Source organism: Equus caballus, chromosome 2 (genome assembly GCF_041296265.1).
Source record: "Equus caballus isolate H_3958 breed thoroughbred chromosome 2, TB-T2T, whole genome shotgun sequence".
NCBI lineage: Eukaryota > Metazoa > Chordata > Mammalia > Perissodactyla > Equidae > Equus > Equus caballus.
In genome coordinates, this window is record NC_091685.1 from 71,114,275 (window position 1) to 71,258,453 (window position 144,179).

General features: G+C 37.1%; 1 long non-coding RNA gene and 1 pseudogene across 1 annotated transcript; both read left to right on the forward strand.

Moving 5' to 3' along the window:
* Positions 1-7,213: 7,213 nt before the first annotated feature.
* Positions 7,214-101,516, forward strand: LOC138923278 (uncharacterized). Its single transcript, XR_011436682.1, has 5 exons — positions 7,214-13,917; positions 51,109-51,261; positions 84,046-84,093; positions 90,991-91,179; positions 100,696-101,516. It is a non-coding gene; the product is annotated as an uncharacterized lncRNA (long non-coding RNA).
* A 14,771-nt stretch (positions 101,517-116,287) lies between these two features.
* LOC100066982 (acyl-CoA (8-3)-desaturase-like) lies at positions 116,288-117,631 on the forward strand (annotated as a pseudogene).
* Positions 117,632-144,179: the final 26,548 nt, after the last annotated feature.

Sequence of the window (144,179 nt, forward strand, 5' to 3'; positions counted from 1 at the left end):
CCTAGGCGTTCCGGTTGGCTAAGACCTCTGCATCCCTTTCTCCATCCTCAGAGTCATCCTTCCTTCATTTTACCCTGACTCTGTCCCTTTCAATTCAAGCTGGTAGTTTTTCTACTGTCATAAAATTCTTAAAATTCTTGTGAGTCTTCCATAGATGTTGAGAAGAGCCACATCATTAGACATGAGGGTTCTCCAGAGATCCTTCCTAGATAACTACATCTCTATTTCTGACTTCTGGTTGATAGGATCCATAAGTCATAATTCCATTCTCTTTATCAAACACTTGTCCAGCCATAACGTTGGTCCTGTTTCCAGAACATGCTATCTGGATAGGCTAGCATGGAAATTGGAGAATTTTCCAAATCATGGAAGTTCTGATTCCTTTTTGCTTAGCAATTCGTTCTTCAATTTATCCCCTTTCCTCTCACATTGTACTATAAGCAGCAAGAGGAAATTAGTCTGCACCTTCTACACTTTGCTTGGAAATCTTCTCCTCAGTTAAATATCCAAGTTCATTGCTTACAAGTTCTACTTTCTTCCCAACAGCAAAAAATAATTCAGCCAAGTCTCTGTGACTTTATAACAATGATCACCTTCCCTCCAGTATCCAATAGCATGTTCCTTATTTCCATCTGAGACCTCACCAGAAGAAGAACCTTTAACATTCAAATTTCTGACAACATTCTGTTCATGATGATATACGCATTCTCTAAGACGGGAGAAAGCATCTCTAATGCTCTCCTCTCTTCTTTCTGAGGTCTCACCAGAATCTCCTTTAATGTCCATATTTCTATCAACAATCTGTTCAAGGCAATCTAGATATTTTTCTATCAAGCACTCAAAACTCTTTCAGCCTCTACTCATTATCCAGTTCCAAAGTCACTTCCATATATTCAGTATTTTTACAGTGTCAGCACCCCATTTTCTGGTAACAGAATCTGCATTAGTGTCTTCAGCCTATATATATATATGCGTGTGTATGCGTGTGTGTATTCAATTTCCTGTCGTCCTGAATAAAAATATATGTTCCATAAGAGCAAGAAATTGGTCAGTTTTGTTATCTTCTGTATCTCAATACCAAGATTCCAGAATAGAACTTAGCATATTAGTACTTGATAAATGAATGCATGAACGAATAACAAAATAAAACCCCAAAGAACAAGTTGAGTGTCCTTTACCTATAATCATCAAACACTTGGGAGGTTTGAGAACAATGAAAAATTTGGGCGCTTTAAATACAAACAATTTTTTCTTTCAAAATGGATGTGCATTACTCCCCCCTAAAAATGTGGTGCCAATTCTGGAGGTTAAGTCAGTGTCTGAAAATGAATTGAGTTTTCTATGCTGGAAGGACAAAGGATGTCACTCTAACCAATGACAAAACATCTGGTCAATAAAAAAGTAATTGGTTCATTCAAAATACTTTTATGGTATTGTTCAGAGCAGGTAAGTCAATTTTCAATTTCAGCTTTATTGTTATTTACAAAACCAGCCTTATACAGGAGATTCATTCCAAATCATCAATTAAAATATTGTTAAATTTTTTAAATATTTATCATTCTTAGTCTTCTCACTAATCAATAAACTACAGCAACACTGGGTTCAAGCTGTTTACTCAGAAGATGATTAAGTTTTATTGTGATCAGTAAGTCAATTAACTTCCTTTTAGTCATATTTATTGTGTAAGCAAATTGCCAGAGCTTACAAATATCCCTTCATGGAACCTGATAGAATAAGAACAAAACGAAAAATACAGTGACATAGTATACCAATAAAATTTTAATGGCAACATAAAAATGATACTTAGTAAAATGTAATATAAATCTTTAAGCAGGATATAATTATGCTGATTAGAGAAGATCGGACTATTATTTAAATGAGTGGTCACAGAAACGCTTTAATATCAAGTATACAAAATTAAAATAAAAAGTTTAAAATTTTCTGAAAAAGATCTTCAGTTAATCTGGAAAATATAGACCCCAAACCCTTCTCTCTTCTCATCTAGCTAAATAAATCAAGAAAATGAAAGTATCAGGAGCTGTCCTGAAAATGTAAATGTTCAATGAATTTTTCCATGATTAAAGAAAAGAAAAACCTTGCCTTCTCATTTCTGTCTACAACATACGTAAAATTAGAGATAATGGGCAAAAGAATCTCCACACAGAGTCCTAAAGTCCCTGAGTTACAGCAAATTGTTTGCTGAACTCTCTGAAATTTAACACATTTATGTGAAATAATGTGCAAGACATTCTTTAACCTTCATAATTACCCTTAGAGGTAGAACAATCTTGCTCTGATGTAACCTACATTTTATTTGGGGAGACATTGTCGGAATGAGGAAACTGAGCCAGGAAGGAGTTAGATTCGACTGGTTAGTTGAGCTGGGATTTGAAGTGATGAAATTTGACTCCAAAATCTTTGCTTACAACCACTACACAGCACTAGGTCCAAGTAGTAAATCTAAGCAACAATATTTGAGGTGGTGAGTTCAAAGTCAGTAGATCAGTTTCGGCATGTTGAGTGTTTCCTTGAAAGCAGCACGATAAAGAGAGGGGAACTACTTAGGAGGTAGCCAAGGTCAGAGAGACATTTTAGCAGGGAGCATGAAGAAACGGTTAGACACCAAAACATTCACCCAAACGAACACGTTAAAGAGAAGCTTGTTTCTTGAAATTCCTTCAACTTCCCTGCTGTTTTATACTTTTATAGCAAATAAAGCCTGCAGATCACAAGAGAATTTTAAAAATAGACCATTATATTAATAAAAAAATCCACTAGGTGAATTGATTTCAACGGCTTCTGTCACTCTGCAGCATACGTCCAGTATCAGCTGGGCTTCCAACATCAACATTTCACCCTTGATCCTAACTTTCTTGATGTTTTTATCCATGTTAATACTAATATTATGTTAATACTGATACTGTTAATATTAGCATTGTGTTAACATTAACACTATTTACTAACATGATTTATATTGCCGTGAAATTTGAATAGTATTTTCTTAAGTAAATATAAATCCTTCAAATATAAAAAGAAATCAAGTTGTACTAGCAATGAAATGCCACATGCAAATTGTCTCATTCCTTTGCTGGATTTTTAAAACAAATTTAGTTCTGCTGCGGAATTAAAGGAAGTTGGATAGATGAAACTCATGAGAAATAGTAAGCGTAGATAGTATGTAAGCTAGGAGCTTATGAAAGATAAGTGAAGCTCACAGACTGTGTCAAGTATAGAGAATGAGCAAACAAGTAGCTGGTGAACCACAGGCAGAATTCGTCAGACATTAAACGTATATGGTAAGTTAATAACTTATAAAACAAGTTAAAGGTAGATTGAATACATAGAAAATATGATGGAACAAACAAGAGCATGACATATAAATTGGAAGGATGGAAAGACCAAGTTACGATCACGCCATCTCTAGGCTGACAGCTGTTACCTCTAAAACAGGCACGCACTGGAAATAGGCCAGACAGACAAAGATAAATACCGCATAGTTCACTCATATGTGGAAGATAACAAATACATGGATGAAGAGAACAGATTAGTGGTTACCAGAGGGGAAGGGGATTGGGGCTAGTGGGTAAAGGTATTAAAGGACACATATGCATGGTGATAGATAAAAATTAGACTATTGGGGGTGAGCACGATGAAGTGTATTCAGGAAGTGATAAACAATAATGTACACCCAAAATCACATAATGTTATAAAGCATTATAATATCAATAAATTGGAAAAAAATTTTTCAAATAAATAAAATAAAACAGGCAGGCATCGGCCACTCCTAGTAGGGTCCCATTCTAGCCCCATGCATGCACTATACTAGACCCATAAATAAAACCCACGTCTGTTCAGTAGTCTACTTGCCAAGTTAAGCTGTGCCAGGCATTGAGGACTCTGCTTTTCCCTGATACGCAAGTGTAGGTCATTGGCCCAGGACACCTACCATTGCCGGGGCTCCTTGTTCAAACCTCCACTCTAGTTCTTGTAACTACACCATCAGCAAGGAAGGCTGATGGGAAAAGAGAGAAGACATGTGAACATTGCATACTCCAAGACTCAGCCTTGTACTGGCTTGTACCCTATCCTAAAATGTTAACTTATACAATTTCTTTCTGCTTGCTTTATTTTTTTTATTTTCAACCTTTTATATAATTTTCATTCTTTTCTTTGCTACAAAAGTACTAAAGCAGTGAAAAAGTTGAAGAAATGTTAATATTTAATAAACTATGTCATTCAAGCAATTTTATATTGTCTGTGAACTTTCTGTTCTGTGATCTCTATGATAGCTTGCCTGGTAGTGTGCTTTGGGGCTAGCGTTTCATCAAGAAACTTTCCACATGATCCAAATTTTCCTTAATAAAATTATAAATGCTTGCTACATATCAATAACAAATTGACACACAAAGATACAAAATTCCTAATCAAATTGTCCAAATGGTGAAATGGTGATTGAGCTATTACTGTAAGTGGAAGAAAGAAGAAAATTTTAATATCATGAACTACCCCAAACATATAAGTTTTAGGGTAAAAAAGAAAATGAGCAAGAGAAAGAGAAGAAACTAAAAAAGCACAAAGAAAGACAGTAGTATAGTCAAAAGTACCACTGTGTTTTAGAGTTTTCTTTGTTTCCCGCAAGTTTCAAAACTTCCAAACTTGCATTTTTAAGTGTTTTAATACAAGTTTGAAAAGTTTCCAAAAAATAGCAAGAAAAATTGGTCACAATGTTGTTTTGTAAATGAGCAGTCATTTAAAAGTAAGCTCAGTTGAACTTTCGCAGCTCTTCATTATTTGAACCCAGGAATCAAGTTGAAAACACAGTTTATTTATTATATTCATGTTACATCATCTAGTCAGATGTCCATAAACTGGCATCAAGATGAATTCTATGGGGAAATCTTCCTTCCCCTGCCTGACCCTACTTCCAATCTCTCATACTTAACCGCTGGCTGCATTAAAAATGTTTGACTTTGGATTATTAAAAAATTAGCTGAATTAAAATATAAACTTTTTTGGTAGCTATTTGCTTTAGCTAACCTTTACTGTTACCAAAAGCTTACTGTGAACTTTACTTCTTATTCATCTTATTGTGAAGTTTACTTATTGTGAATTTTAACAGTTACTTTCTAACCTTGAAGTTAGCTGGGGTAACACCCATATTAGGAAACAGGTAATAAGTGTTGGAAGAGAGGAAAGGAGAAAGAATACATTCTGGGAACATTTCAATAAATGTTCTCAGCATGGAAAAGCCAAATCAGAAACAAGTGAAACACCTACACACAAATCTGGCCTGTAATACACTTGTATACATACCTAGTCCCTGCAAATAGGCAGATTCATCTCCATGGCAGCAGGACATTAATTAACGCAGTGGAAGTCCTTCTAGGTGTCCTCCTGTATTACAGTGGCCACTCCAATCCTAGCTTTAACTCTAATTTCAACCAGCATTTCTAGTCCAAAAATATCAGACTAACTTCTAGGCAAAACTTCTAACTTCAAAGGCAAAAGTCTCAAATGAAAGTAGTGGGACAATCTCAGAGAACCAGAAAAAGCAAAATACTTTTCCAAATTTAGAAAACAAAGCTAAATCTTTGTGGCTTTTGGTTTACCAAAGCAAGTACTCTTCCATCTAAAATATCTTTGCTAGTGAATAGTGAACAGATAAACACCTTAGAGTACCTTTCTCAATCCCATAAGGAGTTGCGAGTGCAGAAGCAACAGCAAACACAGGCTGTTAATAAACATAATTGAAGACATCAAACTATGATTAATATAAAGAACACTCCCAACCACCCATAGATCAAGGTTAAGATAACTAGTGAAGTGACTTGATCACCAAAAAAAGCAATATGTGAGAGGCTATTACTTTAAAAAACGTTTGCACAATGCTTGTAAGAAAAGCACTGTAACAGGTCAATGGATTCTCCTCATTCACTCATTAATTCATTAAACAAATGTTTACTGAGTTCCAATTACATTCCAGGTCTACTGCTAGACCCTGGAGATTCATTGGGAATATAGTGCCCATCCTCTAAAATCTATGTATCTCAAATTTGTCCTTCACCTGTGCTCAAATTTTCCCTTCAGGTGTTTTCCAATGTCCAATTGGCATTTAGCTGTACACTATAGCACATTTTGTACATTACAATCTTAGGGAACAGCAACAGAAGTGCTGTAAGAAAATATGAAATGTCCTGAGTGATGGGTCCTTTTACATTGTTGACAAAAGGAGAAAATTATGTTTGATCAGTTTTAGAATGATGCTTCTCAAACTTGAGCGTGCTTACCAACCCCCTGGGGACCTTGTTGAAATTCTAACTGTAATTCAATTGGTCGTGAGTAGACCAAGATTGCATTTCTAACAAGCTCCAAGGTGATATTGAAGCTGCTGGTGCATGGGCCACACTTCTGATAGAAAGGCTGTAGTCTACAGTATTTTTTAATTTTTGCTAAAACTGCCAGCTAATGTCAAACATGGCCACAATCTTATATTATTGCATGTTAGCCTCTTCTCCAAATATATTTATTCAAAAAAATCTTAGAATCACCTTCCATGACCTATGCACTCTGCTAGACTATGAAGAAAACTGAAATAAGAATTCCATCCAACTCTTTATATTGGAAACCAGTAAGGGGAACTGAAGTATAAACAAATAACTCTATTAGAGTATCAATGTAACAGAGTCCAAAAGTATTACTTTACTATTCACATCCCAGACCCTTCTCATCCATCTTTAAGGAAATTTATGAATTTTATAGGTATGACTATTCAGTAGCTGGGCTTTGTTACCTTGATCAAAACAGTAGGCATAGAGAAAAATTCAAACTAGGCCGAGAGAAGGTATATTAATATCCATCAAAGAGAATTGATCCATAGTGAACAGGTAAGAGGAGACAAGAGTTCTAACATACACTGAAGATTAGAGATATTGTTTTAATTATTTTATTGAGGTCATATTGGCTTATAACAGTGTGTATATTTAAAGTGTACATTATATTTCAGTTTCTGTATAGATGGAATCATGTTCACCACCAATAGTCTAGTTTTTATCAGTCACCATACATGTGTTCCCCTTTACCCCTTTGCCTTCCCCCCACTTTCTTCCCCTCTAGTAACCAGTAATGTGTTCCGCATATCTATGTGTTTGTTTATCCTCTACGTGAGTGAAATCATACAGTTTTTTTCTTCCTCTGTCTGACTTATTTCACTTAGCATAATAACTTCAAGGTCCATCCATGTTGTCATAAATGGCATGATTTTTTTTCTTTTTTATGGGTGAGTAGTATTCCATTTTATATATATACAGCACATCTTCTTTATCCATTCATCTGTTGATGGGCACTTGGGTTGCTTCCACATCTTGATTTTTTAACCCTCAGACAGTATGTGAAAAGAGATTCTGGTGAAATACCCAACCACATTGATGTCTCCTTAAGCAATTTATATGTGGACTTAGGTTACTTTTCAAGGGTTTTTCCAGTTTACGTGTTTACATTGTGGAGCTGACACCAGGCTTTATCCAATCATATGATCAAACAGTTGAAATTAGCACTCTCCTTCAGTTCAGGCTTTCAGGATGCTTGTTCTTTCCTCTTTATACATAGTCATTTATTTACTCTCCCTCTAAAATTGTTAGATGCAATCAGATCTTCTCAGCCTGTTTTAAAATGTCTTTTTCAGACATACATATATTCATTTTGAATCCTCCCTTACAAAAATAGGTATTCTGATTTTTGAATAAATTTTACAGTCATTTTCAGTATCATTCGCCAATTTGAAACTCCTTAATTACACTCAATATTTAAAACCAAATATAGCATTGCTTCTGAGGATTTGCACAACAGATGCATGATTTTCCTTGATTCAGAGCAAAGTTCTCTAAGAAATAACATGATTTTTTAATAAACTTTACCCTTCCAAATCTTCTTGCTGTGGCCTTGAGGAAACAACGCAACCAGAAGAAACAGGACAACTTCGCTTTGCCGCTGTGTGTTCAATCACAGCAGGGATGGGCTTGCGGGTTCAAAGTACTCACATGTAACCTCATCTTCTTTGTTAACATGCAGGGCTGTGTGACCTCAGTGTGGCTCTCTTGTTCCACGGCAATTGTGCCAAGCATTCCACCATGCTGTGCTCTGATGCTAGCAGTTTGTCCTTCTACTGGGTGTATCCTAGGCTGCATAATCACACCCTTCTACTGTTAGATGTGCCATTCAGGGGGGCATTTGTAAGATTCAGGAACCAGAAAACATAGTCATCTGAAGCAGCCTATTGTTTCCTTTAACCTAAATCGTTACAGTATGGTATGGAGGACAAAAGATATAATTGAAGTTAAACAAGCTCTATCAATTTCTAACCATGTGACACCAAAGCTTAGTTTTCTCTCTTAGCCTGTCTCTAGAACTACTCTAGACCAGTGCTTCCTAAACTTTAATATGCATAGAAATCACTTGGAAATCATGTTGAATGCATACTCTATTTTAATGGCGAAAGCTGGGACCAAGATTCTGCATTTCTAGCAAGCTCCCAGATGATACCAATCCTGCTAGTCTGAAGACCACACTTTGAGTAAAAAGGTGCTAAAGTCTCATGTACAACTTTAGTTCTTTCAAAAAACTGTGAAATTCCTCATGAAATAGAAACTAGAGGGCAAATTTCAGATGTTACTATGAGTTACCCTTAGAGATAGATCAAGAGAAAGATTGATATGAAGGCCTTTAATGGCCAAAAAGACAATCTAGGACTGTAAAAGGTTGTAAGCAACCCTTGTGGATCTGACGGAACCCATGAGAGATTATGGTAGTGAGATACTGAGAAATGGACTGGGTCTGTCACAGGAGGACTACCACTGAGAATTAATCCTGGGAGTGACTTCTAAGAAGCCCCTGCTGTGGCCAGGAGCTGCAATCCTATTAAGGGAAGCTCTGGGAACCATATATGGGAAGCCACCAAAAAGATCAACCACTAGGAAGAGCACTTAGGGTATTGTTTGGGAGGCCTAAATTCTCGGAATTACTAGCTTCTCCATATTGTATGTTACCCTTGAGAATAAAGAGATCTCTATACATCTCAGCAAAGTCAGGAGTGCTGGGTTTTTATTAGGGGGTTATATGAGAGTGATTAGAGTTTTCTGGCAAATACTTGATGGTATTGGAAGCCCAAAAATTTTATATGGAGAGGTGAGTACTCAAGCCAATAATATAGGATCTCAAAGAATCCCCAGATTTAGCTTTTCAGTTGTAGAGCACAGCCCATTCAACAATGGTGACATCCACACGACCTAAACTCCACCCAGTCTACCTGCCTCTACCTCACTTACATCATTGTTCAGTTACTGAGTTGTTCCTTCAACCTGAAATTCCAAATTCAGACTCTGATCTTGGTTTGGAGACTTACTTGTTTACTCATCTCTGCTGCCCATCTTCCTCTGAATCTCAAACTACCACCTATGAGTCATCAGCAGATTGCATTGCTGGAACACTGCGAGCCTATTGCTAAATTACTGATATAAATCTTATTTAAACTATTCCCTAACTCTGAGCCCATGGGAAACCTGCTTGTCAACTCTGCCCTAAAGAATTATTGTCCGTGTATTATTACCTTCTCTAGTTTGCCAGCTAGTCATCCATTTTAGCAATCCTATGCTAACGCCAGTATTTTGGGACTTATTCACAAGCTTTTTGAGAGATGCTTTATCAAAAGCATTGCTAAAATCAAGATAAATTATGCCTTTTCATAAATTAACTTAGTTACTTCATCAAAAAATTCAGATTAGTCTGACATGATTTATTTTTAGAGAATCTAGGCTAACACCTGCTCAACAACCCAGATAATTGATTCCATTATTCTGGAAGAGATTTAACAGAATAGCTCAGTTTTGCAGAAAGTCAAATAATTGACCAACCACCTTCTCCATTAAGAGTCCAGAAAAATCACAGGAAATACTGGTCTATTAATCATTTGCAAGAATAGACTTTTTAAAATTATTTTCTAATTCTCATCTTTAGTAAATTTCAGAGGATGGCACCACATCTCAATTACTTTAATTAACTTGAAAAAAATTTTATTGCCCTATTATGAGATAAGTGAATCTAAGAACCGCTGCTTGCATATGTCTGTATGTCACTCGTAGAATTAGAACCACTTGGTTATTTTGTGAAATCTCTTCTCTACCTTGGTCTTGAGGAAGTCAATATAGAGGGCAGAGTTGGAATTGTTTATGAGTAAATTATTTATGAGTCAATTTGCATATGTTTCCGATAGACTGAAATGATGGCTGGGCTGTGAATTAAAATCAGAACTTTCGTTGCTTTTGACAGGAATGTACTGCTACTTTAGTTAGAAGGAGATGTTCTTGGCTGGGCAGCTAAAGTATAAAAGAGTATGAGTGGGGATCAACCTCACAGATCACTAGAATGAGAAATATAAACACTACTAGCACCTTCTCTTGTCTGATATCTCATCTGCTCTTCTCTCTAAAGGTCAGCTGCATTCTTTCAGGCAGGCTTCTCCCACATATAGACATGGTCTATATAGATATAGATGTGGGATATAGATGTAGTCCCCTGCACCCCTCAGACTCACAATAACAGCTTCACTACAACTGAACCAGGTATTCATTATTGGTTCCAGGTTAAAAAAAAAATCAGAAGTCTTTATTGTGTCAGGTTTGAATCAGGATTCAATTAGGTCTCGTCTGAATCATCTGTAAGTCTGTGAGTGGTGGTCAGAGGGAGACATACACAGAAAACGTGGTAAACAGGGGGCTTACACAAGTTCTCCTCGCATCAGAAGCTTAACCGCAAAGTAATTTTCAGTAAAACATTTCACCTTCCTCTCACTTTCCATACACAAAATTTGTCAGTAAAATAGGCTATAAATAATTTCTGCTGTCCACATCAGCAATAGACATGTCCACACTTATTCATGATCAAATAAGGATTTAAAAAAAAACATATGTATGGTTTAATTTCCAAGATTCAGATAACGTTTAGAACAAATTAACTTTCCCTTCAACATGACAGAAAGAGCACAAATCTCATTAAAATTTGAGAATAAAAATAAATTTGAGGAGCTGGCCAGGTGGCATAGTGGTTGGGTTTGTGCACTCCACTTTGGTGGCCGATGGCTTGCGGGTTCAGATCCCTGGCACAGACCTACACACCGCTCGTCAAGTCAAACTGTGGTGGCGTCCCGTATACAAAATAGAGGAAGACTGGCACAGATGTTACTCAAAGAAAAAAGAGTCAAAGGCGCATCGTCAGGGTTCAGGCCATCTCACAAATTTCTGAGAGCTAGAAAGTTGATGAGACAGCTTTGCCAGATAGAAACTGACCTGAGGAAGGCACAGACCAGCACGTACCCTGAGAGGGCTGCAGGCGAGGAAGGAGCAGGCGCCCTAGTGGAGTGACAGAGATATTGGAGGTGAGGACTCTGAACAGGACTGAGGCTGGGAGTTAAAAGCAAAGCTTAAAACAGGAGACTTAATTGAAGGCCTGTAATGTGAACACCTGATTTCTCTTTCTCACCACCTCCCGCCCTCCAACGCACAGTGAAAGCAACAGGGTTTAACTGCAAGCAAAAGATTAGAGGGCTCATCTCCAAGAAATTGAACACATAAGCTGGGAAGACCTAGGATTTCTTGAGAGGAAGATGGTACAACAGTGTAAAATCTTCCTGAAGCTTGCATTTTAGAAGCCAGCAGCTTGGTAATCCTGACAACCCCGGTGACCTAGCTAAATGAGAATCATGCTCAGGGATGCAGTGTGGGAGACCCTAGGACAAAAGGGCATGGTTTACACAGGCTGTGGGGCTCAAGAATGTGTGAAGAACCAAGGGTGACCAGGCATAGGAGAAAAGCCACCAAGGAGAAATAACGAGATAAACAATCTTTTTTAAAAAAAAATTTCTGAGGAAGTGCATATAATTCAAGAAAGAGAAGAGTTTAAATAAAACTCTACTCGGCGTACTCAAGAAACGTAAGAAGAAATTTAATTCATAAAATAAGACTCAAATGTTATCAGAACGAATAGGCAAAGAACAGGAAATAATCACTAGAAGGTTAGAAATATCAGATGAGCCCCGCTTTGGACTGTGAACCATCAGGTTTCATTTGAAAAAGGTTGATTTTGCCTTTTTTATAATAAGTTTACATGATCTGGCTCCTGCCTCTTTACTTTCTCTTTTGCTCTAACCACTAATAGTGCCTTTTGAATTTGAAATCCTTCCTTCCTCTCTCTCCTCTCCCACCGCCCCTTCTTTTCCCTCCCTCCCTCCCTCCCTTCCTTCCTTTGTTCTCTCAACAAGTGTTCATTGAAGGGAAAAAAAGTGTTTATTGACTGCCTGATGCTAAATCTGTGTTCTTGTCCTTTCTTCTTGTTTTTTTTCTGACTACCACCATCTTCTAGGTTCCTCCTTTGTGTAACTTGCCAGATTTTAAGAGCAGTGTCAACCTGACTCCTACCATCGGAAACACAAGAAAACCTTGGACAAAATCAATAATAAAAATAATTATTAAATGGACATTTAAGTAGCTAAGTTGAATAATTGCCCAATGGACATATAAAGCCAGCATCTGCTTCCTCTCCAACTCATTTTGAGCATTCTCTTCTCAAAAGCATTCAATGCTGCCATATCACTTCTTTGTTACCAGGCTATGCTTTATCCAGAGTGCCTTCAGGACTAATATTTTCTGATCCCACTCTTGGTCTAACTACAGAAAATTAGCAGTAATCTGTCTTATTCTCTCAAGGCTTTCCCACCAGCACAGGTAAGCTACATTGTTAATAATACGTATTTTAAATGCACCCAAATAATACAGTCATATTAAGAGATAACTTCACTGCCTCCATCATGCAAATCAAGAAATGAGAGAATTGCAAAGAGTCGTTGGGAAAGAGATTTATAGACAAAGAGGTTTGGGCATCTTTCAAATTACAGTCATGCGCTACACAACGATGTTTCGGTCAAGAACATACCACATATACCATGGCAGACCTGTAAGATCAGCACCATATAGCCTAGGCGTGTAGCAGGCTATACCATCTAGGTTTGTGTAAATACACTATGATGTTCGCACAACCACAAAATCGGCTAATGATGCGTTTCTCAGAACACCTCCCTGTCGTTAAGCAATCCATGACTGTACACCAATATAGGTGGTTGCCTAGTGTTTTAATACATTTCCCCTTTCCCACCGACAAATAAAAGCATTAAAAAGCTGATATGACATTCGAGCCAGCTAGAGAAAAGCACAATAATATGTTTATTTCACAAATTTTAAACCCCCTTTTTTACCAAGTAAGAAGCCTTTTATTAGTGGAACATGGGGTAACTGCTAGCATCTAATTAGGTCTCACTTGAACCTTTTTCACTACCCTATAGGGTGGCAAGTCTGAGGGAAATAGCAGGCTTGGCTTAATGAAGCTGTTTTAGGAGAAAAGGGAATGTAAAGTTTCAAAAGCAATACAGCTCTCCAATTGATCCTATTCCACTGCAGACACCTCAAGGAACTTTCGAATTGAAGTCCTTTAGGAAAAGAACTCAGAACTCTGACCTTACGAATACACTACTCGCCTTTGACAAAGAAAGAAAGGAATATTTTATTACCACGCTCTCATCCTTCACTTATATTCTCTCTGGTGAGGAGGTGAGGAGGGAGGAAACAGAGGCGGCAGACTGAAAAAGCCATCCACGGAACAAAGTGAAAATGTGGCTTTAGATCAGCTCACAGAAACGGAGGAAGCTGTCAGTATGACGGTCTCAGGCACTCTGACTAGAAGAAGAGAGGAAAGAACACTGACGAGAAGGGAGGGTGGGGAAGGGAAGCAGAGCACACATAGCTTTGGTCCCTTCTTCCCCTGGGCTGTGACCTTGGCAGTGCGGAAGAATCCTATGTATGCAGGCTGCCTGCAAATGTGAGTAAGCTGCTGGCTGGCACTTTTACTCTTCTACACACTTGCGCCAAAAAAAGAAGGAAATACTTCGCTGTGATGAATGCGTGTCTGAATTCAGCTTGCCTTACACACAAATCAGTTAAGGCAGGTTTAGTGACTCCAGAGACGTTTCAGATTTCTGCTGTATAATCAGAAAATATTAATAGCATCGTCGAAAAAAATGTTACGGAATAAATGGACTCACGGGGGGTTCCATTTTGAATTGATGTCAGTAAATGAAATGATAGACAAGGGAATATTTTTGAAAGAGATGATATTCTTGAATTATTACAATAAAGTTTTGATTTCTTAGGTAATATTCAGCATTGTAAAGACTTTCTTTTTAAAATCAACTGTTTGCAAAACATTTTACATACGAATGAATGAAGAAAGAGTAAAAGAATTGATATGCAAATATAGTACCTTGGCAATATAACTCTTCTAAATTTATGATTAAATTAAAATATGTGATTAAAATTTATTTTAATATCTGAAATTAGAGCATATCAACAACTCCTTGTTTTAAAAACAAAAAATCTGCATGTTTTTAAAGTTATGTTCTAGAAGGTATTGCTCATCCGAAGACTATGGTTACCACTACTCAGTTTTTATCTGTAAGAGAATATATGTGCCATTAGAGGTCAACTCATCTCTCTTAAAAGAAAATGTAGGGGCCGCCCCAGTGGCACAGTGGTTAAGTTCCCACATTCTGCTTTGGTGGCCCCGGGGTTCACCAGTTAGGTCCAGACCTATACGTTGCTTGGCAAGCCATGCTGTGGCAGGTATCCCACATGTGAAGCAGAAGAGGATGGGCATGGATGTTAGCTCAGGGCCAGTCTTCCTCAGCAAAAAAGAGGAGGATTGGTGGCAGATGTTAGCTCAGGGCTAATCTTTCTCAAAAAAAGAAATGCATAAAATAACTATTATTAAAAAAAAGAAAATGTAGAGGGAGTAAGGGCACAGGACAGAAGGATGTAGGTTCTATCAATTCTGGGTGGTGCCTGAGGATTTTTAAAGTGTATCATAGCAGGGATCCCTGAGCACAAATAATTTTTGTAAGTGGAAATTATGTTTTTTTACATAAAGTAAATGAATAAGAAACCTAATTTATACAAATTTTCCAAACTAGGTGAAAAAATTGCAAGATAGGAAAGATTTTCTTTTAAAAACTCAGCAATGTGCCAAATATGTTTCAGTATTCCCATTCTTGAATGACTTACATACTTTTGAACAATAATTTATTGATTCAATGGAACATATTTAGTACCTATTATACCCACAGTTCTAGACATTTGGGATACAACAATGACAAAAACATAAAGATCCCTACCCTCAAGGGGGCTTAATTTCTAGCCCAGGAATAGGCAAGAAAAAAATAATTATAGGGGTCAGGCTTGGATTTAGATCCTGGGTGGGGACCTACCCATCATTCATCAAGCAGCATCCCACATGCAAAGTAGGGGAAGATTGGCGCAGATGTCAGCTCAGCGACAATCTTCCTCAAGGAAAAAAGGGAAGATTGGCAACAGATGTTGACTCAGGGCCAATCTGCTCACCACTCCAAAGTAATAATAATAATTATAAATGAATGAATTGCATATCATGTTAGAAGGTGATAATCTGTCAGTATGGGGAGGCAGTTTGCAATTTTAAAGAGGACCATTACTGCAGCTATCATTTCAAAGGTGATAGCTGAGCAACAGGAAGCGAGTGAAAAGAGAAAAGAAAAGCCATAGTTAGAAAAATCAGCCTTAGGTGGGAAGAGGAACCACTCATTTTCATCACAGGTGTGAAGGCAGAATTTGTGATGCAGATGCTAGTAGGTGATAGATGTGATGGTGGCAATCTGTGGAAATTCTTTTCTGATTACCTCAATTTTCTCAGTGAAATAGAGAACCAAGTAATTAGTTGAGAGAAAATATGAGGAAGGAGAAGTCAGAAGTTTGAGGAGAGTGGGGAAGGTATGCAATATCTGCCTAGGAGAGGGAACAAATAAATGGCCTCAGGAGATGGATTATGATTGTCAGGCAGCATTAAGTGTCCAGTGGGTATCATCACAGGCATACCCAACATGTCTATATGTTTTTCACAGCCACCATCAGCAACGTGAGTGCTGGTACAAAGTAGATAGGGCTATGATTTCGCCAATGGAGTATGATGAAACAATGGGTTGATGGATGAATGCAAGGAAGTGATTAGACAGATTATCATGGGATTTATGCTCAGAAAAAAGAAAAGAGAGAACATTAAGGGGTTAAAGAGCAATGAAAAGCTGTAGAATCAATGGATCAGCGATCTTTGTGGGGGTCAAAGTATTGTCAGGGTCAGAATAATTTTGAGTTACTTCAAAACTTAAAAGTTAGAGGTTGGAGTGGGATGGATAAAATTTAGACAGTAGAGGGATTGCAGTTATTGGTAATGACAAGCTCCACGATATATGACTATGGGAGTACATGACTGAAGAAGACAAGACAAGGACAAAAATAATTAAAGAGGCATTGAAGTAAGTGAGAGGCCAGGTTTTTGGAAAGATCATCTATACGTATTTCAAAGTCACCTTGAATTAACACCGAAATCGTATTGGAGAGAGTGACAGTGATCCAGGCATTAAAAGGGTAAGGAAATGAGGAAGAGTGACTCCTGGGATAAGCAGATGGCAGCCACATTTAGGAAGAGTAGATGATAAATTTTGGTGACGAGAAATTCAGTGCTAGGAGTTTTAGGGAGGAGGGAAAGAGTGGGCTGGAAGCGGCAATGGAAAACAAGCGGCATCTGTTCTACTTTGAGAGGCAGGCTGGGAGTGGAAAAACAGTTACCCTTTGAGAAGGCTGCAGGGAAGGACTCCTCAAGAGAGATCTCTGAACAGTGTACAGTGTCTGACTTTCAGTTTAAAAAAGTTTCACACTACAAGATTTATCCTGTCTAAGGAGCCAAGCATGGTAAGCATGAGTTGAGATCCCTGAAGAAAACAAGGTTCAATTCAACAACTTTCTCTTCTTGCTCTCCATGTGCCACAGTGTTAGAAATTCTTCCATAGGGGACTTAGAAAACCACCTAGTATTAAATGCTGATGGCCAGAGAAAGATCATAGTCATTGTGAAGATGCATCCAGCACCCCGACCTAAAAGAGTACTCTCCCATGTGCAACACAAGTCTTAGCACGTTGTCCTGCATATATATATGAAGACGTAAAATTTTCAAAGTATACCAGCAGAACACGTCTTCACTAATAAAAGCTCGTCATCACATTTCAAAAGTGTCTCAGTAACAATATCAGAAATGGGCAAAAGTAAAATTCCTCCAGACTTACATGAACCCTGCACAAGATAAGTCAGCTTTTCAAGAGCAGAAGGTTTAGCTTTATTTTTCATAAGGCAGAGCACAATCATTACCTCTCTGCCATTTTTTCAGCATTGACACATATTTATTTATTCCAAATCCCATGATTTTATGTAATACTTATGTTACTTCCAGCTCTCTCTATCTGTGAGGCTCTTCAATTTCATCTCACTGACTGATTAGTTAACTGAATAAAAAAGTAATGAGTGACAGTTGAGAAATAAGTGCAATATTCATGATGGAGAGAGCTGAATAAAATGTTGATAGTTTTCTTTGAAAACTTAATATTCTTTTTTCCATAACTTTTTTGCTCACACACGTCTATCTCCATAACAAAGAAAAACTACATGTGCAACACCTCATAGTAAAATGATGAGATATTGCTGAGTATTTTCATAGTCTTAAAGGATTACCTCCCAATAGCTCTATGATAAATAATCCCATGTAAATTTTCTTTTAATGTCCCTGCCACTTATTAATTAATAAGGTAACTCTAAGTAGCTTATTCAGTAACTAGATAGATCTTTTACATTTCGGAAATGCTGAACGACTCTGTTTAATTGTTACCATTATATATGGATTGATAAGGAGATGATAGTAACAATTTGTTTTAGAAATTCAACAGAAGATGCCCCCTGTTGGCATTTGATTTTTTGAAAATCTTCCCATGCAACCACCTTTTGCCATAATTTCAAGCATCTTTATTATCAGATTAAAAATAAGTAAATAAATAAGTAATCTTAACTCTTGAACTCACAGTTCCTTATTCAAAGCAATCACAATCATTTTTAACTTGCTGTAACTAAGTTAATCTCAGAGTTTTTACCTTATCACTTAGAAAAGTTCCACTTCCCTAATCTTAAACTCTCCACTTAGAGCTTTGCAAAGAAAACTTCCTTATCTTTGCAACTCTCACAATTAATTCAAAACCTGAGCTTTGTCCTCATTGTCACTTGGAATTCTCAAGTTGGCAGAGTAGAGACACTTTACAGCTCTTCTCTCTTATATTCCTTCATACTCATTTGCTTAACATTTGTTTTTGATCAAATTTTTAAAAGTTAATTTTGCTTAATAATCAGTGAGTCAAGTGATCAAATCAAAGATGAAAACCCATTGATAAACAAATAGACAAGATGTCTCCTATGCACTATCTTTCTTAAAATCATAACTGATCCCTAGGGTTAAATATATAGAAGGAGGAAGAGCATCTTGATGGAAAATTAGTGTGAAGAATTGCTTAATTTCCATTGAGCCAATCTAATTGTCAGTTTAAAATCTCTAAAATGCTTGTGCCCTAATAAAGTATTAATCATTTAAGCAGCTATTTTTTGACAAAAGAAATAGTTACTTGATCATGACACTGTATCAACATAATTGAAACATACCTATATAACAGTTGAATAGATACGTAACTCAGATATTTGTTCCATTACATTATTAGAAAAAGCAATACGTTTATGATCTTTCCAGATGAAAATCGCTCATAATAAATAAACTGAGCCCCAAGTTTGCTCATCTATAAGTAAAGTAATAAGTATCTCTTTCTCTTAGGATTATTGTGAGGATCAAATGAGATAATGCTCATAAAATGCTTAGCAAATTGTGTAGTACATATATTAATTAAACTATGTTAGCTACATTCAGTACAATTAAATGTTAGCTATTATTGTATTTATATTATTACTAACATGTGCTCCCAGTCCTAGCTTGCAAGATTTTGTTACAACTTAAATCTGTGTTTGTTTTCCTCAGTATTCCATGGTATACCCTCTCTACTTTAACCCAATGATAATTCCCACTTTCTTGCCTTTGTTTGTGCTGTTTTGTGATCTAAAATGTTCTTCCTCACCCTGATCATTTCTATTATGCCCATTCTTCTAGACCCCAGCTCTTTCCATCTCTATTAGCTATCAATTGCCACACTATGCACTACTACCCGAAAACCTGGTGGCTTAAAAGAACAACATTGGTGATCTCAAAGTTTCTGAAGGCCTAGAGTTCAGGCATGGCTTATCTTGACTCTCTGTTTCCGGTTATCCCACAAGGCGGCAATTAAGGTGTTGCTGGGGCTGTAGTCTCATCTCAAGACTCAGATGGGGAGATTGCACTTCCAGTCTCTCTCTGTCATTGTGCACAGGATTTAGTTTCTTATAGTCCGTTGATTTGAAAGCCTTAGTTTTTCAATGTTTGTTGACCAGAGGCCACTCTCAGTTCTTTGGCACCATGAGCATCTCCAACATGGCAGTTTTTTATTTGTTTGTTTTTTATCAAAGTATACAAACTGAGAAGAAAGAGAGAGATAACGCCAGCAAGACCAAAGTCACAGTCCTTTGTAATCTAATTATGCCAGTGAAATTTCGTCACTTTTGCCTTATGCTATTTGTTAGAAGCAAGTCACTAACAGAAGCTCACACTCAAGGGTAGGGGTGTGAATATCAGATGGTGGGGATCATTGAGGACCACCTTTAAAACATGCCTACTAAATCATCTCACCTTCAAACCACCTCTGACTGTTCCACTGCTACAAAACTTTCTGAAAATAATTAGGAAATTAATGGTTAATTTCCAATTTTAATCAGTCTTGTCCCCTTAGAATTCTGAAATCACAAATAGCTAGATTCACAGTTTTTAATCTGTCATAAAATTGCAAGATCTTTTAAATTTTCATCAATATGATACCTTTTTATGTGCTTCTCTATCTCTGGGAGACCTTAGTACAAGTGGTGCGTTAAATAAATACTAGTTGAAAGAGAAAATATTATTTCTCACTGATAAACAATCTGGATGATATAATTCTAATATACTCCCTTGAGACATATCCACATCTCTGGAAAGAGAAATATATATTTCTTCTTTCTATAAAAGTACTACTTTTAACTTCTTAATGCAAAGACAGACTGACATATATTCCCTGTCTTTGCAACACATGTTTTCTATAAAAACAAAATTATGTGACTTTAGTATAAGTTACTATATTGTAATTGCTTATAAGATCAGAGGAGCAAGGAAGAGAAACTACTTTTAAAAATGTTAGAATTATTTTGAGATAATAAGAATTGAGGCCTTTCTACAACTTTTCTTTCACTCTAACAGATGTATTTACAGAAAAGAAAATTTAAAGGATTTTAATCAATCACCTCTAAACAGTGTAAAAATCACAGATAATATATATCACCTATGTGAATTATATCTTCCAAATGCTAAAAAAGATTAATGTGAATTACCACAGAGACTTTTCCCTCCAAACATTAATCTCCTATAAATATATCTTTAAATAAACCTATAAACTGAAAGAAATTAGTCTTAAATTAAGGCTAAAATCTTTTTATTCGAAATAAGCCTAATGACCTACTTTTCTTCTAATAGCCAGATCTGGCAAGCAATACAAAAATCAGATGGATTGTTTCATATGAATTTTGGCTGGACTGTGTAATTGGAATTTGACTGATTAGAGAGGTTAAATCAATAAAATCCGTTGAGCCATAGATCTAGACATATTAAGTTTTCAAAACTTTATGCTATTCATTTCTGACCACATTTATGCTGGGATTAAATAATTCACTTTAAATTCCTTTTATGTTGCTAAAAGTTGGACTACTCCTATTAAAAGCTTAATTAGTTCAGATGAATTCATGTAATTCCAAGGATGTTAGAGAATTGTTATAATCTAAAATATTTAGTAATAAAAGAGACTGATTAAAAAGACGAAAGTAAAAGCTTTATTTGTCCCTTTTCTCAAACCCGATGACTCATGTTTCCTTTCTTTCACTTTACAATAACTGTACTATCATTGTTTATTTTAAATCCACTGTTTAAATACAGAAATATATAACCCCACAGGTTTCAGAAACATTCACTATACCTAAAGTTAATTCAAACAATCCCAAACCATTAAAACTTATTTTTAAAATGAATGTGCGTAGCTGATTCCAGTTTGTTAGGGGCCTATTCTATAACTAGGAATTCGCTAAATCAAATCTTTATAAAATATAATATTAATCAAAAGATAAGTAATAAAAATGTGCTAATTTGACTGCTTAACTACAGAAATTCTTTAGAAATTAGGCCAGCAAAATATTTTTTTCTGGAGAGAGAACTTCAGCACTAACTATATTAGTTTGCTGAGGCTGCCATAACAAAATACCATAGAGAGGATGGCTTAAACAATAGAAATTTATTTTATCACATTTCTATAGTCTAGAAGTCCAAGATCAAGGTGTAAGCAGTTTTGGCTTCTTCTGATGCCTCTTCTTGGCTTGTAGGTGACCACCATCTCACTGTGTTCTCACATGGTCTTTCCTCTGTGCACTTGCACCCCCAGCATCCCTGTGTGTCCAAATTTCCTCTTCTTTTAAGGACACTAGTCATATTGGATTAGATCCCACTGTAATGACCTCAATGTTAACTTAATCACCCCTTTAAAGGTCCTATTTCCAAGTACAGTCACAGCAGTAGGTACTAGGGGTTAGGACTTCAACATATGAATTTGGGGGGAGATACAGTTCAGCCCATAACACTGACATTGTTTAGAATCTGTCACATTATGAGGAAAAAAGCCAAGTAATTTTAATTCAGTATTGTTATTGTTTTTAAATTTTCTGCAGACAATTTACCAACATATCCTGTACCTATGATGAACCAGTTTTACTGCCCCATGGTGTCTAGCAACATATTTATTGATAAAATATTAAACACTTTCCTCCTACAATTGTGAGCAAGTCAAGGATTTTTGTCATTACTGTTAGTACTCATCACTGTGCTGGAGAACCTAGTCCATGTGCTAAGGCAAGAAAAAGAAATACAATACACAAATATTGGAAAGAAGTAAGTAAAATTGTATTTATTTGCAGATGGCGTGATCCTGTATGTAGAAAATTCCAAGAAATCTAAAAAAGACCCTAGAAATAATGTCAATTATCAATGTTGTAGGATATAAAGTCAATAAATAAAAATTATTTTTATGTAATAACAATGCACAATTGTATAAAAATTTTTTTAAATTTGCAATTGAACACACAAATATAAAATATTTAGGAATAAGTGTAATAAAAGATGTGTATGATGTCCATACTGAAAATTATAAGACATTGTTGAGATAAAGTAAATGAGACCTAAAAAAATAGAAATAACTTGGACTTGGATTGAAAGAGTTAATAATATTAAAATATGAATCCTCTCCAAATTTGGGATTGAACTTAACACTAATCAAAATTTGAACAAGGCCTTTTGCAGAAATTAACAACCTGATTCTAAAAGGTATATGGAAATCAAAGAACATAAGATAGACAAAACAATTTTGAAAAATAACAAAGTTGGAAGAGTTATTGTCTCTGATTTAAAGACTTACTACAGTAATCAAGTCAGTGTGTTACTCATGAAAGGCTAAACAGATCAATGGGATAGAATAGCAAATAGTATCACAAGGATACAATCAAACAATTTTGACAAACAGACCAAAGCAATTAGGGAAAGGAGAATCTTTTCAATAAAAGGTACCAGAATAACTGGGTATCTATAAGGAAGTAAATGAATCTGAATCTTTGCCACACACAAAAATTTATTTGTGATAGATCATAGTTCAAAACATAAAAGCTAAAACTATAAAGCATAGAAGGAAATGCAGGAGAAAATCTTTATAAACTGAAGGTAGTAAAATTTTCTTAGGGAAGACGTAGAAGCACTGTTACTAAAAGGAAACACAATTGATATTTGAACTTCATGAAAACTAAAACATATGTTAACCCAAAATCACCATTAATAAAAATAACAGAAAAGCCATGAACTGGAAGAATATATTTGTAGCAGATATTTTCAAGAGAAAATTGGCTTCCATAATATTTAAGTAACCCTGACAACTGCAGTAAAAAGACAACCGAAGTTTTAAAAATGGTAAAAGACTCAATGGGCACTTCATAAAGGAAAATATAAGAATAACCAGTAGACTTTAAAAAAAATGTTAAACATTATTAGCCATCAGAAACTGTAAGTTAAAACCACAGTGAGATATAACTACACACAGACATAGACACACACACACAATGTACATACACAAACACACATCACTAGAATGACTAAAATTATTATTTTTGAAGCAACTCATACAAATGTTGATAGAACTCTAATCCATTGCAGTGAAAGTATCCCAGGAATGTGAATCGATCAATATAATTCATCATTTTAACAGAGTAAAAAGAAAATCAATTTTATTATCCTAATAAATGCTGGAAAAAGAACTTGACAAAATTCAAAACCCATTTATAATAAACTCTAAACTAGGAAATGTAGGAAGTGAACCTGAAAATTGGCATCTGCAAAAAACTTATCAATAACATCAAACTTTAATCGTTACAGACAGGATTTGCCCCTAAGATTGCAAGCAAGCAAGGCAAGTTCTTTCCACTTTAATTCACCACCTTCCTGGAGGTGCTAGCCAGTGGAATAAGGTAAGAAAAAGAACTATAAGTTATGAAGAGATAAAACTATATTATTTGCAAATGACATGATCACTTATACAGAATTCCTAAGGAACCTACAAATAAAAGTAAAAGACTGATATGACACAGAATTAGATTTGGCAAGTTTGTAAACACTAAAACTTTTGAAAAAGAAGAACAAACATGGCCTGATTTCAAGATCTATAAGAAAGTTACAATAATTAATACACTGTGGTATGGGTATACGGATATACATAGAGATCAGTGAAACACAACACAGGGGTCGGCAAATCATGGCCCACAGGCTAAACCTGGTAAGCTGTCTTTTTGGTAAATGAAGTTTTATTGGAACACAGCAATACTCATTTATTTATATATTATCTATGGCTTCTTTCATGCTACGATGGCATAATTTAGTAGTTGTAACAGAAACTGAATGGCCTGAGAAGTCTAAAGTTTTTACTGGCTATCTCTGTACAGCGTAAGTTTGCCAATATCTGCAATGGAGTACTCATAAACATGTTCATACATGTAGAGTGAAATTTATTTTTGACCAAGATGCCAAAGAAATTCAATGGGGAAGTGATAGTAGTTAAGCAAATAGTCCTGGAAATTTTTGATATCTATATAGAGAAAAAAATAAACCTTATACTTACTTCATCATATTATACAAATTAATTTGAAATTGGTTATAGATCTAAAAGAAAGAACTAAAGCTATATAATTCTAAGAGAAATCAGGAGAAAATCTTTGTGAGTTTGGGTTATTCTTCTCATAAAAGACACAAAAAGGACAAACTATGAAACAAATAATTGATTGATTGGACTTGGTCAAAATTAAAGACTCTTGCTCTCTAAAATATGCTCATGAGAAATTAAAAAGGCAAGACACAGACTGTGAAAAAATATTTGAAAGATATATATCTGATAAAGGACCTCCATCCAGACAATATAAATAACTTTTACAATTCAATAATAAGAAGAGAAACAATTCCATTTTTAAAAGATGAAAATATTTTAAGGCACTTCACCAAAGAAGATAAGAATGCTCAACATCATTAGTTGTTAGAGAAATTCAAAGTGAAACCACAATGAGATTCTCTGACATATCCACTAACCCAACAGAACACCTAAAATTAAAAAGATTCACTATACTAAGTAGTGACAAGAATGTGGGACAACTGGAATTCTCACATAGCTGTTGGGAGACAAAATGGCAGTCACTTTGGAAAACAGTTTAGGAGTTTCCAATAATATTGAATATACATTTACCATAAGACTCAGTAATCCTACTCGTCAGTGTTTCCTAAAGGTAAATGAAAACATGTCCCTATGAAGTCTTCTATGTGAATGTTCATAGCAGCTTTATTCTGAGTAACATCCTAAATGTTTATCAATAGGTAAATAGCTAAACAACAGTGTCATAATCATGCCAAGGGGTACTAATCAGCAATAAAAACATAATAAACTACTAACACATATGACAACATGGATATATCTCAAACATGCTAAGGGGAAGAAGATAGTCACAAAAGAGCACATATTGTATGATTCCATTTATGTGAAACTTTAGAAAAGATGAATCAAATATCCAATAGAAAAGGTGCATCAGTGGTTGCCCAGGTCTGGGAGCTGGGGCAATTGGGGAAAGATGGGTTGGAATGGGATACAAGGAACTTTTTCTGTTGTGGATATGTGTTGTATTTTGATTGCAGTAGTGGCCTACACAAATACATGTAAATTTGTTAAATTATGTCAAAATCTACACTCAAAATGGGTGCATTTTATTGTATATAACTATATTTCAATAAGTTGATTTTTTAAAAACACAGAAAAAGCAATGACATAAAGTATACTCCTATTAATGAGAACAAGTTATACTTTTGTTTCATTTTCATTTTGAAAACAAAAGAACATAAGCTAGCTAGAGGAGAAATCTAGTTATCTTTTTTTATTTCTTTTAGAATACTTGAAATATTAATACTGTGGTGATTTTAGCTATCTTTAATTGAGAGTGTACTTATTGCCAGGAACTTTCCACGTTCTATTCTGGGAAAAATATTCCACCTATTTTATAAACAAGAAAACTAAAGTTCCAAAAAGCGTTTGTGACTAGTCAAAGGGGACCCTAACATTAAATGCCAGAGAGATGATTTGATCATTCGATTCCAGCTCTGCCTGACGCTAATCATATTCTCTACACCATAATGCCTCAGGGGTGCCAACATATATCATGAGCTACAACATTGAAAATTGAAACTCTTTGTGAATATTCAGTTTTTATTACAGTAAAAAAAAAAACCTTCTTAGTCTGTTTCTTTAGACCTCACACAACTTGTCGATAATATTTAGTTTACAATTCCCCATCAAATTTCCAATTTGACCTGAATACAATCATTGTACCACATCCAGAAAGATAGGAGATATGTCTCGAGTGTACTTTACACAGGCTTTAAATTTTGAGGCTGAATGATGGGGAAAAAATGCTATTATCAACCAATTAGGATTAATATCAAAGAATGGTTTAATACATGTGAGGTTGCATGTGTCTTCTATATAATGGAACCTTCTATGTTGATGACCCTCCCTCAGCTCTTTGAACATAATGAGAAATAATTTTTAGCAAGCCTTACACTGAAGCTTGTTATAGATTTTATAATCGCTGCTAATTATTTTACACAAAAATAGAGGAGAAATTATTGTCGTTGATTCAAGCAGTTAACTGAGTGTTAATGAGATGTCATTTTGCATAATTCAGTTATAGTTTGTTGACATTAGAAAATAATTGAACATTTTGTGGTCAGCTTTTAATGGTCAGGTCCAGATTTTCACTTTAGCATAGTACTCTGGGTGCAATTTGACTTCTTTTCTTAGCACAGCGCAAATGCTCAATAGTTGGTTGAGCATTATTCATTTCCAGTTACTAGCTCTTAATTGGGCAGTTCTCTTCAGGTGCCTTTTTTTTCTTTTTCTTTTTTTGTCCCTAATTGATGTAAGTTTCCTTCTTGGGCGGGAGTATTCTCACTTTCCACATCCGTTTGCATTATGTCAATTTATATTTTAATTAGTATTTGAGAGTTTCTTCTTTTGGCCTGAATTTATAGGAAGATTTGACAATAAGAGAATGAAGTGTAATAAGTTACCAGAAATAATGCCAAAACAAAGCAGAACCTGCTGGTAATTCTGGATGATGTCACTGTTAATGAGAGTGAGAATTGTGCATATCTAAGGCTGCTGTGAAATCACTTTCCCAGTGGAAGTTTTAAATTATAACACATATCTGGGACATAGAATAGGGAAATACATCTGAATCTTTCCATCTGTCTTTCTTTCGAGGAGTTGTGTCTAAGTTCCTAATGATTAATCATGAGGAAGGATGGCCAGTTGGTATATCTCAATAATTACTTATTTCTATATTTATCACATTTCTACTAAAGTCTAGACACTATTTGAAGTGCTGGGGACACAGCATTAAATAAAATAGAAAAAGTCCTTGCTCTTAGGAACTTACATTCTAGTGGGGAAGTCAGTAATAAACATTCATATAAACAACCATGCATCAACTATGCTAAGTGCTGTGAAGAAAAGTATAACATGGAAAATGCTAGGGTGGATTGTTATTATTTATGGAATGTCAGGAAGGCATTCTGAGGGATCTTTGAGCAAGGAGCACAATTAGACAAAGAGGTAAGTAATGTATATATCCGGGTGGGGACTATTCCACGCAGAGGGAGCAGCACATGCAAATACCTGGCATAAGAAAATGATTGGCATGTCTGAGAAACAGCAAAGAGGCCAATGTGGCCAGAACACAGTGAGCACAGAGAGGGTGGAAGAAGGTGAAGCTGGATTCATAACCAGGCATCAGATTGTGTTTGCCTCAAAAGACATGGGAAGAATTTTGGATTTTGTCCTAGGTCAAATGGGAAATCATTGAGGGAGAGCAAGTGAGTAAAAGGCTTCTTTTCCACTCAATTTTATTTTGCCTATAATTCTGTTTACAGAAAGGCCATGTGTGAAAGAAACAATTTTAGGCCTAAACTAATCACATTTACATTTTGGTTCTAAAACTTGATGAGTGCTATCTTTTGCATCTCAAGTCCATATCTGGTTAGATTTATTATGTTCCTTGTCATATTAAATTATGATTAGATTGGAATGTCTGTCTTTCTCCCAGACTATGAGCTACCTGATTATAAAACCTTTAAATAATGTATTCAAAACTCAGCAGAGGGCCTGTACATATTTTTTAAATTGATATGAAGCTAGTAACATGGTCTTTTAACGAGATGTTTTATACTTCCACTGTCAGTAGCGTACTCCACACATTTCTCCTTTTGCCCTCCCTATAGAAAGCCATTGGTTGTAAAATGGAATTAATCTGGCCTTTTGCATGCTCCCCGCTAAAACTGAACCTAGCAACTCCAAAGCAAAGTGAGACTTCACAGGCTAATGGATGTTGCTACTCCTTACTTTGTTAATTCAAAGGGATATAAGAGAATTATACAACTTCTATCATAGTGGTGTTTTCTAAAACAGGTTGGTTATTTACCACTCAATAAGCTAGTTGATTTCAAAGTTCCATTGTTGGAAGTAGAAGATGTCATTTTTTGATATCAAATTAGGTTAATTGACCTTTTCCAAAATACTAAAAGACTGTTGTTTCTCTCATCCTCACATTTCTTAAATGTCAGACGAAAGTAAATGCCAAATGTGAAAAATTAAAAATAATAGGAAAATATACGCTGTTTATAATTGTTAAAGGATAAGCAGTCTCTTTGTATCAATTTATGTGATGAAAGTCTCAGAAAATCATTTGGCATAGCTTTAAACACATGACAACATTTTATTCTTTAAAATCCTTTATCAAATTCACTTCTTTTATATTCTAGATATGTATATTTCCCCATTAATTTATTTCATATTTAATTATTGCATTCTCATTAAACCTAATGAGAAATATAAATTATCTATAGTTAAATATTTTTAAATGTTTTTAATATACATACATGTGTTTACCATAAAGAGACAAACGAGAACACGCAGCTTTTATAAATTGCGCAGGAAAAACTTTTCTCACCATCTGACTGTAAATATATATTAAAAAAAGGACTCCCTTGTGTGTTATTCAGTTAAATGCCACATATTCAATTGTCTCTCCTTTATTATGTATCCCCAGAAGTCCTCCTTCTAAGGTTTTTAGGTTATTAATTTAAGCATGCAACAAACTGGTTGAGACTATGTATATACTGTCCCCTCTGCTATATGCTGGGAGAAAATAAATTTGAAGAAGTGGAATTGTGCAACCCAGTTTTTCAAATTACACAGGTAGCATGTTTGAAAGACATGTTGTTATTTTTCTCAAAAATGGGAATGCTCACAAAATAATTTTCAACTCAGAATATTTACCCCACTATAAATAATTTAGTGTGTAAACACCGAGTAACAGAAAATTTATAGGATTAATTCACTTTTTCCATCCTGAAACTGGGTAACAGAGATTCATAGAACAATGCTTGACTTTTTGGAAATAAAAATAATGTATTAGAGAATTATCATCCCTTTTAGGCTGAAATAAATTTATCATCTTTAAATAAGTTATGCTTTTTATATTCTACTTAGGAATTTTTACCTACTGCAAGTTCATTAAGATTGCCTCCTATGTTCTTTTATAGAAGTTTTACAATTTTAGCTCTTATGTTTAGGTCTTTAATCCATTTTGAGTTAATTTGTATATATGATGTAAAGTAAAAGAATTCATATTTTCGCATATAGACATTAACTTGTTCTAGCATCCTTTGTGGAAAAAACTACCTTTTTCTTATTGATTTGCCTGAACACCTTTGCTGAAAAGTAATTGGCTATATATTTTGCCTATTTTTGGAATTTCTAAATTCTATTCTATTGCACTGATCTATATGAACCAATTCCGCCTTGATTAACATAGCTTTTTAAAAAAGTCTTAAAATCTGGTAGTTGAACCCTATAACTTTGTTTTTCTTTTTGAAAATTATTTTTCTTATTCTGTGTCTTTTTATCTCCATAAAAAGAGCTGGTCAATTTCTATCAAAAGAAAAAAAGTCTGCTGGAATTTTTATCTGGAATGCATTTAGCTATAGATTAATTTGGGGATAATTGACGTCTCAACACTATTGAGTTTCTCAATCTATTAGTGTCGTATTCATCTCTTTATTTAGGTCTTCTTTAATAAATCTTAGCAACGATTTGTAGTTGTCAATATCTAAGTCTTGCACATATTATGTTAAATTTATCCCTAGAAATTTCATATTTTTAGCACAATTGTAAATGATATTTGTTTTCAACTAACATTTAAAGGAAATTCAAAACTGAAGAAAAAATGTGCTTCATATTTACCCATATAGTTTTCATTCTGCTGAGCAATAGTAACCCCAGACCCACTACCAGAACTTGCCTGCGTATCCACTGACAATAAAACACACAGACACAACAAGATTCCTGACTCTGTCATTTCTATTCATTATCCTTTCTGTGAAAGCCCTTATTAATTTTAAGAGAGACTTCAATATCATCTTAACCATGTGATCAAAGTAAGTATCACCATTAATGGGACAAATGACATCATCATACAGATTTTGATCTGGTGACTGAGGCAGATAGAAGAACATTTCTAATGTATTCCTATCTAAAGTGAGTAATCTGAATTTAATCATGAGAAAAAGTCAACAAACCTAAATTTAGGGATATTTTACAAATACTGACCTCTGATATTAAATATGCGTCACAGTGCATCATCCTCATGGTAGTGTGAGAGGATCACTTTACCTTCCCTTTCAATATACAGTGAGTAAAACATCCATAGCATAACAGAGTTTACGTCACCCAACACACCGGGACGCTGGAGAGATCCACACATCAGAACATACAAAGGTGGGTGTATTGGAGCACATAGAGGAGGCTAAGCAGAGGAACAGCACAGGCGGTGCCAGCTGAGTTAGCCACCTCCAGAACCAGATTAGCCAGTGGCCAGCAGCAGAGGTATGTGTGTGACTTGGGCCAGCTAGCTGCAATGGTGCCTGTAACCACAGGGAGTGGAGAAGCAGCAGAGGCAGAACTCTGTGATTCCAGGCCCCTCAGCCGCAGCTGAGAGCATGGTTGCAGCAGAGGAAGTGAGGACAGGAATCTGACATCCCAACCACAGAGGCACCCGCAGCCACAAGGTCACAAGCAACAGCAGAGGCAGTGCCCTGTGAAATCAGCTCCCTTCCCAGCCTTCCCCTCCTCCCCCACCAAGGTGGTGGAGCATCTGACCAAGGTCATACTGGACATGGTAGAAGCATCAGACACCCCTGTACCCCCTGGTGGTGAAGCCAGCACTTCAGCAATGCCAAAAATACCAAGGCAACAGTGACCTCTAGAGGCACAGGCAAGAACAAGACTAATGGCAATATCTGAATAGAGATGGTGGAGGTTGGAACATGCATATCCTCAAACACAGCCAGAGGTAGCTCAAGTAAGAGAAACCAAAAACTAGTGCTATAGTGTCACCTGCTAAAAAAACAAAACAAAGGCCTATAATCTGTTAGTTGAAGAGTTTGAATCAAAACATACAAAGCTATACCTAAATAAGAAAAATGCTTGCTACAACAAATGGGATAGCAGAGGAACAATTCCGAAAGCACACAAAAAACCACAGTAACACAGCATTACATAAAAAAAAAAATAACCCTCCAGAAACAAAACATAAAGTCATGAAAGATTATGATTCAACTGATAAAGAATTCAAAATAGCTGTCATGAATAAACTTGAATTACAAAAAAACCTCAAAAAGGCAGTCCAATGAGCTGAGAAATAAAATCAATGAAGGAATATTTTACCAAAGAAACCGAAATACTGAAAAGGAAATAAACAGAAATCTAGAGCTGAAAAACTCAATAAGGAAGGTGAAGAATGCATTAGAGGGCATTGGAAATACAGCAGATGATATGGAAGAGAGGATTATTAAGCTCAAAGATAGAAAACTAGAAATGATGCAAATATAAGAGGAGAGAGAACTAAGATTTCTTTAAAAATTTGAAATTCCGTAAGAATTATCTGACTCCATTACAAAAGGCAACATAAAGATAATGGATATCCCAGAAGGATAAGAGACAGAGGGAGCAGAAAGATTATTTAAAGAAATAATAGCTCAGAACTTCCCAAACTTGGGGAAGGAACTGGATATACAAATCCATGAAGTTAATAGTATACTCAATAATCTCAACACGCAAAAAACTTTCTCAAAGACACATGATAATAAAACTGTCAAAATTCAATGACAAAGAAAGAATGTTAAAGACAGCCATGTGGATAAAAAGACAATAACCTACAAGGGAATGCCCATTACACTGTCAGTAGATGTCTCAGCAGAAACTCTACAGGTCAGGAGGCAGTGAAAAGATATACTCAAAATATTGAGAGATAAAAACTGTCAGCCACGAATACTCTATCCAGCAAAGCTATCTTTTGGATGTGAAGCAGATATAAAGGCTTTCCCAGACAAAGAAAAGTTGAGGGAGTTCATTGCCACTAGTCTTGTCTTATAAGACATATTGAAAGAAGCTCTCCTACCTGGAAAGGTATACAAAGCTTTGAGCAAGGAGATAAATAGGCAGAAGCAGAAAATTGCAACTCCATGTCAGAATAGGTTAGTAAACACTTAATTAGAACATAAAGGTTAATGGAAAAGGAAGCATCAAACATAACCATAAGCACTTCAATTTGGTAACAAACTCACAATACAAAAAGGGGTAATTTCTGACAACAAAAATACAGAATGGGAAGAGGAAAAGGACAAAATCCACTTAGGCAAATGAAGATAAGATGCTATCAGCAGAAAAAGGACTATCTTATCTGTGAGATCTTTATGTAAACCTCATGGTAACCACAAAATAAAAATTCAGAGCAGAGTCATGAAACATTAAAAAAAAGAGAGAGGAATCTGAGAAGCACAACACAGAAAACCACCAAACTGAAATGGCTGACAGAGACACAAGGTAAAGAAAACAACAGAAATATAGAGCAACCACAAAACAAGAGTAGTATTAAGCAGTATTAAGCCCTCATAATCAATAATCACCCTAAATGTAAATGGATTGAATTCACCAATCAAAAGACATACAGTGCTGGATGGATTAAAAACAAAATCCAAGAATATGCAGATCTTCAAGAGATCTATCTCAACTCTAAAGAGGAGCATATGCTCAAAGTGAAGGGGTGGAAGGATACTCCAAGTAAATGGCAATCAAAAGAAAACAGGTGTAGCTAAACTTTTATCAGACAAAATCGACTTCAAGCCAAAAGAGATAATAAGAGACACACATGTATATTACATAATGATAAAGGGGACAAGTCATCAAGAAGACATAACATCTATTAACCTATATGCATCTGACATGGCAGTACAAAAGTATATAAACCAATTAACAGACTTAAAGGGAGATATTGACAACAACACAATAATGGTAGGGGACTTTAATACCCCACTTACATCAATGGATGGATCATCCAGACAGAAAATCAACAAGGAAACATTGATTTTCAATGAAACACGAAACCAGACAGACTTAATAGATATGTATAGAACATTTCATTCAAAAACAGTAGAATACACATTCTTCTCAAGTGCGCCTGGAACGTTCTCAAAGATAGACCACATATCATGGAAAACAAAATGTCTCAATAAATTTAAGAAGACTGAAATCATATCAAGCATCTTTTCTGATCACAATGATATGAAACTAGAAATCAGCTACAAGAAGAAGCTGGAAAAGTCACAAACTTGTGGAGACTAAACAACATGCTACTGAATAACCATTAGATCAATGAAGAAATCAAAGGAGAAATAAAAAATAACTGGAGACAAATGAAAATGAAAATACAACATACCAAATCTATGGGATACTACAAAAAGCAGTTCTCAGAGGGACATTTATAGCAAAAGAGGCCTTCCTCAAGAAACAACAACAAAAAAACCCTCAAATAAACAATAACATTATATCTAGAGAAATTAGAAAAAGAACAAAGAAAGCCCAAAGTCAGTAGAAGGAAGGAAATAGTAAAAATCAGAGCGGAAGCAAATAAATAGAGACTAAAGACAATATAAAGGATCAATGAAACTAAGAGCTGTTTCCTTGAAAAAATAACAAAAACTGGTAAACCTTTAGCTGGACTCACTAAGAAAAAAATAAAGAAGTCAAATAAATAAAATCAGAAATGAAAGAGGAGATATTACAATGGATACCACAGAAACACAAAAGATTATAAAAGAATGCTATGAAAAACTGTATACACACAAACAATAATATAGAAGAAATGGATAAAGTTTTAGAATCATACAACCTTCCAAAACTGAATAGAGAATCTGAATAGACTGATCACTAGCAAGGAGATTGAAACAATAATCAAAAACCTCCCAAAAACAAAAGCCCAGAACCAGATGATTTATCTGATGAATTCTACCAAAGATGCAAAGATTTAGTACCTATCCTTTTCAAACTCTTCCAAAAAATTGAAGAGGGAATGCTTCCTAACTCATTTTATAAGGCAAATATTACCCTGATACAAAAACCAGACAAGGACAACACAAAAAAAGAAAATTGCATGCCAATATCACTGATGGACATATAAAAATCCTCAACAAAATACTAGCAAAATCGAATACAACAATACATTAAAAGGATCATATGCTATGATTGAGTTGGATTTTTTCTAGGGATGCAAGGATGGTTCAACATCTGCAAATCAGTCAATGTGATACACCACATTAACAAAATGAAGAAGAAAATCACATGATCATCTCAATAGGTGCAGAGAAATAGTTTGACAAAATTCAGCATTCGTTTATGATAAATACTCTGAATAAAATGGATAGAAAAGGAAAGTACCTCAATATGATAAAGGCTGTATATGACAAACCTGTAACTACCTTTATATTCAATGGTGAAAAACTGAAAACTATCTCCCTAAGAACAGGAAAAAGACAAGAATACTCACTCTTGCCACTCATTCAATAGGTAATGGAAGTCCTAGCCAGAGCAAGTAGACAAGAAAAAGAAATGAAGGGTATCCAAATTGGAAAAAAAGAATTAAAACTTTAACTATTTGTGGATGACATGATTTTTTAAAAATAGAAAATCCTGAGGAATCCACCAAAAATCTATTAGAAATAATTAACAAATATAGTAAACTTGCATAGTACAAAATCAACATACAAAAAGCAGTTGCATTTCTATACACTAACAATGAACTAGTAGAAAGAGAAATCAGAAATACAATCCCATTTATAATCACTACAAAAAGAATAAAATATCTAGGAATACACTTAATCATGGAGGTGAAAAGCCTATACACTGAAAACTATTATACATTGTTGAAAGAAATAGAAGACACAGAGAAATGGAAAGATATTCTGTGCTCATGGATTGGAAAAATAAGCACTGTTAAAATGTTCACATTACCTAAAACAATCTACAGGTTCAATGCAACTCTGGTGAAAATCCCAATTACATATTTCATGGAAACAGAACAAAGAGTACTAAAATGTATATGGAAGACAAAAGACCTCAAATAGCTAAAGCAATCCAGAGAAAAAAGAACAAAGCCAGAGGTATCACACTCCCTGATTTCAAAGTATACTACAAAGTTGTAGCAATCAAAACAACAAGGTACTGGCATAACAACAGGCAGACAGATCAATGGAACAGAAATGAGATTCTAGAAATAAGCCAACACATTTATGGATAGCTGATTTTTGACAAAGGAGGCAAGAACATACAAAGGAGAAAGGAAAGTCTCTTCAAAAAACGGTGCTGGGAAAACTGGACAGCCAAATGCAAAAGAATGAAAGTAGACCACTATCTTACAACATACACAAAAATTAACTCAAAATGGGTTAAAGACTTGAATGTAAGACCTGAAACCATAAAAGTCCTAGAAGAAAACTTAGGCAGTATACTCTTTGACATTTGTATTAGCAATATCTTTTTGAATATATCTCCTCAGGTAAGGGGCACAAAAGGAAAAATAAACAAATGGGACTACATCAAACTGAAAACCCTCGGTACAGCCAAGGAAACCATAAACAAAATGAAAAGAAAATTTAAAAATTGGGAGAAGATATTTGCAAACCACATATTCAATAAGATGTCCAAAATATGTAAAGAATTCATACAACTCAACAACAACAACAAAAAAACAAACAGCCCAATTAAAAAATGAGCAGAGGATCTAAACAGACATTTTTCCAAAGAAGATATGCAGATAGCAGTGGGCACATGAAAAGATGCTCAACATCACTAATTATTAGGAAAATGCAAATCAAAATCACAATGAGATATAACCTAATGCCTGTCATGGCTATGACTATTATAGGCCAAATGGCTATTTTTGAAAAGACAAGAAATAACAAGTGTTAGAGAGGATGTGGAGAAAAGGGAACCCTTGTATGCTGCTGGTGGGAATGGAAGCTGGTGCAGCCACTATAGAAAACAGTATGGAGATTCCTCAAAAAATTAAGAATAGATCTACCATATGATCCAGCTATTCCACTTCTGAGTATTTGTCCAAAGAATTTGAAAACACTAATTTAAAAAGATATATGCACTCTTATGTTTATTGAAGCATTATTTACAATAGCAAAGACTGGGAAACAACCTAAGAGCCCATTGAAGGATGAATGGATAAAGAAGATATGGTATAACATATACAGTGGAATACTACTTAGCCATAAAAAAGATGAAATCTTGTGACAATATGGATGGACTTTGAGAGTACTAGTCTAAGTGAAATGTCAGATGGAAAAAGACAAATACTGTATTATTTCACTTGTGTGGAAGATAAAAAACAACAACAAACACACAGATACAGAAAAGAGACTTGTGGTTACCAGAGGGGTAGGAGAGTGGGGTGAGAGCAAAAAGGGTAAAGGGGGACATCTGTACGGTGACAAATAGAAACTAGACTTTTGGTCACGAATATGATGTAGTCTATATATAAGTAGAAATACAATGATAGACACCCAAAATTTATATAATGTTATTAATCAACGTTACTTAAGTAAAATAAGTAAATATGTTATCATTATGAAAGACAAAGTAAATCTAAGGAAGAGTTCCAAAGTGAAAAAACTAGAGATATGATAATTAAATTCAATGTGAGATCAGGAATTAGATCTTGGACAAGAAAAAAAATGTTTTCTTCCACAATAGAGGACATTAGTAGGATGCAATAAATTTTATCTACCTATGAATATTGTGTGAAGATTAATTTTCTGATTTTGATCATTGTAATGTGCTAATGTAAGAAAAGGTCATTGTTTTTAGAAAATGCACACAGACATTTTTAGAGAAAAGAGAATATCTTTTCTGCAACATTCTTTCAAACATTTCAGAAAAAAAGTAATGCAAATGTAATATGTTAACATTTAGACATTTGAGAGGGACAATCTCAAAGAACATTTGAGATCTCTTTATACTATTTTAGTAACTTTTCTGTAAGTATGAAATTATTTCAAAGAAAAAGTTTAAAGAAACCTCTGGACCAAGATTGCAGCTGAGCATATGCTTGTATCTCCTTCTCCTGAACTACCTTTAGAATATATGGAAGAAAGAAAGAATGACATAAAGAAACAAGAAAGAAAGGAAGGAAAGGAAGGAAGGGAGAAAGAAAGAAAGAAAAGATAAAAATCCATAACAACAACTTACATACACACCTTTGCTTAGGAAGATTTTTGAGGATCTAGAAGAACTAAAACAAGACAGAGGAAACGGGAACAGTGTACCCAACTCAGAAGGGCAGTCACAGAGGACATCCTGTCCAGCTTGGAATAGAGAGGATGAAGAACATGAGAGCGAGGTACTGTGGAACACAAAGAGTATCAAATAACTGAGAAGTTAAATGAAAATGACCATCTGACCAAGGTCGAGATCCTTTTTTTAAAAAATGTAGGTAAACTATAAGTTCCAGAAAGACAAAAATTTGCACAATAAAATAATTGCCTAATAGAAGATGACTAGTTAAAATAAGAAGAGACAGTCAATGGAATTGAAGCAGTAAAATGAACTAATTCCAGAAAAGATAGAATAAAGTTGAAGGCTATTAGAGTTATGGCAGGAAGATATGTTTCCTTATCTACCAAAGATTTTAAATAAAAAGCATGATCTAACACTCCAGCAAAAATAATAAACAGGCCAACATACAAGAAACACATGCATCAAAGAGAAAGTCTTCAAATATGAAGTTTTAATTGGAGCTATTCATACATATGCCTATAAAAATAGTATAAAGACATTCATGGGAATGATAAATATGAAATAGTAGCTACCTCTGTACAGGAGGAAGATAGATGGAATCAGAGAGGATTACAAAAGTATCTTTAAATTTTGGTAATTAAATTTTTTGGCTAAGTAGTATACATGGGGTTTCTTTTTCTGGTTTGCTTTTCTGATTTTTTAGTATGTCAAATATTTTATAACATTATTTTAAAGAGTAAAATTAGTCAAAATATAAAAGCATGTATTTGTGTTTCTACGTAGGCCTCCATTTTTCCAAGAAAGGAAAAACTATTGCCCAAAGAGGAAACAGTCTCCTGGGACTGAAAGATATTTTACTTGTGCGAATGGTGTGCTGGAAAGACTTGCTTTCCTTGATAAAGACACTGACACTAAATAAGAACTTGACTTGCTGATTTATCAAGTTAAAACAAGATCCTAATAAGACTAAATTTAACCATACCCTGCTCTATATTTCATGAAGCAGATTTTTATCATTTTGTGATATCTTTCCAAGGACATTTGCGTTACATTTTACTATGACAGCTATATGTTCCATGTGACCTCTAACCTCCATTATTAACAGAATTTCTTGGTATGAGTGTAATTCTTTTTTTAGAAAATAGTATTAGTTAATGAAGTGTATAACTTTTCACTGTAAGTGGGAATGACATTATGTATATATTTTTCCCTTTATATTCTTTATTCCCCAAAATGTCAGGAAAAGTCACAAGAGGTTTTTTTTGTGTTGACTATTTTCCATTATCCATCTCAATTTTGCAAAAGACTAAGCAAATTGTAAAGAAATTAAAGAGCTTCTGACAGTTGTAAAAATAGACATACTATAGACTTTGACTTATGCTCCCATCAACCTTTTGCTGTCATTTAGATTTAAACAGAGAATTGGCAGGACGAATCTCACCAGTGCCAAATCCTCAAACACTAGGCAAGGTTCTAAGTCTTTAATGGGAACTTTAAGAGTATGGTTGAGTATTTATGTCAATTTATTGATCATGTAGAGCTGAGTACTTCTCTTTTTGTTACCGAACCTATAAGAATTCCCTCTAAGATAAAGTAAAGGAAAAGGCTTAAAAGGTATTGAAAATTATTAGAAAGAAAATGTAATGCATTTTCTGTCTGGTCAGATCAACAAAGACAAGAAGATATGTCTCATCCAAGTATAGGTATCTTTTTCCTTTCTCTTACATGGATCAACTCATGAATTGAAGTTTAATTGAAATCAAGTTTATTACTACTTTGGTACAAGGCTTGAATATATTTTCAAGAGGAAAGATATCCTCTACTTTTCATTTGATTTGCAGTAGTGAAAGAGAAAGGACTTTTCTTGGATTCTTGCATATTTGAGTGCCAAGACATAATCAAGCATCTCTCCATTTGGAGAGAAAATAGCTCAGTATAATTTGATATAAGAGATCTTACCTTAGACAAGTTTGTGGATCTCTTAATTTGCTTTAAACATAAATATAAATTTACTAATATTTGATGAATTAAATACTAGACAATAACTCAGTAAAAACAAAAGAGAAGTAAATAATAATTCTGGATTTTCTAGATTATTAAAAGTTTACATTAAAAATCTTAAAGAGGGGCTGGCCCCTTGGCTGAGCAACTGTTTGCTCACTCCACTTCGGCAGCCCAGGGTTTAACTGGTTCAGATCCTGGGCAAGGACCTAGCACCACTCATCAAGCCATGCTGAGGTGATGTCCCACATAGCAGAACTAGAAGGACCTACAAATAGAATATACAATTATGTACTGGGGGATTTTGAGGAGAAGAAGAAGAAAACAAAATTAGCAAAAGAAGTTAGCTCAGGGCCAATCTTAGAAAAAAAAAAAACAAAGAAAGAGTACATGTACTCAGTTGACTAGAGAATATGAGTCTAAGCAGAAATTACTGGAAAATTTTAATATGGGGAGAAAAATCTTAATGAATTTCATTCTTTTTAATTCTTTTCATTTCTCTTCTTTCTCACATAAATCTCTAGGTCAACTGGAGAATCTGTATTGATAAAAATGTCAATTACTTCATGCTTGGATAAAATGTCACTTAAGCACTCTCTTTCCTTTTACTCAATAAAAACTATCATTATTTAAACAAATATAGGGATACTTTGTTTTATTTATCAAAAACAATAATTCTCCAGCCATTGAACCCAATGGAGCATAACATTGCAAACTGATAAAGAATTCAAAATAGCTATTATAAAGAGACTCAATGAGCTACAAGAAAACTCAGAAAGGAAATTCAATGACCTCAGGAATAAAATTATGAAAAAATGGAGTTCTTTACCTAAGAGTTTGGAATTTTAAAAAAGAACCAGAAAGAAATTCTGGAGCTGAAGAATTCAGTGAATGAGAGGAAGAATGCATTAGAGAGTTTAGGAAACAGGGCAGATGAGATGGAAGAAAGAACTAGTGACTTGGAGGATAGGAATTTAGAATTGACTCAGAAGAGAAGAGAGAACTAAAGTTTTTAAAAGTGAAGAAATCCTACAAGAACTATCAGACATGATGAGAAAAACAAATATAAAGATAATAGGTCTAAAAGAAGGAGAAGAGAGGGAGAAGGGAGTAGAGAGTGTACGTAGAGAAATAATAGCTAAGAACTTTGCAAGCCAAGGAAAGGAATTGGGCATACCACTCCAACAAGGTAATAGAACACCCTATTATTTCAATGCAAAAAGACTTTCTCCAAGATACATTAAAATTAAACTGTCAAAAATCAATGACAAAGAAAGAATCTTAACAATAGCCAGAAAAAAGTAATCTACAAAGAAACCCCCAATTGGCTATTAGCAGATTTCTAGGCAGAAACTCTATAGGCCAGAAGAGAGTGGAATGACATATTCAAAGTGCCAAAAGGTAAAAATTGCCAGCCAAGAATACTTTATCTGGCAAAGCTATCCTTCAGATATGAAGGAGAAATAAAGGTTTTCCAAACAAACAAAATCTGAGGGCCTTCACCACACCTAGACATGACTATCAAGAAATGATGAAAGGGATTCTTCAAACTGAAATTAAAAAATACCAATTAATTACATAAAAGCAAGTGAAAGTACATAATACTTCAGCATAGGTGAAAAATAGAATTAGAAAACTGTAACTATATTAGAATGGTATGTTAACCACTTAATTACAGTATAAAGGCTTAAAGAAAAGAGCATTAAAAATAACTAAAGCTACCATAATTTCTTAACCAATTAACAGCATAAAAAGAAGTAAATTGTGATATCAAAAATATAAAAAGGGAGAAGAAAAGGTGGAACCTTTATAGGTGAATGAAGATAAGGTCCTAAGCATAAAAAGGAGTGTTTTATCTATGAGATGTTTTATGTAAGCCACAAGGTAACCACAAAGCAAAAGTCCAGAGTAGGGTCACAAAACATAAAAAAGGAAGAGACTGAGCAAATCACCATGGAAACCACCACTTTACAAAGACAGAAACAGAAGGAAAAAGAAGCAAAGGAGATACAAAACAACTAGAAAGCAAACAATAAAATGGCAGTAGTAAGTCCTTACATATCAATAATAACTCTAAATATAAATGGATTGAATTCACCAATCAAAAGGCACAGAAGGCTGGATGGATAAAATCACAAGAACCAATACTGCACTGCCTCCAGGAAATTCATTTTAGCTCTAAAGCCACACATAGGCTCAAAGTGAAAGGATGAAAGAGGATATCCCATGTAAATGAAAACCAAAAGAAAGTGGAGACAGTCATAGCTATATCAGACAAAATAGACTTTGAGCTGAAAATAATAACAAGAGACAAAGAAGATCATTATATGATGATAAAAGTGTTAATACATCAAGAAGATATAAAAATTGTGAATGTACACCCATGCAATATGAAAGCATCAAAATATACTAAGCAAATACTAACAGATCTAAAGGGAGAAATAGATAACAATACAGTAATAGTAGGAGTCTTCAACAATCTACTGCCAGCAATGGATAGATCATCCAAACAGAAAATCAATAAGAAAATGTTGGAATTAAATCATACTGTAGAACAAATGGACTTAGACACAAATAGAACATTCCATCTAACAGCAGCAGAATACACATTCTTTTTGAGTGCACATGGAACATTTTCCAAGACAGATCATATGATAGGACACAAAACAAATCTCAGCAAATTTAAGAAGATTGAAATCATGCAAACTCTCTTTTCTGACCACAATGATATGAAATTAGAAATCAAGAAGAAGAAAGCTGGAAAACCTATAAATATGTGGAAACTAAACAACACACTTCTGAATAACCAATGGGTCAAAGAGGAAATCAAAAGGGAAGTAAAAGATTCTCTGTAAACAAATGAAAATGGAAATGCAGCATATTAAATCTTACAGAGTGCAGCAAAAGCAGTTCTGAGAGGAAAGTTTATAGTAATAAATGCATAGGTTAAAAAATTAGAATGATCTCAAATAAAAAATCTAAATTTACAACTCAAGGAACTAGAAAAGGAAAACAAAATTAAACTCAAAGTTAGCAGAAGAAAGGAAATAATAAAGATTAGAGCAGAAGTAAACAAAATAAAGACAAGAAAAATAATAGAAAGAATCAGCAAAACTAAAATCTGTGTCTTGGGAATGGAACAAAATTGACTAACCTTTAGCCAGACTAAGAAAAAAATAGTGAAGATTCAAATAAATAAAATTAGAAATGAAAAAGCAGACAGTGAAACTGATACTACAGAAATACATAGGACTATAAGAGACTATTGTGAACAACTATATGTCAACAAATTAGATAATCCAGAAGAATTTCTAGAAAAACACAACCTACTAAGACTGAATCAGGAAGAAATAGAGAATCTGAAAGGATAAATAATGAGCAAAGATATTGAATCAGTAATAAAAAAAAAAAAACCCTCCCAACAGACAAAACCCCAGAACCAGGTAGCATCACTGGAAAATTCTACCAAACATTTAAAGAAAACACCAACCCTTCTCAAATTCTTCCAAAACACAAAGGAGGAGGGAATATTCCAAACTTATTCATGAGGCCAGCATTACCCTGATACTAAAGCCAGATAAGGACACCAGGACTAATATCCTTGATGAAGATAGGCGCAAAAATTCTCAACAAAATGTTAGCAAATCAAATTTAAGAGCACATAAAAAGGATTATATACCATGACCAAGTGGGATTTATGCAAGGATGGTTCAACATAAACAAATCAATAAATGTAATACATCACACTAATAAAATGAAAGATAGAAATCACATGATCATCTCAACAGGTGCAGAAAAGGTATCTGACAAAATATAACATCCTACCATGATAAAAATCCTTGGCAGATTGGGTGTAGAAGGAACATACCTCAACAAAATAAAGGCCATAAATGAGAAATCCATAGGTAACATTATACTCAATGGAGAAAAATTAAAAGCTTTTCCTCTAAAATCAGGAACAAGACAAAGATGTCAACTCTCACCACTCTTATTCAATGTAGTACTGAAAGTTCTAGGCAGAGCAATTAGGCAAGACTAAGAATAAAAGACATCCAAATAGGGAAGGAAGAAATGAAACTGTCGTTATTTGCAGATGATATGATTTTATATATGGAAAATTCCAAAGACTCAACCAAAACACTATTGGAACTAATCAATGATTTCAGTAAAGTTGCAGGATACAAAATAAACATACAGAAATCAATTACATTTCTATACACCAAGAATGAAACATCTGGAAAAGAAATAAAGGAAACTATCCCATTCACAATAGCATCAAACACATTAAATTACTTAGGAATGAATTTAAAGAAGAAAGTGAAAGATCTGTACAACAAAAACTAGAGGACTTTGCTGAAAGAAATTGAAGAAGACATGAACAAATGGAAAGATATCCCATGTTCATGGAACAGAAGAATTAATATTGATAAAATGCCCATACAACACAAAGCCTTATATAGATTCAAAGCAATCCTCACCAAAATACCAATGGCATTCTTCACAGAAATAGAAAAAACAATCTAAAATTTGTATGGAACCACAAAAGACCCCCAATTGCTTTAGTTAAAGCAATCCTGAGAAAAAAACTAGAGGTATCACACTTTTTGATTTCCAATTACTCTACAAATCTACAATAAAAAAAACAATATGGTACTGGCACAAAACATAGACAGATGGATGAGTGGAATAGAATAGAGAGACCAGAATTAAACCCTTGTTTATACAGTCAACTAATACTCGACAAGGCAGCCAAGAGCACCCAATGGGTAAATGATAATCTCTTCAATAAACGGTATTGGGAAAATTAGACAAATGCAAGCAGAGCAATGAATTTGGACCACTATTTTACACCACTCACAAAAATTAACTCAATATGGATAAATAACTTAAATATAAGACCTGATACTATAAAACTCCTAGTAAAAAACATAGGGAAGATGCTCCTTAACATTGGTCTTGGTAATTATTTTTTAGATATTACACTAAAACCATAAATAATGAGAACAAAAATCAACAAATGGGACTACATCAAACTTAAAAGCTTTTGCATAGCAAAAGAAACAATTAACAAAATGAAAAAGCAAACTACAGAATGGAAGAAAATTTTTACACACTGTATATTGGACAAGGGGTTAGTATCCAAAATATATAAAGAACTCATACAACTCAATAACAACAAAAAAAATTCCAATTAAAAAATAGGCAGAAGAAATAAATGGACATATTTTCAAAGAAGACATCCAAATGGCCAAAAGGTAAGTGAAAAGATGCTTACTGTCACTAACCACCACGGAAATGCAAGTTAAAATCACAATGAGATATGTCCTCATACCTGTTAGAATAGCTATCATCAAGAAGACAAGAGATAACAAGTGCTGATGAAGACGTAGAGAAAAGGGAACACTTGTGCACTATTGATGGGAATGTAAATTGGTGCAGCCACTATGGAAAATAGTAAGGAGCTTCCTCAAAAAGTTAAAAATAGAGCTACCATATGATCCAGCAATTCCACTTTGGGTTATTTATTAGAAGAAAATGAAAACACTACTCAAAAAGTTATCTGTACAGGGCTGGCCCCGTGGCCAAGTGGTTAAGTTCGCGCGCTCCGCTGCAAGCGGCCCAGTGTTTCGTTGGTTCAAATCCTGGGCGCGGACATGGCACTGCTCATCAAACCACGCTGAGGCAGCATCCCACATGCCACAACTAGAAGGACCCACAATGAAGAATATACAACTATGTACTGGGGGGCTTTGGGGAGAAAAAGGAAAAAATAAAATCTTTAAAAAAAAAGTTATCTGTACACCCATGGTCATTGCAGCATTATTTACAATAGCCAAGACTTGTAAACAACCTAAGAGTCCATTGATAGGTGAACGGATAAAGAAAGTGTGGCACATATATACAATGGAATACTATTCAGCCGTGAAAAAGGAAGAGATCCTGCCATTTGTGACAACATGGATGGACCTTGAGCACATTTTGCTAAGTGAGATAAGTCAGAGAAAGACAAGTACTACATGATGTCACTTATGTGTGGAATTTTAAAAAGCCAAACTTGAAAATCAGAGAATAAAATGGTGGTTACCAGGGTGTGGGAGTGAGGGAACAGGTCAGATGTTGTTTAGAAAAAAAATTAGCTATAAAAATAATGGACAATTATTGCCTCTGAAAAGAAGGTTAGAAGTAAGAGGTTTTATGCAGAGTACTGCAATTTTTCATCACAAATCTTATAAAACTATTATACTTTTTAATTATGTGTGAAGTTTGCGAAAATAAAAACAAAATTAAAAAGCCATTATTAAAACAAAAATTCTTTCTTTTTTAAAAGAGAAAATGTGGAAGTAGAAAAGAGTACTCACGCTTCCGAAAAGCAACACACATGTGGTCAACTGAATTTTAACAAAGGTGCCAAGATAATTCAAGGAGAAAGCGAAATCTTTTCAACACATGGTGCTTAAACTAGATATACATGTGGGGAAAAAATGAACTTGAACCTTACCTCATACTGTACATAAAATTTAACTTGAAAGGATCATAATGTTAAACGTAAAAGCTAAAATTATAAAAACTTGCAAAAAAATACATAGAAGAAAATCTTTGTAATCTTGGGTAGGCAAATATTTCATATACAGGACACAAAAAACCTTGAGCTAAGAGAAAAACTAAAATTAAACAAAGAGTTTTGATAACATAAATAACCAAGTAAAACCAAGACCTCAAGAAGACAAAACTTAAGTATGCCCTATGTCCCAAATGGCAAAATTCATTAATTCTTTCCATTAAAGATGAAGAAGTAATTGATCTCTTTTGTCTCAATTCACTAAGACAGTTATATCTGCAGTATAGCCTTTAACTTATAGGTTCAAAATAATTTCAAGGCACTATGAAATTATATTTTTATGAGAAAACTGGGTTAGTTCATGGAATATGTGCTTAGTGGGCAAATAACACCATTAATTTCTTTTTCTTTTTCTCTTCTTTTTTCTCCAAAATGCTTCTAAAAACCAGAATAATTTTTGGAAGGATAAGATGATTCTATGATTATTATTTCCTTTATTCACAAAATTAATGAAACAATTTATGAAAAAATTATTAAAAATACTAATTGCTTCTGATAGTTTTCAAATCTAGAATGCTATTTATGTTATCCCATAGCTACATTTAAGGTCATGAGGCTAGACGAGATTACCCAGGGATCCACTCTTTGAAGCTGTTCAGTATAAGTCAGGTAGAAGAGGAGAGAGAAAAATAAGGCTGAGAAAGAGCATGCAGAGGAGGCAAAAACAGCAAAGCGTGGCTTTATGGAAGACCAGATGAAGAAACGTACTTTCAAAGGAGAAAACGGACAACTGGATTTGATGCTCTTGAGAATCTGAGAAAGATAATGATTGAAATATGCCAAGATATTGTTTGTTGGAGGCCTTGACAAAGAGGAATCTCAATAAAGTAATGGAGACTGAATCTTAGTTGGACATTGTTAAAAAGGAGAATGGAGAGTGTCAAGATAATTTGGTATATAAAAAATTAAGATTCAGTTGTTGAGGTGAAAGAAAGATTTTGATAGATAAAAGAGTTAAGAATATGAGAGGACAAAATGTTAAATGAACCATCTATGTGAATTCTGAAATTACTAAGAATGATAATAAAACACTGGTGGAAAAGAAGTCCATATTAAAGTTTTCAATGAGTATAAGTGGGAGGGGAGAGTGACTGACAAGTTGGTTTTAGGTGACATGGACATGGACTAAGCATAAGTTTCAAAGTAGCTGTCATTTTCTTAAAGAAGGAGAGTGGAAAATGGTTTGGAAATAGCATTGAAGGGCTAAGAAGATATTTACTTCAACACTGGGTCCTGCAGTGCATGAAATATAGGAGGAAGATCATCTTTCACTTGGCATGGGGAAGTCATGTGCTAATGAGGAATGGTCAAATTTCAGCTACGTCAAAGAAGTTGAGGTTATAGGAGAATTTATTGATATTATAAAACTTCAAATCCAGAGGGCATCATGGAGGGCAGTGAAGAGTCAGAGATTAGAAATATAAAGAGCTTTGTGAGGCTACGTATCCGGGTTGTGATGGAAGAACTGGAAGGTAGAAACTTCTGGCAGTGACTGAGGTGAATGGTCTCTTAGAGAAGGCTGAGGGAACCGTTAGAGCTGTACTCTCCAGTGTTGTTGTCACTAACCACTATTCAAATTAAACTCAATTAAAATAAAATACAATTTAAAATTCAGTTCCTCAGTCAAACTAGCCACATTTCAAGTTCTGGTTATCATATTGGATGTTGGACAGATATAGAATATTTCCATCACAGGAAAAAGTCCCACTAAACAGTGTTTCTCTAGAGTATTTAGTTGCAAACTGTAAGTCACTGGGATATTTCTTTAAGATACACTGGGATACAGCTTTTGATAGAATAGCCAGCTAGGGAGAGGCTGTCTGATGGGGAACTTAAGACAGTGCTTGTCTTGGGGTAGTTGACGTCCCAGGAAATTTTGGTGGGTTGGTAGACATACTGCTTATTATACTTCTCCTTGACTCAAAGTGACTCAATAAGGGAATGACAGAAGCAGGCTTATGAGACTTTAGCACCTAGTAAAGTGTGAGAACACAAGTGAGAACACAAGTGAGAACAAGATCATATTCTTAATATATATATCAAGACACCCATAAATATTTTCCCAAGAAGTGTTATTCAGGCATAATCAAATCAAGAATTCTCTACATTTATAGCTCCGTTCCCTCCATTTATGTTCATATTTAATTTGCTGGTTGTTAATCTGCATATAAAACACATCTAGTTTTTCTCCACAATAAACTATTCTCAAAAGAATGCTATTTTCAATGTAGAAGAAAGACATGTTAGTACAATTCTCTCACGAATCTGTATATTTACCAATTAAGAGGAGAGATAAGTCATTATCATAGCCCAGAAAGTAATTTAATATAAAATGAGAACAGAGCAAAGGCTAGCACCGTTGTACAAGCTAGCAGGGGCTTGGGTAATAGGTTCAAATTTCCCAACAAAAAATAAATTGAATCTTGTGGCCCCAAATCATTCAAAGTCCATGTAGTCCAAAATAATAGATGCAAAAAAAGTGCAATGGCTCATATACATAAAAATTATTGACTTTGCACCTGTTTGAGATTATTTATGTTGCTGGCATAAAGGAGAGGGGATGAACAGGAAGAAGGTAGTGAAGGGGATGATGAAGCTATTGAAACGTGATACAATGAGACTCAAATCTACACTGAGTCAATAAAGATCTAGATTTTCAATATCTCTTTTTTTGACAGAGAACTTTACATCTCATTTTTCAGTAGCATGCAGATTACCTCTTTGTATATTTTTATGACAGCTATTTCAAAGATAATGAATATTCCTGCAATGCAGTAGATCCATATTCTTCGGCGTCCTAGGGTTCTCACAGATGCAAGTCAGTAAGGATTATTATTTATAAATATAATTCCTTTCAGAAAAGAAAAGTTTTACTAACAGTTCATAGATCCTTTTCAACATATTTTAAATTAAAATGCTGATTTTTCAACTCCTGACCTGCCAACACTAATTGAGAGAATGAAGAGAAAGACAGAAAGAGAGAAATACTACTGAGTTAAAGAATTCATTATTTCACTAATGTCATGCACTGAATAATGATCTTTCATTCAATAACAGACCATGTATATGATGATTGTCCCATAAGATTAGGACCGCATAGCCTAGGTGTGTGGTAGGCTATACCATCCAGGTTTGTGTAAATACACACTATGTTGTTCACACAATGATCCAATCACCTAAAGATGCATTTCTCAGAATGCATCCTCATCATTAAGCAACACATGACTGGATAAGATCTGTCCCAAAACTTCTATGTGGTCCCACCACACTCACCACCTGGGTGATCTTCTTGCCTAGGATGAAGCAGGTTTAAGTGGCTCTTTATCACAGATAGCTAAGGGGCCTCCTTCCTTCTTTCTCTCTGGGTCTACCACCTCCCAAACTTACTTCTCTGACAGCAAGATGAGATGACCCAGCGGGAAACTACCAAGAACAAGATGCTTGGTGATCTGGATGTAGTCTTTAAGGCTTCAGGCTAGAGCCAACTGGCCCTTCTGATGACTGACTCAGCCTCGTTCAGCCAATCTGGGCCTATTCCTAGAAACAATCCCCCAGCAATTTTTGTCTTTTCTCCAAGACTGGTGAGTCCACAGGTAAAGATCTCAGTATCAAGTGAGAACTTCAAGTGTCAATTGAATTTTAAGAGGCTTTATTCATGAAGAATCAGTGAGTCTTTTCTTTTCACATACATCAAATAATGCCATAGATTATATATTAATAAATCTACATACCTACTTTACTGAGACTTGTACCAAGGAGTACTGGGAGGCAGGATGGCAGTAGAGTTGGAATGATCATATTTGCACATCCTGAATGTTCTGTGGAGAATAGAGTGGACAAGGGCCAGACTTGAGTCAACAAAATCTATTAAGAGACTATTCTATAGTCTGTTAGGACAGGTGGTAATTTGGATTAGAGTGGAGGTAAAGATGGAGGGAAGTGGTTGGATTGGGAGATATTTAAAAGCTAAAATTGATAGCATCTGATGATGCATTGGAGCTAGAGACCATAGTAAATAATGGCATTATATGCTAGTTTTTCATCCCTTATACAAATAATTTTTAAATATTTACTACATGCTGGGCATTATTCTATGTGTTGGGGATACAATAGAAAATACAGAAAAAACTTCCCTGCCATCACAAAGCTTGCAACACTATACTCTCTTAAAGCAGTACACATGGCAGTACTTAAAGATTTATTTGGGAGACCATTCAGTGAACTAAAGGGTATGGTTGAGTTTGCCCCAATTTCAGATATCTACACTGTGGATGGCAAACTTAGATGCCTGTGTGTTGCAAACTCAGAAGCTCAATGGATGTAAAGAACTCATTTTTATCTTACTTGCATTATAAGGTTAACATGAGTAACACAAAGATAAATGGCAGTGACATTCAGCCTCAATGTCAGGGACCAATGGTGAGGGGTAGGGACCACTGAATATTACTCACAGTCAGCCAATTAATCCATGTGGCCATGTAGATCAGTGTTTTGTTTTTTTTAAGAAGCCAAAAAGTCCATATACTTGTGTGTAATCTCCTAATTTAATATTTTGATGTTGGCAATCAGTTAATTAATACTAAATATTTTAAAAACAAGATATGGCCCAACACTATGCAAGCCAAAAAAATATCTGCTAGCCAATATTAGGCACATGGGCCTCCAGTTTCCGCAGTCCACCTAGAAATCCTGTTAGGGAGTCAGCTTTTTCCAGTATTAGATGAGTATGAATCATCATTTATAAATGGTAAAGAAAAATTAACATATTCTTATCTAGCAGAATATTTTTATGCTTAGAGAATACTTCAGAGTATCTGCAAGACTCAGCCCCCATTCAGTGACTGATGAACCAAATGGAGATATGAGGAGATGATAATTAATTTAGTCATTATAACTGCATTTGGAAAACCTTTAAACACGATTTTTATGTTTTTGAGGTATAAGAATTCTTTGTATATTCTGGTGGTATCTTTTCTTTACTGTTCAAGGTGTTTTTTCTTTGTCATTACAGGCATTTCAAAGAGAAACTAGAAGAGGTTATATCCAGTTTTGCTGGCCAAACACCAGTTTAAAAATAGGCAAAGGAATTGAATAGACATTTCACCAAAGAAGATATACGAATGAATAAGCATATGAAAACATGCTCAAGACCACTCGTCATGAGGTAAATGTAACTTAAAACCACAAAATAGGATATCACATCCACTAGCATGGCCATGATAAAAAGACAGACCAGAGTAAATATTTCCAAGAATGTGGACAAACTGGAACCCTCACATATTTCTAGTAGAAACATAAAGTGGTACGACCACGATATTGTCTCCTCAAAATTCATATATTGAAGCCCTAAATCCCAGGACCTCAGAATGTGACTGTATTTGGAGATAGGGCCGTTAAAGAGATGATTAAGTTAAAATGAGGCTGTTAGGGTAGGCCATAATCCAGCATGACTGGTGTCCTTATAAGAAAGAGGATCTGGACACACACAGAGACACCAGGGGCACATTTACACAGAGAAAAGGCCATGTTAGGACACAGCAAGAAGGCAACCATCTGTGAGCCAAGGAGACAGGTCTTAGAGGAAACCAACCATGCCAGCACCTTGGTCTTGGACTTCCAGTCTCCATAACTGAGAGAAAATAAATTTCTGTTGTTATATGCTACCCAGTCTATTGCATTTTGTTATGGCACCCTAGTAAACTAATGCAGCCACTTCGGAAAACAATTTGGAAGCTACTCAAAATGATAAACATAAATTTACCATGTGACCCAGGAATTCTCTTCCTAGGTATCTACTCAACAGAACTGAAAACATATAGCCATAAAAATGACTTGCATACAAAGTTCTTAACAGCATTTTTCATAATAGTCAAAAAGTAGAAACAATCTAAATGTCCATCAATTGATGAATGGAGAGACAAATATGGTATATCCATAAAATGGAATATTATTTGGCAATAGATAGGAATGAACTACTGATACAAGCTAAGACATGAATGAAACTCAATAAAGCATTACAACTCAGTAAAAGAAGTGAGACACAGAAAGCATTTATTATATGGTTCTGTTTATATGAAATGTCTCAAAAAGGCAAATCTATAGAGACAGAAAGCAGATTATTGGTTGCCTGGGGTGAAGAGAAAAGGCAAATGCAAATTAACAGTAAATGGGCCTAAGAGATCCTTTTGGGATGATGGAAATATTTGAAAACTGATTTACAGTGATGCTGAACAATTTGGTCAATTTACTGAAAACATCATTGAATTATACTCCTGTAATAGGAAGTGTATTTTCTTTGTCACCAATAAAACTACAAAACATTATAACTTGATGAAGTTATTTTAAAAGTTCTGAATTTATGCCTCAATAAATTTATTTATGAGTACCTTAATAAAGTTGTTTTTTTAAACAGTGTTTCCAGAATGAAAAGAGAGGCAGACAGGTGGCAGGGAACAAAAATAAAGACCACTAATATGAGAATTTCAAAAGAGAAGAGAAGAAAAATTAGTAGCTTAGTGGGGAATCAATTGAGGAAAATTATGATTGCTTTAAGGGTCAAGAGTAGCATTAAAAACAAAGTCCCAAAATAGGTGAAAGATCCAACTTGTGACACCAAGCTTCTTTCTTCCATGTAATTCCTACAGAATCAAACTTCAAAGATAGATTTTGAGTGGTATTTGGCCAGCAGAACTGGACACACTTCTCCTAATCTCTCTTTCAAATCCTATAATGACAAAGAGAAATGTGAAAATCACTATATTATAAGCCAGTATTTGCAGTCCAACTACGGCCAAATGTGGAAGAAACTCTGAAAGACTAGTAAATTACAACATGGCCTGTAAATCTGTTATCAGCTCCCTCTTTGTATTGTCTTACATTCAGGAGCCTATGGTAGAGTTCCTAATTTTCTCCCCAAATCTTTTTATTCCGAAATAGTAGAATTTTTAGCTAGTCATGGTTACTCAAAATTAAGTCCATATTTCCCAACATCCTTTCCAGCTAGATGTGGCCATGAAGCTAATTTCTGACTAGTGAAACATAAGTGGATGTGCCTTAGGCAGCTTTTAAGAGCCTTCCTTAAAAGAAATCTGGATCGGGACCACTCGGTTGCATAGTGGTTGTGTTCATGCACTCCACTTCGGTGTCCCAGGGTTTGCGGGTTCGGATCGCAGGCACAGACCTGCTCTCATTAGGCCATGCTATGGCAGCATCCCACACACAAAATAGAGGAAGATTGGCATAGATGTTAGCTCAGTGATGATCTTCCTCAGGTAAAAAGAGGAAGAATTGGCAACAGATGCTAGCTCAGGGCCAATCTTCCTCACACACACAAAAAAAATCTGATGCATTTCCCTTCCTTTCTTCTTCTTCCCTTTCTCCAAACTTCTCCTTGAAATGCAAATGCTGCCATCTTGGAGAAAAATTATGACATCCTAGAAATGGTAGAATAGTGAGCTAGAAGCAGCATGGCATTATGGTGTAGCCATTGTTCACATACTTCTGGACTTTTACATGGGAGAAACAGTTTTCATTCTCAGTAAAATTAAAACAAAACACATTTGTTCACATTCTATAACCGAGCTCATTCTGCTATAGTACAGGCTCTGGGAGGGTGACTCCCGGAGGACACTGGATCTTGCCAGTTAAAAATAAGTCTCCGTCTTCTTACGAGAAACTCAGTCTCTTTAGGGGAGATACTCACACTTTCATGGCTCCTTCCTCACTCCCTTTTCATTTTCCCAGGACAGCATCTTCTTCCCCCAAAGCAAGCAATCATCTTCATAGCAATAGTAAAAGGGGTCTCTGTTCTATGTGCTGCCCTCTGAGGCTTTGCTAGCCCTGTCCTTTGGGTCACTGCATCCACACTGGTGGTCTCCTCCAATCTCCAATATCTATCCACCACTACTACTCATTGAGTGTAGACATTGCCACTGTACCTCTGTGTTCTCCTGGTCCTGACTCCAGGCTTCTGCCAGTCTACTAGGACTCTAACCACTTCTGCCCCCTGTGAGGCTTCCTGGATTTCCTACACACTCTCCGTAGGTTGTGGGAAATAAGCAACATTCATTTATCTATATACCTCTTCCATCCTCTGATACTATTCTGCCTGGTGACATATAATCAAATGGGGAGTGAGTAAATGGAGTACCATCCCAGATGTTCTTGGATTCTCCCTCAACATATGAGGGTTTCTACAGACCAAAACTTACCCCGATGTTTCTAAAACACACCTGTCTGCCCCACACAGTTAACAGCAACTTCCTCTGACCTCCTGTCTTTCTTCTGTCTTTTCTGCATTCATCCTCTCAGAAGGCTTATTCAACTTCCTGCTAGTCACTTCCTCATGCCCAGAATGTAAAGTAAAGCTCTTTAGTCTGATTCCAGCACTCTGGCTCTTGGTGTATTAAGGGAGAAATTGTAATTGAGATACAATTTTTTCTCTCTTTACAAAGTCTGGCTCTCGAGACTGCTATCTTGCTAAATCAGCACTGAAATTCAGTTGATGAATGGCCTCTCAAAATCTCTTTGTTCCAGGTGGTATCCATCTTCTCATTCCGTAGCGGGTACTAAGCCTTCTTAGTAGTTTAATAATTCCACCTATTAGACTCATTTACAATTGAATCACATGCCAACAGTACACATCTATGTGGAAATAAAGGAAGGAGAACGAGATACTGGAAAATTCCAAATTGAGCAGTTTGAGATATTGTGGACAACTCTACTCAGAAGCTACCTGAATCACGCTCAGAATCTTGGGCACATCTTTAATTCATTTGCTCCCTCGCTTGGTATTTGTAATCATGGATGTTTTATCACAGGCTCTAAGCTTGGTACTAAATAAAGAAAAAAGTCCTCTGACAGCTGCACAAGGAGCTTAATTAGGAACCTCTTTAAGTTTACTTAAAATGCATAATTGATGTAGAAACATGTGAAGCAAATAGCACCCTCTTAACATCCTCACAATATTTTCAAAGTTGCTGATTGTCACATTTGTTTCATATCATTTAGAAGATGTCATTTTCTAGCTCCTTTTTATCTTAATCCAGGGCCACATTTCGGTTTAATAATTCATTAGCAGCTCTTTGGAACTTATTGCCTGCTGAGTTTACTGAAGACTGATTAGCAATTTTATCATTTCTAAGTTTTCTGTATATATTTTCATAAGTGTCATCTCCTGCTGATTCTAATACTTTCTTGCTTGAAACCACTTTTTTTCTCATTTTTTCTGCTTTGCTGCTATGCATCTATCAATCATTTCTATCCGCCAGAATACACATTGCTGAAGGCTGAGATCCTGTTGGTCATCCCACATCACACAGTACTGGTTTAGTGGTATAATCATATTTTAGAAAAGCTTTTCTCTGTCTTTTATCCAGTAATCACCAATTCAAATCAGGTGAGCACTCAGATGCGTAAGGCCTAATTGGGCAAAACATGGGCATTGGAGTAAGACTCACCTGGAATTTGAAGTTTCCTTCTATCACTTGCTATCTAACTGACTGTAAACCAACTTTTTTACTTAATGTCCCTAAATTTCAAAGTATTCATCTGCAAAGTTGTAATAGTAACCACTTCCTAGTGTTGCTGTGGGGAATAGATGAGAATATATGTAAAATATGCAATACTATACCGGAAAAATAACAGAGATTTTGTTAAAATGTTATTTCATTTATTTTCTCCCTTTTCTTCTCATTCCACTTTATTCTAATTAACGTTAACAAACTCTTCATTTGTTTCATTATAACATACATGGCATCATCTGAGATACTGAAATTGTTCTCCTCACTTTAAGTCCTAGGTATTCCCTATTTTCTTGTACCATGTCAGCTTAATGTTACATTACATTGAGAGAACTCTATTTTTTTTAAACTGCTTGATAAGCCTAATTTGGATTGCATCGAAAACCCTCTAAATTGCCATTTGCTCACTCACTATTCCACCAAGATCTAAAAGGCAAAGAATGGACAGTATTGACACAAGTAAATCATAACTCTTTGCAAAGGCACAGATGAATCATGCATTTTAATTGGAAGATCATTTATAAAAACAGTCTTCTGCTGACCTAGGCTAAGCTCACCACAATTCAACGTTTGCATTTAACTGCTCTAATCTGATGGGTTTTGTGCTATAGCTAGTCGGAAAACTAATTTCAATCAGAAGATGTCAATAGTAGTTGTTCCTGGAGATTTCTGGTTGCTACAGTGCTGCCTAACCCAGTTTTTATTCTAATATTGATGTGCCATTTTTAAATTTTGAAAATCATCCTGTATGATTTTCTAGTTCCTCATAATAAATGCACTGTATGCTTATTTTTGAAAATTTAGAAAATTCAGGGAAATAAGAAGAAAGCAAAAAAAAAAAAGACCTGTGTTGTCTTTTGCATGCATACATTTCTGTTAAGTATAGAGCTGGCCTTAGAAACTTGGCATTTTGGTTCATAGGGTGATGTTTTGAATTTAGGCGTATTAGAGCAGGGTGGGAGTGGTAGCAATTCTCAGTTAACCTCACCTTCTCCATTTCTCAACTATGGCCAAAGAGCACATGGCTCCTGAGGGAGAGGCCTTTGAGAGCAAGGGTAAGAGAACGATGGGAAGAAATATTAAAGTGGGAGGAAGACATCGTTCCATAGGGTCATTCAGACAGCAAACTCATGACAAGACAACCCGGCTCAGGAGTGAGATATCTGTCTCAGAGGCACTTGTTAATGCCTCTATTTGAATGGAAAAATAAAGTCAGACTTTTTCTGACAGAAATTATGTCTGATTTGGCAGATTTTTTGATGATGAGAAATGGCTTTGGCATATAGATTATACAGTAAATATTTTCCATAAACAAAATGACCTACATCTGCAGCTCCAATGATTTTCTTTAAAAACATATTTAAAACATAAGACAAAAGAATTTTGACCAAAATTTCAGCAAAATGTGTTTAAATAACAATACTTTTCATTTTTCTCAGTCTTTTCTGAGTACATCAAGTTAAACTTCAAGCCTCTAAACAAATGAATAAAATCTATCATTTATACACATTTGATACATCTTGGTAAAGACATTACTATACTCAGAAACTGACAAAGTAAATGGTAATAGTGAACTATTGGTAACAAATCCCTCTGCAAGTCAGGTGGTTTACGATTATTTACAAGAATATTTAAGAGGGGGCTTAATCAACTTTCTGGCTAATAGATCATCTAAAAAGAATTTTTGATTACCCCATATTTGTTGCAAAGAATTAGGGTAATCAACAAAGACCTATAAACAGAATAATGTACATATATATTCTGTGTGTATATGTGCACGTGCTTACACTATAAATTGCATTTATGATAAAATTTTATTTTCATGTTTCATAATTATTTATCAAACTTTTTAATATATTTATGCTGCTTTGATCAATTATGTAAATAAATGATTGTTATGTCAAAAGAGTTTTTTAATATTCAGAGTATAATAATTAAAAATAAAACATTGAACAATTAAAATCTACATATATATACATACAGTACATATGTATGATATATATGTATGAGATGTATAAGTAGAATATATACATAAAGCATATATGTGAATTAAATTATTATGTGTAGATATACATAGAATTCAGTATACGTATATATACTATATATTGTAATACGTGATTATACGTAAATGTTTTTTATTGATTATCCTATTTCTTTACAACAAATATAGCATAAGCAGTGGCATATTTAATCATTACAATGTGTTACAGTAAAGATATTTTCTGAAGAAAAAGGAATGGAAATATAATGGCAAGGAGAAAAAGGAATGAGGTAAAGTTTCTGATTTAAAAAATGAACTTATTCATGTATTTTTAAAAATGAACGATGGTGCATCATCAAGTCACCATGATAGTTATAGTCCAACGATGCATTTAAAAATGATAAAATGGTTTCATTTTAAAATGTCAATATTCACTAGCATTGTAAATTACAGCCCTTAGAACTATTTTAATGTGTGACTAGAACTTTTAGATATCGTAATTAAAATGTATAAAAGCAAATAAAACTTTTCAGAACTCTTTTATAGGGTAAATGAAGAAAATCTTGAAGTTCATTGCCATAGTGTACATTTATAATAAGGAGGGCAAGCTGGTGGTTTTCTAGATATCATATTTCATCCTAAACAAGTATTTTTGACACCTTCTATGTTCCAATCATTATACTTGGTCCTACCAATGCAACAAAGGTAGAGCTGCTTTCCTCAAAGGACTGGAATTCTAGCAGGGGAGATACAAGCAAAATAGAAAAATTTAACAGCAAGGATAAGTGCTGCAAGAGGGCCATATTCAGGATACTGTAGAAATATTTCTTGGGGAAGACAGGAGGCTTCTTAGAAAAACTTACCTCTAACCTGATTCCTGAAGTTTGAGTCAGGTTTATCCATGTGAAAGGAAGAGAAAGAAGAAAAGAAAACTCCAAAAAGAAGACACTGCATGTGCAAAAACCAAATGCTAAAAGGAAGAAGTAAATAGAGGCAGTAAGAAAAGAAGGAAAGGACGAAGACAGGAAGGAAGGAGATTGGTATTGAGGGAAGAAGGAAAGAGGGAGGGAAGACATTTCTATAAAAAATAGCTTATAAGGAATATTAAAAATTATCATTTTAGACCCAAATTGTTAAGGGACGCCTGATTGTATGATGTTTTGTGATATCTACCACCCTCCAGCAGTAGCCAGCTGGCTGCACGTGCAGTCCTTAAAAAGAGATATTCCTTTTTTTGCACACCTTAAAATTCATGATAAAAGTATAAGTTTTTAAATACAGATATTCATAACTTCCTCATAGCATGACTAGTCTAATTTTTATATTTGTACATTTGTACATTTCCCTGCAAAGCTGAAATAGTTTGCTCTATACTGGAAGTAGTGTGCTTGGAACAAGGGGAGAAAATATCACAGGAGAGTAGAAGGGCCAGGGGCCTAGTTTCTTCCTTTCTTTCCGCTTTTGTGGAGTCTTTTCTTTAGGGCAAATATTCCAATTGTTTAAGAAGTGGTAAGGGAAGTTTTCCTTTGGAGCTGGTGTTTCCTTCTTATGACCCCAGCACTTCTGCAATATCAGCAGCAAATCCCAGGCTATAAGCAGACCAAGAAAGAACAGGACTGGGAAACTGATAATGACTGAGACTATATTTTCAGGGTCACAGCTACGAAGTTCGTTAAGTATAGAGAGAGAGGGGCAAGATCATGAATATTTATGTCCAAATGAGGAAAGTCTTCAGTCAGGGACAAAGACTTCATAGGGGTACACGTAGGTACAGCAAAAGAAATAGGACAAGTAATACACATTAGGAAAAAGGGGTTGAGGTAAGAGTTTGGGGTTTGTTTGCTTGTTTGTTTACAAATAAGCAAGAGTTAGGATTGAGACAAGGACGCAAGCAGAAAGAGAGTACAAATGAGGAGATCAGACACTGGGAAACAATAAGAAAGAAGAATTTGAAATTCAGGGTCAGAGGAACTGAAATCTAAAGCCACAGAGATAAATGAAAGATGAGGTATTGGAATTAGAAACTGGAATGGTATTAGCATTGCGTTAATAAGAAATGTGTTAACAGTTGTGTCCTACTCTTCTTTAAGATCCCCTCCCTTGAAAGGATGGTTTAAAGGAACCTCACACCCCCTCTGAGGCAAATGCTCCCAGGTTGGCTAGTCTTTCGAGTAGTCCCAGCTAAACAGAGTGGAGAAGTTCAAAGCACAGTGAAGTTCCTGACACCTAGAAAAGATTCAGAAAAGAATAAATTATGATTTCTTACTTATTAGCCAAAATATCACACTAAACTTTTTTGTCTTTTCCCCCTCTAGAGAAACAAATTTTATTTTCTATTTATGTGTCAGGATATCTCTACAGACAAATTTTATAAGAAAAGATTACGGATAACCTTCACAAATGTTAAATTCTATAAGATTACCCAGACTCCTGTGGCATTAGTTTCAGACATCTGAAGCCCCGATCATCAGTATGATTTAAGAATTAAGGCATATCTACTTTGAGAAGATGTGTCATTGATTACTGAGTCAGGTATCTGAAAGCTAACTCTCTGCCTTTAACTGACCAGAGTTACAGCTCACCTTTGCTGCTAGAAAAGATATTTCGGGAGATTAGATGGCAGCAACCTCAGATACGGTGAAATTCATTTTCTAAAAACCACATCTCTCATACACAAGTGAAGCAAAAACTAGACAGGAAAGTTAGAAGGTGAGGATCTTTACATTTGCTCCTTTATCCTACCACATTTCTGAACTTGGCATTTGGCCATTGTAAAATGTGATCAAGGACTCACTCAGACTCAGAGAATATATGTTCATTTTCCCTTTGGAACATTGGATTCTGTGTGTCCCTCATTACCGTGTCACTAACACTACTGGCAAGAGAAAGGGTCAGCTTCTCTTGGCTAAGCTATCACATAATGACTCAGTGCCTTGTAGCTGGGGAGGTGGGGGGGTGAATGGATTTGGTATTCCATTCCCCTCAAGAAAGGAGGGTTTTTAAAAGGAGCTTCTTTAAGACAAATAACAATTATAGTGTAAGGCTGGGATTATATGAGAGTCAGATTGGAGATGGGATTTATCAGGTGACAAGAAATATGAGGGGTAATTCTCCCACAGAGGAGGATAATTAATGTTAACAGGTGACGAGAGTACCAACAGGGCAGACTTCACAGAGGAAACAAGATTCTCAATTGCAAAAGTGCTCAGAGAACAAAAGGGCAGAGGAACAGGGAATGCGGAATGACAGGAATATTATCCAAGAAGGGTCTGTGAGAGGAAAATTCGTGTTAAGTTTTATTTCTATACTCAAAAAACTCCAGATAGTGTTGCCTCTGAAAAAGACCAAGAGGGGACTGAGACTAATGGTGGGGGTAAAAGGAATGTTAACATGATCTTGAGCTATTTTTTAAAAGGAGAGTATGTTTGTGTATAGCTGGTGTAATAAAAATAAAAATTATTGTTTAAAGACCTAGTTAAAGGATGTTGCCAGATTGTTTTGAGTGGGTCAAGACTACACAAAATAGCCTGTTTGTTCTTAACGGTTTTGCAAAAGAAGTAATATTTTTTCAAGAAATGTCTGATGTCTTTAGTGAGCTCTGCAGCTTTCCCTACGGGTCTTTGAGCTCTCAGTACTGATTGGTTGTCCCCGTGGATTTTAGGGAGTGGAGCAGAGGCACAGACTCCTGAAGAGACCTCTGGGAACAATCCTGACCTCAGAAACCTTCATCTTTGCTTTCATACTGAAAAGAAATTGAGAAAAGTCCAAGAAAAAATGGAACTTTATAGAACCCTACCACAAGGGGAGCTGGATCAATTGGTTCCTATCTATGTAAGAGGCAGGGCATTGGATAAAAGACTCTACCGTTCTGCCAAAAGATGTTTTATATGTCTTATAGGTTTCTGGAGCCCAGGTAGACTAATAGAGAATTCTATGACTACTTTTTTTTCTGAAAGTATCAAGGTGTTACTGCACTATACGTCCATCCACAGGTACGGCTCTCAATCAGGATGAGAGGCTCAGGTGACCTCAAGATAGTATGTGATTTCACATATCTGCATATCAGATGTCTATACACACAGGTCTCCGAGATGGAGATATATGTTTCTTGACTCACAGGATCTATGCATTTTCACCCATCACCAGGCTATTAGTCAGAAAAGGCTAAAGTATGCGGCAGTAGCAACTCCAAACTATCAAAGGTAGGTGCTTTGGTCTGGAAATCATAAATACGACCTCAAACAGTTATTGGCTCAAACCAGTTACACGGTCCTACTCAACCACTAAGGGCAGGAAGTTCAGTCTTCCCAGTGTCTAGGAGATAGGAGTCGGTGAGCAAAACTGTCAACTGCCACACCCAATGAGTAATCTCAGCTAACTCCAAAGGGAGAGGCCTTTTAAAGATGCTAACAAGCCTCTGAAGGGGGATACAAGGCCTCTTGATCCTTTCACTAGATGGTCACCAGTTTGTTATTGCTTAAAAATACATACATTACAATGAGAAGACACATGGCAAAATAGAAATATTTAAAGCAGTGTAAAGTTCTTCCATAGTCAAGATCAAAAACTACAGGTTTTCATAAGAATTTCTATACTCAAGGGTAATTTGACTTAGGAATTCTTTAGAAAAGAGGAAGTATTCTTAATTTAGGGATAAAAATTTCATGATAGCATTTTGGGCAAAGAAGTTTTGGTCCTAGTCTTTCAACTAACAAAGTAGAATCAAGATATGCAGTTTACACATTTGGAGTGTTGCCACAATCAAATCAGAAGCTCGTAAACTGTCACTTGTCACATGAATTGTACGCTTGCACTATTATTCTCAAGTTTTCCAATGTAACTTGCTCATTGAAAAGACTTAACTCATCGAAGTACAAACATATAACAATTTTTCTTTTTTACAATCATTGGCTACAACCATGCTATGTTGAACCACCATTTCTTATCCTTGTTAATGGCATCCTAAATAAGTCCTAAAGCATCCCATTCACTTCTAGTTAGTAAAAGCTCCAATACACTTCAATAGAGTTTAACACTTCAATACGATATCAACACTATATTTGATTTAATGTTCATTTTCTCCCCCTCCCCAGCATTACACTGGGTTTAGGCCAAAGGATTTGGAGCGGGCCGAGGGCTGGATCACATTTTCATTGCTCTTGCACCAGCACAGTAGCTAAGATCCCAGCCAGGGAATGAGATCCCAAGCTCCCCTCCTTCTAGATCCCTCTAATCTTCAAGAGTGATTCCCTTGGAGTGCCCTTCCTCTTAGCATACTGGATCATCTGTTTGTCTCTCCAGATCCACTCCCAGCCTCTCTTCTCTGCTCTGGGCCACTAGGAGGCTCAGCTCTATGTAATGCTTCAACTGGGCTCTTTTACTCACTGGCTTCTGGTTGGATTGCGCCAAAGGGAGGCACTGGTAGGAGATCAGAGGTTGGAGAAAGATATCAAGGTATTTATTTCCTTGACTCCTTCCTTGCTTGGCCCCTGATTGCCAGTGACTGTGTCCCTCTTCAGAGAATCACAGGTCCTGGCAGGCTGCCCTTCTCCTCAGCAACAGCTCTGGATTCTAGTAACCATTTCCTCTCTTTACCCCTTTGGGCTCATGCTGGTTAAAGCTTCGCACTGTGTCATGGCCGGGATGCTTCACCACGCCTTGCTGGCTTCCTTAACTCTGTTCACATCTTTGTAAATAGTCCCTTCATGAATCTCTCCTCGATTGCCCTATTTGAGTGTACTGTCTGCTTACTCTTGGGATATTGAATGGGAAAGGGCCAAGCACTTCTTTTCCTGCCCCAAAAAGAAGTGAGGGAAAATCTCAGCATCCCCCTATGTTGAAGACTCATAGTCTGACCAATATCCTTCTCTGACCTTCTGCCTCTCCCTATGTTGTATGCTTATTAAGAAGAGTATGAGGCTTGTCATAAAGGAAGCAGGGTCTGTTTTAAAACCTCACTATAAGCCCTAGAAGGAATTTCATATTTTAAATGCAAGTTTTCTTTAAAAGGTGTATCACTTTGTGTTTCTTTGTCCTTAATTCAACAATGTTCAGTTCTGGTACAATAGAGAAAGTCCAGTCAACGTGCTGAAAGACCTGCATTTATCAGCTTATACAGTAAAAGCTCAAGATAAAAATTGTTATAAATTGAGCTAATTTACCAGGACTGCACATATCTATAAGTTTGGGTCCTCACTATCTTGAATAATCAACAGTTAACAGATACTTGAGGATTTACCTTGATCTGTCTCGTTACTTTCCCAAGAAAATAGCAAGTTATTCATACAGAATTCTAGCATTTGTTCTCTGAAGCCTTTTATTATGTTTTTAACGCACATCTAATGTCAAAACAGTACTCCCGGGACGCTAATGCAGAGATCCATCTAATGGCATATTTAACAAAATAGCTGTTTTAAGAAGCAACAAGAGCATGATCCTTTAGAGGCATTGTGCTGTGTTTCATCTAGCTGTAATAAAGCTCTACCTGAGAGCCATCTCAGCTAACTTTATGGTTTATTTGCATTTTTTTTAGGTTATTAAACGTCAAGGCATTCAGAGGTTGAGGGAAATTGCCAGCAAACTGTATTTCATGTTGAAGATCAGCAGGGGCCTTTTGGAGGGCTTCAATTTTTCTCTGAGTGTCAGGAAATCAGATTATTGCGTCCAGCTGCAAGCTGTTTTGATTGAACTGAAAGTCTGATTTAATTTGGTACAAATGGCAAATTACTCCTCTATTTATCCTTGAACTACATGTACCCCCAAAGTACTATATTTCAGGATGTTCTTGAAAGTTTAGAGTGGAAACATGATTTCTATTTCCTTCTCTATGCCTAAACCACTCTCAAAATTCCAGTATATGCTGAAGGGCCAAGAAAAGACAATGTACGTACATTTCTGCACTCTCTGCCCTCATGCTCTTTACAGAATATATGCATTGATTCAATAATTATATGCACATTGTCAAAGAAACATGAAGATTCTTGACAAAATGGAAGAAAGCTTGGAGTGTTTATTTATTCATACCACTTAATGGGCAACCGATTTTAAGATTATGCTATACCCAAAGCAATGCTACTAGTGAAAATGCTAAGCAATGCTAAGAAAGAAAATCGTAGAGTATCAGGCCTTTTAAAGGACCGTATTTAAAAGAAAAGACAAAAGAAGTGTTTGCTTTTGTTAAATCTTCTTGTACAGCACAACTTTCAAGAACCCTTCTATAGAGGAACACATTTAGGAGAAACAAAAGAAGCTAAAAATTATAGTATTATTTCAAGACCACACTTGAGAAGCCATTCTCAGTTTCTGAGGTTTCTGGCTCAGAAAATATATAACTTCAAAACACTCAGGTTAGGATGTTTCAAGGTGGACCAAAGCAAAGGTTTATGTGGAAACAATGATATTCATTATGAAGTATGATTGCTATAAAATGAACTGTTAGATATCTTCTTTTAAGGAGAAATAAAATTTAAAAAATTAGGTTACATTTAATTCCATTTAAGGGCAACAATGATGACAAATATTTCCAATGGCTCTTTAAATTTTCTCCATTTAACACAATTGTATTTTCACAGATATAAAAGCATAGTCTAGATAGGCAGCAAGTTGCAATACAACCTTTAAAGAATGAGACTTCATAAATCTTTTTCCTTTCTGATGCCAAGTCTGCTTGTGTGGTTCTGCTCTGCAACTTCTTTATCTTCTCTTCCGTCTTTTCAAATTGTGTACATCTTCAACTCAGCTACCACATTTATTCAAGTATCTTCCCAAAGTATAATACCTATTTGCTCTAAACAAATATAGAAATTTAAATTAGATTCCTTATTTTAGCCAAAAATCACGCAGTACCGAACACTTTTTTCTATGGTTACACCTTAGCATCTAACTACATCGTTAGGGCAATGGTCAGACATTCCTTTCTTCCCCCCCTCTTAAAATCTACAACAGTGCCACGCTTCATAATTGCTCACTGTGTGAAAGTGAGCCTGCATTCTGTGCTGTCTTCACAATTTTTTTGTGGTACCTAATTCAACGAACTATTTAAAAAATGAAAATTATTTGGTTTGTGTTCTGGAATCGTGAGTATTCATGTTTATTTTTGGAAACTCTCCTATAATATTTCTTGTTCTACTGTCTTTTTGAAACATAAAATAGGAAAAGTGGTTTAAAATAAAGTTATTGCTGGTTATCTGATTTACGTAATACAGAACACATTATATAACACAGAAATATGATGTCAAAAGCTGTGTATTCTCTTGAGCCACATATAGTCTTTCCCTTTACTTATTTTCAAATCTTCTAATTTTTAAAGTACTCCTGAGAAAATAATGAAATTATTGAGGCCAGCAAGTCTTATTGAGTATAGCGTTCGAGAATAATATGGTTACTATTCTGCTATCTGAGAAAAGAATTAGATATGATTTTCTGTTAAGGGAACTTCGGGCTAATACATGCTAATAAATACTGAACTGAACTTATTAAGATAAAATGTTCTTGTAAATCAAATGATAGTTCATTTTCTTAAAAAATGATGATAGCAGGTGTTCCAATCTGAACCATTCATTTGCAGCATGATTTAAAATTAGCAAATGTCAACATGATGGAGTGTTCGTTTCTGAAAATGCGGATTACACAGACCACGTTCAATGCACGCATTGAAGCATAAATAATAACCGTTCGTGGTGCTTTTCGGTTTTCAGTATGCTTTCACATACATTAAATTATTTGCTGCTTATTACAACTTTGTACCAGAGGAAATAAGAATATTTTTATTTTTCTCACTTTTCAGATGAGGAAATCAGGATTCAGGAAGATTTAATGACTTATCCAGGGTCACGTATTTTATATGTTGTAGACTACAGAATAAGAATTAAAAAGCAAATCTTCTGACAATGAGTTCTATACCTATTTCAACATATCATGAAAAGCCTCCAGCAGTTTGCATGTTCTAAGCAGAATAGTGGATCTTAAATGCAGATAATAGGACAGCCTTCATGTCTGCTGCATTAGGAGCCACCCAGCATATGAAACAGAGGCAGTGGAAAGAAAAAGACAATCCACACTATTTTCCATCCCTTTCTCCCTCATTGTTTTTTTCATGATTGCTGTTTTTTTAATTAAAAGAAATGCATTTGCCCTGACTATGCATTCTGATTTTACTCTTCTAATTGTACTCTCCTGATTAATATTTTTATATACCTAGTTTTATCAAAAACAAATTCAAATATAGCAGAATTTGGATCAGCCTTATACCAGATACAAAAAAACTTCATCAAAGCATAAATGAAAAGAACTGAAGGTGTACGGTGGCTTCTTACTGTGGTTCAATGTATAATGGCCCACTTTGACAGATAAACGGCCAATATTTCACAAAATTGTCTATTTTCTCAGTGAAGCAAGATATCTCTTCTTTGCACATGGCTCACAAATTACAAATCTGTTCTGATTGCTGGTAGTGTTATGGACTGGATGATTAAAAGAACATTTGAATGATAATGCTTTCTTTGTACGCAACCCAAGAAAGAAAGTAGGAGAAAAATACGCTCATGACTCAAAATCTAAATTGCTTTTAAGGAAAAAGAGGTAACATCACATCAATGATTTTAGTACAAATGGCAGAAGATAAAATACAGGATTTAATATGAATGGTCCTATCACCAAAATTAGAGGCCAATCTAAGGCAGCTGGGCCCCAGACCCTGCAAAGACCACTGTTCTTCAGTGTAGACCACCCAACAGGCAGCAAAGCGTGAAGTTCCACTAACCAGAGGGACCAACATCAATTTTCTGTTGTAATTTGAAATTTAACATTTTAGAAACAGCATTGAAACAGAAAACATGAAAAATCAGAACACTGGTGGAATTTCTTGTAAACTTTATGCATTAATTTTGATATTGTTTTAAATTACATATTAGAGGTTTGGAGCAATGCACTATTTTCAATGCTTATTAAGAACTCTATAGATCTTATGCAGCCTCATGTCTATCTTCCCTGTATTGAAGTTGAAACTTTCTCTAGTGAAAAAGAGCATCCATAAATTAGGGCCAGAGTTTTAGCAAATGAAGACAATGGGATCACAAATCGGGCCTCAGTTCCTTCTAAGTCACATTTCTGGGACAAAAGGAGCAAGAGATGAAAGTGATCAAGATGGCCTTAACATTCCCCTCAGTTTGATGAAACCTGAGACAGCTTCCTCCTGCCTCTAGGCCCCTGACCTACCTTTTCCTACAGTATTTATTTTAGAAAATTTGTCATTATAAATTCCCCTCTTTTATTGAGATGTAAATCTTTTTAACAGCCTCTTGCCAGTTTTGCAGTCTAAGAATGTCTTTCTCCTGCACCTGGGAGTCATCCCTTTGAAATGTAATCATGGAGAAATATAGCGCCCCCTATCTCCCAGGCTGTGTGGGAGGGTAGAAGCCTAACTTCCATGGGTACCATCTAGCAAACCCGGATGGTTAATCACAGAGGAAAACACCTGAAATTTAGAAATAACGTTGTGTTCAACATATCCCATTGATCAACCTCTTCCCAAATGTCCTCCTGTACTTTTCCACTAGCTCGCCCCAGTGCTTAAAAACTCTCTCATCTTCTGTTTCAGCAAAGTTGAGTGGATAAGAGGATTCAGAAAATATTGAAAAATGATGAAGGTGGATGTGTGGTACATAAACTTTTTTCTTTTCAGAGCATTTTTTAAGGTTTATAGAAAAATTGTGCAGAAAGTACATAAAGTTCCCATATTCTTCCTCTACCCTCCACCCCTCAGTCTCTCCTATCATTAACCTCTCACATTAGTGCATTTGTTACAACTGATAAGCCAGTATGGATACGTTGTTATTAACTAAAGTCCTTGGTTTACATTAGGGTTCACTCTGTTTTGTGCCACTTTGACAAATGAATAATGTCGTGTATCTACCATTATATATCATACACAATAGTCTCACTACCTTAAAATCCCCCATTCTTCACCTATTCATCCCTCTCCCTTCCCTCTGAACCCCTGGCAAACACTGATTTTTTTTTCACTATCTCTATAATTTTGCCTTTTCCAGAATGTCATGTAATTGGAATCATACAGTCTATAGCCTTTTCAGACTAGTCTCTTTCACTTGGCAATACGCACTTAAGGTTCCTCTGATGTGTGTTTTTAGTTTGATAGCTCATTTCTTTTTATTGCTGAATAACATTCCAGTGTCTGGATATTCCACAGTTTATCAATTCACCTATTGAAGGACATTAGGTGCTTCCAGTTTTTGTCAATTATGAATAAATCTGCTGTAAACAATTTGCATGCAGGTTTTTGTGTGACATAAGTTTTCAACTCAATTGGGTAAATATCTAGAAGCATAATTGCTTGATCATATAGTAAGACTGCCTTTTAAGAAACTGTCAAACTGTCTTCCAAAGTGGCTGTACCATTTTGCATTCCCACCAACAATGAATGAGCATTCCTATTGCTCTGCATCCTTGCATACTTTTGGTATTGCCAGTTTTTTGGATTTTAGCCATTCTAATAGGTGTGTAGTGGTATCTCATTTTTTTTTTAATTTGCAATTCCCTAATGACAAACGATTTTGAGAATCTTTTCATATTATTTGCCATCTGTATATATATTTTGAGGGGTTCAGATCTTTAGCCCATGTTTTAATCAGGTTGTTTGTTTCCTTATTATTCAGTTTTAAGAGTTTTTATCAAACATATGTTTTGCAAATATTTTCTTCTAGTCTGCACTTGTCTTTTCATTCTCTTAATGGTATCTTTCTCAGAACAGATGTTTTTAATTTTAGTAAAGTCAAACATCAATCTTTTCTTTCATGGAGTGTGCTTGTGTATCTATAAACTCATCTCCAAACCCAAGGTACCTAGATTTTTTTCCTATGTTTTCTTCCAGAAGTTTTATAATTTTGCATCTTACACCTAGATCTGTGATCCATTTTAAGTTGATTTTGGTAAAATGTGTAAGGTTTGAGTCTAGATGTAATTATTTTGCAGACAGAAATCTAATTGTTCCAGCACCATTTGTTGAAAAGACTATCCTTTATCCACTGAATTGCCTTTGCTCCCCTGCCAAAGATTAAACGACTATATGTATATGGGTCTATTTCTGGGCTCTCTATTTTGTTCCGTCAATCTGTGTGTCATTCTTTCACAAATACCACGCTGTCTTGATTATTGTACCTTTATAATAAGTCTTCAAGTCAGGTAGTATCACTCCAACAACTTTGTCCTTCTTTCATAGTGTTTCGACTATTTGGGGTTTTTTCCTCTCTATATATAAATGACAGTGTTGAGCCTTCCAGTCCATGAACATGAAAATATCCCTCCATTTAGTTAGAGCTTCTTTGTTTTTTCTCATTACAGTAGTTTTCCACATACAGATTCTATACATATTTTGTTAGATTTATCTGTAAGTATTTCTTCGTGTGTGTATGTTATTGTAAATGGTATGGTGTTTTTAGTTTCAAATTCCAGTTGTTCATTGCTGGTATATAAGAAAGCAATTGACTTTACATAGTAATCTTGTATCCTATGACATTGCTATAATCACTTATTAGTTCCAGGAATTTTTTTTGTTGATTCTTTGAGGTTTTCTACATAGAAAATCATGTTATCTTCAAAAAAATACAATTTTATTTCTTCCTCCCACATATATATAATCTTTACTTCCTTTTCTTGTGTTACTGAATTGCTAGGACTTCTAGCATAATGCTGAGTGGGGAGTAGTAAGAGGGGAAGTCTTTCCCTTGTTTCTGATGGTAGGGGAAAAGTGCCCAATTTCTTCCCATTAACTATGATGTTAGTTATAGGTATTTTATAGCTGTTCTTTCCCAAGTTGAGGAAGTTGCTCAAATTTGAACTTTTAAATATGCATCATTGTGAAAGTATATCATAAATATTAATCACCTTTTGGACTCTCGTATATATGATATGTGGCATACATGGTAAAATGGTTATATAGAAAGTAAACTTTCAAAATACATTTAAATTGTTTCCTGGAAAACTTTCCAGTATGAAAAATTGGCCTGCCAATATTTCTTTTCATTGTTAAAATAACTATTTTTACACATGTTTTAATAGTTTAAGGAGGGAACTTAAAAACTAAAACTAACAACCAAAGTAACTGCTTAGCACATAAAACATAGCCACCCTTTCTTGTTTCAGAGTGTGAATTCCTAATAGACTGAGAAGTGGGTAAAATCCTGGACTATCATCTATTGAAAACACAAGTAACAAATTAATTTCTACAAATGCAACTTTAGAAACCAAAAACCTGTTGGTCATATAAGGCAGGAGACTAGATTCTAGAAACAGTATGCATTTTCCCTTAAGAAATGCCTTTCTTGAGGAATTAACATTCCTGATTCTCTACAGTGTCACCTGTGTAGAAGGTGTGCAAACATCAGCTTCCTCCTTGAAGGATCCTGGTGTTAATTTGTACTAAACCAGGAAGAACTTTAATTTTATCAGTAGGAAAATTCCTTCTTTTCAGATCTATTTAAAGTGAATAAGCACATCTAAACTAAAGGATAGGAACAAAATTTAAATGGGTAGGGAAAATAGAATAATCTGGGTTAAGGGCGACTTCCAGACTACAGAGGCACTATAATGCATTTTGAAAATCTTTAATCTTTAGTGGCTGGCTAGTGGCACAGCAGTTAAGTTCGCATGTTCCACTTCGGCGGCCCACAGCCTGGGGTACGCCTGTTCAGATCCCAGGTGCGGACCTACGCACCACTTATCAAGCCATGCTGTGGCAGGCGTTCCCACATATAAAGTAGAGGAAGTTCCCACATATAAAGTAGAGGAAGATGGGCACGGATGTTAGCTCAGGGCCAGTCTTCCTCAGCAAAAAGAGGAGGACTAGTGGTAGATGTTAGCTCAGGGCTGATCTTCCTCAAATAAAAAAATCTTTAATCTAAAATTTTCAAATAAGTCAAGCAAGTAACTACAATGTCCTTTCCCGGCACACAAATATGATCAGTATAAATCATCATAAATTTGATCACAGAACTAAAATTAGGACCAAATTAGGTTTAACCTAGGCCAAATAAGTCAATACCCTGAAGGATTAACAAATTTATGGAGGTGTAAAAATCTCTGGATTAGATGGAATAATGATGCAGATTCTGTTTATCCAGCCTTGAAAAAACTTGAGATGCCACTCCTCAAAAATATGAAATGTATGGGGCCAGCCTGGTGGCACAGTGGTTAAGTTCACACATTCCACTTTGGTGGCTCGGGGTTCTCCTGTTCAGATCCTGGGTGTGGACATACACACCGCTTGTCAAGCCATGCTGTGGCAGGCGTCCTGCATATAAAGTGGAAGAAGATGGGCACAGATGTTAGCTCAGGGCCATTCTTCCTTGGCAAAAAAGAAGAGGATTTGTGGCAGATGTTAGCTCAGGGCTAATCTTCCTCAGAAAAAAAAAAAAAAAAAAAAACACAATGACATGTACAATACATTATTGTTTGTGCAGTTAAATGGAGAAGAGCAGAAAAGATGGAGATGTGGCAAGGAGTCCCAGTACAAGGTTGAGGTCAGTGGAAAAGAGCTGAACATCCCTGGAGAGCTGTCCAGTGAGGACAGAGCTGTCCACGGGGAACAAACTCATGCCTAGAACAGCCTTGCAAAGCTAGTCTGTTGTTTTTTCTTCTTTCAGAGAGAATTATTGTGAAAGCATTTCAAGAAAACAGCATCTTTCTCTTTTCTTTAAGATCTCCAGAATATGACTCCACGTAGCTTCTCCTGGTAGCTGGCACACACTCTAAACCTTCGCCTCTCCTATGCTATGTGAGGCTCCCTATCAACCACGTGGTCTTTAATTTTAAAAGATTGCACGTGACATTTTCAAAAGGTGAAAGGGAGCAAAATGTGACTCAATAAAAAGAGAATCATTTGTATCCTTCAAAGTGAACACGGGTATAAATTAGAATGTTATGTCTTCTAGCACTTCATGACACTCAGAGCAAATAAAACTTTAAAAAGAGTCACAAGTCTCTGCCTATTACACATTCATCGAATAAGGAGCTAAAGAATTGTTATGTTTAAACATCAGATACCTGAAATGTTTTAATAGACTTTAATCCATTCCACAATGGCATTTTCTGTGAAAAAAGAGAATGAGTCTCCTTTTGAAGCAAAATACAATAAACAGAACAAAAAGATTCCTTTATGCTGTTGTTTCATTGATAGCTTTTACACAGCCCACAAACTCTTTACAACGCACTATCAATAAAGCTCAGCTTCTAAATGTCCCCTAGCATGGGGATGGATGCTGAACTATAGACCCTGAAAAAATTGATCAGATTTTGAGATCCAAGGCAGGCTGTGTGATAATCCTAGCTCCCAAGTTGCTGGTCAGTCAGAAATAGGATTTATTTGCAGGTTTCTGAATCTCTTACTGGCTAAAAGCAATGTCTGTGGGCCTAGGACCCTCCATGCCCCACAAGAGGTATATCAGAGAAATATTCGACTATAGATTCTGCCTTATTAGGTTTCTGCACCAAGAGATCCTGCCTGTTTCTCTTGACCATGGGTTATATCCTTTGTTGAATCTGTTTTATTTCTCAACACCATGTCCCCAACATCCTGCTTAGCTGTATTCCAGGTCTGCTCTGGTTGATTATTAGCTATTTCTGAGTATGGCTAGAGCAAATTTCCAGAGTTCAATAGGCAGAAAGACTATGGCAGCAAAACCTTCAGTGTGAGCTCTAATCTTGGGAGAATGCTACTTGCTCTTTGCCAGATTTTAACCACCACTTTGGGCCTACTCTTGGGAGGAGATAATTTCTCTATGGATTGCAAATGCCAGGAGTCATGGTTCTCAGTGTCACTCTATGGAAAAATCACCATCAGGGTTTGATAAACATGCAGATCCCAGACTCCACAGCTAAAGATTCAACCTCATAGATCTGGACTGGAGTCCAGGGAACTGGAAGCTGAACAAATTTCTGCAGGAGATTTGTAAAGCATTGGGAGAAATGTTGGACACTTCCTTAAGACAGATGTCTCACTTAACAGGTGTTTTGTAAATGCTTGTTGATGAATGAGTATTAAAATACCTACCATAACCATTCATTATTGCTATTGCAAATTATTAAACCAGTAGGAAAGGTTAGTTACCACAAGTATTTTTAAAAACGACTAGTCATTTAGCTAACCATTAACTTTTTTGTAATTCTGCAATTCAAATATATCCTTTATTTTGGAAGTAAATGTATATAATATCTGTGAGCCTAATCAATGCTTCTAAGATTTAATGTAGTCAGATCAACCTGTGTGAAACAAAAATCATCAACAATAGGTTAAAAATAATGAGCACAGAGGGAAGAAGTGTATAGAATATTTTTAGATTCCTTCAAGGAACATGAACAGCTTTATGAGGATAAAAAAATCTGAATTCCGAGTGTGAACCACTTTTTTGTGGGCATGAATAACTGCTCTATGGAAGAACTTTGAAAAAATGGAATGGAATTCTGGGTGAGAAAACAGAATTTTTTTCCAAAAGAAGCAACATGAACTTTGGCGCATTTTCTTCTTTTGCTCTTATAATAAGTTCATGCAATATCTCTTTCCAAAACATGGTTCTGTATACTTGCAAAGAAGCAAAATTGCACTAAAATATTTTAGTTCTCCTGGAAGAATTATTTCTACTCAAGACAGCCTCCTTGGAAGCAAATATATGGTACAAGAATTAGAATTACCCCTCAGTTCCCCTCCCCGAGAGAGTCACCAAAAGCATATTAAAGTCTATGGAGCATCACTCTTCAGAAAGTAGCTGATGCTGTGCTAAGAGTTTCAAAGTATAGGCCAATACTATAGACCAGGAGCAGGAACCATAGTGCTATACTCTGTCACTCACTGAACTCACCTTCCCTTAATCAAGTGACTGGATTAACCCATGCTCTCTAGTTTTCTCTTGAAATTTACCGATTACTGTCCACGACACGCTGAATCTTGTAGCTAGAAGGTTAATCTTTATATTCCTGTGCACTCCGGCTCCCATCTGTTGAATTGAAAGGTGCCAGAGTCAGTTTTATTTGTTCCCAAACTTTTTTCTGCGAGTTTTATTGTACATTGCAATTATATAGATTAAATACTATGTCAACTAATGAAATAGGGGTATGAACAGAGAATTGCTTCTAAGAAAACTAATCTAAATGCTTTGGTTAAACTTGAGGCACTAAAAATAATGTAGTCCCATTTAGAGACAAGGTGATGTCAAAGTTGGAAGAAGGTCATAGAAATTTAGAAGGATTCTGCACTCAGCTTGCCTGACAAGTGATTAAACTTCTCCCTCCACTTTAAGGAAATGGATACTGGGACTGGAGGACAATGTGTATGATCTACACAGGAAAAATAATTTGGCAATCCAATCAGTGAACTCACACTCAGAGAAAAGGCTTTATGCCAACATGGAAAGATTGATGAAAGAACTGAAAATACTTGTTCTAAGTTAACATAAAATGTTTGGCATACGCATCATTGTACAGGCAAATCATTTGGTTGTGATTCGCCACTTTGACTGACTTTTCTAACTAACTGACCAGCTACCAACCTCGAGTATGTCACAGGACAGAATTCTACCATACTTTCAGCACCACCACCACCAATAATCTCTGTAGGGCCAAGGTTGCAAACTAGCAGCCTATATGGGTATAAAATTTGGCCTGTCGAATTCTAAAAAAAAAAAAAAAAAAAAAAAATGGGTATTTTGCATAAAAATTCAAATCTGCATCTTCTCTTGAACAGTTAGATTGGACAACACAGGACTTGAAATCCCCTGTGGCAACAATAGCCACTGCCAAGCAGCAGCTGCCTCCTTTTGAAAAGGCAACAGCTCTCCAGTGTGGCCCAGTCTCCACCTCTCCAACATGCCCAGCTCACCTGCCTAGTTTCCACAGGCATTTTCACTTACTAACCCTGCTCTCAGGCCTTGCTTGTGAGAAGTAAGGAATTCTAAATCGCCTAAGCTATTTGGCAAGAAAAAACACCCTCCTTCCCAACTCTACAAGTTCACACAATACGTTTTTCTCAAGAACCTACCTGACATTGTGAAGAAGTACAAAAACACATATTCACACGCATAGAAGACAGCACCTATCCTTTCGAGAGCTTAAAATTTAATTTAAAAAAAAAAAAAGACGCAAATACCATACATAAACACATGCTAGATGCTTATGTTTCCAACCACTGAAAATACACAGACTGAAGCAGACAATTTAGCACTTAATTCTACCCTTCCTTGCTACCCCAACTATGCTAAAAGCCCCTTGAAGAAAACATATAATAAATTACTTTTGAAATTCTCACAGCCCCACCACATAATATATGTTTAATAAATTTATTAATAGGAAATAGTTAAGAGATCAAACAGTGATATTTGCTAATTTTTCAAAAGAATAAAAAAAGCGATGTCTGAGATCCGAGATGGGAGGCCAATTTGTATTGAAAGTAGATGGCATGATGTGTTTTATGAATAGTAAAAATGTTCACCTAGAGGGTCTCGAGTATTGGTTCTATTCAATACTTTGGGAAATGAGTGTGAGGAGATAGGAAATGACAGGTCATGACAGGATTGAAAGGTAGACTAAAAGATTTATATTTTATCTTGCACATAGTAGAGAATGACTGAAGGTTTTAGAGGCATAGTGATAACATGAATGCTGGTATTTAGAGAAACAGATCTGTCCACAGTATGTAGTATTGGTCTAATTGGAGAAAGAATATAAGTAGGGATATTAATTAAAAGTCAGTAGAAAGAGCGCCTGAATTAGAACAAGGCCTGCAGGAGGAATTGTTTTTGTTGTTGCTCTTTTAATTATTTGAAGGCACTTGAACGTAAATATTGGCAGGATTCAGTGACATTTGGTATAGGCAATAAAGGAGAAAAAAACCTCAAAGAATGAGTAGATCTAAAGTTTCAGAGTTTTCAAACTGGTGTCAATGTAGACAAAAGCTACTCGAAAAGAGAGTTACTTTGAGGGGAGGACAATGATGAATTCAACTTTGAAGAATAAGGTCCTGTTAAAAATGTGAACAGAAACTACTAGCAAAGGGTTGCGGCAGTCAATAATCAGATCATGATGTCATTAGCTATTTCAAACATCAGTGAATGAAATTCCTAAAATCCTACTAATAATAAGTCAAAGAACATAAAATATTAATTACAAGTACTTAAGTTTCAGTGGCAGAACTAAAAGTGGATTGGAAATTTAAGATCCACCTTGCTTTTTCAAAAATATATCATGGCTGAATGAGATTTTTCAGAAGGTTTGTGGGCTAATTTTAGTTACTTTTGAAGACTGAAACAGAATCAATAAAATATGATCATTACAGCCTCCATTGTTATTTCTATGGCCGTGAAGTTTGGGCCACAGCAAACAGGATTGACCAAGTCTATCAGTTGGAATACTATAAAAAATGAATTAACTTCCAGACAATCTCTAGTAAAGTATTTTGGAATCAAAGGAAATACACCTTTTACCTGTAGTTGAATAAATATATATATATCTCTCTATATATATAGAAAAAGATAAATAAGGGTACAAATTACCTACTATACAAATTCAATTTTGAGATTTGAAAGACTAAATTGAAATGTGTAGCTTGGGTCCTCAGGACCAAAAATATATCATTTATAAATTATTTAATTAAACAAGTCTTTATTGCCTGAAAGGAGTATATTTATGCCTTTAGTATTATATCCTCTTAAATGTAGCCTGTAATATATACCTTATCTACAATAGAGATTAGAGATAAAACAGATTACCAGAGACAGGTCTTTTGAGGTTACAATGATAATAAGCCAGGATGAGATACTTATGCTATTAAAACTGCCTCCTATACTATGAAATAAAAGAACGAATATAGTTCTTTTTTAACAGACTTTATTTTTTAGATCATTTTTAGGTTCATAGCAAAATTGAGCAGAATGCACAGAGATGTCTCATATACTCCATATATCCCACAAATATATAGCCTCCCCCATTATCAAAATCCCCCACCAGAATGATCCAGTCGTTACAATTGATGGATTTACCTTGACACTTCATTATCATCCAAAGCCTGTAGTTTACATTAGGGTTGACTTGATGTTGTACATTCTATAGTTTGAACAATTATATGACATGCTTTGTTGTTGTTAGTGCTATAGAGTCGATTTCAACTCCTAGTGACCCTGTGTACAGTAGAGCAGAACCCTGCCCAGTCTTCTTGCGCCATCCTCTCACCTTCTGGTGCTGTATCAGACAATGCTCCACTGCTATTCATAGGGTTTTCATGGCCAGTTTTTTCAGAAGTAGGTGGCCAGTTCCTTCTTCCTAGTCTGTCTCAGTCTGGAAACTCTCCTGAAACCTGCCTACCATGGGTGACCCTGCTGGTATTTGAAACACTAGTGGCATAGCTTTCAGCATCACAACGACACACAATTGCCATAGTATGACAACCAACAGTCGGGTAACATGGTTCCCTGAGTCCAGAAATGAACTTGGACCACGATGCTGAACCTTAACCACTAGACCACCAGGGCTGGCTATAATGACATGTATCCAGCATTATAGTATCATACAGAGTAGTTGCACTGCCCTAAAAATCCTTTGTGCTCCACCTATTCTGATACACATTTTTTCCACAGGAATTTATGTGAGGACTAGAGAATTATGAATGTCCAATATTACTTCTTTTTTTCCATACTATTAAAAGACTTTTTGGTGGTGCTAGATGCTAAAAAATTTCATGGAGCACATTGAGCCCCCACGCTTCATCTCCAAAGCCATTCGAAAATGAAATGCTTTCTCAGGAAGCAAATTAGCAAGTAAAGCATTTGAAACACACATCATGTGCTAAAACTCAATGGGATCTGAAACAGCTATCACATTAAAAGCCCAACGCGGACTAACATGAAAGTCTAACAAAGCATGCTAAAGCTTATAAAATCAATACATAAACCTGATAAAACCAAGGGAAAATAGACTTCCAATTTGAGATTACTCAATATTTTTACAAGAACACAAATTGGCATCTGGTCATCTGGGAAATAATAATTGCTTTGACTTACATAGTGTTTTAAACATAATGGTGTCAGATTAATATGTTTTAGTGTACTTACATGTAAATTAATTTAAGATACGCACCTGACTATGGCCTTCATGGATACATCTGTGTAACTAAAATGAATCCCTGTTTAATCCATGCATTTATGGGTAAATTTATAGCAAAATAACTGACTCATCTTCTTCCCATGTACCACTGAGCCTATTTCTGATGTGTATCTCCCATTTCATCATAAGAAAAATCTCCTGCAAATAATGCCCCAACTTCTCACTTGAGAAGTTCAGTTGCTTTTTCGGTACTTTGTTTCAGGACATTCAAAATGAGTTTCAGAAATAGAAGCCACAAAGAGTGTGCTTGCAATGGATTTGTGACTTCTGTGACAAGTCTGCATATCGGTGTAAGTCAGTGGATCTCAATGTCTACAGACACTTGTGGTTGTCACCTGGCTGAGGTGGAGGGAGGGGAAGGGAAATCTAGTTGGTAGAGGGCAGGGATACTGATAAACATCCTACGATGCACAGGATAGGCCCCCCAAAAAGAATTATCCAACCCTAAATGCCAATAATGCCCAGGCTCAAGAACCCTGGTGTAAGTTCTCAAAGACCCCACTGGATTGTTTCCATAGAGAGCAGCCAGTGCTCCACAAAGCAAGAAGCACAATGCACTTCTCTGCCCCATGGAATGGGCTTACCTACTATTGCACAAATGTGTTGGAGTGGGTGTTTTTCCTGTTCTAAGTTTGAGCTAAAAGATAATTCACATTAAAGATACTGCAGCCTCATCCAATAAAAGTTCCCTTAATGAAAGTCTTAAAGCAGAGCTTCCTATTTTGCTACATTTTTTACACTTACTGAAGAGAAATCCATGTATGAGTATGTTTTATAAAAACCCAAGAGGTTTCATTTCTAGTAGAAAGACAAATGATGCCTTGTTTTCAGAATCTGTACCATTTCTTAGTTATGATGACCAGTGTGAAGTTCTCCATGTTCATTGACAGGGAGGTCCATCTTTCTAAAGGGAAAATTTCCTTGAGATAATAATTTCAATTGGCGTTTTTGCTTTAAAATAGACTGCCTATTTTATTTTGAATGACCATCAAAATATAAACAATATTACAGCAATATTACAAAAGTGTAGATGAGAATCATTGTCATTTCTTTTCCTATCTTCCTAATTCTCACTTGTCATTATGTGATGGTTTAGAATCAGCCTTGAGAATATAAAACACGGAGGGGATAAATTGCTCTCTGGCACCCTCTAGCTTTGCCACTTGCCATTGGCCAAGATACTTCTGAAACTCAGTTTCTCATAGGTAAAATGGGAATAATAACGATAGTACCTACCTCATGAGTGACTACATGTTGCAATGAGATAATGCACATAAAAGTCTTAGTATAATGCTCGTGATGAAAAAATAATAAATATCAACTGATACTGTTATGACTGCTATTATTTTTATCATCATCATTACTATGTTGTAACAGGAATCAGAGTTTAAGGTTGAATAGAAATCTAAGGACTTGCTATTTGTAGCTATGCCCATATGGGCCACGAGGATCCTTGAAGTCCAGGTTTATTGCTTTTATCTCAACTTCCAGCAAAATTCCTGGCACACAGCCACATCTCTCCAAATTAAAATGAATATTCAAATGACCAGCTAAAGAAGCACCTACAAGCTAGGATCAAGAAAACTTAAGAATGGGGCTGGCATGGTGGTGTAGTGGTTAAGTTCTCATGCTCTGCTTCAGAGGTGGCCTAGGGTTTGCAGGCTCGTATCCCAGGTGAAAACCTACACACTGCTTATCAAGCCATGCTGGGACAGCATCCCACATACAAAAGAGGGGAAGATTGGCACAGATGTTAGCTCAGAGCCAACCTTCCTCACAAAAAAAAAACTTAAGAAAGATGCAACTTATTCTACAAGAAACATTTTAAGATTTCTGTTCATTATTAGCATAACAAGATATTTTAATAAAATCTTATTTCTAGAAAATATCTGGGAAATAGAAAATGTTAAGATAATTGGATGTTCCATGAATAGCGGACTCTTGAGACATTCCATCTATAACATGGATGTTGTTTGTGTGTGTACACATATAGAATCCATATAATATACACCCGTATAATAATTTCTGATATTTAAAATTCACTTAAGATTCTTATTCTAGGTGCTCTGAGAAGTCATTTTACTGTTTCATGCAGAGGAATGACATGATAAGAATCAGTTTTACAAAGGTCTCTTTAGCTACACACTGTGGAGGATGTACCACGGCAACAAGAACAGAAGCAGAAAGACCAGACAGGAGGCAATTTCTGTTACTCCAAGAAAAAGATGATGGTGGCTAAGACCTGTGTAGTTTGTTCAGATAGAGTGATAGATCAAAAAGACAAGAGATAACAAATGCTGGTGTGGGTCTGGAAAACGGGGAACCTTTGTGCACAGTTATTGGGACTGTAAATTGGTGCAGCCACTCTGGAAAACAGTATGGAGCTTCCTCAAAAAATTAAAAAAGGAAATACCTATGATCCAGCAATTTCACATCTGGAAATATGTCCAAAGAAAACAATATCTGCACCCGTATGCACATAGCAGCATTGTTTACACTAGCCAAGACATGGCAACAAGCTACACGTACGTCAATGAATGAATGCATTCAGCAGTTGTGGTAAGTATATAAATGGAATATGATTTAGCTATAAAAAATTAGGAGATCCTACCACTTGTGACGACATGGATGGACCTTGAAGGCATTATGCTAAGTGAAATAAGTCAGACAGAGAAAGACAAATACTGTATGATCTCACTTATATGTGGAATCTAAAATAAACAAAACAAAAAAACACCAAACTCATAGAAAAAGAGATCAGGATTGTGGTTACCAGAGACAGGGGGTGAGGTAAGGAGAATTGAAGGAAGGTGGTCCCAAGGTACAAACTACCAGTTATAAGATAAATAAGTACTAGGGATGTAATGTACAACATGAGGACTGTAGCTAACGTTCCCTGTATGATATACAGGAAAATTGTTAAGAGAGTAGATCCTAAGAGTTCTCATCACAAGGAAAATTTTTTTTCTTTTCTTTTTACTGTATCTATATGAGATGATGGATGTTAACTAAACCTATTGTGGCAATCATTTCACCACATATGTAAATCAAACCATCATGCTGCCCACGTTAAACTTATACGGTGTTGTATGTCAATTATTCCTCAATAAAACTGGAAAAAAACTAAATAAAGAGATGGGACATACTTTGAAAGTTGATAGACGCAAATGACCAGCAGTAGGTATGGTAAATGGAGTTGGAGGGTAGGAGTGGTTGGGAGAAGTGAAGGAAAGAGAAAAACCAAGGGAGATGTCGGAGTTTGGGCCAAGCAATAGTGTGGATGGTGGTATGATATCCTGCAGAGCACTGGGGTTCAGAGGGAGAATCAGCACTCCCGTTACACTGGTTGATCACTAATGATCCCCTCAAGACCAAAAACTCTTGATTCTAATTTTTTCCCCCAAGGAGAAAAGCTGTCTGCTGGATACTGTTTGTTTCTTTCACTTGGTAAAAGCATTTTCGTTGTTGTTGTTTTTGTTTTATTCCCTCTTGTCTCCTCTGCTCCTAGTTAGTGAGCTAAAGGTTTAGAAGGATATAAAAAAAGAGATGTAGATTTCCCATAAATACCTCTCTCTCAGAAAAAGGTCATTGAGCCCAAGAAGAAGAAGGAACAAACTGCCTTATAAAACTCATCATTAAACTCAGTTTACTTAGTCCCACTGCACTATTTATGACAAGTCACTAAAATGCCAGCCTATTCCTCAGTGAAATGAGTCATTCTGGTTTACAGTTAAGCTTTTCCTTACAATGTTTTTGTGAGTAATGTATACAAGATACATAACAGCTTTTCTCAGTACCCCAAGCATTTATAAAAACCTTGGATTATGCAAATAGCAGGTAAACAAGGATACTTTTTAAACAATCTCTCATGACTTGATTTTAAAAGGCTTCTCCATAAAGGCAATAGGCAGAAAGCACTGAGTTCGTCTCTTGAGCGGTTACTCTAGAGTGCCCATTATTGGATGATGGGAATGCTGAGTTAATGAGCCTTAGAATCACCTCTTGAAACAGACTAGCTAACTTAACCAGACGCTTTCTCAGCATCACTTCTAAAAACTATGTTCACAGCAAACATCAATAATCATGTCAAGAAATGATAATAGAAATGTCTTATAATAAATTGTTGAAGACACATTTGGTAGGCCAATGATCTCAGCTAACCTATGCTAAAAAAATAAACAAAATGAGACAGAACAAAGCAAAATTAAAACAAAGAAAAGCCTCAGTGGTACATCTCTAAATTACTTAAATATTTAAGAAACGCTGAAGTATTGCTACAGCACTCTTGTCTCTTTGGCCAGTGTAGCAGAAGTCTTAGGCACCAGATGCTTAGATAAGTTATGACACCTGAGATGCTAAACAGCTGAAGTCCCCAGCCCAGGAAACTGCTCTAGGATGAGACAGATGACAGCACAGAGTGGATAATAAAAAAGCTAAGATCACTTTCCCATTTTCCAGCTGATGGGAGCAGCAGTGTAAGTCGAGGCTCGTTGTAACGCACACAGTTGAGACTTGATCAGTTACCCCGATGGAACCATGGATTGAATCCTGTTATTACATCAGCTCCCTGGTGAAGACGTGCCAATTTTCATCTTACCTGAAAGATACGGTTTTCATGCCACTGGGGAACTCATTATAGGGCAAACCTTTTGCAGTTAAAGTTGCTGAATTAATTATAGGCACAAATCCTAACTCGCGGGAAAAAGATAAGTTTGGGAATCAGATAACATGATGACACTACTTTTTCAAACCCAAACCTATAAATCATTCAAATTATTAAAACAGTGGAGGCTTTGTGAGTGTGAAAGCATAAAATAGTGCCACAGCAACTAAGCCTTGGAATAGCTGAATCAAGTTTCAGAGGGTAGGGGAAGCACTTCTCTTGTGAATCTCCATTTCCCCGAGAATGAAAGATTTATGATTCTTTCACTCCAAAACCTAAATAAAACTCTGCTTAAGAGAAAAATCAGGATAGCAAATAAGTGTGCCAGTAGAGTGATTTGTTTTCTAACTTTCTATCTACTGGTTCCTATTAACTTGATGGTCTTTTGTAGATGATTTCTTTACTCCCCATCAAAACATTTAAGTCACAACATTGCCCTACTACATCTTATTAAAATTCAAGATGAGATACAAGAAGGGCCCTTAGTCAATGTTTTATCCTTTTTCCTTGCAAATCTCTTATTTCTCTATAGCACTTTTTAGTAAAATGTTACGATATCATATTCTAGTTCAGGAATCCCTTGGATAGCCTCACTCTTGTTCAACTCTATCTTTTCTATTTCAGTGTCCTGAGACTTAACCCGGACATGCCAACTTTGGAGACAGTCCAAAGGTGAGTAATAAACGTGATTAAGTGCTTGGGAAATAGGATGTAGAAAGAAAGATGAAAGGCAATATTTCAGATAAAAGAGAAAGCTGCTATCAGAATATATTCAGTAGCAGTCTTCTAGAGAGATGTCTTGAATTTCAATGACACTTACTTAAGTATAGTTCAAAAACAAAATGAAAGCAAACATTTTAAAAGCCAATCCTCCAAAATTCCCTTGCCTGCTTTTTCAGCTCTGCTCACAGTCTTCATCGCATCTCCTGTATCTTCCCTTCCTCTGGTTTCCTATCACATATGGGGAATGCTGGATGCTTTCGTTTTCTATGTTGCAGTCCAGGAAACTTTTATGTGGTAGAGAATTTATACTCTAGAACAACTGTTCTCAGTCAGAGGTGATTTTGCCGTGACTGGAGATAATTTTAGTTGTCACAGCTAGGGGTGGAGATGCTAGGGGCATCTGGTGAATAGAGGCCAGGGATGCTGCTAAACATCTGACAAAGTACAGAATAGTCCCCAACAACAAAGGGTTGTCCAGTCCAAAATGTCAGTAGTGCTCTGTTCCACAAGAATTGGCAGGAAATATAAGGACTAGCTATGCTCTATGTCACCGAGCAAGCTACAGCTCTTGAGGTAGGAACTTTACACAGCTCCTGATGATGCTAAAAATAGGAATACTTAGATGGAGGCTTCTCAGTTATGGTTTAACTGTCCACCCAGGCTCTTCTTGCAGGCTGTTCTCATACCCTTCCCTCCACCACAGCTTCTCTCCACACAGGGTGGGAACACTTTGTGAATGACCACAAGCCTAGTTTTATTGTCTGCAATGCAGCGTAAGCACACGTGTGTGTGTGTGTGTGCATATTCTCAATCCACAAAGCTCAGATGTATGAATCTGCAATTTCATTTTTTATAACTAAGTGTAGGTTCTATCTCAAGCTGCCATTATAGCCAGTTGCAGCGAGCTTTACTGTGTTAATTAAGGGAAAATTCAGTCAATTTAAGAGTATTGTAGTTAATTCTACGGAAATACATACATGGTTCATCCCTATACCTCTTTTCTCTAAGCCTACATAGTAGCGTGCTGGCATCAGGGGAGGCATCTGGCCCTTGGTCAGCCTCTACCCTTACTGGTGTCCACTGATGCATCCTCCCTCCCAGCTGAATCTGATCATATAGTCCATTCCTCTTCGCCTGCTATCCCCACTCATTCCATTGGCTACATCTCAGGTCTACTTGCATGCTCTTTCCCTCTCCCTCTCTCTCTTTCTCTCTCTGTTCCTTCTCTCTCCCTCTCTCTCTCCCTCTCTCTCTTGCTTTCTTACTCTCTTTCTCACCTTACTTCCATGCCTTTCTCAAGGGCTCACAGAGGTTCAGCTGTTCAGCTGTGGAAATTCTGGTGAAGGTGTCTCAAGACCAGTCTTGCCCTGAAATCCCTCTCAGTCATCCTGGGTTCGCTGCTAACAGACAATGGAAGCAGAGACCCACCCAGGATACCAGACTGCAAACAGGCATAGTGCTTCCCTACTCACAGACTTCCTAACACATCTGGGCCTCCAGGGGGCCCAGATCCTGATCCCCAGGTGCAAGGTCCCTTTACAGGGACTCTCATTGGCTAGGAACACACTTACGTCTTCTCCAACTTTTTTCCTACCGCCTCAACAGTACTTTTTGAAGAGTATTGTTTAGGCCAGGTCCTTGGTAAACAAAGATGTGTTAGGGACCAGAACACTTTGTTGATACTTTATAATGTCATCTTGCTAATGATAATATATAATATATATTTATAATACATAATTAAGTTATTATTCTATTATAGCTCTTTTCAACTTATAAAGTATTTTCTCACATATTATTTGATCTATTTTATCACAGATTTAGAGGAAAATTTAAACCATAATTTCTCTCATATACTTAAAATCATTGATTTTTCCACCATTGAAAATAACATTAGTAAATATTTCTCCGAGTTCTGTGGGCTACTCAGTAAATTAATCAAATGTGAGGAAGGAGCTGTGGGAAACTCCAATTTATAGCAAATCAGCCAGAAGCACAGGTGACAACCTGGACCTGTGATTGGAGGCCAAAGTAGCGACAGTCCTATAACTGAGTCCCTAACCTGTGGGATCTGACGCTATCTCCAGGGGGATAGAGCTAGAACTGAATTACATTTGTAGAACACTCAGTCAGAGTCCTCTGAGAATTGGGGAATTGCTTGGTAGTGTTGGAAGAGAACATACATTAGAATTATACACTCACCGCTTGACTAAAAGCTCCCCAATAGCAGGCTGTTTTACTTCCTAGCACCTCCTGCAGCACTTCCCAAGCACTCACTAAACTTTTGCCAATTCCGGAAACCCTGTAGATCCAGGATAGGTGTGGTGTGGAGAGGAAGCAGCCCTGGGCCAGAGCCCACCCGCACCTGAACAGGGCCTCTGACCTCCCCCTTCTGTAGTCAGGACATAAGGCGCTGTCTTAAGTGTTTATGAGCTACATCTGTTGAGTGAGTTTCATCTCTTCCTATATGAAACCCTTCACCAGAAAATACTATAAAAAATATTTGAGTTTATCTACTGAACAGAATAGATTTCATACACTTTATTTTGTTATGCTAGGAACAGAACCCACTTTCTTGGAACAATAAATACTGTAGATTTCTCTTCCACCCATTTAAGTTGGACATAGAATAAAAATTTCACATTTGAGGTACTACTGCCTTCCTCCAGTCAAAGGTTGTGAATTTAACACAAATTCTTTCACTAACTGTGTTCCGCGTATTCCCTTATTTTCTTTCTAGGCCCTGTAAGCTTAGAACAGAGCACTTTTGTCTTTGCTAGTTCAAACAGGTGACTGGTATTTATATCCTTTGTCTTTGTGCGAGAATCTCTACTGATTGCTGAATATGTGGGCTCCCCTCTGGTGTCTTTCCTAAGGGACAAGCACTTATATCAGCAAGAAGGCAAACAACAGTGGCAGCTTCTTGGGCACGGCAGCAGCAGACAGCAGGTGGGAAAATATGGCTTGATTTGGATTGAACAGCACAGCAAAACTTTTGTGCCAAAAGCAGAGCCTGCAGTCACTGAAATACACTTTTCATAGAAATAGATATAAAACTTTAAATCAAAAGTGCTGTAAAGATTCTTTGTATGACAATGACATCATATTCTAGCTATAAAATCTGAGAACATAAACACTTGAATTGACTTACTTGATTTAAAAAAAGAAAAAACTTGTTCCCTCCAGGGGATTCCTCTACTATCATTATCGGTTTTGTACACCCCACAGAGAGCCAAGCTTTAGTCGGGACAAAAAGATGTTGGCCTCTAGAATAGAGAAAGTGGAGCTTCCAAAGGAACCCTACCAGGAGTCAGAACATTCTGGCACACGATGTTGCAATCTTTTTGAAGGCTTAGTTCTCTTTGGCTGTGTCATTCCCAAAAGGTCACTTTGCCCTCTTTAGTATTATATTTATCATTTCCATACCAACTCTATCCACATAAACTGTTTTCTGGAAGGAAGGCTGCTACAGACTGAATGTTTGTGTCCTCCTAAAATTCATATGTTGAAATCTAATCCCCAAATGTGATGGTATTTGGAGGTGGGGCTTACATGGGATATTTAGGTTTTTAAGGCTGCTTATCCTGGTACTTCATCACCGTAGGCCACTTTATCATTGGTGTTATGCAGCTTCTATAGTCTTTTCCTTTACTCACAGCCATTGGTGTTCTGCAGTTCAGTTCTAATACCCATATCTCTATGAGTCCCATGCCTTTCTCAGTCTTCCTAGTGGACAGCTGTGGTAGCACCCAGGTAGGAAAACTAATCAAGTGGGAAGAGTGAGAGAGAGGGAGAGGATAATATCTGACGTGTTTCAAAGGTGGAGTTCTGGAACAGAGAGGCAGAGCCAGTGAATAACGTATAATTTCTTAATCATCATTTGGAAGATAAAATGTGCCTAATTAGAGAAGGAAAAACATGAGCAGCAAATTTGATGGTAGAAGAAATGAGAGTCAGTATGAATTATGGGTTAGTTTTCAGGGATGCCAAACCCCAGAAGTCTATCCCATTGGACTACCTCCCTGCCCCTTAAACACCCACACCCAGGTATTTTCAGAAGCTACAGTGCTTTCAACTCGATAACAAAACACTGCTTAGTAGATAAGGGCACACACATTATTAGCAACTACAGCATGGCTTCATAGGCCAATATAAATCATTATATATGTGTCTACACTGGATCTGACCAGGAATTCCTGAGCAATCCAAGGTAAGAAGAGACCAGTTGCTTTAATTCTCGTTGGTCAGCCTCCCTCCATGGGAGAAGTCTCTACTGTCTGTCTCAGGCCTAGGCCCCAGAAATTTCCTTAAATGCTCTTCGGACTCTAACTTATGCCAGTTGACTAACTTTCCTTCTGCTTTGTCTGTTATCTTACATTGACTTCTATTTATGAGGCTATCTGCCTCCGTCCTGATGGAAATATCACCCAGTTCTGACTTCTTATACCCTCTGTGAGTTGATTACATCCTATCTGACTTTGCCTTCTTCTCAAGACTGATGATCCCAATCCACTTTTCCTACTTAGGACACACCTTGTTTTAGTGGACATATGGGAGCTTCTTACCTCTACTATAAATTGATGTACATTGGCTAAGTCTGGAGATACCATTTTCCTTACTGTTCAGAGCACATCTTCATTTGCTTCCAGGATCAGAGTTAGAAGTCTGATTAGGTTAAGAATTTTATCCTTGTTGATGGTAGGATCAATAACATGCATCAACTGATTATCACTGTTTCTATAGGGTATGCCACACTGTGTTCTGCACTGTCATTACATGATCTTAAACCAGCCACAAACATTTCCCATTCCAACTTTTCCTACCCCGGAGTGAGGGAGGGGAAGAAATACGATTTCATTAGAACACATTTCTTGGTATTTGTATTTGCCTTTGATTTTTCTAATGGAACTCATGTTTCAGCAAGTGCTGAGGCATTCTCTGAATGAAGATGACTATAAAAGTATATATAGTTGGAACTAAAAGTTGTAATTTTTACAAAAAAATGACATAAAATTTTAAAAAACTGTTAATTTAAGACCAAATTAATAAAATTATAAAGATCCATGTAATGTGCAAAAATACTGAAATGTGGCTTGAAGGAAAAGGGTCATCTTTGTCTTTGAGGTCAGTGAGAGAAAACCTAATAGAAGCAGCATGTCTTCGCAGATCTCTGAAGAAAAGCAGAGGTACTGGTGGATGTCATTACAAGAAAGAAGCATCAATCCTCCTACCTCTCCTGTCCTTCAAATACCTTCCAAAATGGTAGTTGTCAAGTATTCTTTAATTGCTGTCCAGGGACTTATCAGAAAACTTTGTTTTGTCATATATTACTAAGTCAGTTTTTAAAATATCCTGATATTTTAAAATCAAATACTAAAGAAACCTAAATAAATAAAATCAAATACTAAGATAAAATCCTTTGCTAGGCCATGTGATGGTATAATTTTGAAAATAGTCAGCAGCCTAAATATTACAAATTTTTCAAAATCTACTTAAATATACCTCTTTTTGTTTTTTTGTTTTCGTTTTTTTTTTGTCATGTGGAACAAGTGTCTCTTCTGTTGAGTTTTGAAACTGAATCAGGACTCTTAGGCAAAACTGGGCATCAGGCTATGGCAAGTTCTGTGTGGATTTTGCTGCCTCTCTTGATATTATAATGCCCTCACCAGGTTTCTCATCATGTTTCATGGTTTTACATGTAGCTTGTGTTAAATTTATCTTAATTTTTATTAATAGATTTTTATCTTTGTCAAGCTGATATTTTGTTTTGAAAGCTCACAAAAATGGCACCTATTCAGGAAGAAATGTTCTTAAATTGATCATGTGTCTGAAGATGGCTGTGGTGAGGTCACTGTGGCTCAAAAGACGTTAAGGCAGATTTGATAGAGCTTATCCAAGGATTTAAGGAATTTTAAATTTTCCAAAACTCTGTGAAACACATATCACAGATATTGATGTTTGAGGATGACTATGTTGTCGATAGACAAAGGTCGTGTCAAAAGATACAACTGTAGTCAGCAGAATTTAGCTTGATCTACTCAGTGCTAGAGGTTTTACACATTGATGGTACAAGGGGCTTACATGTAGCTAGATCATTGTGGGTGTTGACCTTTTCCTGGTGGAGTATGTCTGAAATTGTCCCTTATTCTCTTATTTTGTCTTTCACAGGGACTCAACTTTCCTACTTTCTTCTTTCCATTTATTTTCCTTTTTACTCCCATTCCTGGGCTGTTGAGGACATATATTGGCTTTTCTTATGTTACAGAGAAGGAAATTGTACCTTAATACATTTCCTAAAGTTACTATGTAAGGCCTTGTAAGCCCCATAATACTACAAACAAGTGTGTTCTGTTTTAAAAGTGATATCTCAAAGGCATTTTAAGAGCTTCCCAAGGGAAATAAACAGGTCAAAAGTAAGCTTTGTGCTTCATTCTCCATAGTCCCTGAAACATGCAGAAACTCAATACTGAATTTTGCTTGAGTGAACAATAAACTAATTAATTAATGCTAGATAAGCTAGGTGTTAAACATAATAAATAATTCTTGCTTCAAGTGTCTACACAAAAGCATCAGTACTATACTCATTAAAAATCTTATCTATTTGAACGTTTCTAAATATTACTTTTTCAAAGAGGTGTAATCACTTTAAAAGAAGGCTACCTTTATCCAGTGCAGAATAATCTTGTATGCGCTATTTGTAAAGGAAGCTATTTAAATAAATGGAAGAGGGAAATTTCAAGCATATTAATAAGACAGCTATAAAAGCCCTTTGTGTGTTTTTAAAGTAAGTCAGTGTATCATACAACACTGTATTTTTTTTCCTCTGTTTGCTGAACCATGACAAGAAAGAATACAAAGGCAGAAAGAACTGGGAGGATCAAACGGACACATTCCTCTGAAATGTAGTAAGTAGTCGTTACTTTCTTGCAAAGTGGTGACTAATAAAATTGAAACCTCACACTGGAAGAAAAGCACAATGAAGAGATGAATTGAAGAAGAGAAAGACCACTGTCAAGGCTGGGATTTGTGTCCTGAAAGGTGAAGTAATGCCTCAAGGGGGATGGTGAAAAGGGAGATGCCAGTCAAAAGGTACAGAGGTTCAGTTATATGGAATGAGTAAGTTTTGGGGTTGTAATGTTCAGCATGGTGACTCTGGTTAACAATATTGTATTATATCCTTGAAACCTGCTGACGGAATTGATCTTGTGTTCTCACTACACACAAAAAAAATAGTAACCATGTGAAGTGATGAATATGTTAATTAGCTTGATTGTGGTAATCATTTCACAATGTATATGTATATCAAATCATCACATTCTATACCATAAATATATACAATTTTTATTTGTCAATTATGCCTCAATAAAGCTGAAAAAGTAAACAAAAACAAACACCAATTAAAAAACCAGGAAAAACACAAAGGAATAGAAACCCTGAGATTCAGGAGAACTAACATACAAATAATAGGAGGTCCAGGCTGTTTCTGATTTCACCCCTCCACCTCCTACACCCACACATTTCCCACCTCATTTAAGGGCAATTCTCTCCTTCCTGTTACTCAGACAAAATGTTAGAATCTTACCTGACTCTTTCTCATTCCCCACGTGGAAATCCTCAGCAAATCCTATCCTATCTATCTTCGAATGTATTTAACTTCAGAACCTGACCCCCTGTCGGGAGCTCTACTCCTGTCACCCTTATCTACCCACCGTTATCTCTTGCCTTGGTATCCATGATACCTGCTAACTGTCTCCTTTCTCCCTTGCCAACTTGCAGTCTATTCTCAACCCACCAGCCAGCATTATCTTTTTTAAATTAGTTCATCTCACTCTGCCATTCAAAACCCTATATCACGCAAAGTAAAAACCTAAGATGTTACAATGACCCGCAAGGCCATAAACAATCTGGCAGCTGTTATTTCTCTGACCTTGTCTCCTATCACTCTCTGCACTGCACCCTATTCATGTTCCATGACCAGTGGCCCCCTAGGTATTCTGTTATGGATTGAATTGTGTCCCTAAAATTCATATGTTGCAGTCCTAACTTCTGGTACCTTAGATTTCAACCTTATTTAGAAATAAGGTCAATGCAGATGTAATTAGTTAAGATGAGGTCATACCGGGGGTAGGGTGGGCCCCTAGTCTAATATGACTAGTGTCACTAAAAAAGGGGGAAACAAAAAAAATTTACGCAAAAACATGCACACATGTGAAAAACATGCACAAGAATGTGATGTGAACATAAAGGTAGAGATTGGGGTGATGCATCTCCAAGCCAAGAAATGCCAAAGATTGGTAGCAAATCACCTGAAGCTAGGAGAGAGGCCTGGAATAGATTTGTGGGTCCACAGGTGAGGCAGCTCCACTATGTAGATCTAGAGGACAGAGAGCTGTAGGACTTGAGTTGTGTTTAAGTATTTATTTAAAACAAAACAAACACATCTCCCATCTGTACTTAAGCACTATCTTCTTTTGCACAGCCAAGTATTTGCAGTTATGTTCTATGTTAGGCATTCTGCTACAAAACAATAAAAACAAGACACAGAGAGATTTTAAAAAGTCTCACAGCCTCTAAAGGAACCAACCTGCCAACACCTCAATCTCGGGCATCCAGCCTCCAAACTGCGGCACAATAAGCTGTTGTTTAAACCACTCAGTTTGTGGTCTGAGGGCAGCCTTGAGAAACCAATGCGTACTCTTCAAACACTCTACGCACACTCCCAGCTTTGGGGCCGATGCCCAGGTTGCTCCTCCTGGCCAAACTCTCCTGAGAGGCCAGAATGTAGAAAGAACTCCTGAGAATCAGAGGTCTGACCTTGCAGCTACCAGAATCTTTAATCCATGCAGATGCTCTCATAGACGGCTGAGGTTTCCTGCAGCTTCATGGAGGCCAAGGAACCCCCCTCCCCTCCACGAGAGGCCTGCCACACGGCCTCATACATATCTAAATGTCTTGTAAGCTTCAGCATTATGTGTCATCAAAAGAACCTTATATCCTTGAACTGCATTGGTAAATCTGTCAGACACATCACTGTCCTGCTAGGACACATTTACATTACTTAAGTCAAAGATCTTTTTCATTTCCTTAGAGTTACACACAATCATCACACGTTACAGACATGATCAAAGTCAAGACACAAATATTTAAAGGCATAATCTCCAAAGACAAGGGGAGAAAGAAAATCACGAAGAAAGATGATGTGGGTCTGGCCCCGTGGCCCACTGGTTAAGTTCAGTGCACTCTGCTTTGGAGGCCCAGGTTCACAGGGTCGGATCCCAGGCATGGACCTACACCACTTGTCAGCCATACTTTGGTGGCGACCCTCATATAAAGTACAGGAAGATTGGCACAGATGTTAGCTCAGGGCTAATCTTCCTCAGCAAAAAAACAGAAAAGAAAAAGAAAAGATGACCAACGAGTTAAGTTCCAAAATATAAAACTATATATATATATATTTGAAACTTTGAAATAATGGCACTTTGTAATCATTTTATTAATATGTTAATTAAAAATTTTAGACATATATTAACATTTGAGTCAATATTTTGGAAAATTACATTACCTACTTGGCTATTTTGAAAGGGAGTGGGTAGATGCGTCTTCTAAGACCTTTTTTAATGCCAGAGAATCTTCAAAGTATCTGAAACGTCCTAAATCTTTTGACCTTCTCACTTTATATTTTTGAAAAGGTTACAGCTGAATTGCATATTACAATTTACAAAGGACTTTCCTACATATTAAACCAGTTAAGAATATTGCCCAGCCATAGGAGAGCCATATCTTATACAACACACATTAAAATTGCTTTAACATTATATTACATTATTTTAAAAATAAATGTAAAATATTTGGTATAATATTAATAAGGCTGTAATATGGATAGTTAATTCCAATATAATGTGCTATTTTTAAGAATAAAGTTCTGTAACACTTTTATTATTTAAATAATCACCCTTGGCTCTTTTAATTATGTATATTCCTTATTTATTTTTAATACAATTGAGAGAGTCTGGCAATTAAGAGTATGTCAAATTCCCCTAAAACATAATGCTCATTCAGTTTAACCATGAAAAATATTTTCATTGAATATAAACCGCCATATGTTCTTTTACATTTCTTTCAAATAGGAGCAGTCATTTTTATCTGCTCCAAATCACTGAGTTGAAATAATGGATTAGATAAACAGGCTGATGTTTTCCAACAATTTTCATCATTAAATGTCCCAGGTACAGTGCATACATCGTGGGCCAAGTACCACTTCTTTTATATCTCCTCCAACTTGTTTATATATCCTTGTCAGCACTTGACAGGTTCACAAACTGAGTTTGGAACAGCATTTTTTTCTGGATGCCTGCAAGCCACATCATCATCACCCATGTACCATCTAATATTCTGACCTGCTGATTAACTAATGCAAAAAATTCAGCATATAAGGATGTTTGCATTTCCTCTCTCCTTCCTTTAAGCAGCTCTTATGCAAAATTTGCCTGGAAAGTGTAAACCAGAAGTTAACAACATGCCTCCTAATGTGGACACGTGTAATGAGAATGTCTAATCATCTTACTGAGTTTTGTTTCTTGAATTTATGCAGTTCAAAGTCATCTGTGCCATGGTGGTGTGCCGATTTACCTAAGACAGCCTGGGGCTATCTGTCCTGGGGATCTTTTCTACTGGAGGTACAACTGGTTTTGCAATTATAGATTTTTGTCTGTTTGGTTTAGTTCATGGATGATAAGGCACTACAGTGAACTGGAAAGGAAGACGATGGTACCTGTGACAGCTCTCGTTTGTATCCATACTTGAGTCATAAACATCCATAAATCACCAAAATACCATACCCACCAAGCTGATGAATTTAACCTTAAAGCAGCAATCTCCCCATAGCTGACTGTAGATGATTAACTAGTAAGAATATGTCATCTATGAAAGGGAAGAAAAATAGAGAACAAATGGAGATTTGCTAACATTTAGAAAAGAAAAGAAAGTAAGAACATAAGATAGAGAAGGAGGCAAAATATGAAAGTTCTATTTTCCTATAATTTAGAAAATATTATTAAAGGCCACATAATCTTTAGAATAAATTACTTTTGAAAACTTCTAATCTTTATAACAAAATGATATAAATGAATTGCACCTGACAGCTTACAAAGGGCTTTGCACATTCTACGTCACTTAACATTTTGTGGTACACTAAGAATATTTTATAACATGAAAGAAAACTATAGTAAATGTCAGCAAATTTAGAGATAAGTTTAAAATTATTTTAGTAAAATGTTAATGAGGCTACCATGTAGATGTAACTATTTTTAAAAGGTTTTTCTTATTCTTATATAAAGTAATTAGAATTATTTCACAAATTATTTGACATTTACTATTTAAACATGCAGATGGAAACATGGGAGAGCATCAACGTCTATGGGAAAAGGAAATATATGAAGTCTGAAAATATGTAAACGTATTTAAATTTTAAAGTGCCTAAAATTAAAATTTTTAAATGCCTACAAATTCTACATACCAAAATTAGACAGATTTACCCAGTGAGTCACAGGCAGCACCAAACAACCACAAGCCTGGTCACAACACATGAGGAGAAAACGAGGACATATTTCCAGTGAACAGCTATCACCCAAAAAGGGAGGAGAGATGAGCTGAGCCAAACATGCTCAGGTCCTATTTCCAAAACTACTCATCAGAATTCCTTCCTTCACCTCTAGGTAGGAAGGAGCAGGAGCAGAGCCCAGGAGTGTGAAACTAGCTAACAACCTTTCCCTTGGAAAGAAATCTCAGAAGTCTATTGAAAGAGTTTCCCCCCACCCAAATGAGATTTTATTGGAAAACAGTGTTAGGCAGACTGGGTAGCTTGAATATCAGGGCTTCATCATGTAAAACTGGAGAGTCATTATTTTGAGTATAGAGTGTGTTATTCTTACATCGGTTCATTTGATCTTGGATCATTTATTTTGTTTTTGAAATACCAAGTTGAAAATACATGGCTCTTATCCTTAAGGAGCTCACAGATTAGTGTAGGAAATGGATCAAAATAAATATCATGCCACATGGGAAACACCATCCAGGTTTCATGGGTATAAACTATAGTAGTAGTATACACGTAGTACAAAATATGTTTATAAACCTTACCCACATCAACAGGACTCCAGTATTAGGAGTAGGGTAGGATATGGGATGCAGTAACCAAATATGCTTGGAAAGATCAGGAGGTGGAGGTAAGCTGAAGGATGAATATGATATCATTAGCTGAACAAAGCAAGGAAACACATTTCATGGAAAATGAATAACATAGATATAGACACAAATTAAGTCTAACAGACTGGTGTAGCCAGCGAACAGTAGGAGGAAGATGTGGATGCAGGCAGGAACACCAACAAGAAGCAATTAAGACAGTTCAAGCCTGGAGGTGTAAGGGTTTGCCTTAGGATGTAGGAGTATGATTGTGACAATGAATGAGGAATATATTATGAAGAAAGAGTTAACAAATGCATTCCAGGAAGGCAAGAGTTTAAGAAGCAAGAGTGAAAATAACAGATGTCCAGCCTGGATGATGAGGGGAAACATCCTCTGTTTAGAGACTAGGTAGACTTTCTAGACAAAATTTACTTAGTTAGTTAGTTATTTAGTTATTAATTTATTTCCGAGGGAGATTAGCCATGTGCTAACATCTGCCATCAATCCTCCTCTTTTTTGCTGAGGAACACCAGCCCTGAGCTAACATCCATGCTCATCTTCCTCTACTTTATATATGGGGCGCCTGCCACAGTATGGCTTGACAAGCAGTGCATAGGTCCACATCCGGGATCCAAACCAGTGACTCCCTGGCCGCTGAAGCAGAACATGCAAACTTAACCGCTGCACCACGAGGCTGGCCCCAGGACAAAATTTATTGTGAAATGGCTTTTATATGCATGGCTGGAGGGAAATGGCTTGAAAATAAAAAGTAACAATTTGTTCTTTTGCATAAAGACTAGCAAAGGTTAGACAGATGAAAACTAAGGTTCAGACAGTTAAATAGCATGTCAGTACCTAGAATACACAAATCGGTTTCAATAGTTTCTTACACATAATGGAAATTCAATAGCAAGTCATTCTCATGAATCCACATAGGTTCTCCTATATTACTAGGCCAAAAGTCCTCTAGTTTGGGAGGCTGGGTCTGGCAGGAGAGGTCACCCCACTGTCATCCTTGATGAGTCTCAGGATTAATATTCCCTGCTCTCAGCCATGCGAATAAAGTATGAAGACATTTTAATCCATGCTTTCTCCATTTCTGTCACTTTCCATGCTCTGGAAACTGCTGTCTAGCCATAGTCAGTTCAATATCAGTATAATCCAAAGAGACTTTAAAATACATGTCATATACTCTTGAGGTAAACCCCAAATACATTCTTATATCTGCTGAGCAGATGTACAAAGTCTTTACCATTTCCCTTCATTCTCCTCCCCATTATTATGTCATTCTGATACAGACTCTGGCACTCAAAGTATCTTTTTCTTCCTGATCTATTTATGCTACATCTTCAGCCTATCTGTTGATATTATTCTCCCTTTTTGTCACACAGAAGTCTTTTGACTTCTGGATGTAACTTTTGTCTCTAGAATCATCCCTCCCCCCGCCCCCATAACTAAGCTAACGGCCTAATGCTATCTTCTAGAAATGCTCTTTCCTCTGTTATATTTTGTCTTTATCATAGGTCTTATCCAGGGCTGTCAGTTTTAATCCCTGAGATCTGGACGTGTAAAACTGGGCTTTCCCTAACCTGAGTTTCTTTGCCTTTCGTCACAGTGCCTCCTAAAGACTTATAGTCCTTATATCCTAAAGACTAACCTCAATATTTTGGGTCAGAATATCAAGGATTCTTCTATCTGGAATAATACATAAGATACTGGAAACAGCAGTTACCCCTGGGAAGAGAAGTAGGGAACAGTGAAAATAGTTGGAAGTAGACTTACCTCTTTACTGAATATAATTTGTCTTATTTCTTTTTTCATGTTTTTACCATATGCACAAATAAGCTAGTAAGTCAATTATTTAAATCTAAAAAAACAAAATAGAGTCTTTATATCTATTTCTGCTACCCTCTGCCATTTTTTTCCCAGAATAAAATTTTTTCTAATTAAAAAACAGTTTTTATGTTTACCAAATACAATTTCCAAATCTTGCCATGGCAAAGAAGAAATTGACATTGGTTGATCCAGTATGATGTTCTGGACACTCTATGACCTCATTAATCATAACAGAAATCCAAAATTCACAACCCTCTAAGGGAGGTATCATTATTTACACTTTATAGTGAAGGAAGCAAGGCTCAGAGAGGTTTAATCACTTCCCTGAGGTAACACAGATAAGAAGAATTGGAGGTGGGAATGGAACCCTGTCATGTGTGGTTTCTAAGTTCCTGTTTTGTTTTGTTATTCCTACTCATAATAATATCCACAGGGTTCAGGTTCCCTTCAGATAAGCATCTTTTTGTAATATTCTTTTCGAGAAATTTATAATGTATTCTTAAATGTTAACAATTCTCATCTTGCTCCAGCAGTTTAAATACTTAAAAGCCAATAGTTACATATTGCAATGTACTCTTTTTCTCACTATAATCTCTTCCAAAGAGGGACATTTTGCCACAAACATCAACATTTTTTTCCTCTGTGCGGGGCTTCTCCTAGTGGCAGCACCATTCTCTTCCTTCCTCTAAACCAGGGTTTCTCTAGCTCATTACTATTGACATTTGGGGCTGGATACATCTTTGTTGGGAAAGAGAGAGAGCGATCCTGTGCAATGCAGAACGTGTAGCAGGATCCCTGCCCACTAGAGGCCAGTAGCACAGCTACACGCTCATCTCAACTTGTAAGAACCCAAAATGGTTCCAGGCATTGCCGGTGGTACCCTCCAGAGCAAAGTCACCCCCAACTGAGGACCTCTCCTCTAAACAAATATTGAACATAAAAGTTAGTCCTCTTAGTTGGTGATCCTCGATGAAAAAGAACAAAACCTGTGGCCACCAGAATAACATGCTCACCTCCATCAGACAAAAGGTTCCCAAGATAGTATTATCCTAACAGCTGAGGAAAGTGTGGTCTAGAGAAGATAAGTATCTTGCTAGACCTCCAAAATTATTACGTACTGGAATGGAATTCTAACTCAGATTTAACTGCAAATCCCAAGCTTGTCCTGCTAATTATAAAATGAGGCAGTAGTGCTCTCTAACGAAAGCTTCTTACCCTCATTATAAAGAAAAAGCATTTTAGCAGCAACGTGGCCAGACAAAATGTTGAAAGAGACTGTCATATGACAGACATATCAATCAATGTAGAATGAAAATACTTGTGTCAGAAATTTCTATCTATTCTTTGTTTTCTGAACTTTTATTTTATAATTTCTGAAATATTTTAAATAAGTTCTAGAGTTTTAATACAGAAGCTTTATTTTTTATTTGATCTTTTCCTTCTGGATTGCATTATCACCAGAAATCTGAGAGCTGGTTAATAACTCCAGGTGCCTCTGGGAAGACCAGCATCCATCCATATTTCTTGAAAAGAAATTATTAACTCTTCTCAGTATGTAATAAAAGACAAGAAATTAATAAAAGATAAGTGTTAGGTTGGCAATTGCAAAGCGTAGTCCACCACATTTTCCCTTAAATGACTCAGGCTGAGTTGGCAGAGGCTGGGAGATACCATTGAAAAATGAGTCCTCTCCAACTTGACACTTAATATGCTTATCCCAGGAGAAGACACTGAGGCAATGAGTCTGGAGGCAGATCCCAGAGCATGCTCTCCCTGGAGGCTAGTTGTTCCCATCAGCTGCTCCCCATGATAGCAGTTGCCCCGGGGGTCTCTTCCCAGCTGCTGGAGACAGTTGTCACTGGGTCTCTAGTGCCTCATGCCATTCAGAGAACTGCTTCTCTGTGACTGGAGACTGAAGAGGCTCTCACACCCTCACTAAAAGACAATACCTAAAGACCTCTGCTGGAACCTCCAGGGACCACTGTGGTATATTAAGAAAAATGATTTAAAAGCCCTCTGTGTTGCACAGGGCAGCTGGTGTTTGTAACACACATAAATGCCCCGTCAGCTCCCTTCAGCTCTGCACAGATTTCACTGAGTCCAGTGAAAGTTCTCAAGCACGCCCTTTACTGCTCATCGGCTCTCCGAGCTCCAGCTCTAACCTCAGGGATTTAACAGACTTACCAATAACCCCCGATTTTTCTTTATATATCTTCTCATAGAGCCCACATGCAAATCAAGCCACAAGAACGTCCCTGGATAACTCACACTTTATCAAGGAATAATATCCAGCTCAAATTTACAAGGAAGAATCACAGGTTTGTGGCAACTAACTCCCAACTTTTCAGTCTGAAACCCTCGCTGGGATAAAGCTAACTCTCCCCACCTGAGGGCAGCTGAACACAATAGAGAAGCTCTGGCAGGATCTCAAGGAACTGAAGCACCACCTTGCAATAAGTCAGTAAAGCCAAATTCTAGCACATAGCTCTAAGACAAGATACAATCTCTAATTATTCTAATCATTTGTTTTTGCAGAACACATAAGAGTGAGCTGAAGAAATGAGAATATCTTGAAGACTCCGAGACGAAACACAAAGCCAAACCCAAGTATCTGTAGCAAGTTGACTCAAATCCTTCTTGAAAGCAGATGTAAGATAAATTTTAAAATAAACCAAATGCAATCACTTTGGAAAAACAGTTTGGCAATTCCTCAAAATGCTAAACAGAGAGTTAACATTTGACTCAAAAACTCCATTCCTAAGTATACATCCAAGAGAAATGAAAACATATATCCACACAAAAAGTCATATGTGGATGTTTACAGGAGCATAATTCATAAAGCCAAAAAGTGGAAACCACCCAAATATCCATCAATGGATAAACAGAAAGGGGTATAGCCATATAATGGAATACTATTCAGCCATAAAAAGGAGCAAAGTACTGATACAGTTGTCTCTCAGTATTCAAAAGAGATTGATTCTAGGAACCCTGCAGATACCAAAATCCATGGATGCTCAAGTCCCTTATATAAAACAGCATAGTATTTGCACGTAACCTATGCACATCCTCCCGTATACTGCAAATCATCTCTGGATTACTTATAACACCTAACACAATGTAAATGCTATGTAAATAGTTGTTATACTGTATTGTTCAGGTAATAATTACAAGAGAAAAAGTCTGTATGTGTTCAGTACAGACACAACCATCGTCGGCCTTTCAATCTGCAGTTGGTTGAATCTGCAGACGCAGAACTTGTGGATAGGGAGGGCCGACTGTACGTGCTACAAAATGGATGAACTATGAAAACATTATGCTAAGTTAAAGAAGCAAGTCACAAAAGATTACATGTTGTATGATCACATTTATATGAAATATCCAGAATAGAAAAATCTATAGAGATAGAAAGTTAACTAGTGGTTGCCTAGGACTGGGGAGTGGGTGAGGGTTGGGGGAAGAGGGGAGTGACTGCTAATGGATACTGGGTTTCTTTTGAAGGGTGATGAAAATACTCTAAAATTGATTGTGGTGATGGTTGCACAACTCTCTGAATATGCTAAAAAAATCAAATTATGTAACTTAAATTGGTGAATTGAGTGGTATATGAATCATATCGCAATAAAGCTATTAAAAAATAAACAAAAGCAAAGCAAATGAATAGACAGGCACATCACTTTCATTGAGTCCAGAGGCAAAAAAGACAGTAAACTCTGAAACTTAGTACGACATTAGTTCCATTGGCCATTTTGGAGTAAATGTCAAGAGCAATTTGGGCAGATAAAGGAACAATAGCTATGCATTCCTTTATCTTTGTGTTTTACAGTTTTTGAAAGTACAAAAAGAAAAAAGAGGAGTTTGATTATGATCTCAGTAGTATTTTTGCCACACTAGAAGGAAAACATATTTGATCTCAACAAGCTATAAGTGATGTTCCCATGTTTGAAATTAACAAAATGTTTATTTTTATCTAAATTCCTTCCCAATAACTATACCAATAACATTTAGCATACATGCTCACAAAGTCTGCAGTAGTTAAAATAAAAAAGTTCATGTCTCTTACATTTTTCAGAAAATCATGCAATGTTGAGGATAGAATGGAAATGTTCTTTTTAATGTACCCTTGGAAAGAACAGGAATATTATGAAATCAGTAGCGTGTCCATTATTTGTGCAGTCTAAAAGATAATATGAACTTATAACGCATAATCTCAGAGTCTCTCATTCTGAAGTACATTGTTAAAAATGAAAATCCTGCCATTTAAGCCTACGGATCTATTATTGTAATCAATTTTAAATAACCCCATCTATAATCAATTCCCTGTAATACATGCAAATATAAAAGAGATATTTCCAATGAACATAGTAAATTTCTATAAAGAATCCACTTGTCCATATATAACAGGCATAATTATAAGTTTGTAAATATTCCCTTCTAGAACACATAAGAGAACATCTTTGCAATCTTAGACTATATATTAAAGTAATAGCCATAAAATAAAAAGTTGACAAATTGGACTTCATAGAAAATAAAAATTCAAGGGACATCATTAATAACATGAATGCAAGCCACAGACTAGGAGAAAACATTCATAATATACTTATCTCAAAAAGAACTTGAATCCAGCATACAGGAGGAATTCCCACAACTGGAAAATAAGAAAAACAAACAACCTAATTTTCTACAAATGAACAAAAGACTAGGACACTTCACAAAAGAAGACACCTGGAGGCCAAAATAACATGAAGTATTGTTCAATATCATCACTTATCAGAGAAATACAAATTAAAATCACCATGAGATACCAATTCGCACACGCTAAAATTAAAAGGACTAACAATACCAAATGTTAAAACAAGGATGTGGAGCAACTGGAATTCACACATTGCTGATGAGTGTAAAATGATGCAACCTCCTGGGAAAATTTTTGACATTTCTTATAAACATCAACCTATCCTGTAATCTAGCAATTCTACTCCTAGGTATCTACTCAAGAGAAATAAACACATATGTCTGCAAAAAGACTTCTACAAAAAGTTTAAGGCAAATTCATTCATAATAGCCAAAAACCAAAAACAACCTAAACATTCATTCCTATGGTACGAATGTTTGCATTGCCCCAAAATTCATATGTTGAAACCTAACCCCCAAGGTGATGGTTTTAGGAGGTATAATCACATTTGGGAGGTGATTAAGTCATGAGGGTTTGCCTCATGTGCAATGAGATTAACGCCCTTCAAAAAGCGAGCCCAGAGAGCTCCCTTGCCCCTTCTGCCATATGATACAAGAAGAAGCTGGCCATCTGCAACCCAGAAGGGAGCTCTCACCAGAACCTGACTATGCTGGCACCCTTATCTTGGACTTCCAGCCTCCAGAACTGTGAGCAGTAAATTTCTGCTGTTTATAAGCCACTCAGTCTAGGATGTTTTGTGATAGCAGCCCAAACAAACCAAGACATCCATCAGTAGGAGAGCGGATAAACAAACTATTTCATACCTTATCATTGCTTGCCACTATGTGGTACAAATTCCTTAGTATCATCTTTCAATTCACTAATGTTCTGTCTGACTGGATCCCACTATCAGGTTATCCAGTTTAGAAAATCTGTTTTACATCAGTGTGTCTATTATTTATTTCTAAAGTTTCTAACTTCTTCTCTTACATATACTTCTCTTCTTATTTTAGTTCTGCTCCTTATTTCATAATTTCTTGTTCTTCTGTGGATGTCACTCCTTTATTTTTTATGATCCAAGACACTTTTTAAGGTCATTATCAAGTTTATCTCTTTTTTAATTTTTATCTCTTTAGCGTTGATTTTGTTGGCCATCTCCCTTAATGTTAGCTTTTCTGGTATATTTTAGTAATTAGGTACACAGACTCACTTGAGAAAGCACTTCTCTTTACCCATCTCTTCCTCCTCCCTCTTCTACATGCTTCCTTAGCTAAAGGTTTGTAATTATCTTTACTAGGTCTCTCCCCAAAGCCCCCAGTCCAGGACTATGCCTTGTATTTGCAGTGCAGGGCTCCTATTCCATGGAATATGGTAGATACTGCAGAGTCAGTTGACAGTTTAGATTTGGTGGGCAGGCTGTCTCTAATCCCTTCTTTCTCCCTTTGTAGGTGTGCAGTTTTATATAATCCATAGACCGAAAAAGGTGCTGCAATTTTTTTTCAGTTTCCACTTCTGAGAAGGGAAACCTCACCTCAGCCCCCTGTTGTAAGAAGAGATCAGTACTAACTGTACACTTCAAAGGGGTCATTTTAATCCTGAGGGGGTCTAGATCTTAGCAGCCCTTAGCCCTACTTACTGCTTTGTTTTCTTGTTCCTTTTATGGTCTATAAATATGTATACCTTGTTTAAATACACATATATTTTTTAACTTTCTTCTTTTTATTTTATCTATCAATTCTCTGTGTTTGGAGAAGGGTCAGTATCAAAATCTATTGGGTTTGTACATTAAGAGGTCATTATCGGCCTTAACTATTACAGCTTAAGTAGATAACACACTTGGCAATCTGTCAACAGAGGAATCCTTTCTTATTAAGCTTCCTGTCCCTAGTGCCTAGTAGAGTGTCTGGAGTAAACTAACGTTTATTAAATATTTCATGAAAGAATGAATAAATGAGCAAATTAAGAAGCTGTTATGGTTAGAGCAGAGTTTTGAGATGAAATGGTAGACCTTTGAGCCAGTTTGAGAAAGAATTACTACCGTCAAGGAAATCAGGCACATATTGGAACTACAAAATTAATATGGGTCCTTGTTTACTTATTATAGGAAAATCCAAACTTGCTATAACATGTAAGATCCATCATATTAAAGCTCTATTTCTCTCCAGCATCATCTTTCCCCAACCCATCTATATTCTTCAATTCCAACATTGAGTCCTTCAATCCTCTATGCCTCTATAAAAGTGATTTCCTCTGCCTGGAGGATCATTCCCTTGTCCACTTGGGAAATACTTCAACATCCTTCATCAAAGAATCTCTCACTATCCTCTCCATTTCAATCTGCAAGCCCAAGTACCATTTAACACACTCTCCTCTACACACCCATAGTGCTGTATGTGGTTTTCCATCATAGTTCACTCTATAATGGTTTACATGTGCCTTTTCCCTATTGGTCAGAGAGCTGTTGAGTTCTAAGATCATATGTCACTTATCTTCGTGGTTGTAGAAACTGCCAAGGGGGTTGAACTTTAATAGATGTATAATAAATATATGATGACTGCTCAATGAACAAAGCAAAAGTACTTTGAGATATCTGGTGTTTGAGTAGATGCTTAAAGCATTTATAATTTTTTTGAAATTTGAAGCAAAAGATAGAATTCCTGCTTTGCAATTCATTGAACTGGTGAAACTTGATTCTTTGGGAAAGCTCTTTATTCTGCTATTTGGCAAATGCTTATTGAATAACAGCCAATGCCAAACTTTGTGTCTGGTAAGGAAGAGAATATCATGGAAGATCTTCCCTTGAGTTTTCAAGTCATTGTGTAACTATAAATCCTTGATGACAAATGATGTTGCAATAGTAGCTATTTGTCACTCTAATAGATTTCTTATCTGGGAACAAAGAATTGCAGACAGCGTAGAGGCCAGTATGTATGAAGAAATCATTAAATGCTGACTATCTAGCTTTATGCAGATCTTATACTTTGCATTTATATGGAATTTAATAGTTTAAATTCTGTAACACATGATGATGTGGTCTCATTAGCTACAGTATTTTCTTGGGCTATGGTAAGTACCACTTGGATTCAATTAAAAGATGCTGCTGGTGGACTTCATTGGATGAAATCTAAAAATATGTCAAACAGAAGAATGACTGAAGCACAAGCAGAAGCATGACTGTTGAATTAACTTCTATTATTTTACATCCTCGATCAGTGAATAATGACACTAGATACAAAAACACCTTCAAAAATTTAATTAATTCATCAAATCCTCATACTAGATGAAGCAGTAACATTGTAAGATCTTACAGGATAAATTTCAGCTGCCTAAAGGCAGTCAAGAACATACCCTGGGAGCTTCAAAACATGTTGAAGTCCCCTCTCACTGTGAATTCCAGGCATCAACCTAATTGTCATCAAACTTGCCATTGAACCACCCGTAAGGCAGCATGCAAAAGGAGGCCATATGCAATTGCTTCTCAAGTGCTCTTGAGAGTGGGTTTACACAGTCTAAACTCATCTGGTTCCCTTTTTAACAAAATTAAGCCCTCATTTTAAAGATGATTTGCTGGAGAGCAGTAAAAAGGGTCCAGCTTATCAGGTGGTCTTCAATGAGAGGATTCTTAATTGCCATTAAAATACGACTGTGCTAAATCTAAATCCAAATTAACCATATCATCAATGAAAATTCAAACTCAAGCCACTGAGTCTCTGAGGTTTCAAAAATATTCATAGTTGCCTTTGAAAAATATTTTGATTCTTGTTCAATGGTTCAAATGGAAACTACAAAATATTTTGGAATGATAGTTGGATTCCATTTTTTAAATATGCCTGGTTTATGTATATTCTGATAACGATATTTCTTTCTCCTTCAAAGTGAGTAAAGCCAAGATGAATAGAAATTGAAGGTGTGCCAAATAAATTTGGTTCTCTTAGATTCTAAAGGGATTAATTCAATGAGCATAAATAAAATTTCTGCTTCAAGAATTCTAAAATTTATATAGAACCACAAAAGACCCTGAATAACCAAAGCAATCCTGAGAAAAAAGAGCAAGGCTGGGGCCAGCCCCATGGCAAAGTGGTTAGGTTCACTGCTCTCCTTCGGCGGCCCAAGGTTTCTCTGGGCGTAGACATGGCACCACTCATCAGGCCATGCTGAGGCAGCGTCCCACATAGCACAACTAGAAGAACCTACAACTAGAGTATACAACTATGTACTAGGGGGCTTTGGGGAGAAGAAGAAGAAGAAAAAAAAGAAGATTGGCAAAAGATGTTAGCTCAGGTGCCAATCTTAAAAAAACAAAAGAAGAACAAAGTTGAAGGTATCGCACTCCCCGAATTCAAAATATACCACAAAACTATAGCAATCAAAACAGCATGGTACTGGCAGAAAAACAGTCACATAGATCAACGGAACAAAATTGAAACCCCAGAAATAAAACCACATGTCTATGGAGAGCTAATCTTCCCCAAAGGAGCCAAAACATACAATGGAGAAGCGTGCTAGGAAAACTGAACAGCCATACGCAAAAGAATGAAAGTAGACCATTATTTTACACCATATACACAAATTAACTCAAAATAGATTAAAGACTTGAATGTAAGACCTGAAACCATAAAACTCCTAGAAGAAAACATAGGCAGTATGCTCTTTGACATCAGTCTTAGCAGTATCTTTTTGAATACCATGTCTCCTCAGGCATGGGAAACAAAAGAAAAAACAAACAAAAAGGACTACATCAGACTAAAAACTTTCTTCACAGCAAAGGAAATCATCAAAAAAGTGAAAATACAACCTAACAATTGGGAGAAGATATTCACACATCTGATAAGGGGTTAATATCCAAAATATATAAAAAACTCATAGAACTCAAAAACAACAACAAAATGAACAACCTGATCAAAACATGGGCAAAGGATATGAACGGACATTTTTACCAAAGAAGATGTATAGACGGCCAAGACTCACATGAAAAGATATTCAACATCACTAATTATTAGGGAAATGCAAATCAAAACTACAATGAGATATCACCTCACACCTGTCAGAATGGCTATTATTAAAAAGTCAAGAAAGAACAAGTGTTAGAGAGTATATGGAGAAAAGGGAACTCTCATATACCGCTGTTGAGAATGCAAACTGGTTCAGCTATTATTGAAAACAATATGGAGATTTCTCAAAAAAATAGAAATACCATATGATCCAGCTATTCCTCTTCTGGGTACTTATCCAAAGAAAATGAAAACACTAATTCAAAAAGATACATAAACCCCTATTGCAGTTGATTGCAGCATTATTCACAATAGCCTAGACTCAGAAGCAACCCAGTGCCTACAACGGATGAATGGATAAAGAAGATGTAGCATATATATACAATGGAATACTATTCAACCATTAAAAAGGCAAAAATGTGCCACTTGTGACAACATGTATGGACCTTGAGGATACTACACTAAGCGAAATAAGTCAGACAGAGAAAGACAAATACTGTATGATTTCACTCATTCATGGAAGATAAACAAACACATAGATAAGGAGAACACACTGGTGGTCACCAGAGGGGAAGGGGCTGGGGGGAGGGCAAAAGGGGTAAAGGGGCACACATGTATGGTGATGGATAAAAACTAGACCATTGGTGGTGAACACAATGCAGTCTGTACGGAAGCTGACATATAAGAATGTACACCTGAAATTTACACAATGTTATAAACCAATGTGATCCCAATAATTTTTTTTAAATGTCTGTTTCTACAGTTATATGATATTGATCTTTCATATAAGGACATTTTCATATTCAACAAATTTTATTCAAAATATACATTTTTCAAGACCATGATCAGTAATAAGTTTTTCACCTTTTATTATGAAACAGGAAGACTCAAATAGGTGTGTTTCAATAAACTTATGATATCAAGTTATGTCAGAAATTACTTATGATAATAAGCTTAATAATATAGTAGGAAGTAATGCGTCTTCTTTAATTACTGACAGTTATCAGCATAATGATAATAAACAAATAAACGTGCTTGAATAGAATTATTCTAATACAAAGATGACCACACAGCAAACTAAATGTCCTATCTTTGTGGCAGCTTGTGCTGGTGTGACGCCTGTGAATTTGACTGTCTCTCATTATTCGTTTAAACTTCAACCCAGTGAGCTCTCCCATTCCGCTGCAAGAGGTGTGAATTAAGATTTAAACAGCAGTCTGTTTCAACATCCATCGCAATGCAGTCACACAAGAGATCAAACACACACAACTTCTTCATACTCTTTTAAGTGAAGGAAATAGACAAGGCTGTCCCCTTGGGAAAATGTATAAGAGATCTAAAACTCAGGAGAAAAAAAAGTTCAGAGGAGGAAAAATAAAATACTGCAAAAAGAAAAATTAGGAAAATGTGGACACCTGTCATTCAAGTCTCCTTGCTAAACGGGAGATCAAAACCTGGATTTTCCTCATTCAGTTTTATTCCATTCACTTGCATGTAATCCAGAGAACACACAGAGCAATTGAATCCTGGGGCACTGCAGCCACAAAGGTTCTGGATGGCCTGACACTGGAAGCATCAGAAAGAAATGACTTCTGCACAGTGGGTAGATTTTTCTCAGGTATTACTTAGTCTGGAAACTGCCCTTTTCCTGCCAAAAAGCCAAGGCTATGTATAACAACCTTTTACTGCCGGTTCAAGAGAGAAGAGACACGAAGCTAAGAGAGGATTTTTAAGAGACAGCAGAGCCATATCTGTTAACTGGCGGTGGGGATGGCATTTTCAGAGTCTGCACTGAAGGAGAACAACCCTTTGATAACAAATTCGGAACAGAGGTAGTTAAAGCTATAAAACGTGGTGGATAAAGTCTTCATAATAATTAACAGCAGGGTATTGCATACAGGGAGAATAAAAATACTCTTCTGTCAGGATAAATGTCCTAATAGAAAAATGTAGGACACAGAAGAGGAAATAATATCAGATTTTTTTGCCGGACTCTGCACACCAGGGCCCTGCCAGGCACAACTGTAGTGAGACCGTCCACCTTAAGAATTTTTGTGGACAGACATGATGAAGTGACAATTAGAGAGGCCTCCTCCCATTTTCCAATAAACCCATAACTTCTAAGAGAGAACATGCACTATGAATGGCTCACATCAAATTTCTCACTAATTTGAAGCTGCCAGGAAGGGGGAATTTGGATACTTAGCTGTGTTTACAGAAAAACAAATACAATCATGTGCCACATAAGGACTTTTCAGTCAATGATGGACCGCATATACGAAGGTGGTCCGATAAGATTAGTACCATATAGTCTGGGTGTATAGTAGGAGATACCATCTAGGTTTGTGTAAGGACACTCTATGATGTTCACACAATGATAAAATCGCCTAACAATGCATTTCTCAGAATGCACCCTCATTGTTAAGCTATGCAAGACTGTATATACAACCGTGCTTTTTTGCCCAATTAAGTTTGTAAAGTACAATTCATAGCAAATGTGTATGTAGCTTATTGTTTAGTAAACTAGACTATCTACAATACTTTCCTGCTAGTATGAGTTTAACCTTTTAAAAATGCTTCATAAATGTTAAAACCTCCTTCAAATTAGTTTCAGAAGAGTAACTGAACCAGGAGGCCAACCCAACAGACACTTTCAGAACAGATAAACACAGCATCCTTAAGAAAGATGCCAAGTCAGCACCACTCCTGTATGATTCATACCATAGGAGGGACCCAAAGCAGGTCGTTGGTGTCTCTGTTTTCCACCTGAACTTGGCCCAGTACACACCACCACACTGACTTCCTTCAATCCATACCCCTAAGACCTGAAATAATTTAGACAATTTATATTTGCCCTATGCTTTAAAATCATATACTACAACCAGGATCTTAAAATGAAGTTATTTACTGTTGCCGTAAAAAAAAATCCACATAATGTTTGCTACATATCTAGTTTAACATGGGCTTTTCATAACTTCTTTAAAACAACAAGGAATGGACTCAGTATGAACTCACGCCTATAACAGGAATCCAAGTTCTGTTGCCATTTCTATGAATCCCAAGTATCTGTACTCACAATAGTAGATAATAATAAAAACCTGCTGCCTACCTTTTTTTTTTTTCATCTAAACCACAAAAATATTATATTGCTGCAATTAGATGGTACTTCAGGTTATGGCTAAATTTCTCTATGTGTTTCTAGCACTGCATAAAAATAAGTTAAGCAGACTCAGAGGATTTGAGTGACTGTTAGTTACTTCTTTGTGTTTCTTCTTGCTTTGGTTCTCATTCTAGAACACCTGCCCTGGTTTGCCTCTCCTGTAGTTTTCAGATATGTCTGCTCAGGCTCTTTTGCCTTAGATGTCCTGGCCAGATACTTGTAATTAACTAAATGAAAGGGGCCTAGTAAATATTTGTCATATGTGGGATTAGACTAAGATGGCATATAGGGTTGATGGTTGTGGCCAGTGAAGACAAAATTTCAATAAAATCCCTCGCTAACAGCATTGAGGATAGGACTAATACTTATTTATGGGCCAAACGTTTTTTTAATTGAGGTAACATTGGTTTATAACATTATATAAATTTCAGCTGTACACATTATATTTCAAATTCCATGCAGACAACATCATGTTTACCACCCAAAGACTAATTACCGTCCGTCACTGTACGCACGTTTCCTTTCACTCCTTTCGCCCTCCCCCATCCCCTTTCCCTCTGGCAACCACCAATCTAATCTCTGTCTCCACGTGTTTGTTTGTTGTTATTTTTATCTTCCACTTATGAGTGAAATCATATAGTATTTGGCTTTCTCCATCGGACTTATTTCAGTTGGCACAATACCCTCAAGTTCCATCCACGCTGTCGCAAACAGCAAGATATCAATTTTTTTATGACTGAGTAGTATTCCATTGTGTATATATACCACATCTTCTTTATCCATTCACCATTTATGGATACTTAGCTTGTTTCCAAGTCTTAGCTATTGTGAATAATGCTGTGATGAACATAGAGGTGAATATATCTTTTCTACTTAGTGTTTTGGTGTTCTTTGGATAAATACCCAGCAGCAGAATAGCTGGATCATATTGTAGTTCTATTCTTAATTTTTTGAGGAATCTCCATACTGTTTTCCAAAGTGTCTGCACCAGTTTACATTCCTACCAGCCAAACAATTTATATCAGGAAAATGAAAGTAATTATTTGTTTATGTTTTAAATGTCATGATTTCACTTAAGGTATATCAAACTTCATTTGTAATGCTCTTTGCTACAATGATAAGATTAAATCAATAATTGTCAAAGAGCTTATGAAACAGACATGGCTTACTTATGTTAATGAGGTTACAGACTATGAAAATTCCTAATCAATTTTCATATCCATTTTTCTCTGACAAAATACCTTATTTTTGTCACCTTTGACATTTATCCAACAGTTGCTAGGCACTAAGTACTGTTCCAAGCACTTTATACACAATGCCTCATTTAATTCTCACAACTCCTTAAATAGACTCTGACATTATCTCTGTGCTGTTGGTAGAAAATTGAGGCATGGGAAAGGTTAGTGCTTTGTCAAGGTCACCCAGCCTGACATTAGAGAGCTGGGCATCCAACCTAGGCAGTCCAGCCCCAGAATTCACACCGTTAACACTCTACTTACACACACCCTTTCTATACTGTCTCTTTAAGCGACTGTTAAATGAGGAGTAACTCTCAAAACAAGGTGGCCTTTTGTTACTTCATTTCCTGTTGTGAGAAAATCCTGCTTCTCTTCATAGGAAACAGAAAACCATGAGAAAAATTTGTGAGCACAAAAGACATCCCAAGACAGGCTGAAAAGACACTTCAGAAGCCACCTTATCTTAGCTCAAGCCGTTAAAGTTATGTGGACTGTAATTCCCGAAGCTTGGTGTCTCTCTCCCTAGCCTTGCATAAGACCAGGATTTATGACAGTGACTTAGAGCTGTGGTTCTCAACCAGGGGCAGTTTTTGTTCCCCCTACACCCTGGGAACATTCGGCAATGTCCAGAAACTTTTTAATTGTCACAACTGGATAGATCCACTGGATAGAGGTCAGGGATGCTGCTAAACATCTGCAATGCATGGTATAGTTCTCCAAAACTAAGCATCCAATCCAAAATGTTAATAGTGCCAGTGACTTAGAGTCTTCCATCCCCACAAACATTCATGGCAGTGGGGCTGTCTGTCTCTGGTGTTGTGGCTCCTTTGGATTGGATGTAGTACGTTGTACTAATGAAGTATGCCTCATCTCTCCCTCATTCACCCAGTCACTTCACATACCTTTATGTGGCCATGGTGAGTGACACGACTTTGGAGTCTAAAAACCTTTCGAAACTCCTTAGAAAAAAAAAATATCTGCTATAATTGTCACATAATTATTGAATTATCTAAGAAGAAATGCTTTGACAAGGAGATATTGTCAAATTAACAGGAAAACAAATTCCATTTACCCCTTGTCAGAAAAAAAAGCATAGAGATTTAGCAGCTGTCAAAGATGTACAAATGTTACTTCCACCTAGCAGTTTCTAAGCAAAAAAAAGAGTTATAGGAAATGCGTTTGACTCCCACTGTGATGCTGAACAGTTACTGACAGGGAAGGTATGAAAGCCAAACATATCCATCAACTCGGGGAAGGTTACAAAAAGACTTTGCCTCTGCAGAAACAGACTGCTGTGTAAAAAATCCTTGCTGTAGAATACACCGGGTAGAAATGTCCTTGATGACAGAAACATTTCTTGGGGATTTCCCATTTTTTGTACTATTTTCAAGTACAAAACGAGTCAGAAAAATGGAAATAAATCAAAATAGTTTCTTTGAAATGCTATACTACATATACAAAAGGTGCTACTAAAACAGCAGTACGATGAGCCATTTGCATCATTTTTCTAGACTGAAACAAATTAACATTTAATATGCCACTAACTCACATTTTTGTACAGAGGTATGACTTCTCTAGAGCTAGAGTTTCAAATGAAAAATCCTGACACCCACAGGAGAAGCCACATTTATTTCCTCCTTACTTTTATGTTCTAAGCAACGGTGCTATCAGCACCATCCTCAAAACATAGCTCTAAATTTCACCCTCCAGGTAACGTGCTAACTTCACAAAGAACAAGGTAGACACTGGACGAGTGGGTTGAGGGTCAATGTGACACTGAAAAACTATATACAAAAATGTGTTTGGCGATAGCTGATTACCTGTAGTATAGGTACAGTATAGTCTATACTATCCTCAGTCTAGAATATATACCTTACAGAAGCAACAGTGCTGCCCAGAAATCCTAACCAACATGTCACATGGTTGTTTTTCAGACTTCAGAGATAGAAAAGAATACAGGAAAATGAGCAAAACAGACCATATTGAAGATATGGCTCTAAAATATATAAAGTCTTTTTCCTACACAAGAATAAGAAAGACTATAATCTTCTACAAAAAGGGATGTGTGAAATTAGCATATATAAAATGTTGAGGAAAGTTATCTTCAAAAGACAAATGTTTTCAAAGCTTGAAGAGCAATTCTAGAAAGCCAAAAATCTACAGAATGAGAAACATAACTGCAATGGTTAATATTATGTGTCAATTTGGCTAGGCCATGGTACCCAGATGTTTGGTTAGACACCAGTCTGGATGTTGCTGTGAAGGTATTTTTTAGTTGAGATTAACGTTTAAATCAGTAGACTTTGAATAAAGCAGATAATCCTCCATAATGTGGGTGGGCCTCATACAATCAGTTGAAGGCCTTAACAGGAAAAAGATTGAGGTCCCTCAAGGGAAAAGAAATTCTGCCTGCAGTCTGCCTTTGAATTTGAGCTGCAACATCAGCTCTTCCCTGGGTCTCCAGTTTGACAGACTACCCTGTAGATTTTGGACTTGGCAGCCTCCACAATCACATGAGACACTTTCTTAAAATCTCTTTCTCTCTCTATATATATATACATATATATATACATATATCTATAATTAAGAAAATCAAAGCATTTATGGATTATCTATTTGGTTCTTTTTCAAATCTGTTAGGTCTTTTTTACATCTCCCTGTTCCCTGAAGATGTTTTCAATCTTGTCTGTTATTTCTTTAAACATAGCTGTCAAAAGTTTCTCTTTTTCTTTAATAATCCTCAATTTCTAATAATCTAATCAATTTAAAAAATTTGTTCCTGGGGCTGGCCCGGCAGTGCAGTGGTTGAATTCGTAGGTTCTGCTTCTTGGTGGCCCAGGGTTAGCCAGTTCAGATCCCGGGTGTGGACATGGCACCGCTTGGCATGCCATGCTGTGTAGGCATCCCACATATAAAGTAGAGGAAGATGGGCAGAGATGTTAGCTCAGGGCCAGTCTTCCTCAGCAAAAAGAGGAGGGTTGTCAGCAGTTAGCTCAGGGCTAATCTTCCTCAAACAAACAAAAAAATTTGTTCCTGCTTTTTTTCCTGTTGGGTCTCACAGATAGTGTGCTTTGTTACTTGTATGCTTAGCGATCGTCTACAGTGAGCTACTCATTTTCCATGAAAAATTATTTGTGAGAATTCTTTGAGACTAGGGTGAATTTCTGTTAGTTCGGAGAAAAGTTTTTTAGCTTTTGGCAAGAAATTTTAAACTCCAATATTTCATTGAATATAAGATGTTGTTGATAGTAGGATGCATTTTGATTTTACAGATGTTTAAATGTGAAAAAAGTAATTACATCGTCGAATCAATGAAATTCAATAAATTTATGGCTTGAAGTTTTACAGACAATGTAAAATATATGAGTTTGGCCTCCAAATCCATGCTGGCTTGAGGTTACAACTTCCCAATGGAATTTCCCATCCCCCACCCTACCCTGCCCCCTCTCAAAACCAAGGCTAAATTCCTGCAGTCCTGGGGATTGTGTAGGGATTTTCTCCTTTTCCATCCTCATAAAGAGGGTGTATGGGGCCAGCCCAGTGACGCAGCTGTTAAGTGTGCACGTTCCACTTCCATGGCCAGGGGTTCACTGGTTCGGATCCTGGTGCGGACATGGCACTGCTTGGCAAGACATGCTGTAGTAGGCGTTCCACATATAAAGCAGAGGAAGATGGGCATGGATGTTAGCCCAGGGCCAGTCTTCCTCGGAAAAAAGAGGAAGATTGGCAGCAGTTAACTCAGGGCTAATCTTCCTCAAAAAACAAAAAAGAGAGGGTATATAACATTCCGGGCCCAGTTTGGTAGGGATCTCCCATCAGACTCTCCAACTTCGGAGAACTTTTACCTAGCAGACAACTGAGCTGTAATTCAAGATTGGAATTGCCTCCCGACTTCCTGAAAAAAAATGCTAAAAATAAATAAATCATGACAGTAGAGAGAACAAAAGGAGCACGAGCAGACCAGTGGTTTTAAAACATTTTTGGAAGATGGAGAATAAAAGCAAGGGTATTTACTGATTTAAAAAAACAAAAACACAAAACATGCCCATCACCCCGCCGGCCTCCGAGCACGCACCTGACAGCTCCTGCCCCGCCGGCACTTGGCGTCGCCAGGCCCCATGGCCCCCGACCTGGTGACTGCCGAGACCCCAGCCCAGGGACCGAGCCCGCACTACTTCGCCTGGGACCGGGGGGCGCAGCTCTCCAGTGCGGAGGGCTGGTGATGGAGCGGAAGGTCTGCAAAATGAGTGAGTTCAGCCGCAGGACCAGGGGGTCTCCCTGGTCATCAGCCATTACACAGGGCGGGATGCCACGGATCCCTCTGCGGCCTTCCACACCTCAACAAGGGCCTTGTGAGGAAGTATATGAGCTGTCTCCTGAGTGAAGAGCTGTCTCCGGAACAGCCCAGCTTTGAGCCCACTAAGAGTAAAAAGCTGACCGCTGATGTCCTGCAGCTGCGGACCGCCATAGAGCGTGAGGGGGCTCTTGAAGGCCAACCACTTCTTCTTCCTGCTGTACTTGCTGCACCCCCTGCGGGTGGATATTGCTACCTGGCTCATTCTTTGGGTCTTTGGGATGTCCTTCATGTCCTTCCTTCTCTATAAGGTATTGCTCAGTGCAGTCAGGTCCAGTCGGTCAGCTGTCCTTCTTCAGCACCTCTACGTGGAACCACCTGCTACTTCATTTCCTCATTGGCCACCTGAAGGGGCCCCTGCCTGTTAGTGGGACCACATGCACTTCCACCACCATGCCAAGCCCAGTTGCTTCCACTAGAAGGCAGACATCAACATGAACCCCTTCTTTGCCTTGGGGAAGATCCTCTCTGTGGAGCTTGGGAAACAAAAGAAAAAGCACATGCCATACAAACACCAGGACAAATGCTTCTTCCTGCTTGGGCCTCCAGCCTTGCTGCCTCTCTGCTTCCAGTGGGATATTTTCTATTTTGTTTTCAGTGGACGAAGCGGATGGACTTGACCTGGATGATCACCTTCTACACCTGCATCTTCCTTGCTTATGTGTCATTATTGGGACTGAAAGCCTTCCTGGACCTTTTCTTCATGGTCAGATTCCTAGAAAGCAATTGATTTGTGTGGGTGACACAAATGAACCACGTCCCCATGTACATTGATCACAACCGGAACATGGAGTGGGTCTCCACCCAGCTCCAGGCAACACGCAACATCCACAAGTCTGCTTTCAGTGACTGGTTCACTAGATATCTCAACTTCCAGACTGAGTACTGTCTGGAATGCCTCACCACAGTTACCACAAAGCGATTCCCCTGGTGCAGTCCCTGTGTGCCAAGCATGGCAGAGACTACTAGTCCAAGCCCCTGCTCTCAGCCTTTGCCGACACTGTCCACTCAGTGAAGGAGTCTGGGCAGCCTTGGCTAGATGCTTATCTTCATCAGTAACAAAAGTCCCTCCTCTGAAAGGGGAGCCTATGAGCAAAGCAGAGTGGAGCTTGAGGGCCAATGCCACTACAATTCTAATATTGAGAGGGGGTGGGTTTGGGGAGAAAAAGGCCCTCAGACCCCTCAGTTTATCTTCTAGGCACAGATCTAACTCCCAAAGAGGGGTGGAGGAACATATAAGCCCTGGTAGGAAGGATGGAACTATTGGGAAAAGGATGTGAGTGTTTTGTTGTTTCCTTTTTCTCATTTGGCAGATGCAGATGACTGGTGAGCAAAGGAGGGAGCCAGGAGGTTGTCAGAAGAATAAGGAGGATCTACTGGGGTGAGCTCGTCTCACTGGTTCACTTCCCAGTGCATTTTCCACCCTGCTTGCAAACCTCAGGGGTTTGCAGACTAGAGGGAGATAAAGCACCTGACCCTTTTGAGCAAGATTTAGAAAGGAAGCGTTAGTACTTGGAATTCTACAGCCTGGTACAACACAGTGCCTGGGAGCTCAGCTCACTCTCTAGGCTTAGGTGTGACCTATGTCTGCCTCACGCTCCTGGGAGAAGTCATTCTTCCACTTTCAGAAGCAGGCAGGGCAAAGGCCAGGACCTTGGTATTGGAGACATCTGGCCCTGAACGATCCCAACACTATTGATTTTGGTCTCGTGTTCCATCCAGGGTACCAAGGGAGGTCCTAGGTCTTGCCAAAACAGCTGGTAGAGAGGGTTGCTAACCATGAAAAATCCTTTCAGCGTTTGATTCACCTCTTCTAACCACCACCCAAGGAATAAAACACTCCCAGGACAAGAGAGTCCACTGCTTGCTCCACAAGCAAGTGAGAAGATGAGCACAAGTGACTAAGTTGGGAGACCAGTCATGAGGAAAACACGAGTTTCAGTGATAAGGAATATAAGGGCTGTAAAAAATTTTCTCTAACCTAAATTAGACCTTTCTCTACTGGAAACCAGGTAGGAATTTAGGATAACCTCTTATAAAGCTTATCAGTCTAATACTGAAATATCATTTTTTTAGTCTCCTGGTTTTTAAAAGATAAAAACAGTTTAACCCATCTCTAGAGAGTGAACATAGAAATGTGCCCCAGGAGTCTGGCCTTAACTCCCAGGGCTGGTCATCAGCATTCACATCTTCTTGCCTCCCCACAACCACAGCCTTTCAGTCCAAGTGAGTGGATCATTTCCTCTCTAAGCATATTGACCATTTTGGACACTGGGAGGAGAGAATCTCAAACTAGAAGGAAACAGCAGAGCCCTAGGAGAGTTCACATTTAGTTTTAGGCATAAAATCAGGGAGATGAGGTTCTCAGGCATGTTGAGATGGGCTCGAGGCACTACCTATGCAAAGCCTGTCATAATTATTTAAATATTTGTCAAAACAAAGACAGAAAGATTTTTTAAAAGCAGATGTGGAAGAACAAGTTGCACAAGAGTTCGAGTCTTTTCCATATGGGCAGAACTTAGCTTAAAACAAATAATCAGGGTAGAAAAATTAGAAGCAGAGGTGAAGAGTTCTACTTTCATTGGCTTGCCCACTCCAGAATAGGTGCAGATGGTTCCCCATCCCTCTATTCCTGCCTCCTAAGGTTTGGGTGTGGTGTCACCAGCCTGTCAAGCATCTGATGTTGGGCCCAGGCTGCCCAATCTGAGCAAACCCAGTGAGATTTATTGAGCCAAGTCCAGGTCCTCAAAGCATCTCAACCACTATGGCCTTTTCTCCACTGCCTAGACCAGTGTGATCTCACATGGCCACAAAGGGACACACCAGTGACAAAAGGCTCAGAATGTTACAATAGTAACACAAATGATCTCAAATCCAAACACTGACAGAGGAGAAAATAGGCTTAGAAAGGAAAACTCACCTCCAGTCACTCAGATTGTGACAGAACTAACATTTGAACTAACTTTTGAAAAACTCCAACTTCTATGTTTATCTTTCCTGCTTTCATCTTCCTACCGCCTGGCTAGAGGCAGTTTCTTTAATTAGGCTCAATATCAGTATCTTTTTTGTGTGCGCCAATTTTATTACCACATCCCAGTGAAGTAAAGCTAAAAAATAAAGTTAATTTTGACCAGAAAAACACAAAAAAACAATAAAAGAGATCTGAAGGCCAAGAATCGAAATACATGTGAGAAGATCAAAGCAAACTACTTGGAGTCCTACAACTTCCTAGCTGGCTTCCCACCTGCTCAGCCTAAAATAAGTCCCATCAGTTAACGAGCCCTAACCCTTTACTCAGAGCTGTTGGGCAGGCTCCCTATTCAGGGGAGAGACAATGCCATAAAATTGAAAAATTATTGAATTTGACACTGAAAGTGGATAAATTTTATGATGTATAAATTATACCTCAATTAAAGCTGTTTTAAAAGGTCAATAGACTGATTAAAAACAAGTGTCAAAGCAAAAATTGTACCAAAGTTAAACAGGCGAGGAAGACTTGAAGGTGGTTGCAGTTGGAGAGGCCAGAGCTCATTCTGAACTCAACTCCGCTAAAGTAAAGAACAAAAAAGATTTTGAGAGCTTTTAAGAGCTGGGAGGATCATAAGCCATCTGTGTTTGCTAATTGGGCTTATCAAAAGAAAAGTAAGCTTTCTCCTCTATTCAGGATCTCTTGTTTTTTGAACTAAGAAATGCAATGAAAAAATAAATTACTTTAGGCTAAAAGGTAATCACAAAATAATCGGGAATTTCTACTATAAAAACCCTTAGTATCCTTGCTGCTATTAGAAATCTGAGTATTTCTCTTACATTATGGAAGTAGAGGCCAGAGATTATGAACTAGTTTACAACGTGAACATATATCATGTCAGCCTTGAAAATTTGATCAACAATAACGCCGAAGGTGACGGTTATCAGAAAACTTGTTTCCCTAGTGGATCGGCCTTACGTGGCCAAGAGATACCAGGACCGTGAATCTAGTTAATAGATGAATGTTGAAGTTCTTAAAAATATTAAGAGTCTGGATGGGATGTTAGATACGACAGAGAAAGAAATGAATGATAGAAGTGATACTGGCTCAACACAAGGTTGATATAAGGGAAGCCGTATTGTAGAAAAGAAACTATATTGTAACTTTGAATGACGTCTGATTAACTAAGCTATAACTGTAGACTTTATGGCCCCTTCCAGCTGCTATAAGTTGACGAATTTTTTGTTTTGAGTTTCTTAAGAATGTGATGACCCCTGAGCATAGAATCTATGCTGATAGCCATCATCAATGACAACTGAAAGATCAGGGTATAGGGCTTTACTCCAGTCTCTGATGCACATCCAGTAAAACAAAAGACTATCAGGAACTAAGACCAGATGTCTGCCCTGACCTGGAGATCAGATGGATACCCCCACCCACCCCCCGACAAGGTGCCTCCCGCAGTGGGAGACTGGCCCCGTGTATAACTGGCCTGTAGTCTTTGTTCTATAATATGATTCTTTCTGACATTAGTCAGCCATCTTGCCCCTTGCTAGCAAGCTGTAATAAAAAGTCCTTTCTCTCCTACCACCTTGCCTCTTGACTATTGGCATGTCTTGTGGTGGGCAGATGACCTAACCCGCCTTGGGCGCTAACAGGAGTTCATTGGGGTAGCGGAATCCAGGGTATATCAGGACTATGAATCTAGTTTAAAAGGTCAGAAATGGGGATAAGGGAGGAATTCTTACAGATATCCAAAGTCCATGAGAATAACTGAAGCAGAAAAGCAAGAATGGATTTCCAATTAGTCTCAGGGTTCTGGGACCCAGAGGAGTATAAAAGCATGAATCAAGGCATGGGGTTCTGTCATTCAGGAACTGCCATTAAAACCCAGATGAAAATCTGGGCACCTGATGAAAGGGACCAAGGCAAAAAGGAGCACAGTTATGTTCTGAGGCAAAGGCTTTTTTTTTTTTTTGAGGAAGATTAGCCCTGAGCTAATACCTGCTGCCAATCCTCCTCTTTTTGCTGAGGAAGACTGGCCCTGAGCTAACATCTGTGCCCATCTTCCTCTACTTCATATGTGGGATGCCTGCCACAGCATGGCTTTTGCCAAGCCGTGACATGCCCGCACCCGGGATTGGAACTGGAGAACCCCGGGCGGTCAAAGCAGAACGTGCGCACTTAACCGCTGTGCCACCGGGTGGCCCTCAAAGGCTCTTTTTTGCCACCTCGGGCAGCAGGAAGGCCAGACTCTGGGCAGACTGAGTTCATAGATAGGGAGGGATAGGTCTCCCTCACTAGGTAGATAAGCATGCAGCAACAAAAGCAAGAAAATTCCATCAGCCTATATTTCCCATGTGTTTACATGAGGCATTCATTCAAGATGAAAATCAGAATAAAATTCCATATTTCACAAACTGACATATGCGTTAGTAGAGGTTAAAACAATATACGTATTTTAACATCTCAGGAAAACAAATAACCTGAGATAACAGAATATTAAAGATAGAAAGACAAATTCAAACATTCCTTATTCTGGTGATTTTGTAGATTAAATGGATATGCTGAGCTATAAAACTGCTGGAATGGAGCTCCTTAATACTTTTATCAAGAAATGTAGCTTCATTTCTTTCAGCTGAAATGTTTTAAACAAGATTTAGCCTAAGTTAAAGTAATGACCAACTGACTTCACTATATTAAATTTTTTTTAAATCAATCCTTGCCTAGAAAAATGATCTCACACTAACCTCTGATTTGCGGGAATTTCTTTTTAATGAACATACCTAGGCTAATAAGTAAGATCCAACAACACGATTTTTATCATCTTATGTTCAGTGGATTTCTTTGCCGATGTTCTACCTGTGCTATTTGCTAACAACTTCTTCTAAGACTTAGCCTGCAAGTGGGAATCAGGCAGAAGCATCGACTACAGCTCTTTTCATAATTACTGAAACAATGACACAGAAAAGAAGAAAAAGTGGGCCATATTTCCTGTCTGCTTTGTCATTAGATTTGAGGGAACCAAAGATATTGATTAACCTGTATTTTAATCCTGGCTGCACACTGGAATCACGTCCCTCATCCAAATTCAGTTAATAATTTCAAGGTGTGTTACCTGGACGAGGGAATTTTCCTAAAGTATCCCAGGTGATTCCCCTGTGAAGCCAGGATTGACCACTGGGTTAGGAACCCATTCTTAGGATTCAGAGTTTTGGATTCAAATCTGTGTTCATCCTCCTAAAATTGCTTTGACTTTAAGAAAGTCATTTCATCTAAGTCTGTTTTCTCACCTATAAAAGACATCTACCTCTCAGGGTTGATATAGGGGTTAAATGAGGTCATCTATTTAGGTTTTAGAGCCTAGAGGACTGTAAACTCTCAATAAATGACAGTTGGGTTCTGTTTTTAGGTGGAACCTAAAAAAATATTAGTAATAATATTATTAGTTCACTTTTTGATGATACTGAGTGGGAGTATACAGTGGGAGCTTTCATGAAAGCAACATTGACGTACATCCCCCTGTAGGGGAGGAAAAATATGTTTTTCCTCTATCCTAAGTTCTTGACTGGGACTCCTGCAACCAAAGACAGATTAACAGGAGAAAAGCATACAAATTTATTTAATATGTTTTAGGTGACACAAGAGCCTTTATAAGGAAATGAAGACCCAAAGAAACAGTTAAACTTGGGTGTTTTTGTGCTAGGTTTGATGAAGACTGGAAAGTTGTGGGAAGATAGGATAGGACAAAGAGTATGAGCTAAGTGTAGTAAACTGGGGGAGACTTAGCAAGCCCTGTTCCTTCTGATTCCTCTCTGTGTCCCTTTATCTTCAGAGATAAGGATGCTCCTTTCTTTCAGATATAGGGAGGGTGCCTCTCATGTGAAGATCTTATGATCCACTTCAGGGGAAGGTCAGAAAGTCCTTCCCTCCCATGTCATTTCTCAAGTTCCTTCAGTTTACAATAATCAGTATGCCAAGGCACCATATTTGGGATAGTGTGTCCTGAACCCCATCACCCCTAAATAAATTAATATTCTCATTTCAATTGATCTTTTTGGTAAGGATAACTTTACACGCTAAGGAAATGGGCAGGAGGTGTCTGAAGAGAAGACAGGAATATTACAATGTATACGTTCATGTATACTGGAATTTCACTATTTATCAAAAGAAAAAAAATAAATAAAACTAAAGAGACCTAAAGAAGTATTCAATACCTGCCTCCAGAGAAAGAGTATTTGTCACACCAGAAAACATGTTTTCACTTGTCTTTTTTAGTGAAATTTTATCGTTGATCTGGTTATAGTGGATAACTTTAAATATCTTAGAATCCAATATGATTATTAATACTCTTTCAGATAATTTTGACAAGATCATCAATAAATAAGATGGGAAGAACTGAGACTTCAATTGGCATATCAGAAGGCAAAGTAAAAATTCTACACAGAGACAATAGGCAGCAGATTCCCTTATGCATTGTTAATGCTCCGAGGATTTTTCTTCATTTTGGCTATCTAGAGAGATTACTACTGTGCCCTGCAAGGCTGAGGTGGAAAAGCAGGTTACAGATGAATTAATCTTCAAATCCCCTAAAAGAACTCTGCAATTTGTATTATCTATGTCAACAAAATACAACAAAGAAACATTCTCTGTAAAGTCTGTGTCTGGACACAAGTCATTAAATATCTCCCATGCTCAGCCATGGCAGATAATGCACATCATTTGTGTATAGGGCTCTTCTTACACAGCAACGTCATTGCATTGTCTCACTTAATGTCAAAACAAGACCATCATATAGGACAAGAAAATGTTACCCATTTTGTCCCTCTGACAGTTGTGACATTGAAAAAGTCAAGCTAATAACACTTAAACTTGGAATTCTCCTGACTCCCCAGTTTAGCAGTCTTGCCATTGCAGAAACAAGAGTCTGCCATTGAAGAGTTAATAATCTAGGAATAAATCCCAGATTTACCCTCGTTCAGGAAGAATTACCCACCATCACCAAGGTGACTCCATTTTAAACTTGAAAGGGTCTACATTCCCGTGGAACAGACAATTATTTTTCTGTGAACTGTTGGAGAAGTTTCCCGTGTATTCCACAGGAGATCGTTATTATGCAAACAGTTTGAAAAATACAAACCAAAGCCTTAACGGAAACTTATTACCAGCCCAATTAATACAATAAACTCTATTCCAAAGAATTTTTTTCTTGCTTATGCCTTCTTATTCCATGACTCTGGCAATTTCTGAACCAAAACAGTTATCCTCAGTTTCTTCTTGTAAAAGTCCTTTTAACATACATGGGCAAAGTTAGCAGTTACCAGGGTTAATTTTAAAAGTTAGTTTAAAAAAGAAATAAAAAAACTGACATACTTTGATTTCTTTATTTTATCTAAAAACATCTGCATTTGCCAATATGTTGATATAGAACCAAGGCCTTTTCTTTAAGTTTGAGTCTGCTGAGTGAAATTCTAAAATATTTTTGTAGTAACCCATGTGTCCCAGTATGCATTTTATTGAAATAGGGTAAAAACCTAAAGACTCCTACAATAATCAGAGTACAACACCGTTTGGAAATTTAAGACCTTCTCCAATCTTTTGTAGTTGTCTTGCCCATACATAATTCAACAGGATTCTTTTTTATTTCCTTTCAAATAGTTCCTTCACAGAAACAATACTCTATTTTTATCTATATTCCATGTCATTAGTTTGTATAATATTTACTTATAATATATAATTACAAAAATATATACAACTGCCATAAATAGATTTGAGAACCAATAACTCATTCTTGGCAAGAAAATGACCCAACTGGAATAGGAAAAAGCATACAGGCTTGATAAAGTATAATCTACTAGGTGTGAGCGTTCAGCATATCCTGGCTATAAATTAGGATATGTCTCCAAAGGGATGGAGAACCTAGGGGATTTCAGTAAGTCAGTGTAACGGGGTGAATTCAAAGAATAGCAATTCCATTTTATGAATATCTTAACGTCAATTAAATGATCACCTGCCTCTCTTAATTATAAACTCCATGAGGACTGAGCTCCCTAAGAAACTGACACTCGGTTATACACCTCACGAACCAAGCTGAAAGATCTGCACTAATTTTAGTAAAATGTATTTAACAAGTGAAATCGTCAGTAAATCATTCAGGCAGTGAGTCTACATGACTGCAAGGCTGCAGGTTCCCATTTTCAAAATCATTTTACATCTCTGTTTTTAAACCACAAATGATGTCATGTTTAAATATGCTTTAAAATTTATGTAATAATAAGTTCGGACTGTAAGGGAAAGCAGATTGACGCAGATGCAGGTTTGTAAATGATCTGGAAACCTTTTAGGACCATTGCTAAGGAAACCAGCAGTGTGGTGTTTAATGAGTAAGCCGTATCTTTATTTTTAAACTAGTGATAACACACTAACTAAGGAAAAAGAACATTGAAATGAAACTGCAGGGAAGCTGGTGATTGTGGTGATAAAAATCATAAGAGGATTCACACAGAAGAACAAGCTAGTCAACTGTTTCTTCCTCTTTCTATTGTATCAAATGAAAAAGAGTTCTCAGGAAGACAGCAGAAACCTTCCAACAGCTGATCAGGAACGCTGAAACACCTGAGGAGGCCCTGCCTCTGTCAGCTTATGGCCTGGAAGAGTGACTAAGCCATTTGTGGCTGTAAATAGGCAGCAGCTACTAGCTATGCGCCCCAGAAAGATAGGGCTTGAAATCGCGATGCTTTCAGAATGAGTTTGCTTTACTCAAGTCTGGATAGAAGTAGCGTGAGACAAATAAGAGAGACATAACAGGTAGAATTTGATGTTTTCTCAGGATTCTTCAACTACTATTCACATTTCTTTAAATCTTACATTTTATTCTATCATTTTTTTAAAGTTTATGTTAGTATCAATCATTGATTATTTTAATTAACTGTCCTATTTTCATGGCAAAAATCTGAATGGAAATGTGGGCTCTTCTCTGGATCACAGTTGAAGCTGGGAGCCTGACTTTTCAAAATCGTAGTTGAGCCATGACCATTTTCCAGTCAAAAGATTATCCTAATTCCAGACAAAATTATGAAAGTGAACAGCTTCTGGAGTTGCACATCAAGACAAAAACACGGAAGAAGCATCATGCAGATCTTTTAATGATTTGCTAAAATTTTTACTTTCTATCCACATATTTGGAATTATTTGACTAGTCATATATCAGTTGCAGCTATAATCACAAAGGTTAAATGAGGCAATTAAACAAAAGACGAATGGAACTTGTAATTGCATAACTAATAATAAAAAATGTGAGACAATTTAAGCAACTTTGACATAAGACATACAGTCAACACCTCTATTAATAAAAGAGTCATTGTTAAAACAAGCTGTCACAATCAGCTTTCTTATAGAGGCACAGAGAAGCATCTGACAAAAGAGGTTAAGCATCAAAAATAATACTGAGGGGCCAGCCTGGTGGCATAGTGGTTAAGTTTGTGCACTTTGCTTCAGGGGCCCAGGGTTCATGGGTTTGGATCCCAGGCATGGACCTACACATCACTTATCAAGCCATGCTTTGGCAGTGTCCCACATACAAAGTAGAGGAAGGTTGGCATTGATGTTAGCTTAGCAACAATCTACCTCAAGCAAAAAGAGGAAGATTGGCAACAGATGTTAACTCAGGGCCAATCTTCCTCACCAAAAAAAGAAAAAACCCATTGTATTCTTACTAAAAGAATATCAGCTTTAGCTGGAAATGTAAAATAGGTATCATGAAGAGATTTACAGATGCCTCCATCATGAGGAACTGCATTCCATCCTAAGACATGTCTTCAAAAAGTTCTTCTAGTTTTATTAAACGAAATAGTTTCTCATTTAGAACACACTCTTTGATCCTAATTCTGCTTCTTGAATCTAAATGGAATATGCAGACCTTCCAAAACACCCATTTCACATTCACCTCCCTAACCACACAGACACACATACACACACACACACACTTCATCAAATTAAATGCCTCCAATGTCCCCTGAAGTTCTTCTATGGCATGGTACTATCTCCTTCCCAGTCACTCCCTTTAAATATCCTCAACTTATCATGTTTCTCCTAACCTGTGGCACTCAGGCTAAAAGCAGTCAGGAAGCGGTGACCTGACACCCAAAAAAAGAGAAGGGCATGCTGCCCTCTTTTTCTGAACTACATTTCTATTATTTTAGCCAAACTTCCAAACTTGTACTAGCTTCTATGACAACCACATCAGACAGATGATTCATATCAAACCTATTGTCAACTAAAATCTCAGTTCTTTGCAAAAGCAAGTTCTGTGCCATGACTCCACCTCTTAGGGTTTGAGGCTATAAGTGCAGAATCTTATTTCCATCTTCAACAAAGTAATCTTATTAGATCTAACACAATATTACAATCTGATAATTTTTAAATGGATCCTGATGCCACTGTGCGCAATAGGCTCACTTTTCTTCCAGGCTACACATTATTTTTTTTAAAGTTTAGAGTATTTATAAATATGCATTAAATACATTAATTTAAAAAAATATATTGTAAAAGAACAAAGACACAGCCACACCTTACAAAAAGAGATTTTTTTTCTTCTTGTTGACAAGAATTTATTAATAGGCATGATACAAATACAGACATTTTATTATTAATCTATCTAGAGATACTGGCATCTAGCTTATATTTCTATAACTAATCCACACATATATCAGAGGTAAGTTGCACAACGTCTTGATAAAGTCAAGATCTTAAGTGTACATGTTTTGTTCTGATCTATTAGTGTAGTTGTCATGTCAAAGAAAATAATGAGGTAAGTGCGTTAATTGGTATTCATGAACCCGCAAGTAATTGCCGTTTTCTCTCCGGGGGAGTTTGGATTACGATTAGTGGGATACTGAATACCTGAAATGAAATAGGGAGGGGGTACTTAGGAATGAAAAGAAAGAAGAGAAAAAGTAAATAGGAGTAACGAAAGGTAATCTCATCTACTTTGCCATTTCACTACGATTAGCTCCATTTTCCTACCCACGTCCATAGGGACAAACAGAATCCTATGCATAAAAGGTGTTCTGTCTTGAAATGCTAACTTCATCTAAAGTTTAGTAAGAATATTAAAATTCTTCATGAATCAATCATTTGTATGAATTGTGAAGATAATTTTTAACAAGGATAATGTCAACAAGTTTTGTTAGCTTCACCAGAATGCATGCACACATACACACATATTCAGGTAGTTCTGTTATCTCTAAATGCAAATAACAAAAAAGTTGAGCTAATCTTTTGAGACCTTTAATCAAACATGATATATTTTTAATGACAGAGCAACATTCACGTGGTAAAAGTAATAAAGCCTTCAGTTTGAGAGTTTATCTTTCTCTTTTTAAAACCTAAGCCAATAAAAATGAAATAATAAAGAAACAAACTTTTAATGGCCTGTAGATAATGACACCCCCGCTAAGAGACCAGTTTAGTATCCCGCAGTTATAACAGCTGCCATTTGTCAGATAATTGCTTATGTTATTTCCCATCTTTGCATTAAAGGAGAACACTTTATTTGCATTTTTGACCCACTTTGTTTTCATAAGCAAAGTTGGCCTATAAGAATCTTTGAAATACCCCATCCAATTATCTTCAGTAGTTGGAGGAAGGAAAAGAAGTCCAAAGAAAACTCAACAACATAAAAAGAGATTTGTTGCATATATAACAATTTTCCATCTTACCCCTGGAAAAAAATAACTCATCTCCTTCAATGTGCAGGGAAATAATCACCTGCATGCTCTATTCTCTTCTCAAGATTCCACATTCACTTTCAGTTCGCAAATCATTCTGCCCCAAATAATTTGGCTCCAAGTAGCTTTGATCTTTACACCTTTTTAAAGATCTTTTGGCCTAGACTTCAGCCCAGAGAAAAATGTGTCAAAGATTCACTCAGTGCATGCAGAACTCAAAGAGAGAGAAGATGCTTTCTGCCTAAGTTTTCAAAATCTCCAATCACGAACACAAATACATGGCACCGTGGCCTATTTCACCTAATACTGGACCCTCCGTTGGCTATAGTTCTATTTGGCCATCTTTTGATGTGATTCTAAGCCAATCCTATGTCAAAGAATAAGTTCAATGGACAATTTAAACAAGTAAGGGAGATTTTATTCAAAACTATTGCAATAGAGATCGAGACTATTGCAATAGGGAAGAGAGATTGAAGTCAGCTCCACAGAAACCAAAGGTGGGAGAGTTTTCAAGCCTGAGTTGAGCTGGTGGAAAAGTACTGGAGGATATGGAGAAGGGGAGAGGGAAGGTTGATCAACGTGATTAGACTGTCCGGGTTTGCTAATTGACACTTATTGAAGTTAGGCTTCTATCCTCCCACAGAGCCTGGAGATAGGTGCTAGGAGCCTTCTCTTTCCTGATGATTATATTTCAAAAGAATGACTTCCAGGTCCTTAAGAAAGGCATTCCTGGTTTGTAAAACTGGCAAGAGGCTTTTAAAAATATTTACATCTTAAAAGGACAGAGAAAGAATTTACAGTTGTGAGTTTTCTGAAGTAAATGCTCTAAGAAAAGAGAAATCAGAGGTCCAGAGTTAGGAAGAAACTCAAAGTTTAGGTTTCTAAAGTCTAAAGTTTAGTCAAGCTGAGTGGAAAACTAGGCCATCTTGCTCACCTATCACAATTAGATGTGCAGAGCTGATCTGCTCTGGAGGCAATCTAAAAGTCAGGAAGTAATGGGCATTTGGGCAATAAGACGACCAAGAGCAGAAAGCTACAATCCATTCTCAATCATCTTCCTCACATCCCTGGCCATCTTTATAGAATCCCCACTAAGATCACCTCTTCCTGGAAATCATAGATTTTTTTCTTACCACTTTTTTATTTAATGATTATTATATATTCATTAAATAATGAGAAATGACACCATATTATCGAGGACATCATTTCTCTCACACCTACTAAAATCGCATCCTCGCCAAAGGCAGAAAAATATGACTAAAAAGTTCCCTTTCCCCTGCATTTACTATAGTCTTATAAAGCTCATGCAAAAAGCAAACAGACCAATATCTAGCTTTTCCAGAAGGACACAGAAAGGGCTACTAAGAGCTGCCATCTGGGTGTCTGATGCTACTCTAAAGACACATCATGACCCATAAAGCCACAAGCCACATACCAGAGAAAGCTATATAAACAGGTAATATTCAGCAGGGTAGTTCTCAGTACTGCCTTCAACTCACTCATATATCAAGCTCACCTCTAATTACCCTATTCCAACCTTTGTTTTATGGCCTGCCCTTCCAGCTAGTGTAGGGGTTCAGAACAAGCCTCCCCAAGATGTGCCACTCTGATAAGTGGATTATATTGAGCTGAAGACAATCAAGCCCCAAAAGGCCCAGGAGGAAACATTGAACTTCCGCCTTACTGCCTAAAAGAATTTAAAGAGAAGAGACCCGTTCCAGGAAGAACTATTACCATAGACAGCTAAAGTAAAATATGAACTGGATGTGATAGACAGGAAGGAACCTAGCAAGGTCCACTTGATCAAAGTCCCCTCTGTGGCCTAGTGTCTCAGCATGGCCCAACAAACATTTATTTACTAAACATTAGCTCTTTTCATCTTCCTGTGAATTATCTTCCCTTCCTTTGAAGTCTCATACTTCTACCTCCTTCTCCTTAGTTTAGGATGATATATGTATATATATCTCATTTTACCTGACTGTGCTTGGAATTTTTCAAGCTTATGTGAATTTCCCATGCACATGTATGAAATTTGACTTTCTCCTGTTAACCTGCCTTATGTCATTTTAATTGTTCAACCAAGCAGGGTTGAATCATAAGAACCAAGAGGGGAAGGGGGGAATTTTCCCCTCCCCATCAGTTTTGATGTGGTCAGCAGGATACACACTGGCTGGCAGGATGCTCTCTTGCTAGAATAACTGTTTTCTCCCCCAGGACTTCTGGAAATGAAGAGATCCTGTGTCACCTGCTGAAAGCCAGCAAGAGGTAAGATTTCTTGCCGCATTAGCTTTTCAGAATCTCTATATGTAGGGTCCAGTAGAAGCAAATGGTAAGAATTTTTTTCTCTCTCTCTTTCTAAATTTAGATTAGCAGGAGAAAATATTTGTCAAGTTAGTTTCTCGGGCGTTATGACTGGTAAATTTGGGAGTGCACTCTTGGCTTTATTGATCCATTTCCTCCCAGGGATGGTCACTGTTTTTCTTTGTCTCTGTCCTTTGTGTCATTTTTCATAAGGAGGAAAATCCATAGGGCAGGACACAGGTATAGACCCTATAAGCCTGCCGTCTGAGCTGGCTCCACAGACTGCTGAGGTCATGGTTCTCATCAGGTTGGCATCTGTTTGACAAACTTTGCTGTGGGTTAATGTGCACATGCAGTAAAAACTGTCCCTAAGGGACATCTTGAAAGCCAAAGCCAGAAAGTTGATGGGTACAGGTTGAGCATTTAAGAGCCATTAGGGAGCTCACCAACTCAAGAAAGCTCCCATGATAGGGTAAGTTGGTCACAGAACAGATTAGATTGATACTAGGTCACCCATCAACCTCAAGAAAACTTCCATGCAACAAGGTACACTGTGAAAACAACACACAATCCCCAACCCTGTGGCATATACCTCCTAGGTATTAGTTTGGCTCCAAGAGACCCAAAGCTTAGCTAAAGCTGTTAATATGCATATTAAAAAAATAAAAAGAAAAAGAGGATAAGGTTTTCCCTTTCATCTTGTTCTATGTCCTGAGAGCTTGGCTTTATGACTAGTTATTTCCAGTCTCCACCGTTCTGAAGGTACATTTACCAGGAACACCTTGGTGGTCAGTCAAATAGACTGGAATTCTGAGGCACAAAATCGCAAACAGCACACTTTGTCCAGCTGTATGAGCTGTTAAGGGAATTTGTCATAAGGAATCCCAGTCCATAAGGGGCCTTTGTCATCTCAGCCTTCGTCACTTAGTGCTAGAAGAAGTCCCATTCCAGTAGCACCTGCCCAGTGTCACACATTAGCGGGTCTGTGACTGGAGGCGTCCCATGCTCTCGTGGAAGACCGGAGCTGCCATTTTCACTACACTATCTTTCCCACCTGTGTAATAAAGGTCTTTGCTTTCTCTGACTATTTTTGGAAATGATTATTTTGGATCTTGGGTTTCATTATCTGTGCCCTCTCCAAGGATGTCTCTCCCATCCACGGTAAAGATTTGTTCTAAGCCTGGAAAGTTACCTCTGAGTCTTTCCATAAAAAGGCTTACTGGGGTCCTGCCCAGTGGTGCAGCACTTAGGTTCGCATGCTCCACTTCAGCAGCTGGGGTTTGCCGGTTCAGATCCTGGGTGCAGACCTACACACTGCTTATCAAGCCATGCTGTGGCAGGTGTCCCACATATAAAATAGAGGAAGATGGGCACAGATGTTAACTCTGGGCTAATCCTCCCCGGGGTGGGGGAGAAAGGCTTATTGAGGGCTCCCTGGTGGCTTAGTGGTTAAGTTCTCATGCTCCGCTTCAGCAGCCCAGGGCTTGCAGGTTCAGATCCCAGGAGCAGACTTAGCACTGCTTGTCAAACCACACTGTGGTGGCATCCCACATAAAATAGAGGAAGACTGGCAGAGATCTTAGCTCAGTGACAATCTTCCTCAAGTGAAAAGCACAAGACTGGCAACAGGTGTTAGCTCAGGGACAATCTTCCTTACCAAAAAAATATATATATATTTAGTGGATTGAGTCACCATTGGAATAAATATACAAATGGCAATCCTACTCATCAATGGCCAGACTACGGATCTTTTGAATTGGAAAAACTCCATATTTAAAAAATATTTTAGAGAACTGTCATCACAAGTAGCTGCCTTATTGGTATCTAAAGGAGGTTCAAATTGAAAAAAAAAAACAGAAAAGTATAATGGCTAGCCTCAGGGAATCCCTTAATAAAATGAAAGAATAGAAGTCAGACTTAGAACAAATATTAAAAATCAAAACTCAGAAAAATTCCTCTTCCCCTCCGTCAGATACCCCCCTATATCCACAATTCCCTGTCCCCCCAGAAGACATTTTGGGTCTCTAGGTCCCCTGTCTAAACTGCCCCCTCTCAAAACTCAGCTCCTCCTCTGGTTCCTCAGCCAGTTCCCTTAGATCCTAAAACCCTAAAATCTCCAGAAAACGTCCAGCTGAGTATTTTAACTTTCCTTTCTTTAAAAGACTTGCAGAGGACACTCAAGATTGACCTCCAAGCTGGGGACTTACAGGTCACTCGTGTAAACGCTGAGAGCCAGGGAGTAAATTTAGCAGAAGCAGCCAAGGAAAGGCAGGAAGGCTCGCTTTGCTGTCGCTTATGACTCCTACTTTCCAGGGCTCTGTAAGCCGGCTCTGCCAGCTTCAGGTGTTTCTATGCAGTATCCATTGCAGATGTACCCTGGACCCCCCACCGCAGAGAATTCATGTCCCTGGACAGCAGCCGATCTTTTAAATTATAAAACCCTCCTGCCTCCATTGTCAGAAGATGCTACAAAATTTAGAGAAGAGTTAGAAAGGTTAGTGCTATTCGTAACCCCCCTCACAGAGACTTTGTCTACTAAAAGGTGTTCTTCCAGCCCACGATTATACTGTAGTTATCAGACAGACCAGACAGCCCCCAGGAGAAAATCCCCCTCACAGGGAAAATCGATGGCCAGACTCTCTCCCAGGCCCTCCTGCAAATGACCAGGAGAGGACTCTGCTGGAGGCTGATATTCAAGGTTTAATAGGAGCAACTCTAGAGCTGTTTCCTTTTAAAGTTAATTGGTCAAAAATTGAATTATGCGCTCAGAAAGAAGGAGGACATCCAAAAGCCTTTGTTGAAGGTTTTATAGAAACTTTTCAAAGGCACAGTGCATTCAACCCGGAAGCCCCAGAGCACAGAAACCTCTTAATATCTGCTCTAATGGGAAACCTTCACCCCAATATTAAAAAACACATTCAAAGTAGTGTGGTTGGTTGGTTGGGGCCACCACCAAGAGTAATAGTGGAGGCTGTGACATAATTCTATGAAAATAGTCTGCAGGAAAGCAGAAGAAAAGAAATTAAAAGTAACCATTCTTGCTTTGCAACTTGAATCTCTAGAGAAGCAAAAATATGACTCTGAGAGCAAAATAAAGCCCACTCAGAGGCCATCGTATTTTCCTCCAGACAATTGCAGGTATTGCCAGAGACCTGGACATTGGAAAAGAAATCGTCCTACGCTTAAGAAAAAGGAAAGTTTAAGAAGCAGTGCCCCCAAGCCCCACCCTCAGAAGGTTCACTTTGCTTCCCTGAGGGACAATTCCCCCAAAATGATGGGGTCAGTCAATTCTCAGTCCCACCCTTGAAGATACCATTAAACTTACAATAAAAGATTGGGAACTGGATTTCTTAATTGACACTGGTGTGACTTTCTCTACTATCCGTTCAAAGGATTTATCTCTACCTGTCATCTCTGATTCTATTCAAGCTGTCAGTCTCTGGGCAACCAATTTCATCGCCCATGTCTCAGCCCCCCTAATATCTGTAGATCCCCTTAACACTCATCATGCCTTTCTAGTTTTGACTGCTCACCAGCAAGCCTTCTTGGCAGAGATTTGTTATGTAAATTTAATGCCACTATAAGGTGTAATGAAAAAGGCATTTTTATTTCCCTGCCCTCAGACCAAACCCCAAATCTCCTACTTTCCTTACTAGAAACTCATCCTGATTTAAATTCCTCTGAAGAGGATGAATCTTTAAAAGATGCTCCAATTTGTCTCTGAGCTACACATGCAAATGAAGTTGGATTGTTACTGAGAGCAGAAACTGTACACATCACTTGGAAAAAGAATAAACCATTTCCATCAGTAGCCCAATACTAATCTCCAGAGATGCAAAATGAGGAATTGAATCTATAATAGACTCCCTTTTGCAACAGAATGTACTAGTTTTTACTTCCTCATCCTGTAATACTGCAATCTTGCCAGTGGAGAAAAAGGAAAATTTAACTCAGGTGAGAATCAAATCAATAGATTTGTACAAGACCTGAGAGCCATAAGCTCTTTTGTAATTCCTCACCACCCTGGCGTCCCTAATCCAGCTTTTATCCTGACCTCAATTCCTGTTGATGCAGCCTGATTAATTGACCTCTGCTCAGCCTTCTTTTCAATCTCATTGCACCCCAACTTGAAATTTCTTTTTGCATTAAGAAGACAATTAACATTAACTCATATACCTCAGGGATACTGTGAGTCTCCCTCGGTATTTTCCCAAATCCTTAAGGCACACTTGGAGTCTACAGCCTTTAGCCAAGGCTCCACACTTGTTCAATATGTTGGCGACCTTTTACTCTGAAACCAGACTAAGCAGGAAGCCCTTACAGACTCACTCATTCTCCTGAAGGCACTAGCTGAACAGACCATAAAGCCTCCAGATCTAAACTTCAGTGGGTACAAATGACCATTACCTACTCAGGACACAAGATATCACAAGGCATCCAAAAGCTCACCCCAAAATACCTTGAATCAATTTTGTCCATCCCTCTCCCCCAAAAGAAAATACAGTTACATAAATTTTTAGAGGCAGGTGGCTACTGCTGCCAATAGATTCCTAGTTTTATAGCCCTTGCTACACGTCTATGTGCTCTCCTCCTGACATCACTCCAGAGCCTATGCCCTGGCCTTCAGAGGCATTAACCTCCTTTGAAGCCTTAAAACTTGCTTTGCCTATACCCCTAGCTCTTGGCTTACCTAATTTTGATAAACCTTTTCACCCATCCTGTTATGAAAATAATGGGATTGCTGCAGGCATTCTAGGGCAACCTTTTTCCTCTCAAATATGTCCTATAACCTATTTCTTATGTCAACTAGACCCATCAGGTATGCCTCCATGCCTGCATGCAGTGGCTGCAGTTGCCACCTTGATTGACAAAGCCAGTACTCTTACATTAGGCTCCCCCATTCATCTCTCTCTTCCCCATGCTGTGTCTGCTATTTACAAATTCATAGGACACAGCACCTCTCTACAAGGCAAAGACCACTTATGAACAGGCTCTTTTAACTAACCCTTCCATCATCTTATATCACTGTAACACTTGAAATCCAGCTACTTTATTACCCCTCCCTGAAGATGGAGAGCCCCACTCCATTCCACGTGATTGTTTTGCAACTATAAAAATGGTTTTAAAGCCACAAGAGGATCTCTCAGATATCCCTTTAGATGACCTAGACTTACTTCTATTTTGTGATGGCTCTTGTAAACGAAATTTCCAAGGAAACATAATAACTGGCTATGCCATACTGTAGTCTTCCCACATGAAATGCTTGAAGCTTATTCTTTGCCTACTATAAAATTAGTCCAAGCTGCTGAACTCATAGCTCTTGCTAGAGCTTGCACATTAGCGAAAGAAAACACTGCCACTATTTACACAAACTCTAAATATGCTTTTGGAGTCTGCCGTGCTGTTGGCACAATTTAAAAATCCCATAGATTCTTAATTTCTGTGGGTTCTCCTATCGCTAGTGGACATATAATTGCTGCCCTATCACAAGACATTCACCACCCTTCTAAAATTGCCATTGTTCACTGTTCAGCCCATACTAAGGAGACAGATACTACATTTTTAGAAATGATAGAGCTGATGGGGATGCTAAATATGCAGCTCAAAATGGACCCCCTTAAATCCTTTCTCTATCCAATTTTTAAACCTGCCTTTAGCCCTGACTGATATTATTAACCATCAGGCAAATGCCCAACAATCTGAAAAAGACAAACAGATACACAAGCATCCCAAAGAATGATCAGATGGATTATACATTGGACCAAATGGACTTCCTGTAGCTCCTTTTCTTTTGACCTTTTGGCTCGCATTTATCTCCCACCAATGGGATATATGTGCAAATGAGGGATAGTTAAGTAAAAGACAGTTCTACCTTGGCATCCACAAAATTTCTGAGCTGGTTATTTGCCAGTGCACTACTTGTAAATCTCGCCAAATTTCTGGGAGAAATCAATATACCCCAGGAAGTCCTTCCAGGCACACATTGACCTTTGCAGCTCTCCAAATGGACTTTTATAGATTTGCCCCCAGCCTTAGGCTATTCTCGCTGTCTGGTTATCGTCTGCATGTTTAGTGGATGGACTGAATGCTACTTGTGCAAACGCTACAACAGTTGTAAAGAAATTAATAACTGAGATTATTCCTCATTTGGCATTCTTTTATGGATTGAATCAGACCAAGGAACTCATTTTACACCAGAGATAAACCACTTGCCTGAAAAGACTCTGGGGTACTCATTAAAATTTCATACGCCATATCGTCCTCAATCATCAGGGCAAGTAGAACATAAAAATCTAGACATAAAAAGGACTTTAGGAAAGATCTGTCAAGAAATTGGACTTAAATGGCCAGCAGCTTTGCCCTTGGCCCTTATAAAGATCCAGAATACTCCAAATAGGAGACATGAATTGACTCCTTTTGAAATAGTTTTTGGACACCTGAGGCTTACTGGCATCTCTAAACCTTCCATTCCTGAAATAAGTGAATATTAGGGGAATTTAAGTGAACAATTTGATGCTATGACTAGCTATATACAAGACTAACTAGTAGATTTGAAGCATATCACCAACAGCTAAAACACTGACAAGCCTCACCATCCCTTTCAACCAGGAGACCGAGTGTACATCAAGAAGAAAACGTGCTATCGCCTCACTGGGAAGGACCTTATGAAGTACTGTTGACCACATACACTACCATCAAAAAAGGAAAAGTCTTCCTGGATCCATGCAAGCCATGCCAAAATAGATCCAGAACACCGTTCTCAGGACAACTTGGAGACACTCCCCACAGGTGAGGTGAAACCAAGGATTTTCAGGGCCAATTTCCAGGCCCTGGAAGCAGCCAGCATTACGAAGTAGAAAAAGATTATGGATCAAGAAACCTCACTTCCACCTATTCCCCCACCCTCCACTTTTAAAACTCCCTGTATACACACTTAAAAAGAAAAAAAACCATTTCTTATTAATGAATATTTTTTCTCTCCACATTTCTTAATCATTTATTAGAAAGCTGATTGGAGAGTGCTGGTCTTTATCTACCCTGCTTCCTCTAAGTCTCCACGATGGACTCTTTCAACCTGTGTCTTGCTCTACTAACCCTCTCTTTTTCAACAGGTTAGGAGCAGACCAAACACCCCCTTATGCCAATTTGCCAAACCCTGGCCACGCCAACTAATCAATCTGACTGTTGGTTATGTCCATATCTAGATAGTGCAAAAGAACCTGAACTAGTCTTTATTACTGCCATTGTGAACTAAGTACAGAAGATGGATGAGCAATGGTATGGTATCCAGGACAAGGAGAACATCACTCTGCTCCTTCTTCTGGTGAGTCATTTGGGCCCCGGAAATCCTCTATAGAATGTCAAGGACTATCTTTTGCCCAGATAAAAATAATAGGTGAAAACTTTTCCCTTTGCATTGAACACAAACATGATATTGGACTTTTCCTGGGTGACACACCAAGACAATGCTGCAGTCAAACTCTGTGGTTTGAATCCACAGATGGCATCTTCACACCTCTTAAGGAAGTTGTGACTCTAGCGCCATGCTCTTCAGCATGAACATCTGCCAAGTCACCAAATGTTCTGGATGCCTCACAAGCCATCCTTGTATAATTTGGAATATTGCAGCTGCCCCCATAGTTAAGCTACCCAATACGACAAACTATATGAGTGGATCAAAAATCTGGACTTACTTGGTCAAGTGACAGAACCAACCTTACAGCTGTCAAAACCAGCCTGCAGGTCTCCAATAACAGGTATTTTGCAATCTGTTCTGCTCTTATGAAGTACTGTTGACCACATACACTGCCATCAAAATAAAGGAAAAGTATTCCTGGATCCATGCAAGCCATGCCAAAATAGACCCAGAACATCGTTCTCAAGACCATGGAGCACATGGAAAATTGAGGTGCTGGGACACTAACAGTACCAATGGCAACGGTCATGGAATACTCCAGACCTGAGAATTACAGGTTCAATTCTAACCTTGTCTGTAAACCACACTGGTCTTTTTATTTTATGTGGCAACAAAGTATATAAAGGATTCCCAGCTAAATGATCAGAACAATGTGAACTCCAATACCTGGCTCCTTCTATCACCAAATACTCCACCCTAAATGCCAGCCAAATTACAGACCTGGGATCCTTTGTTCATAAAGTTGTGCCATATAAACGTGCCACTCAAGAAATTGTAGAGAATCTACTTGTGTGTCACAATTCCAAGTTCTTTTCAATGTTGAGAGTCTTATTCCCCAGCTTGGGAAATTATGAATTTGAAAAGGCGATGTTAAATCTCTCCATAGTAATGGAACAAGAGTTCAACGCCACTATGCAAACTTTGAAAATACTCCAGTCAGAGGTTACCAGCCTACCCACTATGGTACTCCAAAAACAACATGCTCTGGACACACTGACTGCCCAGCAAGGAGGAGCTTGTGCAATCATTAGTGAAAAAATATTGCTTTTATGTGAATCAAACAGGGCAAGGAGTATCTAACTTACATCTATTAAAAGAGAAGACTAATACTTTCCAACAGATAAATGAAGCAAAAACATTTTATTGGATTGACCAATTCCCAGGATGAGGGATTGACCTATTCCTAGGTTTAATAGGGAGTGGAGAAATGTGCTCTGATTTGTTCTTTTCTGATTGTTCATTCTCATTCTAATCTATGGTATTTTCTCCCTTTGCAGATTTCTCACCACTCAGTTGCTAACCCACTTTTCTTTCCCCATAGTCGCTGGCTCAGCTTTTTGTATGTGAAATTTCCAGGGATGTTTCAGAAGAGGAAACTGTAGAGGTTCAGAATGAGTCTCCCCAAGAAGTGCCATTCTGGCATGTGGATTATTTTGAGCCACAATCAAGGCCCAGAAGGCTCAGGAAGAAATTTTGAACTTCCCCCTTACTTTCTAAAAGAACCTAAAGAGAGGGGACCTGTTGCAGGAAGAACAATCACCATAGATAGCTAAAGTAAAATATGAACTGAGTGTGATAATCAGGGAGAAATCTAGCAAGGCCCACTTCATCAAAGTCCCCTCTGTGGCCCAGCATCTCAGCATGGCCCAGCAAATATTTGTTTACTAAACATTAACTCTTTTCATTTTCCTGTGAATTGTCTTCTCTCCTGTTGATGTTCCAGACCTCTACCTCCTTCTCCTTAGTTTAGTATGGTATATATACCTCATTTTACCCGACTGTCTTGGGAATTTTTCATGCTTATGTGAATTCCCCATGTGTACATATTAAATCTGATTTTCTCCTGTTAACCTGTCTTACGTTATTTTATTTGTTCGACCAGCCATGAGAACCAAGAGAGGAAGGAAGGAATTTTCCCTTCCCCCACACTTGGCAACTCATTTTATGGAACGCTCCACTCTCCACTCATCTTCTTCACTCTCCACTTGATGAGGCCCCCCTTTTCTTGGGGCACCAGTTCTCTGGAGGCGTCAGGCTATTTGATAACTCTGAGCCACTCCACTGCTGGAATCCTTTCATCCCTCTTCATCTGGCCAACGTGAACTCGCACACTCAAACATCTGTTGAATTAATTGAAAACGTATTTTAAACACCTCCACATTCAAGGCTTCATGAACAGCCCTAACCAGGTACAAGTGAATACCCTGGCCCTATCTCCTTCCTGGCTCCAGATGTAGTGGGTTAGACCAGTTTTTAGAGCTTATTATACTTTTCTCTTTTCAAGAGGGTGTATGGTTAATACCCTCTTAAACATAAAAAAGGAGAAAACAGTACTTGGTTAATATGTTCTAGTTAATATGTTCTGTAGGACTAACAAATCCTGCATCGTTTAAACTCATCTTTCCTTTCAGCACAAATATTTACAAATACACATTTTTGGACAATTCAGATGTAACTAATAACCATTACAACAAACTAAAAATGCAGAAAATTAGCAAGATATCAAACACAATATTATTTATTTTTTATGAAAAATCAACCTGGGTCTTTTCCTTTCTCAATTTGCTTTTGGCATTTGAAGCTACCATTTATTCTGTTTGAAGCATTATAGACTTCATCTACTCAAGAACTGTTTCCAAATACACTCTACTATTCATTCCAAGATATCTTTTTTCCTACTCTGTTTGGTCTGTTATGGAAAAATGAAAGAACAAAAGAATAGTGAGATGTTTCTCCATGTTTTGTAGTAAAGCACACTTTATAGAATCTAAAAATTAGAAATCTTATCGGATAACTTATCTGAGTGTAGCCCATCCAGTCCCCTGAGAGATGATCATCCAGGCCCTGTTTGAAGATATCCAGTAATGTGTGTACCTTCCCTCAGGAGGCCCAGCTGCCTGGTGCTACACAGCTCTCATGATTCGAAAGTCACCAATATCGAAGTGAAGTCGGCCTGCATTGGCTTCCCGGTTGAACTGATTATGTGAACTCATCTAGCATATTCCACTTTGGTCCTCTTTTTACAACCCAATTTCCTACATGACATGGATTCCAGATGCATCTCCATTTAGTCGGTCTCTTCATGGATAGCCCCATCTTTGTTTTTTGGCTTGGTTGGATGAAATTTATTTTTAATCTGGTTCCAAGAACCAAACCCTTTCTTACACAACTATCAATCAAATTCAAAGCTTTTGAATCTCCACTTACAATTTACAGAAAGATTTTTGGAATAAGAGGGAGAAAATCAATAGACAGGGATGTTTAGTTTAGTTCAGGGATTAAAATTTAAAAATGAGTAACTCAAGACACATGTGATTTCTACCTTAGGTTATATTTCTTTGCTTTTTCTCTACTATAACTCATTGCAGCTTGTTCTCAATTTTCAAAAAAATCTTAGTTTCAGAATGAAATTAGCCCATTGGTCAATAGTAAGCTACTTATTTTGTGAGGCACAGAGGAATCTGCTCCACGAGCCTCCTTTTAGAAACTTGTCAAACCTATTGAGCTTAAGTTTCTCTTTTTCTCCTTTCCTTTTCTTTCTTTCCTTCCTTCTTTCTTTCCTTTTTTTTCCTTTTCTTAGTTTTCTTAAATAATTAAAACAATTAAGTTTTGAGCATGTTTCTTACCACTAGACATCTTCTGATTATTAGCAAGGAGGTACACAGTTTCGCCTCTGAAACTTAACAGCCCCAAGTGACAGTTCTTTCATTCCACAAGCATCTATTGACTATGCCCTGAGGACAAGAAAACCAATCTTTGCAAATCTTTTCATTTATAAAGTGCTCTGCTAGATTTGACCAGGGCATCATGGATATATGGAGCAGGGGCCTCAGAATTAACCAGGTAATCTAGAAGTTCCTGGAGCAGGTCGATACTGATGCACAGTTTTGAAGAAGAAATGAGAGAGATAAAGACATGGGAAAGGGGTGTTCCAGGCTGAGCAAAGCTCTCTTATGGTCCACCTCCCTGAGGAAGGGGCCTGGCCTTCAGTTTAAGCAAATCGCCTTCTGTTGTTACATTTCCCAAATCGAAACAATGACACTACCCACTATCTATCAGGATTTTAAAGTGCAGGAATTTATCAGTCCTTCTTCACCATAGCAGAGGATTTTGACACTCATCAGAGAAATCAACCATAATATCCACAACATTGATGAATAAATAGCCTCTAAGATAACTGGCATTTTAAAAATAGATTCTACTGAATGTGTTTACTATTTATTGTCTTGGATATCATATGCCTATGCCTTATGTTGCTAAATCAACAGAAAGAAATATACCTAGACTTTAATATCTTCTCTTCCTGTAGCATAACGTCAAGCAAGTTAAGATTTAATGGGGTGCCCTCACTTTTATAGAGGATCTAATAAGGAAAATGTAAATTTGAACAATATACCTTTAAAACATGATCATTAAAGACTTGCCTACTACACAATTCATTGGCTCCCACAAGAACATATATTCCAAAAAGGTAAACCTCCACACACAAGTCTAGGTATTTTATGTTATTAGGTAAACTAAGAATTATGCCACCCATTATGTTTCTCTTTCCCATAGCTATCAAAGCTGACTGCAGTACCCAACTGCAGGAAGGTGCAGGATAAAATTAATATTTCACTCATTTTAATACATTTGGTGCTCCTTTTGTATTCGTTATTACATGTTTTTAGTGTGGAAAGAACTCTTAACATGAGATCTACTCTCTTAACAAAATTTTAAGGGTATAATATGTTATTGTCGACTATAGGTACAATGTGTCAGTGTCACAATCCAATGTACACATCAGCATAGATGCGGAGAGAGCTGATGGCCACTCTGAGTTTATTATAACCAGCATTTCAATATATACATAGCTTACATCTGTTAAACATACACAGGTGCTCTGGATGAAGTAATTAGCAAATGCCAAGAATTCTTAGCAATTTCTCAAGGAGCCCTCCCTCGGCCTCTGTTTTGATATTATCATGTTATTGCTGTGCTCATATATTTTTATCTCAGAGCAGGCAAGGTTTCCTAGGCAACAGCCCCTCCTGCTCCCGATATCTATATCGTGTCTCCATCTGTGCCCCCAGGTGACCATGCCTGTCTTAGGTTGCCCCGCCCTGGAGGTCTTACCTGTCATTGGCTGACGGGCCTTCTCACCTCTGGGTCACAGTTTGTTGGCAAGCTTTTTCCAGTGATTATTAACCCTTC